The following is a 119367-nucleotide window of genomic DNA, read 5'->3' as shown; positions in this document are numbered from 1 at the left end:
CAAATTCAAAGTCTAGGCTATCCTATCAATATCATACAAAAGTAGAGAGAAGCTGTGATCTCACTGGGAGGGACAAAAAATAGATCTCACTGGGAGGGACAAAAAATAAATAATCCTTTTGCAAACATCATCCATGTTCTGTTCCTTTGTCAGCAAACAGCAATGATCCAAATGGGAAGTTTATTTCAGCAGCTACAATGTGACAGTTTGACATTGTTTGAGGTCGTTTTCGCTGCGCAGCACAGTCCTCATTGACGTTAATTGTTTTCTCCTGTTAAGCTGCTGTGCACAGCAGGGCAGATCCCCGCCAGGACAGGTTGGCCTAGCCAGGCCCATGAAATTCAGGCAGTCATAGTAGCCAATTGGAATGGAATCTGCTAAAACTGACTGATATACTGATGCAGGACCACATATATTGGCTATATATTGTCGCTGTCGGGTGGAAAACTTGTATGTCCAAAACTGTTCCTTTTTCAAATTATTATTTAAAAACAATTTAAAATAGTGAAAATAGCCAATCTACAAGCTATATTATTAATAATTAATAAATACTACATTTTATATAGTGAAAAATGAACTAAAGTCATTATTAGTGCAAGGCCAATCACATGTAATTTTAATGAAAATAACGTGTGGGGAAAATACATAAAATCATGTAACCCCTACTTCAGTCAGTGAAGTCCAGGGCTGAATGTGACAAATATTGACACCGATATATAACTGTACAAATATTGGTAATTTGACAATGCATTATTTTGTGAAATAAATGGGTTATATTTCACTGATAGTTATACTATTCTTGTACGATATTAAACGCATAGATTTAAAACTACTTTAAATTCACACCTCAACAAAGTTTTCAAAGGCTCCCGACTCACACCTGGCGAATTAACATAGGAATAAGCCTATAGATGCATATCAATTGTCCATTGTGTGACCTGTAGTGTAGGCGTTAAGCGACGTGCGCGTCACGTCATTAAAATACAGTGCAACCACGTTCCAATTCAGCATTGCAACACTGGTTAAACTGAATGTCGTTTTGGGGAATTTGTGGTGCAAGAGTTACAGGGTTATTGCAGTAGTAGTATATTGTGCATTTATGTGGAAGACTGTCATTGTATGTAAATGTTTTATTGCACTGCTGAAGCTTTATATAGATGAACTGTGGTGTTTGAGAAGAACAGACGTCATGTGAATTCATTCATTCACCCTTTGCCCCTGTTCACAGGGGCGTTACATATGGAGGCACCGCTGAGATGTGTGCAGCGTGGGTCCACTTCTTCCTGCTACAGAAGTCCCCTGCCGTCACACAGCTCTTTTAAAACAACCTAGAGAAACACTGTGATGTTTGAGAAGAAGAGACGTCGTGTGAATTCATTCATTCACCCTTTGCCCCTGTTTACAGGGAAGTTACACTTGCTGGTCTTGATGGGGCCTGGTGCAATGTGTGTAGTAGCCTATAGCTGTGGTTCCCAAACCTTGGGTTGTGACCCATAAGTGGGTCTCACTCTTTCTTTGTTTTTGCGCAGAGAAGAAAAGAAAAACATTGTATACTTTGCATGACACGATTTTAGGGAAAGCTGTTTAATATATTTTAAATACAATTCCATGCAATATTTGTGACTATACTGTATATTCATTCATAGCACTTGCATGTGGGGTTGTTTCTGAAATTGAAACTACTAGACCGGTGCCCGTTGTGCTGGCCTACACGGGAACGATGCAAGTCAGAAACAATCCAAGTTGGGAATGCATGCCCTATACTTATTTTACTGCACACATCTTTGCGTGGGCCCTGGGTACAGTTGATTTAGTCGTCATAACGGCTGATTTTACACGCATGCTGAAAATAGCCGATCTACAAGCGACGCGTTGTGAGCTTGTAGATCTGCTATTTTCAGAGAGCAACACCCAAGGGCAACCAAACATAAAATGACTTGTCTTTTAGTTCTACTGGATCTCTTCTACACTAGTCACTCCCTAACATTTTAGTCTAGTTTTTATTTGTCGATGAAATTGTCAATACATTTATTTATTCGTCAGTGAAAAAAGGTATTCGACGAACATTTTTCGTCATAGCTTTAGTCTACAAAATCAACACTGGCCCTGGGCCAAAAATACATTCACAGGCAGTAAAGGCATTATTGATAAATGTCAGCATTACAACTGGATTTTCAGCAGGTATAGCTATCTTTATCTCTGCCACAGAGCTGTAATAGACAGCAGATCATGGATCAAAGTCTATCTACAGAAGTGCTGTAAATAGAGGAGTAAGACATTAAACCAGGAAGGCGTTACGTATTGTTGCCGGTGACAGAAAAAAAGGAGATTCCTGGGCCTGGGATTATGAGGGGTTATGAGGAGGTCTTGGACAGTAAAGGGGGGGGGGGGCATTTCCAACAGACTGCTTGTATTTTGTGGGACCATTGTTAACCATTGGTCTGACACATCACCTGACTTTAAGAGGTATTTAGAGTCAGCCAGAAGAGGAGATTCTTGAATCTTTATTCTCTTCATTCTCAGACTCCTGGGTCTTTGGCCATGAAGGACTACGAGGAGACCACAGCCTTCCTTGGACAGTGGGGACGCTTCCAGCAGATCTTGTTCTTCCTGCTCTCTGCCAGCACCGTTCCCAATGGCCTCAGTGCGTTCTCTGTCATCTTCCTGGCTGACACCCCCCGCCACCACTGCCTGGTTCCAGATGTCAACCTAACTGCAGAGTGGCGCAAGGCCATCATCCCAGTAGAGGTGAGCACCTTCCATACGTTAATATACGGTATCGGTATGGGCTATCTGTTATCGGTCACATTGTTATTTATAAACATGGGTATCAGTAGGGCCCAGGATTTCCATATGGGTTCATCCCTAGTCGCCATACATACCATACATACGGCTTATTGCACTGTAATAGAGGTTATTATATTTGACAAGGTGGTGAACGGACAGGAGGAGCAGAGCCGATGCCACCGGTACAGACTGGACGAGGTCAGGAACCTGTCTGCTCTGGGCTACATCCCCGGTCGGGACGTGAACCTCACTGAACTGAGACAGGAGAGCTGTGTGGACGGATGGAGCTACAGCCAAGACATCTACCAGTCCACCATCGTCACGGAGGTCAGTGTGTGCGTGCGTCAGTGGTGGAAAAAGTGCTCAAATTCTTGCACCCGGAAGTGTCAATCTTTCTTTACTGTAAATTCTCAACCTGCAGTTTGACCTGGTATGCAGCAACCAGTGGAAACAACCGTTCACCTCCTCAGTGTACTTCCTGGGAGTTCTGTGTGGATCCTTCTTCTCTGGACAGATCTCAGACAGGTATTTGAAACCCATGGCATGATTATTTAATTTGACCCATGACACTCCGTCTCTTCAGGCTTGTGGGGAAATGGCCTTAAATTAATGAGTACTTCACAGCCTTCCTAGAGTTGCAGTGGAGTCAAAAATAAAATATTTGTCTTTGAACTATAGTGGAGTGAAAGTAATCAGAAAAGTATTCAAAGAAATACTCATAGATACAGATACTCATAAAATGTACTTAAGTGCATTACTCAAGTAAATGTACTCAGTTACTGTCCTCCACTGCCCTTGTGTGACAGAAGGATTCATGGTCATGTGTGACATACAGTAAGGAGAAAATCATGGTCATGTGACTGCACCCATTGACCTTCAGTTATCCTGTGTTATCGTTGGTCTATCTGGTTTATAATCCACCAATAATAACTAACAGTTTGACCCTTTGTCCAGATATGTATGGCTGGCCTATTAGAAATAAGATAACTTATTTTATCTGTGAACGTGTATGTTGGGTGAAAGTACCACTTCTAGATAATGTTTGAGTAGAATGACAACTTTTTTTTTATTGTTATAACTGCTCAAAGGCCTCTTTTGATTTCATGATCCTGATGTATGTTGGTTATTGTTATGCACATAACGTAACAACATTTAGTATGTGGTTTGCTTGTCCACAGATTCTAATGTTTATCTCACCTGCCTTCTTACTATGTAGCACTTCATTGTTTTTCTTTGTACTCTACTCTATGTGATCATTGACCCTGTAATTTGTTGACTAGGGTTCCAGCCATTTACTCTGATCTTGCACTTTGTAATTTGGCAAGTATATTTACTCAAGTATTGTAGCCTACTTAAGTACACTTTTGAGGTATTTTTACTTTACTGGAGTATTTCCAATATTCAATACTTTTACCTCTACTCCACTACATCTCAGAGGCAAGAAAGAGAAACAAGACACATGTTGGCTAATTTTGTCTCTTTTTTTTTTTTTTTTTTTTAAGGTTTGGAAGAAAGCCTGTTATGTTTGCAACCATGACAATCCAGACACTTTTTACCGTTGTCCAAATCTTCTCTCCCTCGTGGACGGTGTTCTCTATCATTTTCTTCATCGTTGCTTTGGGCCAGTACTCCAACCATATTGCTGCTTTTGTCTTAGGTATGCAACAACTACTCACATGTTGAGAATGGATGGGAATGTGCTGAATGTAACATGTAGCCTACAATTTAAGCCTGATTTTATACTTTGTTGTGTGACGGAGTCATGGCTGAAAATAGCTGATCAACAAGCTCACAACACGGCATGGTAGCTTGTAGATCTGCTATTTTCAGTCTGCGACTCCAGCATTAGGAATGCAATGAAATGATACATTAGACATACTGTGCATATCGATATTATTGCAAAATACAGTGTCTAGGTCAGGAGTGGGCAACTTTGATTATGGAGAGGGCCACTATATTTCCACACTCACTCCAGAGGGCCACAATGTATATACTGTCGGGCAGACACCTCTTATCTCCGTATTATTAGCTATTTTTGGGCGGTGAAACCGCCCCTATAAGTGAGATTTGGAAAAATGTACATTTTCCTGCGCTGTGATCTGGGCCCAGGAAATTTGTAGAATTATCCTGCGCTGTGATTGGCCAATCACAATCTATTCAGGACTGTGATTGGCCAGTGTCACATGACACATGTGCATAGCCCTATATAAGCAACCATAACTTGAAAAAAACCAAAAATTGGTTTTTTTCAAGTTATGGTTTCGTCCATCATAAAGAGTGTTTCAATAAATGTATTTATCTTTTGTACATGATTGGTTGACTCCATTCAGTATTGTGATTAGCTAGCAAGACACCGCCCACTTCACACAGGGTGTGATTTTTGAATTGGAATCCTGAAAAGTAAAAATTGTATTTCATTTAAAATATATTTAGTTATTCTTATGTTAACTTTATGAACTTAAATACAAATACATTTGACATAAAAAAGTTAATAGAATTTTAATACTAGCCATTAAGCTACTAATATGGAATGAAGTAATTAAAGCGGGTCACGTTTGCATGTTTGGAATTGTAACAGCTGAAATCAATAATATACCAGTGTTCCGCTATTAAGTGAAGGTGGGGCCGGATTTGGCCCCCGGGCCACCAGTTGCCCATGTATGGTCTAGGTTTATGGAAATCTGTGGAACGGAGGAGCTCTAGCCGATAAACGTGTTTTATTTTGGTGTATTTCTCTCCCTCTGCTTCCCTCCAGGTACTGAGATCTTGACAGGAAAGGTACGGAACCTGTTTGTGTCTCTGGGAGGGAATCTGTTCTTTACTCTTGGCTACATGATGCTGCCTCTCTTTGCTTATTTCATAAGGGACTGGAGGTATCTTTCGCTGGCTTTAGCTCTGCCTGGCCTGCTCTACGTACCCCTCTGGTGGTGAGTTACAGTCATTGTAGAAGAACCATCACTACTGAGCCAGTTTTTTTTACTCATAATATTGCTTAATATTATCACTATATGACCTGTGACAGCTCACTGTAGTATAGATGCTAATATTTCTTTTCATTCTTTTATGAATTCAAATTCTAAAGGGTTTTTCTTTTATTTATGTATTTATTTTATAACGTTTTATTTCAGGAGAAAAAGAACAGGTACTGAATATTTCACATGTTTGGGGTCATTTTTACGTCTACTCAAGGCTTTTGTGAGCACCCTAGAAGTTGCTTGATTCAGTATTTAGATATTTGATATTCATTTTATCCTTCCTTTACAAACCCATTGTAACTCCATTTTAACCATGATGGATTCATTGAAAACACCTGTCCTTTGTTCTGGTGACAAATTGTCCTTCTAATTTGTGAGGGGCCGTGTTTTTTCAATTACTTACTTTTCATTTATTTTATGTTATTTTATTTATGTGTTCATTTTCCAAAACAATTATTACAGAAAAAATTAATAAAACAAATCACGGCCCCCTCACGCGTTAGAAATACAATATCAGTCACGTTTAAGTGGTAGGCCTATCCTTCTTTGAAGCACTACATTGAATCTGCATACACACTTGTACACTTCCTCTGGATAAGAGCATCTGCGTAATGACTGAATTATAACTTAACATTTTCAGTATAGATTTGAAGGTTATTTTAGTTTTTTGGAGACATATCTTTCTCTTAAAATTATTACATTTTAAAAGGATGATATTTTCTGTTCGCTGTAATCACCTGTATGGGACCATGAATTGCTTTTGAGGTAAAGCCCTTCTGACTGTTTGAGCGTGAACCTCTCTCTACTGTGTTCCATAACCAAAGCGTGGACCTTCTCTCTCCTACCTGCGAGGCAGGATCATCCCAGAGTCTCCTCGATGGCTGATCTCCCAGGGAAGACTAGAGGATGCTGAGGCCATACTGAGAGAAGCTGCTAAGAAGAACAACGTACAGGCTCCGCAGGTCATCCTTGAAGATTATGATGTAAGTTGACTTTAAGTCATACTGTTTAACCTTTTAAATTACATTTATTTCTAATATATAGAATTCTTCACTTGCATATTTTTCACAGTAACCATTCCACATACATGTGTTGTGTGAATACTTCCCTAAATACTATAAAATACTATTTGTAATCCCAATTTTCTGGCCCCAACACTGGGAATCACATTTATAACAGATGCTGTAATGACCACGTAGCTACCAGAGGTGTCACTTAAATTCCTTCAAAAAGCATTGTGCACAGACGTTTTGGAGTGCAAGGCATGAAGCCTAATAGACAAAGTATAAAGGGCCCTGCTACATCTAACATTATGTTCACATATAGAACATTATAATTGACTTCACATTTGTCTTTGATGACAGCCGTAGAACACATAACACTTTGGCATGGAGGGAGAATACACAATGAACTGAGAGGGAAGCTGATGCTTTGTGTCCTGCAGAGCAGTGGTGTAAAGTAACTAAGTACATTTACTTAAGTACTGTACTTAAGTAAAATCTTGAGGATTTTTTACATAACATAACATTAACCACTGAACCCATTTAGACCTGCTGCCACCTATACGTTGTTATACCTTTGAATCCGGGAGCCACCTCTGTGTCTCATTAGTTGTTGCTATACATATAGTAGCAACATCATTTTGTAGTTTTTTTTTGTAAGAATTTGAACATTTTCAGAAAACTTAAGTTAGGTTTTAGAAGGCGTTTTTAGAATCGGCCTCAGGTCTAAATTAAGCTCTATATGTATTTCGGCTATTTGAAAATTAGCCAATCTACAAGCTCACAATGCGTCTCGGTTGTGAGCTTGTAGATCTGCTATTTTCAAAAGATTTTTTATACATTTTGAAAACTTGAAATGGGACATTCTGCATAAGTACATATTAATGCCAATACTTTTGTACTTTTACTCAAGTAAATTTTGAATTCCGGACTTTTACTTGTAACAGAGTATTTCTACATTGCAGTATTGATACTTTTACTTCAGTAAAACATTTGAGTACTTTTTCCACCACTGCTGCAGAGTGACATGGCAAACGACAAATGCGACTCAGAGGAGCGCCACAGCGTTCTAGACATGCTAAGGTTCACCCAAACCAGAAAACCAACACTCATACTCTTCCTAGTGTGGTGAGTATACACAGGTTGTTTTGCACTCACCTTATCACACATACTGTAGAAGGTTATGTCTATGTCTTTTTCTTTTATTTACATTAACCACTTACCCTAAAATCCCTATATTCTGTGGGGAACTTTAGAAAAGGTAGAGTGGAGTGTAGAGGGAAAAAGAGCTGACCAAGTACATGCCTAGGGTCAAGTTTACTAAGTACTGAGAGTTTTAAATGTCTGATCTGATCACAGTGCTGTCAAACAAGTCTATGTTATGTTAGTCTATGTACCTATTGAAAAGCGTCAGATTCAAAACAACAGTGCAGTACTAACGTGTGTGGTCAGCAAAGCTTAGCATGTATCAAGTCAGATGAAAGTACACTCTCTTGACTTCCGGTCGGTGGACTTAAAAATAAGAGCGCTTTTGTCAAGTTATAGGCAAGTAAGTGACCTCTGGTCTTTGGAATTTAAAACAAGAGCACATAAAGCTGACCTAAAATATGCTGTTTTTGAAGAATGATGAGTTTTCACTGTTGCTACACTTAAAAATATAAAATAGCAAGTGTGAACCATAGTCATATTGTATAGCTATTGAGATGTTTGGCATAAGTATTGAGGTATGACATTTTGTCTATCGTGCAGCCCCAGAATTTGCTAGTAGAAAGTAAAGTGTTGACATTGTAATGCCAATTTACTTTTCGGGCAAGTAGAACATGACCTGTAATTGCCTGACGAGTCATTAAATATATAAATACTGCTACAGTAACACAATAAATAGAAGAATTTATGGATGTGACGCTGTGATCGGTGATATCGGGATCGGCAGATACTGCTTCGAGTGATCGGTGATCGGCCCCAAGAATCTTAATTGGAGCATCTCTACTAGCTATCCTCCATCCATCTGTTAATCATTGATCAGTGCTTACAGAGACTGTTGCTGTGTGTGTGTCCCTCCCAGGTTCACTATAAACAGTGGCTACTTTGCTCTGTCCCTGAACACGTCCCGTCTTCAAGGCGACCGCTTCCTCAACTGTTTCATCTCAGCAGCCGTGGGGGTGCCGGCGTCCTTCTCCAGCTATCTGGCGCTGCAGTATCTTCCCAGGCGGCTGACTGTGGCACTCTGTATGGCTCTCGGAGGAGGAATGCTGTACTGCATTCAGCTGGTGCCACAAGGTTAGTGGTGGGAAAAAAAACGTTCATTTCACTGAACGAACGATTTCGTTCACGTTCACAGCTAAACACCATCGCGGGAGCGTTATTATTACATCGCGTGTACAGCCCGCCCTACCATCCTGTGTACGGGGGGGAGGGGATGGGGGGCATGAACGATGGCATGAACGTTACAACGTATAGTTTCAGGAAGTGAACGAGCTCGCAAATTTGGGATATACTGTACATTCAGTAATGTGAAGCACTTGCATGCACATATGTGTACAGATACATACATGCATAAATATATACACACATACAGCATATCTAAATAGACACATGCATCTATTCTACTTTATTCTCTTCTATTCTTCTGTTTGCTTAGGTCTAGCTGACCTGTCCATAGCACTGGAGATGTTGGGCAAATTGTGCATTTCCACCAGCTTCCAAACGATTTTTGCCTACACCGGAGAGCTGTACCCAACACCCATCAGAAACACAGCTGTTGGCACCTTTTCCATGTTTTCCAAAGTGGGCGGTATCGTGGCTCCTTATGTCATGCAACTGAGTACGTTTATGTCCATATAGATCTGCAATGTCAACTTCTACTCTGTCAAATAGTAATACCTATTACTATTAGTAGTAATAACCACTATTGCATCTGAACAGATACTTCCGAAGTAAGAGTTACTGGCACAGAAAAGTGTACCAATTTGACACAGTACTTGGCAAATGGTCTCGCATTTCTATAGCGCCTTTATCCAAATCGCTTTACAAAGTGCGTTACATTCACCCATTCACACACCGATGGTGCAGACAACCATCAAATGACACAGGTCTACGGTTGGGATTTTTAAGATCTACATAGTTTCTTGAATAGTTTGACTTATATTTGTATCGATATAAATGTGTGGGAACCCTGTGTAGTGCTGCTGCAGGGAGCATCCCCAAGAGTAGAAGCGTACCACCAAGTCAAACTATAATTGCTATCTCCATATGCAATAATTAGTTAATTAATTAGGCGTTTCCTGACAGAAGTATGGTACTTCAACACTTGTGAACTCCCATTCACATGCTGCATACTAAACTATTAAGTCATTAAAATGTGCTCTTCTCCATATGCAGGTATATACTACAAGTATCTACCATATCTGGTCCTGGGCTCTCTGGCTCTTCTGTCTGGCCTGGCCACTCTCTTCCTTCCAGAGACCTTTCGTCGACCTTTGTCTGAAACTATCGAGCAGATGCCCGTGAGAGAAAGGTATGCTCCTGGGAGAATTACCAGTCATGATCTTGGAGATAAAGATAGGACATTTGTCCTACTTTTTTGGGCATGTTTTTAGGCCGATTTTTTCCCCCTATATGTTAAAAAAAATTGCAAGAATAGCCAATCTGTAGGCTTGTATATCTGCAAGTTTTCCCACAACGAAGTATATAGGGCTTTAGTGGTTGTCTACATTTATACACAACACTAATCCTATGCCTTTTCTTTGCCAGGATAAAGTGTACATGTTTCGGCATTACAGAGGAAAAGACCCCATCGGTGCCCCATCAACAATATCGACAAAATTCTACAAAATGTTAATGTTTGTACATTTCTGTATATTTTTAAACATACATTTATTTTACTAGTATTGGTTGAATTGTGTCAATTAATTACTTAAAATAAACAACATTAAAAAAGTATTTTCCAAAAAAACATACAGGTATGTTATGAATCTGAGTCTAATATGAGCACAGCTCCTAACTGAATGCACTGTATCGCAGAAGAAGTCTTGCTTTCACAATGTCTCGTTGATGCTTTCTTCTTCTCCTGTAGTCTGAGGGAGTTTGTAACGTTTCCTTTTACAACACCTGAGGGAAACAAAAGACAGTGAGCCGCCATGTCTGGGTCAAATGTTTATACATCATTCTTCAACATGATCTTACTCCCTGAACCACATGAACCCTAGATTCCCTATTCTGGGGGGCGAACATTCAGTGAAAGCAGATCTACAAGTTCACAACGCATTGTGTTGCGTAGTGTTGTGAGCTTGTAGAGCGGTTATTTTAGGTAAAGAGATCTGGTGTAGAGGGAAAAAAGGAGGGGGCCTGGTATAGACCCTGGGGGACTTGGGTCAACGAAGTACATCAGGCCTAAGTGGTTAATGTAAATCGACCCGGTTGCAATAAAGTTGAAAGGAAATCACGGAGAATGATCGGATTACCGGTAATTGTCACTTTAAGATAACCTTTAGGAGTAGTTACAGAGGCTATATGCATCGCAATAAATACCAGGCAATGAACCAAGCAAAGCCTCTTATTATTGAATAGAAACATGTTCACAGTTTTTGTGTGAATTACACTTTTGTACAGAAGGAGCGAGTGCATTCTCCGTACTCTGGGTACAGAGTAAAACTGATGCTGCTGAGTAAGAGCAGAGTGCAGGGTTTTTGTTCATGCTTGCTTCATTTGTCACTGTCCAACCCACCTGTATCTGAACAAAGTGGATGTGCAAATATTTTTTATAAATTGTTAAAAGGTCAAAAATATTTTGTTCTTACACTTGTTTAGAATGTAAAGATAGTTCAGTTATTTTGCTTGTGTCACATGTATTTGAAACAATAACCTGGGTGAAGACCACCTGAAAATAAAAATATACTGAGTATTCAGTTTAAACATACAGTAATATGTTTACATTGAGCACTTAGTAATAGAGGAGATTGTCATTCAGATCAAATTAAATCTATTTTTAAATGTCTTTCTGTGGGGGAAGTCAAGCTCTTCTTTTTTACCTCATTTGTACAAAAGATACTGTATCTTCCAGTCATTACCAGTACTATTTTACCCCGGTGTTAAGAATACGACGTGACAGAGAAATAAAGCCTCACCCAGGGAAGAGCTGCATGTGAGCGATGGTGTCAGGGAGCAGGAGGCTTAGACACACAGACACAGCTGTGAGACTCCCTATGGTTCATTATGACACAACTGAGATGTAGGTTATTGTTTAAAACCATCTGTTAGAACTTTTTTATAAATCAAAACCAAGGAAGTATTGTACCTGGCTCAAATGTTTCACTTCGGGATTAATAAAGTATATATCTATCTATCTATCTATCTATCTATCTATCTATCTATCTATCTATCTATCTATCTATCTATCTATCTATCTGAAGAGCGTGCAAGAGAAGGCTAAGTAATTACCATAGTTGTCACAAATATTTCCTGTGTGACTGTGGTGCAGGCGATATGTTAGGATTTGATATGGAGAAAGTCCCTGGTTCCAATCAACCTTTTGGAACATTTTCACCATTCGGAAAATTCACCTTTTGCAATATCGTCACTCTGCATGTAAACTCTCTGTATCTAAATGCTAAAAAAAAAATATTCGTTGTCACAACAAAAGTCATGCATGCTTCTGTGGTGTGGTAGACCAAGGTTGAGTATTTTTTTCCAATGTTGTACCCAGCTCTTATCTTTCACTGAACAGTAGATTACATTCTCTATTGAATATTCCATGTCTGTGTGGCTCAAGAGATAAAGCAGGGTCTCTGGCTTAAGAGCGTCTGCTAAATGCCTAAACTGTAAACTATTAAAACCAAAGGCTTTGGGGTTCAAACCATACGGAACATTTTTCACTTTTCATCTAAACTGTGAAAGGTGGGTTAAGTACTATGTTCTCAGTTTATTCCGGTATGCCAGTGTGGCTCAAGAGTTAACACAGGTTTATGCAACTGAAGGGTGGAGGATTAAAGGTAGGGTAAGTGATTTACTTTGGTTAAAATAAGTGTTAAATAGATCTATATTGTGATAGTACTCATTGCTTTAGAGTGTTCAGTAAAAGGAGTCTCCATGTCTCTCCAGCTCTTTATTAAACAGAACATGCATTTTCAATGCCCTCTCCTGATTGGCTTAAATGTTGTCACCTACCTGAAAATGTACTATATTCTCTTTTACTAAAGAGCTGGAGAGACCCCTGTGACCGAACAAACGCTCTGTAACAATGATTACTATCAGAATACTTTAACCTTTTTAACAAAAACTACCAAACAAGATAATTTACCCTACCTTTAAATCTCTGAAAGAACATTTTTCGCTTCCATCTAAATTCTGAAGGGTCGGTTAAGTATTACGTTCTCAATTGCAGGCGATTGAGAGGCGTGAGATCACACAGGCATAGCCTATGTGCAAAAAATGTTGACTGTTAAAAAGTGAAATTCCTGATGAAGATCCCGTAGGATCGAAACGCTGACCAGCAATAAAACTAAGTGGAGCTGCTAACCAGTGTGTGGACTTTATTTAATTTTCACTGCTGATCGTTTAAAGTGTGCCTTTGCACTGCAAACTAAATGGAGGATTTGCTCAACAATGTGATAAAGTCATAGATTCTATATGAGATGCATGCAATAGCCACACCCAGTCAATAGCATATTTGAAAATAAACACACTGCTATTAATTACGGTAAATGTTTCACCTTGAGCCCAAGCCTGTCCATAATGTACTGTATTATTACTTATAAGAGGGTTTGTTGTAGCTGGCAGTGGTGGAAAGTAACTAGGTACATGTACTCAAGTACTGTACATAAGTACACTTTTGAGGTATTTGTCTGGAGTATTTCCAATTTCCAATACTTTTACTTTTTCTCCACTACATCAAATTTACGGCAAATATTGTACTTTTACTCCACTATAATTATTTGAAAACTTTAGTGACTAGTTACTTTGTAGATTTTGATTATTATTACAAACCATACATTAACCACTTCAGCCGTACATACATTTCGTGCATTTGAAAATAGCCGATGTACAAGCTCACAATGCGTCGCAATGCGACGCATTGTGAGCTTGTAGATCGGCTATTTTCAAAAGATTTGTATACATTTGAAAAAACTTGAAATGGGAGTCCCATTTCAAGTTGTAAAGTAGTACCATTATGGGACATTCTGCACAATGAGTACTTTTACGTTGGGTAGGCCTACTTTAAGTACGTCACCTCGTCACAAATATTGTCAGCCAATCACATTCCTTCAGTCTCCGCGCGTTCTCCACCCCGCTCCCTTTGAAGTTCATCTCCCTGAAAGCACTCCTCTGTTTGTCACTGTGAGTGTCTGTTAGCCAGCGTCTCACGACAGAAGAGGCTGCGTTTGTCTGTGTTTATGGATATATTTATATATATATATATATATATATATATAGTGGATCTAGCGTCCGTGCCCCGCGGCCGCTTGTAAAGTAGGACCCGTTGGATCGGCGGAAACAAACAAACAAACAAACAAACAAACAAACAACCCGGACCTCGGCAGCAACTCTGGACCCCACCATTAACCATAGAGGTATACAGTGGTGGGAAAAGTACTCAAATTATTTACTTAAGTAAAAGTATCAATACTGCAATATAGAAGTACTCTGTTACAAGTAAAAGTCCGGAATAAAAAATGTACTTGAGTAAAAGTACAAAAGTATTGGCATCAAAATGTACTTAAAGTACCAAAAGTAAAAGTACTAAAATGTTTGAAAATAGCCGATCTACAAGCTCACAACGCGTCGCATCGCGACGCGTTGTGAGCTTGTAGATCTGCTATTTTCAAATAGTCTAGGTATAAAGTAGGGCTAAAGTGGTTATTGTATGTTGCATAATATCATAATTTATATCTGAAAAGTAACTAGTAACTAAAGCTTTCTAATAATTGTAGTGGAGTAAAAGTACTATATTTGCCTCTGAGATGTAGTGGAGTAGAAGTAAAAGTATTGGAAAGTGGAAATACTCAAGTAAAGTACAAATACCTCAAAATTGTACTTAAGTACAGTACTTGAGTAAAAAGTACTTAGTTACTTTACACCACTGGAGGTATATATTATAACTAGAGGGCGCATTGCCCCGCCCCCCAGCTATCATTTCAATGAATGTGCTCCGTGGCGTTGTGGAAGCACCCGGAAGTAAGAATAGGAACCAATATGGAACCAATATGAACCAATGGAATGGATCCATGCGTCGCGACGCGTCGTGAGCATGCGCACAAAACGGGAGACGCACGCGCAGTAGCATTTAAGTGCATTCTCAGATTTGACCACCGGGCGTGGCCGCTTCAATGTTCTACCGTAGTTTCTGGGGGCTTGCCGTTAACCCGGTGATTTCAACGCCATGGTACCGAGGTAAAGGGGAGACGGTGGTGGAAAAAGTAGCCTACTGCAATTCTTTACTTAAGTAAAAGTATCAATACTGCAATGTAAAAGTAGAAGTACTCTGTTACAAGTAAAAGTCTTAGAATTCTAAATTTACTTGATTTAAAAGAACACTTAGGCTATTTGCATAAAAATGTACTTAAAAGTACCGAAAGTAAAAGTACTAACATTGTTTGAAGATAGCAGATCTTGTCGCGCTGCGACGCGTTGTGAGCTTGTAGATCTGCTATTTTCAAATAGCCTGGGTATAAAATAGGGCTAAAGTGGTTAATGTATGTTTTATAATGTAATAATGTATATCTGTGCAAAGTAACTAAAGTCTTCAAATAATTGTAGTGGAGTAAAAGTATCATATTTGCCTCTGAGATGTAGTAGAGTAGAAGTAAAAGGACAAAATTGGAAATACTCAAGTAAAGTACAAATACCTCAAAATTGTACTTAAGTACAGTACTTAGTTACTTTACATCACTGAGGGGAGACTGGTTACTCTGTTGGAGTGGGTTTATTTTGGTTATTTTGTGCATTGACCTGTTTTCTAAACAGGATTAATTTTGTTTTTGAGAAACAAACTATTTAACTGCGGGGATTTTTTGTTATGAACTGAGAACATCATTACATTCCTAAAAAGGTATTTTTGGTTGAAACAAAGACTGCGACTGGTCAGAAATACAGAGTATGTACTGAACGGAAATGATGTGTTGTTGGGTCTATTCCTTATTCCTTATTGTGACATATAACTGTTTGGTGTGTTTTACATTGTGGGTTCATGTTGTGTATGGGTACAAGCAGGGCCGTGCTTTGCTGTAGGAAAGGTTCGGCGGCCGCCTGGGGCACCACACAGGCAGGGCATGAGATTATTATTTTTTATTTATTTAAAAACAAAAGAAAAACTAGAAAATGTGCTCCTCGGAGCACAAGTCTCCGCCAGCAGACCTTGGCCTTCTGCGCCTTTGCGTCTTCATCAGGTTTCAGATGCTCATTTGCTGCTTCTTTAGTTTGCATAATGGGAGTTAGTTACATTGTGTGATCTCAGCCTCCTATTTATATATTTATATTACATATTGTGATGTCACGTAAAACTGACCAATGTTAGGTGTTCTCAGAGGAACACACACACGCACGGACGGGTGATTTGTACTGCAAGGTACTGTTGGTAGAATGTGCGTGGTTTTTGGTGTTCTGCAGGGGCGACTGAATATGTAGTGTTTGCATCTAAAGAATGTTCTTCTTGAAGCAATGTGTCATATGGGAGTGGTCGTAATTGACTGGTTTGTTCAAATACTTGTCTGTCTTCTTCATCTTCATTGTTGTCTTGAACAGTTTCAGCAGTTGATTGGTGTGTTTGATCTATGTCAGTTTTCTCTAGTGCTACATAATGTATTTGATCAAGGTGGCCAATTGTTACAGTATTAAGACTTCGGCCTTGTTGTTGTGGGATCAATTCAACTCTATAGTCCTCTTCTGTGTTACTGTTGTAGATGAGTATGCTTTCTTAGCTTTGGCCTTCTGCGCCTTTGCTTGACCAATGTTAGGTGTTCTCAAAGGGACACACACACGCACGGACGGGTGATTTGGACTGGAAGGTACTGTTCCAATCAAGACTGATTGGTCCTGTCTTACCTCACTTCAAAAAGTAAAGTCTTTTTGAAGTGACACACCTATTTATAGGATTCTATGTCGTCATGCGTCCCTCTAGCCAATCAAAGGCATTGGTGTCAACATATTGACACGTGTCATGTGGAGCTTGACCAATGTTAGCTTGGCTAACAATGTTTGCTCACACACGGCGGGACGAAGCGAAAACATATTCTCCACCTACGGCGGAGACAATAAATAAACAGCTTTCAATTCCAATCCATTCGGGGCCCCTAAAAAAACAGTCAGGGGGCACCATGAGATATATATAAAAAGTGGGCGGTGTGGTCACAGTGGTCATCACAGTGATGGAAGTTCACTTAAAGAAAAGTAATATTGTGGACCAACACCCCTAACTTAAAAAAAAGTGCATAGTCCTATTTATAGGGATATGCACAATTGTCTTGTTTCACTAGCCAATCACAGTCCCTAACCCAGGCGAGATCCCCCCCCCCCCCCCCATTACCCCCAAAAAAGAAATTTCAACTCAATAGAAAATCAGTGATCGAAAATCGGTGACCGAAAACCGGCGAAAGTGGCCGTTTTAAAGATGTTTTGGCCATTATCTCTGGAACGGAAGGTCCAATCTGCTCAGTTCAAAGCTTGTTGGATGCGTGACTTTGAGGACATTAAGCACGCTATGACTTTTCTTTTCGGGTAATTTTTTTTTTTTTAGGGGAGGCGAGATCTTAGTTGGGCAGGCGACCGCCTGCCCTGCCTCTATAGTGGGTACGCCACTGAATCTAGGGCCCCCCTCAATCCAGAGTAGACTTATTCCATAGGCCACCGGCACAAAGAAGCACCATTCGTCACACCACGAGTGCTGCATTTACATTTGAATGAGCACAATCTACATTCTCTCCCTCTCTGAATATAATTTATACAATCTGTATGGTCATAGGCGGATTATGAGGAAAAAGGCCCCCCCTCCCTCATTATCTTTTGCTTTTCCCCCCCGCCTTTTTTCGGGATTTTTTTTTATTTTTTTTAACGTCTCTGCACGGCGGCAGATAGGCTAATATAATGCATGTTTTACGAACACATTTTAACCAAATACACTGCACTCAACCACAAATAAGACACTTCTATTAACCAAATAATAACATTGTGTTACCATAGGCTTTCCAGACAGTCCCTTACGTACTTTCACTTTCATTGATAGAATTGCAAAGCTGTTGCAGGCTACATAAAAAAACAGCCTATAAACGTCCCTTTATTTAAGCCAGTTCCAAAGAAAAATCACCCCCCTGTCTGTCTCTCTTTGCATTATGTTTGAAAAAGTTCAACTGTGGCACGGGCGTACGTGCGTGCGTCTGTGTTTGTGTGTGTGTGCGCGCGTGCGTGCGTGCGCACAAACACTTCTCCCATACAGACTAGTCTGGGATCAATACCTTTTTCGGGTTTATGATCCGGTCGGGAGCGGAAGTAACCCTACGTCACCAGGTGCGTCATCCGCGTCATCAGGCGGCAACTAGACTAGAGTGACATGAGGTAACTTTCTCACCTTGAAAACAATGAAATGCAGACACACATGTACTGCTACGTGTCTGAATGGGAAAACCTTATATATTTTTGCTTTTAGTCAAATACGATTTTTTTTTTGGATTAAGATAAGATTTTGTTTGTTAAAAATATTGCCATTTTAATAATTGACCTCAATATGGACCCATAAGAAGTTCTGCCATAATCATGCAGCTCTATAACAGTGACACAGCCATGACAGCAAAAATTATATACGGTAGAGTAGTATATATATAAATAGTGTGACTTCAGAGGGAGTGTGACTTCAGAGGGAGTGTGACTTAATCGCTTCAGGCCATTCGTGTATGGGCAGGGCATCAATATTATATCCATATCATATAGACCCCTTAACAGACGACGTCACACTGATAAGAACCAGTATGCGCGAGCAGGCCGGCACCAAATGACACCCATTCTGTCAGGTCTCGCTAGGACGCGCCTCACTAGCCAACACACAAGAGGAGGTTGAATGAACTGAAACCAGCGAAACCCCGAAACAATATGTTGGGAATTGATTGCATGAAAAAATCACCTGTGCGTCCAGTCTCAATGTTGGTAAACAAATAATTGGTCTATTAGACTGGATATTGTCTGTGGTTTTGGATATATATATAGATATATAGATATATAGATATACTGTGTATAAAATCGGGTGCTGACCTATTTATTGCAGATATATTATTATATATTTTTTAATAATAAATTATTCATTATACTTTATCTGTAATAAATAGGGCAGGCTCTGGTTTCTTGCAAGAGTTGGGCCCCTATAAATGTACTAAAACTAGGTTTTTTTTATGTTTATGTAAGGAATCTCACTTTGCCCAGCCAGGTAAGGCCTAACACTAGTAACACACATACTTAAAGGACCATACAGTTAAGTGTTAGATGAGGGGCCCCATTTAGATAAATCGGAGTAGATCTACCCCAATTTATCTAAATGGGCCCCTTCATTGTTGTAAATGCGTGGACATTAGAACATCTAATTGTTGTTATTTTGCACTTGCTTTTTGGATCCCTCCCTCTGAAGTCACACGCAGCGCTCGTGCACATTGCACTTTGCAGGGGCTTTGCAGGGCAAAAAAAACAAAACAGTGACGCAGTCACACGGAGGCTCAAGCTCAGGTGCCCCTAGGCCCGTTGGGTAAATCTCCCATGTGTATAGTATGTTCATACTATATAAGCTGACTGAGCAAAACCCAACAAGGTGTGGCTTCACTGTTTTCTTACTGTCTGTTAGTAGATCACAGAGTTTCACTTGAAATAGTTCACGGTCACAGCAGGCTGTACCACACGTCACAACACGACCCAGAGCTTTATACCTGACGACAGTGAGTGTCTCAACTTCATTTTATTGTCGTTTTATTGTCCGTGTTGTTGTTGTTGTGAGCTTGTAGAACAAAACGAAACGGTAGATTCATGTCAGAATCAGAATACACTTGGGAGAGAATGTGAGATGTCAAAAGCAAAATCCCACACGTAACACATCCAACATTATAGGGGGGAAATAAATCAGATAAATAAGAACACAGTCAAAGGAAAGTGTTCCAGTGTGGCAGGCCAGCCTGGTGACAGGTGGTGTTCATGCCTTGTTCAACCTGGTGGAAGGTGTTCATAAACCAGCTGGTCTGGCCCTCGATCCCACGGTAGGCCTCCTCGCCTGGCTGCTGTGGTAGAGAAGGTGTGAACAGGTTGTGGCTGGGGTGGTGAAGGTCCTTGATGATACGCTGAGCTTTGAGTCTACCACTTTTTGAAGACCTTTTCAATTTACACTGAGTGATTTGAAAGGGAAGTTAACCACTTTTTAATGTATACTTCGTTGTACAAACGATTAATGAAAACAGCAGCTCTACAAGCTCAGATCTACTATTGTCCCTATTTTTTGAAAGCTTACTAAATAAATAAATACAAGTTTGAGCAATTCAGAAAAACTTTCAGCTATAATGACACGTTAAAAATAGGGATATCAGGTTGAAAGTAGTTAACCCACTAGTGCTTGCTGGTCTTGATGGGGCCTGGTGTAATGTGTGTAGCCTATAGCTGTGGTTTCTAAACGTTGGGTTGTGACCCATAAGTGGGTCTCACTCTTCTTCTTTTTTTGCACAGAGAAGAAAATAAATGCATTGTGCACAATTTTAAGGAACACTGTTTAATACATTTTAAATACAATTCCATGCAACATTTGTGACTATACTGTATATTCATAACACTTGTATGTAGGGTTGTGGTTGTTTCTTAAATTGAAACTACTAGACCTGTGCCCGTTGTGCTGGCCTACACGGGAACGGTGCAAGTCAGAAACAATCCAAGTTGGGAATGCATGCCCTACTTATTTTACTGCACACATCTTTGCGTGGGCCCAGGGCCAGCTGTTCATACATACTGTACGAACAGCTGGCTCGTACATACTGTACTGCCTGTGAAAATACATTCACAGGCAGTTAGGGCTGTGAATCTTCTGCTATCTCACGATTCGATTCCGATTCTTGGTTTTCCGATTCCGATTCTAATGTAAAAAAACAAAAAAAAGAGAATTGATTCTGAATCGTCCAACAGTAGAATCGCGATTCGTATTCGAATCGATTTTTTCTAGTACCCTTACAGGCTGTGCTGCCTGTGGATGTATTTTCACAGGCAGCACAGTATATACGAACAGCTGCCGACCATTTCCCATCGCTAATTTGGACGACCCATAGCCTCCCACACTGAACTGAACTGAACGCACGCACTTAGAGCGGAGGAATAGATCCTGCACCGTGCGTGTGATCGGATTTGCACTCACGGACTCTTCGAAGTTCCAACTCCAGTAAAGTAAAAGTACCTTGAAATTGTACTTAATTCCTTGAGTACATCAATTACTTTCCACTACTGCTGCTGAGTGGTGTTAGAGAATACATGATTACACAGGCACTATTGCTAAATGTCAGCATTACAACTGGATGGCTATCTTTATCTCTGCCACTAGTAATAGACAGCAGGTCATGGATCAAAGTCTATCTACAGAAGTGCTGTAGATGGAGGAGTAAGACATTAAACCAGGAAGGCGTTACGTATTGTTGTCGGCTGCAGAAAAAAATAGGAGATTCCTGGGCCTGGGACTGAGAGCACATCAGACATCACATGACTTGATGAGGTATTTAGTGTCAGCAAGAAGAGGAGATTCTTGAATCTTGATTCTGTTGATTCTCAGACTCCTGGGTCTTTGGCCATGAAGGACTACGAGGAGACCACAGCCTTCCTTGGACAGTGGGGACGCTTCCAGCAGACCGTGTTCTTCCTGCTCTGTGTCAGCACCATTCCCAATGGCTTCACTGCGTTCTCTGTCATCTTCCTGGCTGACACCCCCCGCCACCACTGCCTGGTTCCAGATGTCAACCTAAGTGCAGAGTGGCGCAAGGCCATCATCCCAGTAGAGGTGAGCACCTGATGCCAGTGTATTGTTCTTTACCACGGTGGTTCTCAAACTTTTTCATGTCAAGGACCCCCAAAATGTATTTGGCCACAGACCCCCATCTCAAAATATTTTGTTCCAGGGACTAGGGTTGGGACTCGTTAACAGACTCCGATTCCGGTAACGGTTCCGATTCCTTACCGATTCCCTCTTAGCGATTCCGATTCCCGGTTCCTCTATAAATATATATATATATATATATATATATATATATATATACACACACACACACACACACACACACACACAGATAGATATAGAGATAGATAGGTAGATATCATTCATTATACTTATATTATAATGAATTGATTACCACAGAAAAATAATTATACAACACTATTATTACAACTATTATTTCAACGTAACCACAACAACAATATAAGTATGTGCATGCAGATATGCACTTAAAGGGTGCACGTTCAACAGTGGATCGCTCATCCCAGACGTCCGTTGCCATCCGGGGCGACCGTGTTTAGGGGCGAGACAGTTAGGCGCAGATCGCTCACCCCAGAGGGGCGAGACAGTAAAACAGCCGCAGAGTTGGCTCGTACCAATTTTCGGAGACTCGACGCGGTACAATGACTAGATAAGATTAACCTTTGTGTCTCTGGTGGAGAGATTTACCTAAAGTCGACGTGCTACCACCTTTGCACGAAAGGGTTGCACTGCATTTCATGCACTTTGCATGCTCATTTTCCTCTCTTGTAAAGTACAACCACACTCGTGAGGATTTGTGTGTGTTCGATATGCTGCTGTGCTGACAATATTCACTCCACACTCGAAGGACACTGGTATTTATTCTGATCTTAGATCAGTGACCGTATCCACCCCACTCGCACACTTGTAGGTGGCTTATTGCACTGTAATAGAGGTTATTATATTTGACAAGGTGGTGAACGGACAGGAGGAGCAGAGCCGATGCCACCGGTACAGACTGGACGAGGTCAGGAACCTGTCTGCTCTGGGCTACATCCCCGGTCGGGACGTGAACCTCACTGAACTGAGACAGGAGAGCTGTGTGGACGGATGGAGCTACAGCCAAGACATCTACCAGTCCACCATCGTCACAGAGGTCAGTGCGTGCGTGCGTCAGTGGTGGAAAATGTACATCTTTTACTTAAGTAAAAGTATCAATACTGCAATATAGAAATGCTCCGTTACAAGTAAGAGTCCTAAAAGTCCAGAAGTATTGGTATCAAAATACACTTAAAGTACAAAAGTACTCATTATGCAGAATGTCCCATTTCACAAGTTTTCAAATGTTAACGCTACACACAATCCATAGCTTTAGTGAATACAAATTTATTTTAACCAAAGGTGCACCCGGAAGTGTCAAATCTTTCTTTACTGTAAATTCTCAACCTGCAGTTTGACCTGGTATGCAGCAACCAGTGGAAACAACCGTTCACCTCCTCAGTGTACTTACTGGGAGTTCTGTGTGGATCCTTCTTCTCTGGACAGATCTCAGACAGGTATTTGAAACCCATGGCATGATTATTCAATAATGACCCATGACGCCCCGTCTCTTCAGGCTTTGTTTGGAAATGGCCTGAAATGAATGAGTACTTCACAGCCTTCCTAGAGTTGCAGTGGAGTCACAAGTAAAATATTTGTCTTTGAAATGTAGTGGAGTGAAAGCAATCAAAAAAGTATACAAAAAAAATACTCAGATACAGATACTCATAAAATGTACTTAAGTGCAGCACTCAAGTAAATGTACTCAGTTACTGTCCTCCACTGCCCATGTGTGACATAAGGACCCTTTGACCTTCAGGATAGTCTGTTAACCTGTGTTACTGTTTGACCCTTTGTCCAGATGTGTATGGCTGGCCTATTAAAAAGAAGAGAACTTATCATCACTTATCATTTTATCCGTGAACGTGTAGGCCTATGTTGGGTGAAAGTACCACTTCTAGATAACGTTTTAGTACAGTGGTTCTCAACCTTTTTACACCAAGTACCACCTCAGAAAATACCACCATACCACCATAATAACTGATCTTAAAATACAGGTGCGTATGCACAGTTAACACAGGAGGCAAATGTATTCAATAGGACCGACTTCGCCGGTCATCAAATTATTGTCTCAGGAATGCGACAAAAAAAACATATATCTCCATGAATTCAAGGCTTTGTGGGGTCTGTAGAATATAAGTCATTTTTTGGTGAACTATTCCTTTAACTCCTGCATTTGTCACACAATGCCACAGACAGACAGACTGAGCCACAGACAATGAGACAGACAGACAGACAGACAGACTGAGCCACAGACAATGAGACAGACAGACAGACTGAGCCACAGACAATGAGACAGACAGACAGACAGACAGACAGACAGAGCCACAATAACAGAGAGTGTTCTCTCTGTTATTATCCTGAAATACACTGGGTCCGACGGAGATAACTAGTCCCTGTTTACTCAGCCAGTCCAGACCCATTCAGATGGATGTGTGACAGTCAGACAACTTTCCCAAACTGAATAAATACCACGCAGAGAAAAAAGATTTAACTGGCAAGCTCAATCTCATTGTAACTAATATATTCGATTGAAGTAGCTACTATCTGTGAACTTCCCGCGCAAACGTGCTAGCCTAGCCGCTTAGCCTACAGCAGTAGCAACAGTGCTGCTTGCTGCTGCTCTAACGAAACTGCGTCTAATCAGCATAACTGATGATATTTCAAATGGTGATCCTTTTTTTTTTTTTTAGGTTTGGAAGAAAGCCCGTTATGTTTGCAACCATGGCAGTCCAGACACTTTTTACCTTTGTCGAAATCTTCTCTCCCTCGTGGACGGTGTTCTCTATCCTCTTCTTCATCGTTGCTTTGGGCCAGAACTCCAACATGCTGGCTGCTTTTGTCTTAGGTATGCAACAACTACTCACATGTTGAGAATGGATGGGAATGTGCTGAATGTAACATGTAGCTCTACTATTTAAGCCTGATTTATACTTTGTTGTGCGACGGAGTGATGGCTGAAAATAACTGATCAACAAGCTCACAACACGGCACGGTTGCTTGTAGATCTGCTATTTTCGGCCTGTGACTCCAGCATTAAGAATGCAATGCAACGATGCATTAGACATACTGTGCATATCGACATTATTGCAAAATACAGTGTCTAGGTGCAGGAGTGGGCAACAATTATGGAGAGGGCCATTATATTTCCACACTCACTCCAGAGGGCCACATTGCATATATTGTCGTAAATCAATACCGTACTTGGCCATTCTATGTCACACAAAAGTAGCAAAAAAAGCCAATCTACAAGCTCAAAACGCGTTGTGTCGTTGTAACAGCTGAAATCAATAATATATCAGTATTCCGGTATTAACCTGCAGGCCGCATTATGTGAAGGTGGGGGCCGCATTTGGCCCCCGGGCCGCCAGTTGCCCATGTATCTAGGTTTATGGAAATCTGTGGAACGGAGGAGCTCTAGCAGATAAACGTGTTTTATTTTGGTGTATCTCTCTCCCTCTGTTTCCCTCCAGGTTCTGAGATCTTGACGGGAAACGTACGTGTCCTGTTTTTGTCTCTGGGAATGAATCAGTTCTTTACTTCTGGCTACATGATGCTGCCTCTCTTTGCTTATTTCATAAGGGACTGGAAGTATCTTCTGCTGGCTTTATCTCTGCCTTGCCTGCTCTACATACCCCTCTGGTGGTGAGTTGCAGTCATTGTAGAAGAACCATCACTACTGAGCCATTTTTCTTTACTCATAATATTGGTGACTTAATATTATCACTATTACCTGTGACAGCTCACTGTAGTATAGATGCTAATAGTTTCTTTCATTCTTTTATGAATTCAAATTCTAAAGCGTTTTTCTTTTATTTATTTATTCATTTATTTAATAACTTTATTTCATTTTACAGGAGAAAAAGAACAGGTACTAAATCCTTAAAGGGATATTTCACTTTTAAACATGTTTGGGGTCATTTTTGCGTCTACTCAGGCTTTTGTGAGCACCCTAGAAGTTGCTTGATTCAGTATTTAGATATTTGATATACATTTTATCTGACACGCCCCCTTCCTATACAAACCCATTGTAACTCTATTTTAACCATGATGGATTCATTGAAAACACCCGTCCTTGGTTCTGGTGACTGATTGTCCTTCTAATGTGTGAGAGGCCGTGTTTTTTCAATTACTTACTTTTCATTTATTTTATTTTATTTATTTGCTCATTTTCAAAAACAATTATTACAGAAAAATAAAAATAAAGAACGCCCCCCTCATGTGTTAGAAGTACAATATCAGTCACGTGTAACTGGTATCCTTCTTTGAAGCACTACATTGAAACTGCATACACACTGTTGTACTTCCTCTGGATAAGAGCATCTGCTAAAGGGACTGGATGTTATTTAGTTACCGGGGTGGTGGGGTGGTGGTCCAGATGTGATTTTGTTTAGGTTTTTTTCCTTGACCCCCCCCCCCGACCTCCAAATATTTTTCTTTGAACAAAAGAAAAATACAAAATGTCCAACCATACATTACATGAAGGCCAAACACAGCATGCAGGGCATATATAAATGAACGCTAAAGCGCTGCACGTTGCATGTTTGACTTACCAATGTGATTAGTGCTTTCTTTTAAGGCGAAGACCTTTTATAAGGTCCGGAAAAATACAATTGACGCAACGGGTGATTCAATGGACAAGTTAGAGTCTGTTGTCATGAATCAATGCAGTCCCCAGTCTATGTATGATCATTTTCAGTTTGCAAAATGATCTTTCCCCACTAGGCCACTACTGAGACAGGGAAGAGACACATTCTGAAAGCAATGTCTACATTGGAAAACACACTGGTAGGATGTGGGCAGTGTTGGGGGTAACGGCGTTAAAATGAACACCGTTACTGTAACGGAATTCCTTTTTGGGGTAACGCGTTAGTTTAGCAATTGTGGTAGTTCGTTACTAGTTACGTTTTCAAATAAGTAATCCGTTAGTTTTTAAAAAGTTGTCCCTGACATCAATGTTGTCCTTTCCTTCCCTTGCGCAACGGAATCTCCAGTGAGCGCAGCCTGCAGTCTCCCTGCACTGCAAGGCACATGGCGAGGCACAACAGCTGCTCTGTGCGGCCTTTCATCATAAAGGTTAAATAATAAAACTTTGAAATTAAACAAATATGTTTAGCTCAGCATGAGCTATGGTATATGCTTAAATCTTTTAAGCCCCCAGGGCTTAAAAAAAAGTTTGATGACCACCCCCCTCTTCTGGGCCGTAACATTTTCAGTATAGATTTGAAGGTTATTTTAGGGTTTTTTTTAGACGTCTTTTTCTCTTAAAATTTTAAAAGGATGATATTTTCTGTTCGCTGTAATCACCTGTATGGGACCATGAATTGCTTTTGAGGTAAAGCCCTTCCGACTGTTTGAGCGTGAACCTCTCTCTACTGTGTTCCATAACCAAAGCGTGGACCTTCTCTCTCCTACCTGCGAGGCAGGTTCATCCCAGAGTCTCCTCGATGGCTGATCTCCCAGGGAAGAATAGAGGATGCTGAGGCCATACTGAGAGAAGCTGCTAAGAAGAACAACGTAGAGGCTCCGCAGGTCATCCTTGAAGATTATGATGTAAGTTGACTTTAAGTCATACTGTTTAACCTTTTCAATTACATGTATTTCTAATACATATAATTCTTCACTAGTATATTTTTCACAATAACCATTCCACATACATGTGTTGTGTGAACACTTCCCTAAACACTATAAAATACTATTTGTAATCCCAATTTTCTGGCCCCAACACTGGGAATCACATTTCTTTTTTTTGGGATATGTTTTTGGGGATTTTTATGCTTTTATTTGACAGGAAATGGGGAGAGATATGGGGGGGGGGTGAGCCCCCAGAGTTGCTGAGAAACATTGAAGCCGCCACCCCAGTGGCCAAAGCTGGAACTGCAGGCGGGGAGAAATACATGCACGAGCAAAACATACTCTAAGATATTTATATATATAAATATAAATATGTAAACATATTATACATACATACATATGCATTTACATATAAATATGCATCTCGAGTGTATTTAATAAATATCTTGCGTTCAATCCTTGACACACGGGCTGCCGTAGAACGCAAAAAGGACACTAGTGCGCATGCTCATAACTCTATGTGTGATCAAAAACGACTTAATAATTCTACTTCCGGCAGGCTTCCGGGTGCTTCAAAACGCCACTGAGCACATTAATTGAAATGATAGCTGGGGGCGGGGCAATCCGCCCTCTAGTTATATTATACCTCTATGGGGGTGACACACAAACCCGCGACACACTGTCAAGCTGGATTACAAGTATATGTATGTGGTATGCGCCTGGACCACTAGGCCAGCAGGCGCCCCAGGAATCACATTTCTAACAGATGCCGTAATGACCACGTAGCTACCAGAGGTGTCACCAAAAACACTTCAAAAAGCATTGTGCACAGCATTGTGCCAAGTGCCAATGCGTTGTGAGCTTGTAGATCTGCTATTTTCAAAAGATTTTTTTAACGTTTTGAAAACTTTAAATGGGACATTCTGCATAATGAGTATTTTTACTTTTGGTACTTCAATCACATTTTGATGCCAATACTTTTGTACTTTTACTCAAGTAAATTTAGAATTCCGGACTTTTACTTGTAACAGAGTATTTATACATTGCAGTATTGATACTTTTACTTAAGTAAAACATTTGAGTACTTTTTCCACTACTGCTGCAGAGTGACATGGCAAAGGACAGATGCGACACAGAGAAGCGCCACAGCTTTCTAGACCTGCTAAGGTTCACCAAAACCAGAAACACAACACTCATACTCTTCCTAGTGTGGTGAGTATCCACAGGTTGTTTTGCACTCACCTTATCACACATACTGTAGAAGGGTATGTCTCCTACTCCTTGATTTAACGGCTGCTTTTGATACGATTGATCACACAATTCTAATACAACGCCTGGAGTACTGGATTGGTTTGTCAGGCACGGCCATGTCTTGGTTTTACTCCTACCTAACTAGCCGGTACTACGTGGGGAGCCACCACAAAGACACTGCGCATCTCCACCGAGGCTCTGGTGTTCCCCGCCGCTGAGTACTGTGCCCCAGTCTGGAGCCGTTAGCCTCATGTGAAGAAGCTGGATGCTGCCCTCAACACCGCCCTACGGACCGTCTCCGGATGTCTACGAGCCACTCCAACAAACCAACTGCCTGTCCTTGCTGGAATCGCTCCAGCAGAGGTCAGACGAGAAGCCGCCACGCTGGCCCTCGCTCGGAAGGCACAGATGAGTGAATCCCACCTCCTCCACAAGGTTGTTACGGAGACACCACAGCGCGCGCGCCTCAAGTCCCGGCGCCCCTTTGCCACACAGGCCCAGGAACTGCTCCGCACAACACCAGCGGACACCTCCAAGGCTTCCTGGGTGAAGGCAAGATGGAGGAACAAGTGGAAGGCAGCAGAACCATCCAGGCTTCACAAATACATCGAGGACCCAGCATCTATGTTCCTGGCCAGCACCTCCCACGTAAGGAGTGGACAACCCTCAATCGCCTGAGGACAGGTGTGGGACGTTTCGGTGCATCAATGCAGAAATGGGGTCTCACAGACAATGCCCACTGCGAATGTGGGGATCCACTACAGACTGTGGAACATGTGATGACCAGCTGCCCCAAATACCGGCCACCTAATGGTGATCGTGGCTTAATTGACCTAGACAATGACACACTGGACTGGCTTGCTGCAACGGAGCTGAAGGTCTAAGGACATACGACACTACGACAGTTGAAGAACAGGCAGAAGCTATTTTGTCAGTCTAGCTGACTTTGTTTCAGACAAACACGAGATCTGTTCTGGTATCCCACAGGGCTCAATTCTGGGTCCTTTATTGTTCTCCCTGTATATACTGCCGCTGGGATAACTCCTCACCGATCACGAAGTGAACTTCCATTTCTATGCTGATGATACCCAGCTATATCTCTCTGTAGCTCCAGACGACCCCTGTGCTCTAGACCCGTTGTTGACCTGTCTGTCCAGTATAAAATGCTGGATGAGTGAGAACTTTCTTAAGCTAAATGAGGATAAAACAGAAGTTCTCATAATTGGTTCTAGTGAGCAGAGAGAATCAATAATAAGTAGACTTGGTAACCTGACTGTAGAAAGTAACACTACAGTAAAGAACCTGGGGGTTATTATTGATTCAGAATAGAATTTTAATACACACATTAATCACGTTACCAAGATTGCTTTCTTTCATCTTAGAAATATTGCGCGAATTAGAGCCTATCTGTCGTTGGACGATACAAAAATGCTGATCCACGCTTTTGTTTTCTCTCGGCTTGATTACTGCAATGCACTTTACTCTGGCCTGCCAAAGAAAACAACTGACAGATTACAACTTGCTCAAAATGCGGCAGCCAGAGTTTTAACTAAAACTAGGATGAGAGAACATATTACTCCAGTTCTAGCTTCACTACACTGGCTCCCGGTTGTTTTTAGGATTGATTTTAAAATTCTTTTACTAGTTTATAAAGCTCTAAATGGTCTGGCACCTTCTACAGCTATGACTGCCTAGAGAGATATGTTCCAAACCGGCCCCTCAGGTCTTCAAGTGCTGACCTGCTCGAGGTGCCTACAATGACTTTCTTTTTTCTTTTTTAATCTCTGTGTTGTTATCCATGTCCTCAGTGTATTGCCTGATTCACTGCCTTTTTGCTATTATTTTAATGTTGTTTCATGTTTTGCTTTTCTTTTTTGCTTTATTGTTAAATTAGTTGTAACTGTAATTGTATTCTTGCTCTGTAAAACACTTTGAGCTGCATGTCATGTCATGAAAGGTGCTATACAAATAAAGTTTATTAAAGTTTATTATTATTATTATAAGTATGTGCTTCTTATGCATGTCTTAAGATACATAGACGTAGTATATGCAGTGGTGTAAAGTAACTAAGTGCATTTACTCATTGTACTTTTTACTCCACTACAATTATTTAAAAACTTTAGTTACTTTTTAGATTATTATAAAAAAAACATACATTACCCACAGCCCTATATCAATTTCGGCCATTTGAAAATGGCCGATCTACAAGCTCACAATGCGTCACAAATTCCAGACTTTTACTTGTAACAGAATATTTTTTACATTGCAGTATTGATACTTTTACTTAAGTAACACATCTTGATGATGGAGAAAGCCACTATATTTCCACACTCACTCCAGATACTCACGTTACATATACTGTCTCTCCGTATTTTATTTTTTTTCGCCATTCTATGTCACACAAAAGAAGCAAAAATAGCCGATACCTCAAACCCGCAACTCACGCAACCCGACACGTTTTGAGTTTGTAGATCTGCTATTTTTTTTATTGGAATCCAGAATTCTTGTTTGCTATTTTTGAATTGGAATCCTGAAAAGTAACATTTCTATTTAATTTCAAATGTATTTAGTTATACTTATGTTAACTTAAACTTAAATACAAATACATTGGACATAAAAAAGACATTAGAATTTGAATACTAGTCATTAAGCTACTAATATAGACTGAAGTAATTAAAGCGGGTCATGTTTGCATGTTTGAAATTGTAGCAGCTGAAATCAATAATATATCAGTAATCCGATATTAACCTGCGGGCAGCATTAAGTGAAGGTGGGGGCCGCGTGTGGCCCCCGGGCCGCCAGTTGCCCATGTATGGTCTATAGGGAGAAATTCTACATCCATATGTATCCATCGGACAGAGACTGTTGCTGTGTGTGTGTCCCTCCCAGGTTCTCTATAAACAGTGGTTTCTTTGGCCTGTCCCTGAACACATCGAGTCTTCACGGCGACCGCTTTGTCAACTGTTTCATCTCGGCAGCCGTGGGGTTGCCGGCGTCCGTCTCCAGCTGGCTGGCGCTGCAGTATCTTCCCAGGCGGCTGTCTTTGGCACTCAGTATGGCTCTTGGAGGAGGAATGCTGTACTGCATTCAACTGGTGCCACAAGGTGACTGTAGGGACTTTACCATAGGAAACTAATGAATGTTGGAAGTTACAAGACTACTCCTTCTCTGTCTAAAGATGAAACAAAATGTCATCCTTAACAGCATTCCATACAGCTTTGGGCATAATCTTATCTTAAAGAGGAAGGCCAGGCTCCAAGAGTGGCTAACTTGGCGTGTGTGTGTGTGTGTGTGTGTGTGTGTGTGTGTGTGTGTGTGTGTGTGTGTGTGTGTGTGTGTGTGTGTGTGTGTGTGTGTGTGTGTGTGTGTGTGTGTGTGTGTGTGTGTGTGTGTGTGTGTGTGTGTGTGTGTGTGCGCGTGCGCGCGTGCATATTCTGCTAATCATTGCAAATGTTGGATATACTGTACAATCAGTAATGTGAATCACTTGCATGCACATAATGTACACAAATACATACATTCATAAATATATACACACATACAGCATATCTAAATAGATACATGCATCTATTCTACTTTATTTTCTTCTGTTCTTCTGTTTGCTTAGGTCTACCTGACCTGTCCATAGCACTGGAGATGCTGGGTAAATTGTGCATTTCCACCAGTTTCCAAGTGATTTTTGCCTACACCGCAGAGCTGTACCCAACAGTCATCAGAAACACAGCTGTTGGCACCTGTTCCATGGTTTCCAAAGTGGGCGGTATCCTTGCTCCTTATGCCATGCAACTGAGTACGTTTCTGTTCATATAGATCTTGTCAACTTCTACTCTGTCAAAGAGTAATAACTATTACTATTAATAGTAATAACTACTATTGCATCTGAACAGATACTTCCGAAGTGAGTTACTGTGAGGCACAGAAAAGTGTCACACAGTACTTGGCAAATGGTCTCGCATTTTATAGCGCCTTTATCCAAATGGTCTACGGTTGGGATTTTTAAGATACACATAGATTCTTCAATAGTTTGACTTATACTTGATGGCAGCGAAGCTTATCCCATCTTTCCTGACCCATCAAATCTATTGTTGCTGCTACTGCTACTATGGGAAAAGATCTCCTCCGACCCCAGCCTCCAGCTGTGTAGATCCTGCTCTACCTCGTGGGGGGTTCTGCTCTATCTCGGAAGAGGGGGGGGGGGGCAGTGGCGGAGCGTCCAGGTAGGCGGCCGCCTACGGGCCCGCGACCCTGGAGGGCCCGGGCCGTCAGATAATAAATCGGTAAAATCAGGCAAAAATAAGAATTAAACAACATAACCCTAACCTAACCCTAACCTAACCCTAACCTAACCCTAAAACCGAAATAAAGTGACAAAAAGCCCTCCAAAAAGTTACAGAATCCGCCCAAAACCGGAAAAATGTTGTGCGTGCGCGCACGGGATGTGCACGCACGCACGCTTTGAGTTGTTCCGCCACTGGGGGGGGGGTCAAAAATGTATTGATATAAATGTGTGGGAACCCTGTGTAGTGCTGCTGCAGGGAGCATCCCCAAGAGTAGAAGTACCACCAAGTCAAACTATAATTGCTATCTCCATATGCAATAATTACATTACATTACATTACATTACATTACATTACATTACATTACATTACATTACAGTCATTTAGCAGACGCTTTTTTCCAAAGCGACTTACAATAAGAGCATCCAACATAGGTAGGGAACTAAACTACTAATCACCAGAAGCATTAAGTTAATTAGCTAATTAATTAGGCGTTTCCTGACAGAAGTATGGTACTTCAACACTTGTGAACTCCCATGCACATGCTGCATACTAAACTATTAAGTCATTAAAATGTGCTCTTCTCCATATGCAGGTATATACTACAAGTATCTACCATATCTGGTCCTGGGCTCTCTGGCTCTTCTGTCTGCCCTGGCCACTCTCTTCCTTCCAGAGACCTTTGGTCGACCTTTGCCTGAAACTTTCCAGCAGATGCCTGTGAGAGAAAGGTATGCTCCTGGGAGAATTACTAGTCATGATCTTGGAGATAAAGATAGGACATTTGTCCTACTTGTTTCGGCATGTTTTTAGGCCGGAAATTTTTCTTTTCCTAAATGTTAAAAAAAATAGCAAGAATAGCCAAATCTACAAGCTTGTACATCTGCTTATGCAATTTTTCCTACGACGAAGTATTTAGGGCATAGCAGTGGTGGCCATTTTCTGGTTTTCCACTTCAAAATACTCAATGCATTTTTCCCATTGACATTTCCAAAAATATTTATATCAATTCATTTAAGCCTAGAATCAAGCCACCCAGGGTCCTGGTGAATCATGACCATAAAACCTTTTTTTCTGTGATTTTTCTTTTTTTTTTACATTTAATTATATGATATACTATATTTAATAAATACCCTTTGTTTTGCCGTTTTCAAAAAAGTTTTTTCACAGAATCAAACGTTTTATGGTCATGATTTACCAGGACCCTGGATGGCTTGATTCTAGGCTTAGAATAATTGATATCAATATTTTTGGAAATGTCAATGGGAAAAATGCATTGAGTATTTTGAAGAGGAACCAGAAAATGGCCACCACTGCTATGCCCTATAGGGCTTTATAGGGCTTTAGTGGTTATCTGCATTTATACACAACACTAATCCTATGTATTTTCTTTGCCAGGATAAAGTGTGCTTGTGTAACGCCCGGAATTCGAACCCGGGTCTCCCACGTGGAAAGCCAACATCTTAACCACCAAACCAAAGGGAAATCCCCATGTCTCGGGGGAGACATTAGACTTTCAGGCCATCAGGCTGAGGTTGTGAACCACTCTGTTACACTCACCCCCCGTATGACCTCCTCCAACGGGGGAAATCCGATCCGGGTCACGGCACCATCCTAACGCCCGGGATTCGAACCCGGGTCTCCCGCGTTGAAAGCCAACATCTTAACCACTGAGCCAAAGGGAATTCCCGATGGCTCAGGGGAGATATTAGACTTTCAGGCCATCAGGCTGAGGTTGTGAACCACTCTGTTACACATGTTTCGTCATTACAGAGGACGAGATCCATCTACGACAAAATTCTACAAAATGTAAATGTTTGTACATTTCTGTATATTTTCAAACATACATTTATTTTTACTAGTATTGGTTGAAATGTGTCAATTAATTACTTAGAAATAAACATTAAAAAAGTATTTTCCAAAAAAACATACTGTAATGTTATGAATCTGAGTCTAATATGAGCACAGCTCCTAATTGAATGCACTCTATCGCTTTGTTATCATGAGTGGAGGAAGTAGCTAGTTGTACATATTGCATTGAATGTACAATAATGGCCTTTAAATGCACATTTTAAAGGTCTAGCATTTAAAATAATCTCTATTTGCAATGCTCTGGAATCCTTTCTACGTTAAATATTAAGTTAAATGTATATTGATGATATAATTATTAGTATATTTTGTTTATATGGCGCTTGGGTGAGTTTAGCAGGGTGGACTTCTTCCACTCCTGACATCACAGCCTTGAGTATGGGAAATGTTTTGGGCGGGGTGGATTTAGCGTTTTTTATTGTTTATGAGATACCCAAATTATAACATAGGTGCTGTTTTTCACAATTTCTGGCGTTAAAAATGAGCTGTTGCCCTGTCGGTGAGACTTGCTGAAAATAGCCACGCTCATAACGCGTTGCAGCGCAGTCTCCAGAGCCGCCAGACGACATATCTGCTGCCTCGTCTCAGCCTCCAGGCCGTCTACCTGAAGTCAACCTGCTCATTCCCAGTCCAGTCTCCAGTCCGCCTGGGGTTCAGGTTCCCAGACCCCTCCTCCAGACCGGGCCAGCGTGGTGGGGCGTCTGGAAGCCGTCCCTTCAGAGGGGGGGCACTGCTGGGCTGATGAGGGAGTGGGGACAGGTGTGTAACTAGCAAATTTACTTGAGCAAATTTACTTGATTAAAAGAACAAAAGTGTTGGCGTCAAAATGTACTTAAAGTACCAAAAGTAAAAGTACTAAAATGTTTGAAAATAGCAGATCTACAAGCGTTGTGAGCTTGTAGATCTGCTATTTTCAAATAGTTTAGGTATAAAATAGGGCTAAAGTGGTTAATGTATGTTTCATAATGTAATAATTTATGTCTGCAAAGTAACTAAAGTTTTCAAATAATTGTAGTGGAGTAAAAGTACAATATTTGCCACTGAGATGTAGTGGAGTAGAAGTAAAAGTATCGGAAATTGGAAATACTCAAGTGAAGTACAAATACCTCAAAATTGTACTTAAGTACAGTACTTAGTTATTTACACCACTGAGGGGAGACTGGAGTTTCAAGTCTTTGGAAGAGCGGAACGCGGAGGTTGGAGTGGTTTTGGAGTTGTTTTATTTTGTGCGTTGACCTGTTTTCTAAACAGGATTCGTTTTTTGAGAAACTAACTATTTAACTGCGGGGATCTTTTTGTTATGAACTGATAATATTATTAAATTCCTAAAAAGGTATTTTTGGTTGAAACAAAGACTTCATGTAAGACACTCTTGATGAAGGTCCAGAGGGACCGAAACGTCTGTCATTTTGAATAAAAGCAGAGGGTGCTGAGCGAGAGCAGTGTGCGGGATTCTTTGTTCTTGAAAATACTTTTTTCATGTTTGCTTCAGTGATATAAATACAGCAAATAATCTACAGCATTAAGTAAAATACATTGAAAAATAATAAGGTATTGCACAGATAAAAACAAAAAACAATTAATTTAATTATATTCCCAACTTAAAGGGATATTTCACTTTCAAAAAAACTTTTGGTCATTTTATCATCTACTCAGGCCTTTGTGAGCCCCCCAGACAGTTTTTAAGTTGCTCGATTCAGTATTTAGACATTTGATATTCATTTTATCAGACACGCCCCCTTCCTATACAAACCCATTGTAACTTCAAACTCCATTTTAACCATGTTAGATTCATCAAAAACACCCGTCCTTGGTTCTGGTGACTCACCCTGCCCTCCTAATACGCGAGGGGGCCGTGTTTTTTTTTTTTTTTCAATTGCTTTTTTCATTTATTTTAAATATATTTTTTGGGAAATTAAAAAAATTAAATACAATAAAAAAATAAAATAAAATGACGTTCATAGTGACAGAACACTATGCAAAAAAAACAAGAAAAAACGGAAGTCTCGCTAGACGAGATTGAAATCTCACGATTTTTTCCTCGTTTTTTTCCGGTGGCATAGTGTTCTGTCACTATGAACGTCAGGACTCACCAAAAAAAAACAGAAAAAAATCTATTAAAATATGCGATCTAACGCAAAGGCCTATTGGTGCACGTTTTAAGCTGTGGCGGACCCGGGATGGAGTTATGATTTTTTTTTACTGTAACATTCATCCTAAGATATCATAACGTCATAGAAAAGCTAAGAAAGCCCTAGTCCAAAATTCCTCTTAAGTAAGATTTTGAGGCGTTATTACTTTACTTTAATAGTACCATTTCTTGATACTTTACTTAAAGCGGCACTATGTAACTTTTTTGTCCAATCTGTATGGTAGAATATGTTAATACAATATAACTTTGGACTCTACCAGACTCTATACAACATACTCTACCAGGTATAGTGTGTTAATACATTATAACTTTATACTTCAGTCAGAAACACTCACGTCAAAGCAGATTTAACCATTTATTGCAACAAATGGAATACAGTTAAGTTTGGCGTTAAAGGCTCCGCCCTTGGAGATATTCCCTGAATTTTGTCGAAGCAGCATGCTAAGCAAAACCCCCATAGGGATACAATATCAAACAATAAGCAATACATTGACATATTAGTTTGAATTAGCAGATAACCACAAGTATTTGAGCGTATGCCAGACTCTAATCAAAACGTGGAGGCTGGGGTGGAGGAGGTAGCTAGCAGAAATGAATCAGTCAGCAAGACCAGGAGAGACCTAGTGAATATGAAGTAGTATTTAAAGGAACCTCTTTGCTACATCAGTTGAATCAAGATTTTTCATTTTTTCCCCCGTTTTTTTCCGGGATTGATTATTTTTTTGGTTTAAAAACGTCTCTGCACGGCGGCAGATAGGCTAATATAATGCATGTTTTACCTATAACTCAAACGACAATAATACAGCAATCTGGGGACAACAGTAACAAGCTCCCAGCCTGTCAACTTGTGACTGTCACAGTATTTCCACTACACAGGATCTACACGCTATTAAAGCCAACAGCACACATTTAACCAAATACACCGCACTCAACCACAAATAAGACACTTCTATTAACCAAATAATAACATTGCGTCACCATAGGCTTTCCAGACAGTCCGTTACGTACTTTCACTTTCATTGATAGAATTGCAAAGCTGTCGCAGGATACATAAAAAAAACAGAAAAATAACCCCCCTGTCTGTCTCTTTGCATTATGTTTGAAAAAGTTCAACCGTGGCACGGGGGGGGGGGGGGGGTGGGTGTGTGTGTGTGTGTGTGTGTGTGTGTGTGGGTGTGGGTGTGGGGGGGGGGGGGGGCACTTCTCCCATACAGACTAGTCTGGGATCAATACCTTTTTCAGGTTTATGATCCGGTCGGGAACGGAAGTAACCCCACGACATCAGGCGGCCGGAACCCGCAAGCCTCACCCCAAAATAAAATTGTCTTTCCGGAGACTATTTAGCGTCTGTCTACCATTGTTATCCCATGGGGAAATTCTATTCCATTTAAATAGGGATTGGGGAAACAAACAGGGGGAACCAAAATAAATTACTAGGCACCATCGGAAAAGTCCTTAATGCAGCTTCCAACAACAAAAGACGTTGACTGTCTTGTGTCTTGTAGCTGTCTTGTGTTTGTTAAAAAAAGATTGCCATTTTAATAATTGACCTCAATATGGACCCATAATAAGTTCTGCCATAATCATGCAGCTCTATAACAGTGACACAGCCATGACAGCAAAACATATATACAGTAGAGTAGTATATATATATTTTATTTGAATTATTTTTGTAATCGCTTCAGGCCTTTCGTGCATGGGCAGGGTATCAATATTATATCTATATCATGGATATTAGACTGGATATTGTCTGTGATTTTGGATATCTATATATATATCTATATCTATTTCTATATCTATATCTATATATATATACTTTATATAAAATCGGGTGCTGACCTATTTATTGCAGATATATTATTGTATATCTTTTTATAATAAATTATTCATTATACTTTATCTGTAATAAATAGGGCAGGCTCTGGTTTCTTGCAAGAGTTGGGCCCTTATACATACACATATATTTACTAAAACATTATTTTTTTTATGTTTATGTTAGGAATCTCACTTGTCCCAGCCAGGTAAGGCCTAACTCTAGTAACACACATACTTAGAACCAGGTTTATTGTCACATCACAGGTTTACAAGGTAAAAAAGTGGGTGAAATTCGTTTTCGTACATTGTTCCCATCGCAACGTTATTTCCATAGAAAGAAGAGGGGGAGGAAGAAGAGAGGGGGGGCGGGGGGGGGGGGGCAAGTGGGAAGGAGATCAAACGAGAACAACAAAAAGGCCAAACAAGTTATCTACATATTTACACTAGTACCTGAGATAAAAAATATGACTAAGGTGCCTGAGCAGAGCAGCAATGTTTACTTTGCATGATATACTTATGGATGTTAAGGTGCTTAGAGAAAAACAGAAAAAACTTAATAAAAGTAAAAAAAAGTCAGTTACGTTACACATGGGATTAAGGTGCGTGTCGACCGCATAATCCACATAAGGTGGACTCACCCTGGTATAATCCGCAAGTAGTTCCATGAGGAAGAGCAAAACAAAGAAAGTCACTTGTACCTGGTGTAGTCCACATGTGTGTCCAAGGAAGAGCTACTGTAAGTCCAAGTCATTTGTCCCTGGTATAATCCACAGGTGTGTTCAAGAAGAGCAAAAAAGGTCCGAGACCAGCTGGACAGTGCCGCCTATTGTCAGGCTGCTGAACAAGGCTCATGCCTCATTCAGCAGTCTGACAGCAGCCGGATTAAAACTGCACCAGAACCTGGTGGTGGTACTCTTGATACTGCGGTAAGGCCCCTTGCCCATTCTCACCACCTGATGTCGGTTGGACAAGAAGTCCTGTATCCAGTCGCACATGCTTGGGTGTAGCCCTAGGTCTCGGAGCTTTGTGTCAAGTTTTGCTGGGACAATGGTGTTGAATGCTGAGCTGTAGTCACATTGGTCCTTCAGCAGCTTGTTGTCCATGTGCGAGAGGACGGTGTTGAGAGTCATGGCAATAGCGTCATCGGTGGATCTCTTAAAGGGCCATAGAGTCACGTTTTATATGATGCTATTGTATGAATTTAGATGAGGGGCCCCATTTAGATAAATCGGTGTAGATAACATAATGACATTATGTTATTGTTTTGCACTTGCTTTTTGGATCCCTTCCTCTGAAGTCACACTCAGCACGCGTGCACAGTGCACTTTGCAGTTGCTTTCCAGGGCAAATAACAGTGAGTCAGTCACGCAGAGACTCAAGCTCAGGGGCCCCCCTATAGCTCAGGGCTAGGGGGGTAAATCTCTTGGGTAAATCTCCCATGTGTGTATAGTATGTTCATACTATATAAGCTGACTGAGCAAAACCCAACAAGGTGTGGCTTCACTGTTTACTCACTGTCTGTTAGTCTCATCAGATCACAGAGTTTCACTTGAAATAGTTCACTGTCACAGCAGGCTGTACCACACGCTACAACACGACCCAGAGCTTTATACCTGACGACAGGTGAGTGTCTCAACTTCACACATAACACATCCAACATTAGGGGGGAAATAAATACGATAAATAAGAAAACAGTCAAAGGAAAGTGTTCCAGTGTGAAAATCACGGGTAAAGGTTAACGGGTAGGGGTATAGCGTGCCACAGAATAGTGCCCTTAGTGTCCGCAAGAAGAGGAGATTCTTGAATCTTGATTCTCTTCATTCTCAGACTCCTGGGTCTTTGGCCATGAAGGACTACGAGGAGACCACAGCCTTCCTTGGACAGTGGGGACGCTTCCAGCAGACCGTGTTCTTCCTGCTCTGTCTCAGCACCATTCCCAATGGCTTCACTGCGTTCTCTGTCATCTTCCTGGCTGACACCCCCCGCCACCACTGCCTGGTTCCAGATGTCAACCTAACTGCAGAGTGGCGCAAGGCCATCATCCCAGTAGAGGTGAGCACCTGACGCCAGTGTGTTGTTCTTTACGACAGTGGTTCTCAAACTTTTTTATGTCAAGGATTGACATAAAAAAATTATATGCACTGTATTTGGCCGCGGACCCCCATCTCAAAATATTTTGTTCCAGGGACCCCTAGAAGCAAAGAGTACAAATGTTCGCTTTAAAACATCTATATTCATAGATTTGCACAAATGTTCACGGTTTGAAAAAAAATGCAGATCTACAAGCGCTATGAACTTGTATATCTGCTGAATAGCCAAAGTATAGAATATGGATAAAGGGGTTAAAATTATTGTAACGCTTTATTAACAAATTTTGCTGGGGACCCCCTTGTACCCCCCCCCCCCCCCCCCCCCACAAGGACCCCTGCGATTTTGCGGCTATCTGTTATCGGTCACATTGTTAATTATAAACATGGGTATCAGTAGGGTCCAGGATTTCCATATGGGTTCATCCCTAGTCGCCATACATACCATACATACGGCTTATTGCACTGTAATAGAGGTTATTATATTTGACAAGGTGGTGAACGGACAGGAGGAGCAGAGCCGATGCCACCGGTACAGACTGGACGAGGTCAGGAACCTGTCTGCTCTGGGCTACATCCCCGGTCGGGACGTGAACCTCACTGAACTGAGACAGGAGAGCTGTGTGGACGGATGGAGCTACAGCCAAGACATCTACCAGTCCACCATCGTCACGGAGGTCAGTGGTGCGTGTGTGTGTGAATCAGTGGTGGAAAAAAATCTCATTTTTTTTACTTAAGTAAAAGTATCAATACTGCAATATAGAAATACTCTATATAGTTATCACAATACACTTAATTATGCAGAATGTCCCATTTCCAATTTTCCCGTTTTCCCGTTTTCAAATGTATAAAATATTTTGAAAATATTAGATCTACAAGCTCACAATGCGTGGCATCGCAACACATTGTGAGCTTGTAGATCGGCTAATTTCAAATGGCCGAAATGTATATAGGGCTTAATTATATGTTTTGTAATAATAATCAAAATCTACAAAGTAACTAATAACTAAAGTTTTCATATAATTGTAGTGGAGTAAAAGTACAATATTTGCCTCTGAGATGTAGTGGAGTACAAGTAAAAGTATTGAAAATTGGAAATAATCCAGTAAAGTACAAATACCTCAACATTGTACTTAAGTACAGTACTTAAATAAATGTACTTAGTTACTTTCCACCACTGGTGTGCGTGCATGTGTTTACACTTTCAAGTTAACGCTACACAATCCATAGCTTTAGTGAATGCAATTTTATTTTAACCAAAGGTGCACCCGGAAGTGTCAATCTTTCTTTACTGTAAATTCTCAACCTGCAGTTTGACCTGGTATGCAGCAACCAGTGGAAACAACCGTTCACCTCCTCAGTGTACTTACTGGGAGTTCTGTGTGGATCCTTCTTCTCTGGACAGATCTCAGACAGGTATTTGAAACCCATGGCATTATTGCCAGACCCAAGGGGTCGGGCTTACATGAGGCTTTGTACCTGTTTCGTCCATACATGGGCATGGTCACTTTGTCCTCCGGCCCCAGCCAAAAAAAAAATGTCTCCCCCAAAAAAGTCTGTCCATACATGGGCATAGAAGGGACACACGTCGTGCGAAGCCCGGCCATTCAGATTTCAACCACTAGGGCATGGTCACTTTGTCCCCCGGCCCCAGCCAAAAAAGTCTGTCCCCCTTTCGTCCCCTTTCGTCACAAACTATTCATGACATCATTATTATGTCACAAGTATGTAATTAAGTGTATAAAGTGGTTTGTAGGTGTGTTACATACTAGGACTTCATTCTGGGTCTGGCAGAACCAGGTCTCCTGGTCTTGTTATTTAATAATGACCCATGACCCTCCGTCTCTTCAGGCTTGTGGGGAAATGGCCTGAAATTAATTGTACTTCCTAGTACTTCCAGTGTTGCAATGCTGATTTGGTATGTGGTTTCACTCTATTGTAATGACGTGACGCGCACGTCGCTTAACGCCTACAATACAGGTCACACAATGGACAATTGATATGCATCTAGGCTCATTCATTCCTATGTTAATCCTAATTCATGCTGGTGTGACAACCGGCGGTCGGCAGCCTTTGTTAACTTTGTTGAGGTGTGAATTTTAAGTTGTTTTAAATCCATGCATGTGCCTGCGCGCGTGCTCCTGTTCAAATAGGTTCCTGCACGGTGTGCAAGGCCGTCCCATGAGCAATGCAACCCTGAGTACTTCCCAGCCGTCCTAGAGTTGCAGTGGAGTCAAAAGTAAAATATTTGTCTTTGAAATGTAGTGGAGTGAAAGTAATCAAAAAAGTAAACCAAAAAAATACTCGGATACAGATACTCATAAAATGTACTTAACTCATTGAGTGCCATTAACGTGTTTCACGTGTTTTAACGCTATGGTGCAACGTGCCATTAACGTGTTTCACGTGTTTTTGAAAAAAATAGAAAAAAAACTAAAAAAAACTAATAATAATAATAATAACATTTCTTCCTGAACCCAATATATCATTATCTGAGAATTTGCAGCTCCATCCACTCCTTGTTTAACTTATAACTGAAAAAGCCTGTATCTCGCTTCCTTTACTTTGAAAAAATAAAAAAATAAAAATTGTAATGACCAGAAATAGATATTAACTAGAAAAAGTGCTCCTCGGAGCACAGGTCTCCACCAGGTCAGGTAAGTTATTGTGGCCTCCTGGTGGCGCTATAATAGGCCAATGTTTAAAGGGTTACATTTGTTCTTAGGCCTTGCACGGCAATCGGACACAGCATTCATGGTTTGAGGCATTTTGTGCAAAAATAAAAGTTTTGCTAAATTAGACCTGCTGGTGGCGCTATAACAGGCCAATGTTAAAAGGGTGGCATTTGTTCCTCAACATAGTGTGAATGTGCGTGCAAAGTTTGACCGCAATCGGACAGTGCGTTCATGATTTGCGGAATTTTGTTCAAAACAAGCCACTACTGCAAACTTTAGATGTCAATCTTAGCCAATGAGGATGGAATATGAAAAATCAAACACATCCGTCTTGATCACATGACTATGGAGATCATGTGTACCGATTTGCATGAAATTTGGATAAAATCGGAAGAAGTAATATAAAAAAATTCGGCCTCCTGGTGGCGCAAATGTAAAAAATGCACGGCAAAGGTTTTTCCTTGACCTCTAGGGAGTGCGCATACAAACTTTTACACAGATCGGTGCAGTTATAAGTAAAAACACGAATCGGCCTGTTATAGCGCCACCATGAGGCTGATTTGAAAATTTTCAAGTGGCATTTCTTCCTCGGCATAGTGGAAATATGCGTGCAAAATTTCACGGAAATTGCATGCTGTGTTCATGATTTGAGGCATTTTGTTGAAAACAAAGCACTCCTGCAAACTTTGGAAGCCATTTTTAGCCAATCAGGATGGAATATGAAAAATCTGAAAGACCCGTTTTGTTTAATGACTATAGAGATACTGTGTACCGATTTGCGATATTTTTGGACAAAATCTGTAGGAGTACTGTCAAAAAATATGTTTTGCACAAATCGGCCTGCTGGTGGCGCTATAAAAGGCCCATGTGAAAAATTTGGGGGAGAAGTTCGGAATTGGCATCCAGGGAGTCTGTGTGCACAGTTTCGCTGCGATCAAGCCAACGGTGGCGGAGATTAGCTGGTCACAGACGGACACACGGACACAAGGACACACGGACACACGACGGACGGACGGGGTGGAAAACATACTCTCTCGCCATGCCTTTCGGCCTGGCGGAGACAATAATTCTGGCACTCAATGAGTTAAGTGCAGTACTCAAGTAAATATACACCGTTACTGTCCTCCACTGCCCATGTGTGACATAAGGAGTCATGGTCATGTGACTGCACCCTTTGACCTTCAGTTATCCTGTGTTATCGTTGGTCTATCTGGTTTATAATCCACCAATAATAACTAACAGTTTGACCCTTTTTCCAGATGTGTATGGCTGGCCTATTAACAAGAAGAGAACTTATTTTTATCTGTGGACGTGTATGTTGGGTGAAAGTACCACCTCTAGATAATGTTTTAGTAGAATAACAAACTTTTTTTTAAATGTTATAACTGCTCAAAGGCCTCTTTTGATAAAATGATCCAGATGTATGTTGGTTATTGTCAGTGGTGGAAAAAGTAATCAAATGTTTTGCTTAAACAAAAGTAGCAATACTGCAATGTAGAATACTCTGTTACAATGAAAAGTCCGGAATTAAAAAATGACTTGAGTAAAAGTACAAAAGTGTTGGCATCAAAATGTACTTAAATTACCAAAAGTAAAAGTACTAACATGTTTGAAAATAGCAGATCTACTAGCTTGTAGCTTGTAGATCGGCTATTTTCAAATAGCCTAGGTATAAAATAGTGCTAAAGTGGTTAATGTATGTTTTTTAATATAATAATTTATATCTACAAACAGTTTACAGTTTAGGCATTTAGCAGACGCACTTAATCCAGAGAGATTTACAGTAATCAAGGACACAAGATAATACATCATAATACACATACCGTAAAACATCAATGCATAAAAAATGTAATCTAATAATAAAGTAATACATAAGTAAACTAATCTAATAGTAACTAATACATACAGAAACCAAGAACCTATCATCGGCCTACATTGAAACAACACACACTATAGGATGCCAGGTCAACAATGACCTGGCATCTCTCCACATAACATGCTATCGAAGTAACTAGTAACTAAAGGTTTTAAATAATTGTAGTGGAGTAAACTGAGAATGTGGTGGAGTAGAAGTAAAAGTATAGACATTTGGAAATACTCCAGTAAACATGTAAATTGCGAAAAAAAAGAGAAACAAAACACATGTTGGCTAATTTTGTCTCCTTTTTTTTTTTAAGGTTTGGAAGGAAGCCTGTTATGTTTGCAAGCATGGCAGTCCAGACACTTTTTACCTTTGTCGAAATCTTCTCTCCCTCGTGGACGGTGTTCTCTATCCTCTTCTTCATCATTGCTTTGGGCCAGCTCTCCAACAATATGGCTGCTTTTGTCTTAGGTATGTAACAACTACTCACATGTAGCCTGATTATCAGCCTGAAGCTGCGTGGAGCTTCAGTCTGAAATTGGCTCCAGTGTTGGCGATTACAAGGGGGAGGGGATTCGCCTATATCTGACGTCATAGAGACACACGGCCGGAAGCGGAAGGCCTACAAATCCACGCCCACTTTTGACACTCGGGGTCCGTTAGAACGATGAACTGCAGCTCTCAATGCAATCTCTATGAGAGGCATTGTAAAATACCGTCATTTCACTGGTTAACTACTGAGGCTGTAGCGATTTTTGTTGTGTTCTAATAATCTGTCCCATTTGTTTAATTTGTCCTTTTTAATGTCCCATATCTTTCATCTTGATATACTACCCACAATATACTATAATATACTCCATCAGTATGTCAAAACCGCTAGCATCGGAGATCAAGAGTTTAAGTATACGTCACGGATGCATCCCTTGAGGTTTTCACTACCCAGAAAACTGGCGAAAGTGGCCGTTTTCAATAGGTTTTGGTCATTATCTCTGGAACAGAAGGTCCAATCAGTTCAAAGCTTGTTGGGTGTGTGACTTTGAAGACATTAAGCACGCAATGACCCATTTTCGGGTCCCTTTTTTTTTATAGGGGAGGCGAGATCTTAGTTGGGCAGGCGACCGCCTCTCCTGCCTCTACAGTGCGTACGCCACTGGTCGGCGCTCGGCACTCGTAAAGACAGTGATGTCACTGAAATGCCCGTCTGCTGTCTACCCTCTGCTGTGTTAGCATTATGGGTAACTCGTTAAAGTGGCAAATTAAATGTGAAACACATCAACTATTAAGAAAACAAGAAGATTGTTGACAAAAACACTCCATACATTTGGAAACATATTTTTATTTAAATCAATATCGTCTTCAGTTAATGCAGGATAATTTTAAAAGTAGGCTAACTCTCATATCCTCTCATAGGGAATGCATTGGCGGCTGCAGTTCATCGTTCTAACGGACCTCGAGTAGCGGCGCTGTCTCAAAAGTGGGCGTGAATTTTGTAGTCCCCGTGTGTCTCTATCGCACAGCTTGCTTTAGCTGATATTCGCTGATTGGCTTGTCGTTAGACCCACCCCCACCTCCGACTCTCATTGGACGGTACTTTTTGTACCGAATAAATCCTATAGGTTCACATCACAACACCAGACCAAGAGGGGCGGTCCACTCGGAGAGTGGGCGGGGTCTATGGTCTGGAACCAGGCTAACTCACATGTTGAGACTGGATGGGAATGTGCTGAATGTAATGGCTCAGTCATGGCTGAAAATAACTGATCAACAAGCTCACAGCACTTGTAGATCTGCTATTTTCGGCGACTCCAGCATTAGGAATGCAATGAAATGATACATTAGACATACTTTGCATATCGATATTGTTTAGGTCAGGAGTGATGCAACTTTGAATATGGAGAGGGCCACTATATTTCCACACTCAATCCAGAGGACCACATTACATAATACTGTCGGTCAGACACCTCTTATCTCCCTATTTTATCATTTTTCGTAAATTAATGCCGTACTTTGCCATTCTATCAGGCAAAAGTAGAAAAATGTACGATCTACAAGCTCAATACGCGTTGCATTGAGACACGTTTTGAGCTTGTAAATTGGCTATTTCTAATATTTCTGAATTGGAATCCTGAAAAGTTAAATTTGTTTAATTTGAAATGCATGCTTTATGAACTTAAATACAATACAATACATTGGACATAAAAAAAGACATTAGAAATGTAATACTAGCCATTAAGCTACTAATATAGAGTGAATCGTAACAGCTGAAATCAATAATATATCAGTATTCCGATATTAACCTGCTGGCCGCATTAAGTGAAGGTGGGGCCGCATTTGGCCCCCGGGCCACCAGTTTTTTACTCATAATATCGGGGACTTAATATTATCACTATTACCTGTGACAGCTCACTGTAGTATAGATGCTAATAGTTTCTTTCATTCTTTTATGAATTACATTTCTAAAGGCTTTTTCTTTTATTTATGTATGTATTTATTTTATAACTTTTTATTTCATTTTACAGGAGAAAAAGAACAGGTACTGAATTCTTAAAGGGATATTTCACTTTCAAACATGTTTGGGGTCATTTTTACGTCTACTCAGGCTTATGTGAGCACCCTAGAAGTTGCTTGATTCAGTATTTAGATATTTGATATTCATTTTATCTGACACGCCCCCTTCCTATACAAACCCATTGTAACTCCATTTTAACCATGATGGATTCATTGAAAACACCCGTCCTTTGTTCTGGTGACAAATTGTCCTTCTAATGTGTGAGGGGCCGTGTTTTTTCAATTACTTACTTTTCATTTATTTTATGTTATTTTATTTTATTTATTTGTTTATTTTCCTCAAAAAAAATTACAGAAAAAAGGAATAAAAAGAAAACACGGCCCCCGCCACGCGTTAGAAATACAATATCAGTCACGTTTAACTGGTATCCTTCTTTGAAGATGAAACTGAACTGCTTAATGACTAAATTATAACATTTTCAGTATAGATTTGAAGGTTATTTTAGTTTTTTGAAGACTGTATGGGACCATGAATTGCTTTTGAGGTGAAGCCCTTCTGACTGTTTGAGCGTGAACCTCTCTCTACTGTGTTCCATAACCAAAGTGTGGACCTTCTCTCTCCTACCTGCGAGGCAGGTTCATCCCAGAGTCTCCTCGATGGCTGATCTCCCAGGGAAGAATAGAGGAGGCTGAGGCCGTACTGAAAGAAGCTGCTAAGAAGAACAACGTAGAGGCTCCGCAGGTCATCCTTGAAGGTTATGATGTAAGTTGACTTTAAGTCATACTATTTAACCTTTTCAATTAGGGGAGATCGGGGACAAAAGTAACACTTTTTATATTTGCCTTCATAATTCACAGAGTACTTGAAATATCCTAGTCATCTTTTGTTATAAGAAACAGCTATTCTAGCTAGAAACACCTGTACTAGCATAGGCTGCTGACGTTAATTTGTGACCAATAACATAGAGATGCAATTCATCTAAGTTTAAATCAGCTGACATCTTATCTTTAGAAAGCAGAAGGAAAATACCGTACACTAAAAAAAAATATGTTTACACCTCAAAATCAGTTTTTTTTTTTAAACTTCTGCTGAGATGAAATGATCATTCTATCCTTTCATAGGCAGAGAGAGGACCCTACTGAGCATGTGCACAAGAAGTCTCACCTCTCTAGCTTATTTCTAATTATAATTATTGAGTGTGTTACTTTTGTCCCCTGTTACTTTTGTCTCCGGTCTCCCCCTATACTTTTTTCTAATATGTATAATTTTTCACTTGCATATTTTTCACAGTAACCATTCCACATACAGTTGTGTGAACACTTCCCTAAACACTATAAAATACTATTTGTAATCCCAATTTTCTGGCCCCAACACTGGGAATCACATTTCTAACATATGCTGTAATGACCATGTAGCTACCAGAGGTGTCATCAAAAACACTTCAAAAAGCATTGTGCACAGACATTTTGGAGTGCAAGGCATGAAGCCTAATAGACGCAGTATAAAGGGCCCTGCTACATCTAACATTATGTTCACATATAGACAGCCACCATTATGATTGACTTCAAATTTGTCTTTGATGACAGCCGTAGACACATAACATTTTGGCATGGAGGGAGAATACACAATGAACTAAGAGGTAGGCTGATGCTTTGTGTTCTGCAGAGCAGTGGTGTAAAGTAACTAAGTACATTTACTTCTGTACTTAAGTACAATTTTGAGATATTTTTACTTACTAATACTGGAGTATTTCCAATTTTCAATACTTTTACTTTTACATCTCAGAGGTCCGGCAGACACCAGCTAACTCCATTTTGACGGTTTTGCATTTTTTCCATAAATCAGGGGCATTGAACACCCTTTACGTCTGTGTGTTGGACCAATGAAAAGCATGAAAAAGCGCTTCTGACAAAACCAGCTAACTCCATTGGATCCTCTATCTTTCTGCTAAACCAGCTAACCTCATCGGAGTTAGCTGGTTTTGCTGACTCCAGGCTCCACCCCCTTTTACCGCCAACCTCATTGTGATCTTGGAGGTTCATTCAGCTGTTCTTATCAATGATGAACAAAACCTCCTAACTCCACTTTTGTTCATTTCCTGAAAAATGAAAATTTTGAAGTTAGCTGGTTTCTGCCGGACAGCAGAGATATTGTACTTTTACTCCACTACAATCATTTGAAAACTTTAGTTACTAGTTTTTAGATTTACATTTGTATTACTAAACATAACATTAACCACTTTACACCGCTCTATCTATATTTTGGCTATTTGAACATAGCCAATCTACAAGCTCACAACGTGTCGCGATGCAACGCATTGTGAGCTTGTAGATCTACTATTTTCAAAAGAGTTTTATACATTACATACTTTAAGTACATTTTGATGCCAATACTTTTGTACTTTTACTCAAGTAAATTCAGAATTCCGGACTTTTACTTGTAACAGAGTATTTCTGCATTGCCGTATTGATACTTTTACTTAAGTAAAACATTTTAGTGCTTTTTCCACCACTGCTGCAGAGTGACATGGCAAAGGACAGATGTGACCCAGAGGAGCGTCACAGCGTTCTAGACCTGCTAAGGTTCACCAAAACCAGAAACACAACACTCATACTCTTCCTAGTGTGGTGAGTATCCACAGGTTGTTTTGCACTCACCTTATCACACCTTAGAAGGGTATGTCTATAAGTATGTGCTTCTTTTGCATGTCTTAAGACACATAGACTAAGTACATTTACTCAATAACAGTACTTAAGTACAATTTTGAGGTACTTTTACTTTACTGGAGTATTTCCAATGTTCAGTACTTTTACTTCTACTCCACTACATCTCAGAGGCAAATATTGTACGTTTACTCCACTACAATTAATTGATAACTTTAGTTACTAGTCACTTTTTAGATTTAGATTATTATTAAAAAACAACATACATTACCCACAGCCTTATATCAATTTCGGCCATTTAAAAATAGCCGATCTACAAGCTCACAATGCGTTGTGATGCGACACATTGTGAGCTTGTAAATCTGCTATTTTCAAAAGATTATTTTGAAAACTTGAAATGGGACATTCTGCATAATGAGTACTTTCTACTTTTGGTAATTTAAGTACATTTTGATACCAATACCTTTGTACTTGCACTCAAGTAAATTTGTAATTCCGGACTTATACTTGTAACGGAGTATTTATACATTGCAGTATTGATACTTTTACTTAAGTAAGGGCCCCTACACACTGCCCGACATTTGAAATGGTCGGCGAGAAAACAGATTGCACAAGTTTCTCTCTTGAAATCGGGCTATATATCGTTGTGGTTCTCGCACGATTGATTGGTCGGCGACAGGGGATCACTCATTGCAAGATATTTCACCACGATGTGATCCCGACCCAATACATACATTTGTGTTTTATTCCAAACGTCCCACGAAAACGTGAAAGGCTCCCGTGATATATGCGCGAGACCGAGACAGAACACTAATGATTGACATTAAATCATTCTCTATTTCTCTGTATGTCTCTCTCTCTCTCTCTGAAACAAACGTTACTTTCAAAATGTCAACCACGGTGCAATTCAGATCAGAAGCAGCGTTGCCGTGTCCGCTTATTATAAGCGAGTTGCTTGTAAAAAATATTGGTGGTTGCGTTTTTTTAGCTTATTTCCAAAGTATAGTTGCTTATTTGGCCGTGTTTCTTAATGTTGTTTTTTTTCTTTGAAAATTGCTGTGACGCGTTGTGAGCTTGTAGATCAGCTATTTAATTTGCATATAAGTTTAAAGTGCTCATGCTAGTCGCTTTTGTTGGGCTTGTTATCATAGACCTGGTTGCTTATTTCTCTCGCAAAATCTGGCAATACTGTTCAGAGATGCATACCTGCGTGATCAACACCTCGCCGAGGAACGCCCCATCTTGACTGAGATCGGTGGTTTTGTCGGCGAACAAAATATCCCCGACAGTGAAATTGGGTCAAATATCGTACAGTGTGTAGGGTGTAGGGGTCTTAACACATTTTGAGTATTTTTCCACCACTGAGTATGTGTCACCTGTCTCAGAGTGGGTCACCGTGTGTGTGTATTCAGACACTCTTGTGACCGACGGTAGCAAAGGGAAAAGGGAGGGTGCCTTTTGTCTGTGTGAATATGCGAGCGCATGTCAGTGGGGATGTTTGGGGGGTTTGACCTGCGAAAATCACTAATTGTACTTATTTTTTTCAAGCTAAAAGACTGCAAATTCACAGAATAGCAACTAAAAACAAAAGCTGAAGGGGTTGGCAAAGAGTCTCATTATTGGGAATCTGTGGAAATTCAGTAATAACAGTCAGTTATGAGTGTGTGCTTCAAAACAGTGTACAGTTTTGGTCTGTATTCTAGTGAATGTTCTGAATCTATAGGGAGAAATTAAACACACACCTGTGTGTCCCTCCCAGGTTCTCTATAAACACTGGCTACTTTGCTCTGTCCCTGAACACATCCCGTCTCCACGGCGACGGCTTTCTCAACTGTTTCATCTCGGCAGCCGTGGGGTTGCCGGCGTCCGTCTCCAGCTGGCTGGCGCTGCAGTATCTTCCCAGGCGGCTGTCTTTGGCACTCAGTATGGCTCTGGGAGGAGGAATGCTGTACTGCATTCAACTGGTGCCACAAGGTGACTGTAGGGACTTTATCATAGGAAACTAATGAATGTTGGAAGTTACAAGACTACTCCTTCTCAGTCTAAAGATGAAACAAAATGTCATCCTTAACAGCATTCCATACAGCTTTGGGACGTAATCCTATCTAAAAGAGGAAGGCCAGGCTCCAAGAGTGGCTAACTTGGCATTAATGCCAAATAAAACCAATGCCAGTCCGAAGTGTGTTTGTGCGTGCGTGCATTTTTGTGTGCGTAGATATTCTGCTAATCATTGCAAATTTTGGATATACTGTATATTCAGTAATGTGAAGCACTTGCATGCACATATGTACACAAATACATACATAGTCCCTGAGCAAGACTCTTAACCCCTAATTGCTCACAGGCCCTCATTGGAAACAAGCCCTCAAGGACTTTCATGAACGTCCTTGAGGGACTAAAAAAATGGTGCCCAAAAAAAACCTTAAACAGGAAGTGAGTTATGGACAAAATTCAAAATGGCCACCTAAACTGTTGACCGTTGACTCAAAAGACACCAAAATAATCTCATAAAAGCATACAATTTGGCACACATGTCCCTTTGGTCATCCTAAGACATCCTAGAAGGGGTGACCAAAGAAATCTTAAACAGGAAGTGATTTATTGCCAAAATTTTAAATGACCGCCTACACAGTGTTATCGATTGACTCAAAAGACAAATAGAGAATCTCATAAAAGCATACAATTTGGCATACATGTCCCTTGGGTCATCTTAAGACATCCTAGAAGGGGTGCCTGAAATTATCTGTAACAGGAAGTGAGTTATTGACTAAATTGAAAATGGCCGTGTACAGTGTTGAAAGATGATGCAAAAGACACTCATAAAAAAAGAATCTCATAAAAGCATGACATTTTGTACAAATGTCCCTTGGGTGATCGGAATGCATCCTAAGGGGTGCCAAAAAAAAGTTTTAAATGTCTCTCAATGGAAAACACTCCTCCCACACGGGCTGCACTGCTACAACATTCAAATCGAGCAGTTTGCCAATCTGGCATTTGGTCCAGAAGCCTGAAAGCTATGCAATCTCTACCATCTCCTGAAGAATATGGATGTATTAAAGTTGCTGATTCGTGGACACCTTTATGGACACTCTTGCCAGAGGCTGCTTAAGGATAAGGATAAGGATAATTCCTTTTAACAGGTCGTTCATGAAAGTCCTTGCGGTCTTGTTTCCAATGAGAACCTGTGAGCAATTGGGGTTAAGAGTCTTGCTCAGGGACAAATTTCATATCATCGGCACATATGCTGGGATAGCCTGGAATCGAACCTGGGGCAACCAGGGCCTCTGGTTCCCTAGGCGGGCTCACTAACCACTCAGCTATGGCCGCCCCTAGTTTGTAGAGAACTCAAGTGTGACTGCAAAGCTGAGCCCTTCTGTTCAAGAAAGTGTAGATGCCGGGATGCTGGGTTACCTTGCAGAGCATTATGCCAATGTGCTGGTAATTGCGAAATGGCTCACATGAATACATGTAGTTACTAAACACTAATCACAAAAAAAACTGTAATGATCAAGAAGAAAATACATGAGAAGATAAGAGTGTAAAACAAGCAAGAAGATGTAGAGTGCAAAATAAATAAGAATATGCAGAGAGTTAGATAAATAAAGAAGATTCAAAGAGTAAAATAGAAAAAGAATGCAGAAAGTTCAATAAATAAGATGATGTAGAGTGTAAATGAAAACAGAAGGTAGACTACAAAATACGGCAGGTTATGCACTGCATAACCTGCCGTATTGAGTCTACATAATATGCAGACTGCCGTGGTCAACTGTTTAAACAGCCATTTAGAATTTCTTCAACATGGTCCCTTCCTAAAAAGTTTAATAAACAAGCAAACAAACAAATAAATAACCCCTTCTAGGATATATTAAGAAGCACTCAATGTACGTACCAAATTATACACTTTTATGTTTTCTATTGTGTCAACTGCTTTAGTCAACTGCTTTAGGCGGTCACTTCCTGTTTAAAACCTTTTTGGGCGCCCCTTGTAGGATGCGTTCAGATCACCCAAGGGACATTTGTACTGTACCACATTTTATGAATTTTATGAGATTCTTTAGGTATCTTGCATCATCTTCAGATTATTTTGGGCACCCCTTCTAGGATGTGTTAGGATGACCCAAGGGACATAATTATGTGCCAAATTGTAAGCTTTTTGGAGATTATATAGGCTTTTTGAGTCAATCACCAAGACTGTAGGCAGCCATTTTCAATTTTGTCAATAACTTACTTCCTGTTAAAGATTTTTTTGGGCACCCCTTCTAGGATGTCTTAGGATGACCCAAGGGACATGTGTGCCACATGTTATGCTTTTTGGAGATTATTTTGGTGTCTTTTGAGTCCACGGTCAACAGTTTAGGTGGCCATTTAGAATTTTGTCCATAACTCACTTCCTGTTTAAGATTTTTTTTGGGCACCCCTTCTAGGATGACCCAAGGGACATCTGTATCAAATTTCATGCTTTTATCCGCCGCGTAAAGATTTTTCTGCATAACACACATACAAGATATCAAAATAGATAGATACATGCATCTATTCTACTTTATTCTCTTCTATTCTCCTGTTTGCTTAGGTCTACCTAACCTGTCCATAACACTGGAGATGCTGGGTAAATTGTGCATTTCCAACAGTTTCCAACTGATTTTTGCCTACACCGGAGAGCTGTACCCAACAGTCATCAGAAACACAGCTGTTGGCACCTGTTCCATGGTTTCCAAAGTGGGCGGTATCCTTGCTCCTTACGTCATGCAACTGAGTACGTTTCCGTCCATATATATCTGCAATGTCAACTTCTACTCTGTCAAAGAGTAATAACTATTACTAGTAATAACTACTATTGCATCTGAACAGATACTTCCGAAGTGAGTTACTGGCACAGAAAAGTGTAACAATATGACACAGTACTTGGCAAATGGTCTTGCATTTCTATAGCGCCTTTATCCAAGTTGCCTTACAAAGTGTGTTACTTTCACCCATTCACACACCGATGGTGCAGACAACCATCAAATGACACAGGTCTACGGTTGGGATTTTTAAGATCTACATAGATTCTTGAATAGTTTGACTTATACTTGATGGCAGTGAAGCTTATTCCATCGTTCCTGACCCATCAAATCTACTGTTGCTGCTGCTGCTACTATGGGAAAAGATCTCCTCCGACCCCAGCCTCCTTCTGTGTAGATTCTGCTCTATCTTGGTGGGGGGGTATATTATTGATATAAATGTGTGGGAACCCTGTGTAGAGCTGCTGCAGGGAGCATCCCCAAGAGTAGAAGCGTACCACCAAGTCAAACTGTAATTGCTATCTCCATATGCAATAATTAGTTAATTAATTAGACGTTTCCTGACAGAAGTATGGTACTTCAACACTTGTGAACTCCCATGCACATGCTGCATACTAAACTATTAAAGACGGGGTGCCGTGATTTTCAGTGATTCCCTCCCCCCTAAAACATAATCATCAGGTATTATGGTTATACTAGGAGGAATATTTTTTTCAAAAAATTGTACAGAAAGTGTTAAAATTATGTTTTTATGTGGACATGCCTCCAGTTCATTAAGTATACCTGGTTCTCACCTTAGCACCTCCTCCACCACCTTAGCACCACCCACCTGTCCTAGTCCCTCCTCCTCCTCATGCCCACACCTGTTATGTTATGATAATGAGGGGGAGGGTATAATTTGACTGTGTCATTAAAGTGCTGTTTTTCTATTGGCACGTTTGACCCTCAAGGTTTCAGCCTCCAGGAAGAAACTCAAAATAGTCAGAGAAGACATAAAACACCATAAAAACACCTTAAAAACAGCTTAATGAAGTTCTATCAACCTCATAGACACATGAAAAACAGAAAAGGTGCAAAACCATGGCACCACCTCTTTAAGTCATTAAAATGTGCTCTTCTCCATATGCAGGTATATACTACAAGTTTCTACCATATCTATTGCTGGGTTCTCTGGCTCTTCTGTCTGCCCTGGCCACTCTCTTCCTTCCAGAGACCTTTGGTCGACCTTTGCCTGAAACTTTCCAGCAGATGCCTGTGAGAGAAAGGTATGCTCCTGGGAGAATTACTAGTCGTGAACTTGGAGATAAAAATAGGACATTTGTCCTATTTTTTGGGGCATGCTTTTAGGCCAGATTTTTTTTTTCTTCCTAAATGTTCAAAAAATTGCAACAATAGCCAATCTGCAAGCTTGTACATCTGCAAGTTATGCAATTCTTCCTACGACGAAGTATATAGGGCTTTAGTGGTTATCTGCATTTATACACAACACTAATCCTATGCCTTTTCTTTGCCAGGATAAAGTGTGCATGTTTCGTCAATACAGAGGATGAGACCCCATCTGTGCCCCATCTACAATATCGACACAATTCTACAAAATGTTAATGTTCTGTACATTTCTGTATATTTTTAAACATACATGTATTTGACTAGTATTTGACAACATTAAAAAAGTATTTTCCAAAAAACATACAGTAATGTTATTACTGTATGTCTGTGAGTCTAATATGAGCACAGCTCCTAACTGAATGCACTGTATCGCAGAAGAAGTCTTGCTTTCACAATGTCTCTCGTTGATGTTTTCTTCTTCTCCTGTAGTCTGAGGGAGTTTGTAACGTTTCCTTTTACAACACCTGAGGGAAACAAAAGACAGTGAGCCGCCATGTCTGGGTCAAATGTTTATACATCATTCTTCAACATGATCTTACTCCCTGAACCACATCAACCCTAGACTCCCTATTCTGGGGGGCCAACATTTGTTGAAAGCAGATCTACAAGTTCACAACGCATTGTGTTGCGTAGTGTTATTAGGTTATTTTAGGTAAAGAGATCTGGTGTAGAGGGAAAAAAGGAGGGGGCCTGGTATAGACCCTGGGGGACTCGGGTCAACTAAGTACATCAGTCTTAAGTGGTTAATGTAAATCGGCCCGGTTGCAATAGACTTGAAAGGAAATCATGGAGAATGATCGGATTAGCGGTAATTGATGTTATTGACTTTATTTAATGATTTAACATATTCATTTAGTGACAGTTTGTCCACAAGAGTTGAACATCATTATTCAGTATGTATTCACACAGCTCTGTTAAGATGAACTGTCATGATGGCTGTTTGTATCAATATCAGACAATGAGTGCATGTATACAGTATGTGTTTTGTCGTTGTCAGTTACTTAAATGTCATTAAAAATAGTTTACAGCAGGTCTTCAACGTTTTTCAGGCCAAGGACCCCTTAATTGAGACATATAGACAAACAGGACCTCCCCATACAAATTGTTGTTGATCTTTGAGAGATTGAATTGAGACTAACAGTAGTTTGGAAGTTTTCCACTGGGTTTAGTAAAGTGGCTCCAAGTGATGCAACAGTTTTGATGGCTTCATAGGTGTGTTTGACAGCACTGTCATCAGTGTTGTGTAAATTACATTTATTTTTGTTTGTTTGTTGTTTACACATTATCTATGCTAATAATATGTTGGATTCATTCATCATTTAGTTTTTTGGGGGGGGACACAACCTGCCTGTCACATACAGTACACATTTGACTTTCTTGATCACATTTCACTTTTCAACTCTGAGTTTGTTGTCAAAAATACAGCCCAAATAGTTAACCTTGAAGATTACTATGATTGTCAACTCTGACCTCGAAATCATTTGCATTACTAAGGGTTTGGACCCGAAAAGAATGAGGAAAGATCTCAAAAGATAAAGTGATATGAAGTGTTATTTTAATAAATAATGTGAATAAAGGCAGTAGTGTTGATTTTGACAGCAAATGTTGATTTAGTCATAGTCTTTTGAATACAATTCCATTTAGTTATAGTCATATTTTAGTCATCTGAAATGTTTTACTTCGACTAAATATAAGATTTTAGTCGACTAAATCTACAGTTGATTTAGTCGACTAAAACGTATTTTGATGGTGCCTTGACGGCTGATTTTACACTTGGTTGCATGATGCTGAAAAGCTCACAACGCGTCGCAGCGCGACACGTTGTGAGCTTGTAGATCAGCTATTTTCAGAGCGCAACACCTGAGCGCAACCAAACATACTAGTCTTAGTTCTACTGGATCTCTTCTCCACTAGTCTTAGTTCTACTGGATCTCTTCTCCACTAGTCTTAGTTCTACTGGATCTCTTCTCCACTAGTCTTAGTTCTACTGGATCTCTTCTCCACTAGTCTTAGTTCTACTGGATCTCTTCTCCACTAGTCTTAGTTCTACTGGATCTCTTCTCCACTAGATCCCTCACTAACATTTTTGTCTAGTTTTTATTTGTTGACGAAATTGTCAGTATATTTAGTCTTAGCTTCAGTCATCATACCTTAGCTTTGATTTAGTTTTTATTTAGTTTTCGTCAGTGAAAAAAGGTAGTCGACCAACATTTTTGTCATAGTTTTAGTCGACAAAATCAACACTGCTGTATTGGTTGTTCTTTTCATGTAATGATGGGGAACTATTTGTTTTTGTGGTGATGTTTTAGTTTTTTTTTTAACCCTCCAAGGCAACAGGACCCCTTCAGCAAGGCAGACTCGCCATCGGACACACACACACACACACACACACACACACACACACACACACACACACACACACACACACACACTGTAGGAAGATGAAAACTATTAGACTGTAGTAGGCCTGCTGTTCCACTAATAGTAACCATTAGTTGAACAGCAGGCCTACACAGCAGTGATAGTTGCTGCACCTGATACTGAATGTTGACATTACTCCTAAATGCATTCTATATGCAATATAGAATGAATATATTCTATATGCACTGTAGCATACTATACTCTATACTCGCTGTTTTATCGCTCAACACCAGCGTACGCTCTTGACATCAGCGAAGAAGATTACTGAACTGGGTGAAAACACCAAGGCCATATCCCAAGCTTCCATATACACACACACACATACACACATGTAACATATCCTGCACCACACGCCTTCGCGTCCCTGCTCCTCTCCCCCCTCCCGCCCCCCTCCCCCCTCCCCCCCCTGGGCTCCCTTTTTTTTGCTCCTCCCACGCTCTGCCCCCCTCTGGGGGCAGAGCGTGAGAGCAGTGCTTTTTTTGCCCGTTCTACTCCATTCCATCCCCCCCCCCCCCACCCAACTCTTGATATGAGGGATCGTTTAGCGCCATGGTGTTCATGGTTCATGTTTATGGTTCATGTTCATCGTTTACGGCTGCTGTGGTGTTGTTTTTTTAAGCTGCACTAAAATGAATTTCACCCACTTTTTTACCTTGTAAACCTGTGATGTGACAATAAAACTGATTCTGATTCTGATTCTGAGCATAATGTAGGCCTATCTGCAGTGTGTCATTTTATTCACAGAACCTTCACTTTCAACCTGGCGTCCTCTAATTTTGGCACGATGCCATCAAAAATCTATCTATCAATCTTTCTATCAATCTATCTATCAATCTATCTATCTATCAATCTATCTATCAATCTATCTATCAATCTATTTATCAATCTATCTATCAAAAATGTGGTTAGCACTGACAGACTGACAGACTCGGTTGGATGATTGACAGTGCAGTGTGCCAATGGTTGTTGACGATATCGTTGACAGTGGTCCAATAGTCACCCCTGTGTGGGGGGGGGGGGGGGGGGGCAGGTCACATGCACTCGTTGTCATAGTGACAGGATGGTTAGACAGCCCAGTGGTTCTCAACCTGTGGGTCGGGACCCCCAGGGGGGGGGATATGTAACAGAATATGTAAGATTCTGTAAGTCAGGGGTCTTCAACGTTTTCAGGCCAAGGACCCCCTAGCTGAGAGAGAGATGAAGCAGGGACCCCCTCTATATTGTATAACATTGTGTTTCAGATTAAACTTTTTTGCTGCTCTTTTGCTGCTCTTTTTTCCCTCTACACCTATACCTCTTTGCCCCAAAAAAATAGCAGATCTACAAGTTCACAACGCCTCGCAAAGCGAGGGGTTGTGAGCTTGTAGATCGGCTATTTTAAAGTTCTCCTCAGAAAATCGATGCTAGGGTTCAAGTGGTTAATGTAAAAAATATATATGTATCACACAACGATTTGGCGGACCCCCTGTAGTAACTCTGAGGACCCCCTAGGGGTCCCGGACCCCCTGTTGAAGACCCCTGCTGTAAAGGATGAATTATTTTTGGGCCGTACCCAGTTCAAATGTGATTATATTTGAGAACCATTGGGATAGCTTACCTGGGTTGGTTAGTGACAGAGAAGGTAAAGCTGAACTAACCTGAGGAGGACTTGGTTCTCTGCAGCTCTGCCACTGAAAAAGTGTCAAAACTGAAAAATGTTCTGATCTAAAGCAGCACTGACTTGATTTTTTTAGGCTTAAGCTGAGTAGATTGAAGTACATGTACTCAAGTACTGTACTTAAGTACAATTTTGAGGTATTTTTTGGGGCGGTGAAACCGCCCCTATATGTGAGGTTTGGATTTTGCACCCCCCCAACCCTGCGCTGTGATTGGCCACCAGTGTACCCCCCTAACCCTGCACCGTGATTGGCCAATCACAGTCTATTCAGGACTGTGATTGGCTAGTGAAACATGACACATGTGCATAGCCCTATAAATAGGACTATGCACAAGTTAGGGGTGTACAATGGTTGGTCCACAATATTACTTTTCTTTAAGTGAACTTCCATCACTGTGATGACCACTGTGACCACACCGCCCACTTCACACTGGGTGTGATTTTTTACTTTACTGGAGTATTTCCAATTTCAGTAATTTTACTTCTACTCCATTACACCTCAGAGGCAAATATTGTACTTTTACTCGACGACTATTATATGAAAACTTGAGAATTCTTTGTAGATTTTGATTATTATCACAAAACATACATTAACCACTTCAGCCCTATATATATATTTCGGCCATTTGAAACTAGCCGATCTACAAGCTCACAATGTGTCGTGATGCGACGCATTGTGAGCTTGTAGATCGTCTATTTTCAAAAGATTTTATACATTTTAGAACTTGTGAAATGGGACATTCTGCATAATGAGTACTTTCTACTTTTGGTACTTTAAGTACATTTTTATGCCAATTACTTTTGTACTTTTACTCAACTAAATTTTGAATTCCGAACTTTTACTTAACATAATGTTTCTACATTGCAGTATTGATGTATTATTTTTGAACACTTGGTGGCAGTCATTGGCTGCACAGGGGGTTGTATAGTAGGGACACAGGTGACAGAGTGACAGTGAGGTCACACAGTTTTGTCACCTGACCAGCACAGAGCAACATGCTACAACATAACCTGGTATGTTCATCTATTTGTACAACTATGTCAACAAACAACAACAAACTAAACTGTAAATAAAGACTCTGATGTACTGGGTCTGTGTAAGATGACCTGTGTATTAATGACAATGGGGAAAAGGAAGGACATTGTCAAAAGTAGATAAATCACCATCACACACACCAGTAAGTCTACCTTGGACTTCTTACAGGATAACTGCAGTATCAGCTAGGCCTACAGGTAGGAATATTCCATGAAATAGACCTGAATTTGATACATAATTACACTATCAGCAATTTAGAGTGAAGTTCAATTATTTCAAGTTTTAAATGCACATTGTCCCTGTCATATAAACTGTCAAACTAAATGTACCAACAGTAGATGTCTGTGTTTACAGATGTCTTACTTTAAAGCATGGCGTCAGAAAAAGATAAATCATCTTCCAAAATATATACGGACACTGATGACAATCTGATGGGTCACTGTTAAGTATGATGACATTAAAAGTATAATTCTTCCTATACAATACAATGATATGACTGTCCATTAATTTGGAGACTGATATGCTTAAAATTATTTTTGATCTATAGGTGACAAGCTGCCCCCCTTTTCCTGTTGCACCAACAAAGTTAAAGTCCAATTAGGACACGGTGGTACTCACTGCTTGTGAATATTGATAATAATTTATGAACTATGTTAATCATTTATTCGGTGTATGCAACATGAAAGTAGTTTAAGCCTCATTTATGTGTTTCAGACAAAATTCAGCCTACTCAGCCCGGTTGAGCGTGCTGGCAGAACACAGGGCTGGGAAACGTCTACAACCAGTGAGTATTGATCACATCAAACCAGTCACCTTATAGCTCAAGAATCAACCATGTTAAGTCTAAGAACATTCTTTGTATATTTTTCAGACTCTTGACATGCAAACCTATAGGCTCTCTTTGGATGGGAAAAGTCTGCATCCAGTGAGTATTGATCACATTAAACCACTCACCTTTTAGTTTAAGAATCAGCCATGTTAAATCTAAGAACTGTCTTTGTATGTTTTTCAGATGACATGTTGAAATGTAACCCAAAGTAAAGCTGAGGTCCTACATCCAGCGACGGTTGTGCTGTGAAGAAGAACCTTATGTAGCATCGTTACATGCAACGATCTAATTGTCTGCCATCCAATGATGCTACGACAAAACACACTATCAATACTTTTCTCATAGTACAGATTGTAATCAACGCAATCCTGCCATGATCTACCCTGTCTTGTTTTTATTGTATTTATTTATTTAGAGTAGCCGATTACTTTTTTCCAACTTTTTCCCCCCAATTTAGTGCTTGTGCCAATTGATTCCTTCCCACACACATGTCTGTGTTGTCACTGCTGTTCCTACTCACTCACCTGCCAGTGAGGATCCCCCAGCGGGAGGACGTAGACCCTTCGTCCTAGTCCCTTACCCAGTCATCTTAACCACACTAGTGCTTGCGTCCAACACCATACATGCTTTCTGAGCTGATGCAGTGGCACACATCGTGGGCAGCTGATTCTAATTAATGATCAATGCTTATCAAACGCTGAAGTCACTTAACGAGCACCATTTAATCCCCATGCAGAGATTCAGCAGCAACAGCAGCCAGTAGGCCACTGCTAAGAGCAAGTGTCTCCGCTGAAACTGTTGCCCCCGCGACCCGACTCCGGATAAGCGGTTGAAGATGGATGGATGGATGGATGGATGACCGTAATGAATTGAATGATTGACAACAGGAAGTGATAGCCATCATTCACGCAGGGCCTCATGGGACTCTGGGAACTGGTGGATAAGGTCAGTGTTAAGCCTGCCATGTTTTTACCCTGAAGTGGAAAACAAACTACAGAATCAGCCCATAGGGTGTCAGGCCCAGAGTTTCTGAACCAGTAGACAGAGAGAGATTAGATTGGCACAGAATAGAGCGGTAAATGTTTTACTTCTAGCAGGAGAAGGAACTCTGGTTTTGTTTATCTTATCTCCAGATTTCAGCGGTTGGTGTGACATCAAAGCCGACTCACTGCTGTGAGCAGCATGTTTCTCTTTCAACTTTCATTCATTTTCCAGCACAGAGGCCTCCAAGACCCTGTGTTGTATGTGTCAAAGATGAGCCTTATCTTTCCATTATCGCAAATAGATACATTCTGTGTGTGTGTGTGTGTGTGTGTGTGTGTGTGTGTGTGTGTGTGTGTGTGTGTGTGTGTGTGTGTGTGTGTGTGTGTGTGTGCGTGTGCGTGTGCGTGTGTGTGTGTGTGTGTGACAGAATACTGCATCCAAAGCAGAAGTGAGAGACATGTATAGAAACCTGTCATTGTAAACTGGGGGTGGGGGGGGGGTTTGTGTTTACCTGCCATGGGAGCCAGCTGTCCTTCTGAAGGGTCAGATATGAGGGGCTGGGCTGCGCTGCGGCCAAGACAATGCTGCGACAGGTGTTGGAGCAAACAGTGTCATGCTGGTAGAAATCTATCAGTGTTTTAACCTCTCACACACACACACACACACACACACACACACACACACACACACACTAGGGGTGGGACGATATGGGTACCTCACGATACGATATATATCACGATATTAGGCCCACGATAACAATATATATCACAATATTCGACGATATTCGATATATTGCGATATCACGATATTCAATATATATTGCAAGAAATTTCACCAACGATATATCACGATATCTGAGAATATCGATATATTGCGATATCACGATATATTGCATGAAATTTCACCAATGATATATCACGATAGTCCTTGTATTCAATTCATAAACACATAAAATAGCACCAAACAGTTCAAAATCATCATTACACAAATACAGAGTAGGAAAAAAAATGTATCACAAAAAAAAAAAAAAAAAAAAAAAATATATATATATATATATATAGCAAAACACATTTTTGGAACAAAATGCCTCAAATCATGAATAGAATGCAGTGTCCGATTGCCGTGAACGACCTAAGAATAAATTGCACCCCTTTCACATTGGCCTATTATAGCGCCACCAGGAGGCCACAATAACGTACCTGACCTGATGGAGACCTGTGCTCCGAGGAGCACTTTTTCTAGTTTTAGATCTAATTCCATAGACAGTCCCATCTCCATGATTTGTATGTCTAGTTCCATCGCCAGTCCAATCCCTATTATTTGTAGGTCTAATCCCATCCCTTTGATTTGTATGTCTAATCCCATCCCCATGATTTGTATGTCTAATTCCATCCCCAGTCCCATCCCCATGATTTGTATGTCTAATCCCAACGCCAGTCCCATCCGCATGATTTGTAGGTCTAATTCCATCGCCAATCCCTTCCCCATGATTTCTATGTCTAATTCCATCGCCAGTCCCATCCCTATGATGTGTAAGTCTAATTCCATCAACAGTCCCATCACCATGATTTGCTGATCTAATTCCATAGACAGCCCCAACTCCACAATTTGTAGATCTAATTCTATCGACACCCAATCCCAAGATTTGTAGGTCTAGTTCCATCGACACCCCATCCCCATGATTTGCAGATTTTATTCCATCGACAGTCCCATCCCCATTATTTGTAGGTTTGATTCCATCACCAGTCCCATCCCCATGATTTGTAGATCTAATTCCATAGACAGTCCCATCCCCATGATTTGTAATTCTATTTCCATCAGAGCAAGACTCTTAACCCCTAATTGCTCCACACTCCTTGAGGGCAGCCATCAGCTGGGTTGAGCTGAAAACTGAGTTTCCCCCATGGGAGCAAGTAGGTCTATATTTGTATTATTATTATGTGGCATGGCATGTGGCATGGCATATGGCATGGGGCATGGAGCATGGCATGGCATGTTGAATATGTTATGTGGCATGACATGGCAAGTAGTATGTGGCGTGGCATGTGGCATGACATGTGTTATATGGAAATAAGGGTTTTGCACTTTATTACATAATGGTGACTATTGTGTTCTATTGAAATTCAGACCGGGTCTGTGTATGTGGACATCATTTTTCTCAAAAAGACATTATTTAAAAAGATGATGCTTAGTTTTTATACTCCAGGTTCCAATAAGTCCAAATAGCAAAGAGAAATAGAAAATGCATACCAAACAAGAGCTTGGGTATTAAGAGGATATACATTAAAAAAAAATCAACAAACTGTGAAAAAAAAGTACTCTTCTGTAAGTGTATTTATGCATATAAGCTTGTGTGTGTGATGATATTACATTTTTATGAACCCTCTCCTTCCTTTTTTAATCCTTAAATAATTAAACCCTATATGTTAACCGGGGTCCCCCAGGGGTCTATACTAGGCTCCCTCGTTTTTACCTCAACACTAAATATATTTGCATAAAAGTGCCAATGTACAAGCTTATTACATTCCTACATTCCTGAGCCTCGCACTAAGAGGGATTATGAGGAGGTCTTGGACAGTGGGGGAGCAGTGGGGGGGCTTGTATTTTGTGTGCCCATTGTTCCCCGACGTGTCTGACATCGTGTCCTGACTTGATGAGGTATTTAGTGTCAGCCAGAAGAGGAGATTCTTGAATCTTGATTCTCTTCATTCTCAGACTCCTGGGTCTTTGGCCATGAAGGACTACGAGGAGACCACAGCCTTCCTTGGACAGTGGGGACGCTTCCAGCAGACCGTGTTCTTCCTGCTCTGTCTCAGCACCATTCCCAATGGCTTCACTGCGTTCTCTGTCATCTTCCTGGCTGACACCCCCCGCCACCACTGCCTGGTTCCAGATGTCAACCTAACTGCAGAGTGGCGCAAGGCCATCATCCCAGTAGAGGTGAGCACCTGACGCCAGTGTTTTGTTCTCTACGACCCCCAAAATGATATGTACTGTATTTGGCCGCGGATCTCCATCTCAAAATATTTACAAATGTTCGCTTTAAAAAATATATATTCATAGATTTGCAAAAAAAAAATCGCAATTTAAAAAGAAATTAGCAGATCTACAAGCTCATAGTGCGGCTATGAGCGCTATGAGCTTGTATATCTGCTATTTTTGAATAGCCAAAGTATAAAATATGGATAAAGGGGTTAAAGTGATTGTAAAGCTTTATTAACTAATTTTGCTGGGGACCCCCTGGTACTTCCCCCCCCCCCCCCCCCCCACCCCAAGGACCCCATGGGGCCCCCCGGACCGCACTTAAGAGAACCAATGCTTTACGACATGTTTCCATATGTTAACATACATCGGTATGGGCTATCTGTTATCGGTCACATTGTTAATTATAAACATGGGTATCGGTAGGGGGCCAGGATTTCCATATGGGTTCATCCCTAGTCGCCATACATACCATACATACGGCTTATTGCACTGTAATAGAGGTTATTATATTTGACAAGGTGGTGAACGGACAGGAGGAGCAGAGCCGATGCCACCGGTACAGACTGGACGAGGTCAGGAACCTGTCTGCTCTGGGCTACATCCCCGGTCGGGACGTGAACCTCACTGAACTGAGACAGGAGAGCTGTGTGGACGGATGGAGCTACAGCCAAGACATCTACCAGTCCACCATCGTCACGGAGGTCAGTGCGTGCGTGTGTGTGTGTGTGTGTGTGTGTGTGTGTGTGTGTGTGTGTGTGTGTGTGTGTGTGTGTGTGTGTGTGTGTGTGTGTGTGTGTGTGTGTGTGTGTGTGTGTGTGTGTGTGTGTGTGTGTGTGTGTGTGTGTGTGTGTGCATCAGTGGTGGAAAAAGTACTTACATTTTTTACTTAAGTAAAAGTATCGATACTGCAATATAGAAATACTCTGTTACAAGTAAAAGTCCAAAAGTATTGGTATCAAAATACACTTAAAGTACAAAAGTAGAAAGTACTCATTATGCAGAATGTCCCATTTCACAAGTTTTCAAATGTATAAAATGTATACAAATCTTTTGAAAATAGCAGATCTACAATATCACATTTGTCGCATCGCAACGCATTGTGAGCTTGTAGATCGGCTATTTTCAAATGGCTGAAATGGTTAATGTATGTTTTGTAATAATAATCAAAATCTACAAAGTAACTAACTAAAGTTTTCAAATAATTGTAGTGGAGTAAAAGTAAAATATTTGCCTCTGAGATGTACTGGAGTAGAAGTAATAGTATTGAAAATAGGAAAGACTCCAGTAAAGTCCAAATACCTCAGCATCGTACTTAAGTAAATGTACTTAGTTACTTTCCACCACTGGCGTGCTTGCATGTGTTTACAGTCAGTGTTTTCAGTCTCGAAACTAGAGGGAGCGTAAACAACAATCTGGCACCACCCACCCATAAAACAAACATGGGCAAATTCTCCTTCTACAGCACGGCCACCAAGCTATGGAATAGTCTCACCCCATTCCTCAAAAAATGCAGTTCTCTGGGCTCATTTATAACAGCCCTAAAAACTCATCTTTCTGGAGGCCAAAAGAGGAGGTAGTACCAGTTTCCCGGTAGACAGATGATGCCCCTCCCCTTTTTTGTATATATATATATATTTTCATGCTTTTTTTGTACATAGTGGTATTTTTTCTCTGTATTTTTATGTTGATATTTGAACTGTTTGGTTGCTACTATATATGTCTATGAAATTAATACCAAGGACCCCAACGGAAACAAGTCCGCAAGGACTTTTTTGGTCGGACCTTTTAGACAAAGTATTATAAATGTAACTGTGTTGTTTTACATTCCTTTTGCCAATAAAAATTTCAATCAATCAATCAATCAACACACTTTCAAGTTAACGCTACACAATCCATAACTTTAGTGAATACAATTTTATCTTAACCAAAGGTGCACCCGGAAGTGTCAATCCTTGTTTACTGTAAATTCTCAACCTGCAGTTTGACCTGGTATGCAGCAACCAGTGGAAGCAACCGTTCACCTCCTCAGTGTACTTACTGGGACTTTTGTGTGGATGCTTCTTCTCTGGACAGATCTCAGACAGGTATTTGAAACCCATGGCATGATTATTTAATAATGACCCATGACGCTCCGTCTCTTCAGGCTTGTGGGGAAATGGCCTGAAATTAATGAGTACTTGACCTTCAGGATGGTCAGTTATCCTGTGTTATCGTTGGTTTATCTGGTTTATAATCCACCAATAATAACTAACAGTTTGAGCCTTTGTCCAGATGTGTATGGCTGGCCTATTAGAAAGAAAACGTATTTTATCTGTGAACGTGTATGTTGTATGTGTACCACTTCTAGATAATGTTTTAGTAGAATGACAACTTTATGTATTGTTATAACTGCTCAAAGGCCTCTTTTGAATAAATGATCCAGATGTATGTTGGTTATTGTTAGTGGTGGAAAAAGTAATCAAATGTTTTCTTTGGCCTACAATATAAAATGTATTATATTTTGGTATTGCCACTTTAACTTAAGTAAAGCATCGGAGTACTTTTTCCACCACTGCTAACAAGTAAATTGTAAAAGGAAAGAGAAACAAAACACGTGTTGGCTAATTTTGTCTCCTTTTTTATTTTTAAAGGTTTGGAAGGAAGCCTGTTATGTTTGCAAGCATGGCAGTCCAGACACTTTTTACCTTTGTCGAAATCTTCTCTCCCTCGTGGACGGTGTTCTCTATCCTCTTCTTCATCGTTGCTTTGGGCCAGAACTCCAACCATATTGCTGCTTTTGTCATAGGTAGGCCTATGTAACAACTACTCACATGTAGCCTGATTATCAGACTGAAGCTCCGTGGAGCTTCAGTCTGAAATTGTCTCCAGTGCAGTGGTGGAAAAAGTACTCAAATTCTTTACTTAAGTAAAAGTACCAATACTGCAATATAAAAATACTCTGTTACAAGTAAAAATCCAAAATTAAAAATGTACTTGAGTAAAAGTACAAAAGTATTGGCATCAAAATGTACTTAAAGTACCAAAAGTAAAAGTACTGAATATTTGAAAATAGCCGATCTACAAGCTCACAACGCGTCGCGATGCGACGCGTTGTGAGCTTGTAGATCTGCTATTTTCAAATAGCCTATGTATAAAATAGGGCTGAAGTGGTTAAGGAATGTTTCATTATATCATAGTTTATATCTGAAAAGTAACTAGTAACTAAAGTTTTCAAATAATTGTAGTGGAGTAAAAGTACAATATTTGCCTCTGAGATGTAGTGGAGTAGAAGTAAAAGTATTGGAAATTGGAAATACTCAAGTAAAGTACAAATACCTCAAAATTGTACTTAAGTACAGTACTTGAGTAAATGTACTTGGTTACTTTCCACCACTGCTCCAGTGTCGGCGATTACAAGGGGGAGGGGATTCGAATTTCCCTAAACCAATCACAAGAGATCCACGGATCCGCCTACATCTGACATCATCGCACAGCTGGCTTTAGCAGATGTTTGCTGATTGGCTTGTCGTTAGACCCGCCCCCACCTCCGACTCTCATTGGACGGTACTTTTTGTACCGCATAAATCCTAGGTTCACATCACAACACCAGACCAAGAGGGGCGGTCCACTCGGAGAGTGGGCGGGGTCTATGGTCTGGAACCAGGCTAACTCACATGTTGAGAATGGATGGGAATGTGCTGAATGTAACATGTAGCCTACTATCTATTTAAGCCTGATTTATACTTTGTTGTGTGACGGAGTCATGGCTGAAAATAACTGATCAACAAGCTCACAGCACGGCACGGTAGCTTGTAGATCTGCTATTTTTGGCCTGCGACTCCAGCATTAGGAATGCAATGAAATGATACATAAGACGTACTGTGCATATCGATATTATTGCAAAATACAGTGTCAAGGTCATAAGTGCAGCGGCTAAAAGCAATATTTTGGGAGAATCGTTCACTTGGTGATACAAGCGTGAAACTTGGTACAGATCATCTTTAGAGGTCATTTATCGATTTTTTTAATCGAGCCACTTGAAAATCAAAGATGGCGGCCATTTATTTAAAGATAGCTGCCAAAATGTGTCTGATTTAGCTTTTCAGCATATTTTTGCCTATGCTTTTGTGATGTCAATCACCAAAACACCAAATAGAGCTCCCCTAGTATACTTCTGAACATTTGCAACATTATTCTTTAGTTTTTTCTAAACTGTTTTTAATGTTTTACAATTAAAAAAACAAGATATAGGCTAAATCGGGGATTAAACCAATAGAAATTAAAAAGAAAATCTCAAGATTTCTGAACATGTAGTTATTTTTAACTGCTGTGGGTGGAGGAGGGATTTGTGAGGGTTAATTGGTCAGCAGGTGTTTCCAACTATCTAATTAAGCTCTCCTCTATATAGGTGCAGGCTGTGACTGCCTTCAGTTTCTGACACACAACAGAGTGAGAGCGAGCGCTTAGCAAGTTGAGCTGCCAGTGACTAGTCTTCTACCAAACCAGGGCTCTGGGCTCTGGTTTGCCCCCCCCCCCGGGTCCCTGGGTGGCTGCCCGGGCAAACTGCGGCCGAAAAACCCGGGAAAAAGTGTGAAAATCGCACTGTGTTTGAAGGCCCCGCGAGGTCGGGGGCTCTGGCCTCTCCCCTGCGTGAAATTTCGCGTGGTCGGAAAGTGGCCACTGGTGCCAGCGGGTAGCTATGGAGCATGCCCGGAACCGGGGCATGTTCCTGGGGCAGTGTCGGCGCCGCGAGAGGCCCCAAATCCTGGAGGATTCGGAAAAAAGCCAGGATTTCTTCAGAGTCCAGAGCTCCCAGGAAGCTCTGGGCTCAGGGCCTCTCCCCTGCGTGAAATTTCGCGCGGTCGGAGAGTGGCCACTGGTGCCAGCGGTTAGCTATGGAGCATGCCCGGAACCGGGGCATGTTTCTGGGGCAGTGTCGGGGCCGCGAGGGGTCCCCTGTCCTGGATCTCCGCGTCGTACCTCCCTGTCACCTGCCCGTAGCCCAGGAGGCGTCTGGCTCACGCCTGCCTCCCTCCTTTGAAAAAGTCTCCCGGGCGAGACGCCGACTCGCTCCAGACCGTACCTATGGAGCTTGGCCGTGGCGATGCCCAGCGCGAGGCTCCGTCTCGGGTGGCGGCGCGGGCCCGCTCCTCCTGGATCTCCGCGTTGTACCTCCCTGTCCCCTCCCCGTGGCCCAGGAGGCGTAGGGCTGGTCCCTGCCTCCCTCCTGTGAAAAAGTCTCCCGGGCGAGGCGCCGACTTGTTCCAGAACGTACCTATGGAGCCTGGCCGTCGCGAAGAACCATGAAATTGGAGAGGCCTCCGCTCGGGCACGGCCGGGCGGACGGGCGCCCTGGAGGTCCTCGTGGAGCCCAGGGAGACCTGGGCTCTGCCATGGCCCCCTCCTTTGAAATTCTCTCCCGGTAGTTTCGCCAACTCTTCCCATCCCGGTTGTATGGAACCGGCGCGCGGACGCCGACGGACGGGACGACGGCAGGCCCAAGAGAGGCCTCCGGTCGGACGCGGTCGGGCGGCCTGGCACCCTGGAAGTCCTCGTGGAGCCCACGAGGACCTGGGCTCTGCCATGGCCCCCTCCTTTGAAATTCTCTCCCGGGAGTTTCGCCAACTTTTCCCAGCCCGGATATATGGACCAGCGTGCGGACGCTGGGGACACGGACGGCAGGCCTGCCCGAACGCAGGGCCCGCCGTCGGCCACGGTGGCCACTCTAGTCATGCACTGTGATCCACGGGAACCATGCCGCCCGCAAGGGCCGTGGAACCCGCTACTTTTCCCTGATAGAATGGCACTCGTAGCCCGCCTCTTGCAAGGGCCCCGCCGGCACCTTCGTGTGCTTCGGTGGACGCTGCTTGCAGCCTGCGGGCCCGACCAGGCGCGGAGGGACCACGTGCGGAGAGGCCCCGGTGGCCTGTCCTCCGCACTCCTCCGCGGCCGACCCCGGCCTAGCGAGACCGAGACGCACCGTCTGCCCTAGTTGCCTTGACACGGACCGCCTGAGGGCCCCGGCTGCCGGCCTCGCCTCGAGCCCCATCGCGGGGCTCGGCGAGGAGATCCGCACGCAGCTGGGGCGCACGCAGCTGGGGCGCACGCAGCTGGGGCGCACGGGCGCGCTCCGGAGACTCCGTTTCTCAGGTAGAAACTAGTGGTTTCCCGAATGTCCCGTTGTACCTCCCTGTCCCGTTGTACCTTCCCATGTCCCGTTCTACCAAACCAGATCTTTCAGGCTCTTTTTGAATAATACATTAGACATATTCTAGACACTTAAGGAAAAAAAAAAAAAAAGAAGGAAATGTATGTATATAGATATTAAAAACTGAAAAAAAAGAAAAAACACTAAAAAATAAATAAAAATAAAAATAAAAATAAAAAAAGACACCCCCCCCCCCAAAAAACAAAACAAAAAAACAAACAAAAAAAACAGGGTGCAACAGATATCGTGATAGCGGCCATTATGGGAAAAAATGGATGCCATATTGGATTTTTGAGTGGCTCGATTAAAAAAGTCAAAGAGTTGACCTAAAGGAATGTTCATGCCAATTTTCACGCTTGTATCACAAAGTGAACGATTGTTCCTACTATCTGCTCTACTGGACAACTTTGATTATGGAGAGGGCCACACTCACTCCAGAGGGCCACATTGCACCTCTTATGTCCGTATTTTAACTTTTTATGTAAATTAATGCCGTACATGGCCATTCTATGTCACACAAAAGTAGAAAAGTTGCCAATCTACAAGCTCAAAACGCGTCGCATTGCGACACATGTTGAGCTTGTAGATTGACTTTTTTTGCTATTTTTTTATTGGACTCCTGAAAAGTACATTTAGTTATACTTATGAAAAAAAACAACATAAAAAAAGACAATAGAAATGTAATACTAGTCATTAAGCTACTAATATAGACTGAAGTAAATAAAGCGGGTCATGTTTGCATGTTTGGAATTGTAACAGCTGAAATCAATAATATATCACTATTCCAATATTAACCTTCAGGCCGCATTAAGTGAAGGTGGGGGCCGCCAGTTGCCCTTGTATGGTCTAGGTTTATGGAAATCTGTGGAACGGAGGAGCTCTAGCCGATAAACGTGTTTTATTCTGGTGTATTTCTCTCCCTCTGCTTCCCTCCAGGTTCTGAGATCTTGACAGGAAACGTGCGTGTCCTGTTTGTGTCTCTGGGAGTGAATCTGTTCTTTACCTCTGGCTACATGATGCTGCCTCTCTTTGCTTATTTCATAAGGGACTGGAAGTATCTTCTGCTGGCTTTATCTCTGCCTTGCCTGCTCTACATACCCCTCTGGTGGTGAGTTAGTCATTGTAGAAGAACCATCACTACTGAGCCAGTAGTAGTGTTTTACTCATAATATTGGGGACTTAATATTATCACTATTATCTGTGACAGCTCACTCTAGTATAGATGCTAATAGTTTCTTTCATTGTCTCCGCCAGGCCGAAAGGCATGGCGAGAGAGTATGTTTTGCCCCCTGTCTGTCCGTCCGTCCGTCCGTCCGTCCGTCCGTCCGTCCGTCCGTCCGTCCGTCCGTCCGTCCTTCTGTCTGTGAGCAGCTAATCTCCGCCACCGTTTGCCCGGTTGCTGTGAAACTGCGCACACACACTCCCTGGATGCCACAGCAGAACCTCTGCCCCACATTTTTCAGATCAGCCATGTCATGGCGCCACCATGAGGGCATTTTTGCAAAACACATTTTTGGAGATTACTCCTACAGATTTGGTCCAAACAACACGCGCATTGGTACACAGTATCTCTATAGTCATGTGATCAACACGGATATGTCCGATTTTCCATATTCCATCCTGATTGGCTAAGATTGGCTTCCAAAGTTTGCAGGATTGGTTCGTTTTGAACAAAATGCCTCAAATCATGAACGCAGCATTTCTGTGAAATTTTCCACGTAGATTCCCACTTGGCCCAGGAAGAAATGCCACTTGAAAATGTTCACATCAGCCTCATGGTGGCGCTATAACAGGCCGATTCACGTTTTTACCTATAACTGCACCGATCTGTGTGAAACTTTGCACGCACACTCCCTAGACGCCAAAGAAAAACCTTTGCCCTGCATTTTTCACATCTGCCTTTTAGAGCGCCAACAGGAGGCTGACTTTTGATCCTTCAGATTCTGTCCAAAAAACATGCAAATCGGTACACAGTATCTCTATAGTCTATAGTCATGTGATCAAGATGGATGTGTCTGATATTTCATATTCCATTCTACTTGCCTAACATTGGCTTACAAAGTTTGCAGGATAGGTCCGTTTTGAACAAAATTCCTCAAATCATGAATTTTGTATGCACATTCCCACTAGGCCGAAGAAATACCCCCCTTTTTACATTGGCCTGTTATAGCGCCACCAGCAGGTCTAATTTAGCAAACCAAATTTTTTGAACATAATCCTGAATGCAGCGTCCGATTGCTGTGAAAAGCCTAAGAAGAAATGGAACCCTTTTCACATTGAACTATTATAGCGCCACCAGGAGGCCATAATAACCTACCTGACCTGGCGGAGACTTGTGCTCCGAGGTGCACTTTTTCTAGTTCTTTTATGAATTCAAATTCTAAAGGGTTTTTCTTTTATTTATTTATTTTATAACTTTATTGAATTTTACAGGAGAAAAAGAACAGGTACTGGAAGGGATATTTCACTTTCAAACATGTTTGGGGTCATTTTTACGTCTACTGAGGCTTTTGTGAGCACCTCAGAAGTTGCTTGATTCAGTATTTAGATATTTGATATTCATTTAATCCGACACGCCCCCTTCCTATACAAACCCATTGTAACTCCATTTTAACCACACCCGTCCTTTGTTCTGGTGACTGATTGTCCTTCTAATGTGTGAGGGGACGTGTTTTGTCAATGACTTACTTTTCATTAATTATTTTTTTTTGCGTTAGATGTACAATATCAGTCACGCTTAACTGGTATCCTTCTTTGAAGCACTGCATTGAAACTGAATACACACTTCCTCTGGATAAGAGCATCTGCTTAATGACTAAATTATAACGTAACATTTTCAGTATAGATTTGAAGGTTATTTTCGTTTTTTGGAGACGTCTTTTTCTCTTAAAATTATTACATTTTGAAAGGATGATTGTTTCTGTTCGCTGTAATCACCTGTATGGGACCATGAATTGCTTTTGAGGTAAAGCCCTTCCGACTGTTTGAGCGTGAACCTCTCTCTACTGTGTTCCATAACCAAAGCGTGGACCTTCTCTCTCCTACCTGCGAGGCAGGTTCATCCCAGAGTCTCCTCGATGGCTGATCTCCCAGGGAAGAATAGAAGAGGCTGAGGCCATACTGCGAGAAGCTGCTAAGAAGAACAACGTAGAGGCTCCGCAGGTCATCCTTAAAGATTATGATGTAAGTTGACTTTAAGTCATACTGTTTAACCTTTTAAATTACATTTATTTCTAATATATATAATTCTTCACTTGCATATTTTTCACAGTAACCATTCCACATACATGTGTTGTGTGAACACTTCCCTAAACACTATAAAATACTATTTGTAATCCCAATGTTCTGGCCCCAACACTGGGAATCACATTTCTAACAGATGCTGTAATGACCACGTAGCTTAGAGGTGTCACTAAAGACCCTCCAAAAAGCATTGTGCACAGACGTTTTGGAGTGCAAGGCATGAAGCCTAATAGACACAGTATAAAGGGACCTGCTACATCTAACATTATGTTCACATATAGACACAGTATAAAGGGACCTGCTACATCTAACATTATGTTCACAAATAGACACAGTATAAAGGGTCCTGCTACATCTAACATTATGTTCACAAATAGACAGCGACCATTATAATTGACTTCACATTTGTCTTTGATGACAGCCGTAGACATTTTGGCATGGAGGGAGAATACATAATGAACTGAGAGGGAGGCTGATGCTTTGTGTCCTGCAGAGCAGTGCTGTAAAGTAACTAAGTCCGTATAGGATTCCGGACTTTTACTTGTAACAGAGTATTTCAATATTGCAATATTGATACTGTTTACTTAAGTAAAACATTTGAGTACTTTTTCCACCACTGCTGCAGAGTGACATGGCAAAGGACAGATGTGACCCAGAGGAGCGTCACAGCGTTCTAGACCTGCTAAGGTTCACCAAAACCAGATCCACAACACTCATACTCTTCCTAGTGTGGTGAGTATCCACAGGTTGTTTTGCACTCACCTTATCACACATACTGTAGAAGGGTATGTTAAGTATGTGCTTCTTTTGCATGTCTTAAGACACATAGACGTAGTATATGCAGTGGTGTAAAGTAACTAAGTACATTGACTTAACTCTTTCACTGCCAAGAGTATTTTCATAAAGTACTCCCCCAGTGCCAGCAATTTGCGTTTTTTTTTATTTTGTAATTTTGTAATTTTTCATTCAAATAAATTATCTGATTGGGTTTTTAAACCCATGATACAGTTCTACCAGTAGAGAGCAACAAATCGACACATAGTTTTTTAATGTATTTGTATTCCTATATGCATGCTTATCTATCTATCTGCCCATCCATCTAGCCATCATCCATCCATCTGTCATCATTGATCAGTACTTACTGCTGGGACAAAGACTGTTGCTGTGTTTGTGTCCCTCCCAGGTTCACTATAAACACTGGCTACTTTGCTCTGTCCCTGAACACATCCCGTCTTCACGGCGACCGCTTTCTCAACTGTTTCATCTCGGCAGCCGTGGGGTTGCCGGCGTCCGTCTCCAGCTGGCTGGCGCTGCAGTATCTTCCCAGGCGGCTGTCTTTGGCACTCAGTATGGCTCTGGGAGGAGGAATGCTGTACTGCATTCAGCTGGTGCCACAAGGTGACTGTAGGGACTTTACCATAGGAAACTAATGAATGTTGGAAGTTACAAGACTACTCCTTCTCAGTCTAAAGATGAAACAAAATGTCATCCTTAACAGCATTCCATACTAACCTCACTCCGTCAAATGGAAGAAGCTTGCGACACACATTTTGTTTCACAGCGTACTTGCATCTGAGACTCCAGTCGCAGAATCGATGACAGACGGAGTTTCATTTTTTCAAGCTACTAGGCAGGTGATTGGATGATCCCGCCCCTAGCAGCTGCTGATTGGTTCGAATGCGCAGCAGTTCGGGCAGCTTTACTCTGTGAGCAATCCCAGACCCTCCTTCCTGAAACCAAATGCAAATGAGATTTCCGGAGGGAGGGGGGTTTACCAGGCTAATTCCATACAGCTTTGGGACGTAATCTTATCTAAAAGAGGAAGGCCAGGCTCCAAGAGTGGCTAACTTGGCATTAATGCCAAATAAAACCAATGCCATTCAGAATTGTGTGTGTGTGTGTGTGTGTGTGTGTGTGTGTGTGTGTGTGTGTGTGTGTGTGTGTGTGTGTGTGTGTGTGTGTGTGTGTGTGTGTGTGTGTGTGTGTGTGTGTGTGTGTGTGTGTGTGTGTGTGTGTGCTGTACATATTCTGCTAATCATTGCAAATGTTGGATATACTGTACAATCAGTAATGTGAAGCACTTGCATGCACATAATGTACACAAATACATACATACATAAATATTTACACACATGCAGCATATCTAAATAGATAGATACATCTGTTCTACTTTATTCTCTTCTATTCTTTTGTTTGCTTAGGTCTACCTGACCTGTCCACAGCACTGGAGATGCTGGGTAAATTGGGCATTTCCACCAGTTTCCAAGTGATTTTTGCCTACACCGCAGAGCTGTACCCAACAGTCATCAGAAACACAGCTGTTGGAACCTGTTCCATGGTTTCCAAAGTGGGCGGTATCCTTGCTCCTTATGTCATGCAACTGAGTACGTTTATGTTTATATAGATCTTGACAACCTCTACTCTGTCAAAGAGTAATAACTATTAGTAGTAATAACTACTATTGCATCTGAACAGATACTTCCGAAGTGAGTTACTGGCACAGAAAAGTGTACCAATTTGACACAGTACTTGGCAAATGGTCTCGCATTTCTATAGCGCCTTTACAAAGTGCGTTACATTCACCCATTCACACATCGATGGTGCAGACAACCATCAATTGACACAGGTCTACGATTGGGATTTCTAAGATCTACATAGATTCTTTATTTATATTTATAGTTTGACTTATACTTGATGGCAGCGAAGCTTATCCCATCGTTCCTGACCCATCAAATCTACTGTTGCTGCTGCTGCTACTATTATGGGAAAAGATCTCCTCTGACCCCAGCCTCCAGCTGTAGACTCTGCTCTATCTCGTGGGGGATTCTGCTCTATCTCGGTGGAGGGGGGGGGGGTTAGAAAATGTATTGATATAAATGTGTGGGAACCATGTGTAGTGTCGCTGCAGGGAGCATCCCCAAGAGTAGAAGCATACCACCACGTCAAACTATAATTGCTATCTCCATATGCAATAATGAGTTAATTAATTAGGCGTTTCCTGACAGAAATATTGGTACTTCAACACTTGTGAACTCCCATTCACATGCTGCATACACACACAGTCTAAACTATTAAGTTATTAAAATGTGCTCTTCTCCATATGCAGGTATATACTACAAGTATATACCATATCTATTGCTGGGTTCTCTGGCTCTTCTGTCTGCCCTGGCCACTCTCTTCCTTCCAGAGACCTTTGGTCGACCTTTGCCTGAAACTTTCCAGCAGATGCCTGTGAGAGAAAGGTATGCTCCTGGGAGAATTACCAGTCTTGATCTAGGAAATAAAGATAGGACATTTGATATGCTATTTTTCCTACGAGGAAGTATATAGGGCTTTAGTGGTTATATGCATTTATATACCACACTAATCCTATGCCTTTTCTTTGCCAGGATAAAGTGTGCATGTTTCGCCATTACAGAGGATGAGACCCCATCTGTGCCCCATCTACGACTAAATTCTACAAATCTTTAATGTTTGTACATTTCTGTATATTTTCAAACATACATATATTTTACTAGTATTGGTTGAAATGTGTCAATTTATTACTTTAAAATAAATAACATTAAAAAATCCATAGATGCCAGTTTACCACTGTCTTTTCCCCAAAACATACAGTAATGTTATGAATCTGAGTCTAATATGAGCACAGCTCCTAACTGAATGCACTGTATCGCAGAAGAAGTCTTGCTTTCACAATGTCTCGTTGATGCTTTCTTCTTCTCCTGTAGTCTGAGGGAGTTTGTAACGTTTCCTTTTACAACACCTGAGGGAAACAAAAGACAGTGAGCCGCCATGTCTGGGTCAAATGTTTATACATCATTCTTCAACATGATCTTACTCCCTGAACCACATGAACCCTAGATTCCCTATTCTGGGGGGGCGAACATTCGGTGAAAGCAGATCTACAAGTTCACAACGCATTGTGTTGCGTGGTGTTGTGAGCTTGTAGAACGGTTATGTTAGGTAAATTTGGGCCCCTATTTGTACCACTGCTATACCCACACCTGCGGCCCATTACCCGTGATCTACTTCCCACTATCCGTGAATTAGGGGTAAGGGAGCTGGCACTGTCCATAAACGCTATTTTGCTTTTGCTATACCCGCTATTCATTATGCCGACTCCACTATTTGTGCCTGGAGGTGTGGCCGTGGGCATGTTTTTGCATTATCCCCAAAATTGATATTTTACCGACACACGTCTGGGACAAGGCATGGTGGAATCTAAAATCACCCGCAATGCCAACTTTGGTAAATGCCAACAGTTTGGTAGGGCGCGCCTGCAATGGACAGACGGCCAGGGCGTACAACGGCACAACATTCGAGGTCTCCCTCTCACCTCTCAACAAATCTCTGAAGTGCAGAAGTGAGAGCGTCAATTCCTTGTGTCAATTGTGTTTATATAAGATGATAGTTTATATAAGATGATAGTCATAGCAATGCTCTCCAAATTACACACTTGAGTTTTATTCATTGATTATTCAGGAAATTGATTGATTGATTGATGTACTTTATTTAGTAAGACATGAGAATGGCAGTACATGGAAGTACAAATTCACAATACAAGGTCTACTAAACTGGGGTCTCATTAAGCACTAAGCTTGTTTAAGATGAGATCCCCATGCACACAAATCATGATGACATATAAGAGACAGTAAGATATACACACTGCTATACAGAATGTCATACAATCAGTTTACAGGTTACTGGTATGAAGAGTGAAAAATATGTACAAGAGAAGAAAGAGAAAGAGGGGGTAGGGGGGTAGATTAGGACTTGGGGTAGGTTAAGACTTAGACAGGGGCCATTTTCGAATTGCAGCCTCCTGAAGGTGTATCTTTAGGGCAGTTTTGAAAGTGAGTAGGGTTTTACACTCCTTTACTCCTTTTGGTAGGGCATTCCACATTTTTGATGAATAGCATGAGAACGAGTTCATTCCCTTTGTTGAGCCAAATCTGGGTTGAACATGATTTGTGGAGCTGCCTCTGGTGTTATGATCATGGACTTCATTAACATTTTGGAAGTATTTTGACAAATACAGGGGGATCCCAATGTTGTGGTTTATCTTGAAGACCAGGCCCATAGCAAGTTGCTGTACTCTGTCCTCAACCCTAAGCCATCCAATCCTAGCAAAATGAGCAGGGGTTAGATGGGTTTTGTGATTGAGGCCAAGAAGTAGCTTTACAAGTTTGTTTTGGGATGTTTGGAGCCTTGTTTTAAGGCCTTGGAGGTGTTGTGATACCATGAAGTGCATGCATAATCATAATAACCTTGTATGAGGGCCCCTGCAAGAAACTTCAGAGTATTCTTACTGACTAGACGATCAATCCTCCACAAATAGCGTGTTCTTTGGTTGACCTTTTTGATCGCTTTTTCTGCGTTTTTGTTACCGGAGAGGTTTGCCTCCAAGATGGAACCCAGATAGGTAATTTCCTCCTTTCTTGTGAACATCATCACCCACTTTGATCGTGAAACTCTCAGCCTTGCTAAGGTTAGGACTGGACCCAAAGAGGATGGATTCAGTTTTACCCAGGTGTAATGAAAGTTTGTTGTCAGAGAGCCAGATGCAGATCTTGTTGAGTTCAGAGCTGAGAGTTTTCACAACCTGCAGCCTGTCCCTGTCCGAGACTAGCAGGGCCGAGTCATCTGCGAACAGGAACAGTTTGCAGTCGCAGGCTGAAGACATATCATTCACATATATCAGGAACAGTAAAGGTCCTAGTATACTTCCTTGAGGAACACCACAAGTCACTGGGAGGGGAGGAGACTGGGTGCCGTTTACTTCCACCACTGCTCCCTCCCTTCCAGGTAGGATCTCATCCAGTTCACCGACGTATCATCAAAATAATGAACTGATTACAAAAATATTAAATTCACTCTAATCAGTAACATGTAGGTGATACATATGTCTATCAAATGTGTTTTTATTGAAAGGCAATCAAAGGCTAGAGCTTATAAAGCAAACGTCGGGTGTATGGTTTACATGTAAAATCCCCACAGTGCGGCTGCTGCGAGAGGAGCTGTGTTGCCAGAATTTGCAAGAGAAATAAGCAACCAGGTCTATGAAAACAAGCCCAAAAGAAGCAACTATAATAGGCGACATGAGCACTTCTAACTATATATGTCGGCCATTAAACAATTTGCATATTTATATATGTTGGCTATTTGAAAATAGCCGATCTACAAGCTCACAACCGTTCTACCATTATTTACAAGCAACTTTACAGAAAAACAAGCCCAAAACACTACCCTTCCTCTTCGCCTTGCCTACTTGTTGTTAATTAGTTGTACAAACTCTTGCTTTATTGTTGTATTGTTTTATTCGATCTTGTTTAGTCGATACACTTATTTGTTTTAGCTCTTGCTCATTTGATTTTGCTATTTGTCTCATCTGTTTAAGAAAGTAGGTAGCTGATATATTGCACTTTTACCTTAGCGCTAGGTATACTCTTGGTTGCTTGTTTTAGCAGAAAATGCACTTAAGACTTCTGGTGATTAGTACTTTTGTTTCCCTACCTATGTTGAATGCACGGTTGCAATAGAGTTGAAAGGAAATCATGGATAATGATCGGATTACAGGTAATTGTCAGGTTAAGATAACCTTTAGGAGTAGCTACAGAGGCTATATGCATCACAATAAATACCAAGCAATGATTATAGACTCTTATTATTAAATAGAAACATGTTCACAGTTTTTGTGTGAATTACACTTTTGTACAGAAGGAGCGAGTGCATTTTCCGTACTCTGGGTACAGAGTAAAACTGATGCTGCTGAGTAAGAGCAGAGTGCAGGATTTTTGTTCATGCTTGATTCATTTGTCACTGTCCAACCCACCTGTATCTGAACAAAGTGGATGTGAGCGAATATGTTTTATAAATTGTTAAAAGGTCAAACATATTTTTTTCTCACACTTGTTTAGAATTTAAAGATAATTCCGTTATTTTGCTTGTGTCACATGTATTTGAAATAATAACCTGGGTGAAGACCACCTGAAAATAAAAATATACTTAGTAGTTTAAGTAAAAGAGGAGATTGTCATTCAGATCAAATTAAACTAAATCTATTTTTTAAATGTCTTTCTGTGGGGGAAGTCAAGCTCTTCTTTTTACCCCATTTCCACAAAAGATACTGGCCCTCATTTATCAACGCGGTGCAGACCAAATAATGGGCGTACGGCGAGATCACCGCAACTTTCGGCATTTATCAATATATCCTGACGTTGCCTTCAGCCTACCGTACGCTGAGATCTCAGGTCTGGTCGAGAGCAGTTGTTGACGTTGGCTGCGCCAGTTTATTCCATTGTAGACATGCGGAGCAGCATAGTCTGACTGTCTGACAGGTATCTGGACACATATATCCACTCCAAAATGTATATCTACACTGATAAATAATCCCTGTAAAAATATAATATTTTATAAACTAATTTAAACAAACTGCTTTAACAGTCATTTGGTTAAGCTTGCAGATCTGGCTGCATTGGCTATTTGAAAATAGCAGATCTACAAGCTCACAACAGGTCGCATCCCGACGCGTTGTGAGCTTGTAGATCTGCTATTTTCAAAATATACGAGCGCTTCTGCAAGCACATTTTCTGGAGTTTAGACCGGCGCAGCGGCGCTGCTGTTATATTTTCATGGCCACCGGGAGATCAGACATTTAACCCATGGTCCAACACACACCAGCCTTCATCCATTAATGTTCTCTCCAGGCTATCTCTCATTAATGTGGTGCAGCATGGGGACTCGCCCGCCCGACGGTCCGAGTCTCACTGGGAAATGGGAATAGCCTTGACTGCTTTATTTTAGTAACTCGAACGCGCACTGCTCGGTATGGGTTAAATACATTAATATACAAACGTATTCGGATCCATTCATGGCGATGTGGTATCATAATCTGTCATTCATGTAAGCTACTAGCCTACTTCATTGACAAAGATTGTACCGTTACGCAGTTGGGCTTCAAGTCGGTGCGTGTGTGTGCGTGTGTGTGTGTGTGTGTGTGTGTGTGTGTGTGTGTGTGTGTGTGTGTGTGTGTGTGTGTGTGTGTGTGTGTGTGTGTGTGTGTGTGTGTGTGTGACTTCACAGGCAGCGAGGCGAGCCGGGGAAACTCTTTCTTATTGGCATTCCATGCTTTATTTGGTCGTATTCTGGTTCGCCATGTCGTAAAATCAGGGCGTTTCGAGAATATTTAAGGGCGTGTTATTTAAATGACGCTCGGTTTCAGCCGTGACATTTATCAAGGCTCCGACCCAATGTACGCTAGGATTGGCTGTGTAGGATTCCTTGATAAATGTGACTTCGGCGTTGGTGTACGGCCGCATTTATGGAAAAATATAAGACGGTTTATATGCTCCGTTGATAAATGAGGGCCATTGTATCTTCCAGTCTTTGCAGTACTATTTTACCCCGGTGTTAAGAATACGACATGACAGAGAAATACAGCCTCACCCAGGGAAGAGCACCCAGGGAAGAACGTCGCAGTGTGGCGCGTTTTGAGCTTGTAGATCTGCTATTTTTTAATTGGAATCCAGATCCTTTTTTTTTTGCTATTTTAGAATTTACATTTATTTATTTTTCATTTCAAATGCATTTAGTTATACTTATGTTAACTTTTTGAACTTAAATTGGACATAAAAAAGACCATAACATTTTAATACTAGTCATTAAGCTACTAATATAGACTGAATCCGATATTAACCTGCGGGCCGCATTAAGTGAAGGTGGGGGCCTCATGTGGCCCCCAGGCCCCCGTGCCAGTTGCCCACCCCTGCCCTATGAGGATGTGAGGCAGTGAAACGGAACAGCTTCCTGTGGCACAGCGTGAAAAGAAAGAGGAGAGTGAAACAAACAGCTTGGGTGTGAAGGGTGTACTCACTGCACCATTGTCGTATATGATGAGGCATAAACTGCAGGTTAGCAGGCTTGTAGTTGTAATAATATGGAGGAGAAGAAGAGAGACGTCAAGGTTCCCAAGTTCCATGTCCATTTATTCAGATTCAGCAACAAACAAACAGCATCATAGAATCCAAGGCAGAGAGCCCTCTCCTGCAGCCCCTCTGGGCACAAGCATCATCCCAAACACCCATCTCACACAGTTCTTATAGTAGACCATTTACCAAAGATGCCATTCTAAATAGCCATATAAGGTATGTACTAAAGATAAGAGCAACGCAAACATAGGTACACAGGCTCAGCTGTTAGATTGACAGCTGTTGCTGCGTTAGAATTAGCACTTTCAGGCATTCACCAGTCACATTCATGATTACTCTTACTTAGTAAACTAACTTAGTATCATTTCTTTATATGTTTTAACTTGCACACTGTTCAGATACCACACCATCATTTAACAAAGTGTGGCTTCATAGAGGTTCAAGTGAAGGTTCAAGTGAACGGCTTGAACTAAGATTTAAGAGCACAGCTTTGCACATCAACAACTTAAAGACATCTACATTGTCGGCCACGAAACAAACCATGTCTTCTGAAAAGCAAAGTGCTTTAATCTGGTGGTGGTTATTTTCTGGAAGATTATCACCAGATTATCACCAGGTTCCTAAAAGCTTTTGGGAGCGCTGTTTGGATCAATGGGGGATTTAAATACTTCATATAAAATAGAATCATTATCCTATAACTGCAACCACTTAAATAGAATTCATGTATATAAAGTTACTCACTATTAACAGTAGCAGGTGTTCTCACACACTACTACAAAGATGTGGACATGTGAAGAAACTGTATCGAGGTCAACGACACCTTGTCTGTAAAGAAACCCTGAATGACACCAATGTCCAAAATACCATCTGCAGAGAGCTGCAATGTGGAGAGACCGGCGAGCCTGTTGAATTCTTTGGACCTTTACCACTTTGTCCACCTGAAGTCGTGTCAGGACTGCAGCTGACCTGCAAACAGCCACAAGGTGGCAGACTAACATTACAGGACACAGGACAAAGGACATTGTTATTTTGGTGGCCTCCTGTGTTCTGTTACATTTAAAATGCTTTCATCTGATTCGAACTGACGTTTGATTGATTGATTTAATACTTTATTAAGGGCCGTTCACACTGAACACTAACTATAACTATAAAGATATAGTTAAAATATTAAATATTTAAATATGTGTCATAGTTATAGTCAATAAATGTAAACAGCACGGAGGTACAGTTAAACATTTACCCGTGAATACAGATACGGGAGCTATATATGTCGTCAATTAAACAATGTGCATATTTATATATGTCACAACCGTTCTACAATTATTTACAAGCAACTTCAGAAAAACAAGCCCAGTGTGGCTTATAATAATCAGACCAGGCAACACTGCAGACAGGGATAAAGCAGTGCAGTGCAGTCTTCTCTTAAAGGTAATGGCATCTGGCACGGTGCAACAAAAAATTAATAATACATATTTTAATTATTTAAATCTTATTATACATAATAGAATAAATTGACACCCAATATTTTACCAGTAACATTTTACACAATAACAGTTATTTTAACACGCAAGATAATTGTTCATTATTGGATAAGGGTTATTCAGGCCTCATCAGTCCCAGTGGATGTTTATTATTATTATTTTTTTGTTCTTTATTTACCCAGGGTAGTAGCTGCAGCACAAGTGTTCATTTTCAGCAACGCCCTGCACATAGCCCTGAAACACACAGACGCCCTGAAACACACAGACAGACAGACAGACAGACAGACAGACAGACACATTAAAACCTGGGAGCTGACTAGTACAACCACAGTCTTATGCTGTTGGCCACTAAGCAGCTCCACTGGAGCAGTTGGGGTTCAGTGCCTTGCTCAAAGGGCGCTTGATTATGGATCCCACCTACGTCCCAGGATATAGACCCGCCTTAGCTGTCTGATTGGCTCCCTGGCAGGCATAGTTTTACTGAGGTTAGGGTTAGGGTTAGGGTTAGGTTTAGGCATAGTTTTACTAAGGTTAGGGTTAGGGTTAGGTTTAGGCATAGTTGCAAAAACGAGAACTGTCAATCACAGCGACTACTGACCAATCACAGCAGGGTTTGCCTGGAGCTACGGTGGGATCCATAATAACGCCTCAAGGGCACTTCAGCGGTGTTGGGGAAGTGGTGAACATTCACTTCCCAACTCGGATTTTTCCTGCCAGTCCGGGGATTCGAACCGGCAACCTTCCGGCAACGAGGGCACTCCTCTAACCTTTAGGCCACCACTGCCCTGGATGTATGGCTTATATTTCTCTATACGTGACTCCTTGACATATTTTCTTCAGACTGTGACAGATCTGTGTGGTTGTGGTGGGATTGGGGATTTATTTGATTGTGTTGATTATTTGTTGTTTCTGTTTTCCCAGATAACCCTGTGGTTAGCCTGCCATACTGTTCTGGTGAGGTGGAGATCGATGGCATCAGGGTGTGCGGTGTTCACTGGGATGACAAACATTCACAAATAGTTTTCAGAGAGCTGGGCTGTGGCAATGCTGTTCTTTAAAAAAAAAACATGGAAGAACTGGGTCAGATGTTTACCACGTCCGTTGCCAGGGCTCTGAGTCCAGTCTTGGGCAGTGTGAGACGGTCCTGGGCCGGTGTGCTGGAGGACTGGTGTCTGTCTACTGTACATGTTGTTGTATATTTAAGAGACACTCTTCTGTATTCTTTGTAAAGAAGATCTGCTGAAGAAAAGGCTCTATCTGAGTGATTTTTTTCTGCAGTTTTGAGTCTACACTTTGCATTTTGTATTTGATATAGTAACTACTGTATATAAGATTATTTAAGAATTTACTCCATATTTTACTTAGGTATTTGTTACTCATGTATCATTTTCTAACGGGAAAAAAAGAAATGTTTATATGAGACTGTAAAACAGGCATTCTGGACATTGAAGTGGATAAAGACCTCTATAGGAACTCAATTTTATATTAATTTAACCCATGAACTTATTTCCAAATTTCTAGACATAATGGACAATGAATTGGAACATTGGAATTGAGATCAGATCAGTTTTTATTTTATTTGAAACTGTCAATTGAGTAATTTTCTCTACTTGTTTTAGTGGTTGAATAATCTTCCTAGTTTTCCTCTACTGTATTTCCTAATTCCTTATCCTAATTCATTCCTATTATATGCTACTAATATTTATCCATTCAAAAGTTTGAATGTAACACCATTTCCACACGACAGGGAATAAAGCAGAGGTTTTTCACTTCACTTCACAGATGGCTTCAGATTCAGAACTACGAGGCTTGGTTTCTGGTGAAGTCATGGAGAACAAGAAGACAGATGTGAAATCCACAGAGGAGGTAAACAACTGTTTTGTTTTGTTTGCCTTGTCTTTAAGTCACATTGACACCATAAGACATCTCCTCACTCCAGTCTCTTCTGCCCATTATTTTGTATTTAAGATGTTTTTGTATGACATTCCCGATTGAAAATAGTGTAGTAAACCTTGTCTCAGGTATGAGAAATGTAAAGAGCCCGCCCACAGAATATTTCTACTGTAAACATTAATAACGGAGGCAGAACTTCCAATGTCACGTTAACAGGATACTTTATTTATTTAAATAGTAGTAGTCGTAGTAGTCTCCATTGACTGTAGGAGACCACTTTTAAAACTGAAGAGCGGCAGCCCTACACAGCATGCGAGCGGAACAGTGAACACCCACCCCCCAACAGTGAGTGCAAGACAGACTGCTCAGCTGGCTTCGCCTGTAACGTGGACTGAGCGCCAGTGGTGGAAAGTAACTAAGTACATTTACTTAAGTACTGTACTTAAGTACAATTTTGAGGTATTTGTACTTTACTTGAGTATTTCCAATTTCCAATATTTTTACTTCTACTCCACTACATCTCAGAGGCAAATATTGTACTTTTACTCCACTACATTTACTTGAAAACTTTAGTTACTAGTTACTTTGCAGATATAAACTATGATATAATGAAACATGCATTAACCACTTCAGCCCTATTTAATACATAGGCTATTTGAAAATCGCCGATCTACAAGCTCACAACGCGTCGCATCGCGACGCGTTGTGAGCTTGTAGATCTGCTATTTTCAAATATTTAGTACTTTTACTTTTGGTACTTTAAGTACATTTTGATGACAATACTTTTGTACTTTTACTCAAGTAATTTTTTTATTCTGGACTTTTACTTGTAACAGAGTATTTTTATATTGCAGTATTGATACTTTTACTTAAGTAAAGAATTTGAGTACTTTTTCCACCACTGCTGAGCGCTCTCCAGACATCCCTGTCTCTTCTGAGTTCACACTTTTATAGTGTCCCTTCACCTTCAAAACAATCATGTCCAGCCGCGATTGATCAGCGCTCCGTCTGTCAGTCACAATCAGGTGAGTGCCATCAGTCTGTGATTGTCATTGTCAGCGTCACCCATAGTGCAGGTTCACTGCAATAGTGAGGAAACAAACTCTCAAACACTAAAGTAAGTTTTGATTATGATTGTAGGACCTGGAAATGACTCTGGTTTGCACAAAAGATCATTTGAACATCAGAGACTGTGTCCACCGGAAGTCTTGTAAGAAAGTCAAACCAGCTGAAATCTATTGTAAAGGTAACACACCTACTTTCACTGATAATGTTAAACTACATGTGTTATTAGTTATTGTGATTTTAACTAAACGCTGGTGAGCTAACCAATTCTGATGATTTTTTTAAATGATGATGATGATGATCTCATTTGCTTTATTCAACCAACAAAGTCAACAACACAAAGTGATGTATCGTTTTGGATTCATGGAGGTCCTTAGGATTGCCACAGTCCTTGTGATTGTGCTGCTGCTGATTCTCCTCAGCCTGTGTGTGAGAACACCTGCTACTGTTAATAGAGAGTAACATTATATTCATGTATTCTATTTAAGTGGTTGTAGTCATAGGATAATGATTCTCTTTTATGTGAACCTTGTGAATAGGAGTCTTGAATCATGTAAATAATCTGTTATGCCAATCATGTAAATCCACTGTTACATGATTGGCATGATTGTCCAGTCATTTGAAAGAAAGAAACAAATATTTGACAGAAACACAGCCTGATTGTACTCATGTAGGTCTAGAGGAAATAATACTACTATCTTTTCACAAGAGGCCAGTATTTGGACACATACCTTAAGTATCATGTTGGTTCTAGTTGGTTACAAATTAAAATTAAAATGTTTTCAATGTTTGGAGGATGGAGGAAAAGTGTCAGGAGTTATCTGTGACAGAAGGGAACCAGCGAGAGTGAGATAAAAGATGTATAGGACGGTAGTGAGACCAGCCATGCTGTACGGCTTGGAAGCGGTGGCACTGACGAAAAGACAGGATACGCAGCTGGAGGTGACAGGATTAAGGATGCTATGATTCTCATTAGGAGTGACAAGGAAGGACATGATCAGAAATGACTACATTAGAGGGTCAGCCCTCTAATGTACTCAAGGGCGCCGATACTGTGGGTGCCTCGGGGCTAAAGCACCCACTGTGGGTGAGGAGCACCTACTGGGTGCTGGTCCAAAAAAAATAAAAATAATCAGATCGCCACTGAATAAACCGAATTAACCGAAATAAAGTTACAAGACCCCCCCAAAAAAGTAAATTATCCGGCCAAAACCAGCGTTTTTTTTCGTGCACGCGCTTCGCGAACGGGGCGCACATAGAGCTTATAAATATCGGCGCCCCTGAATGTACTGATGCAGTTTGAAGAGGGTCAGCCCTCTAATGTACTGATGCAGTTTGAAAAACACACACCAGAGGCAGTGGGAGGCGTCTAATAGCCTGTAGTAGGTGCAATATGGATCCAAATAAATAAAAACAACTTAGGGAAATAATAAAACAGGAATACAATAACATATGACCCACATTAAGGCGTAGAGCCAGCGACAGGGGAGGAGCTGATAGGCTCGGAACCACGGCCAATATGAAACCCCAGCAAAGGAAGTTGTCGCGGTAATATAAATAAGGCATAGCAGCAGTGGTGTCACCGGGCGGAATGCACAGTAGCACTGCCCGCAGCGGCGGAAACCGGGTATTGAGGAAGCAACTTCTTATGCGTGGTGAAATTGCACCACCCGCCCGGAGCAAACACTCCCGAAGGATGTTTGTAAACAACCAGGGCTGCACTGACGCGTGACAAACATACAAGCGAGCATAGCCGCGGGAAGATGTTTTAGGGTACGGGTGCTGTAGCGTGCGTGCACGTGTGTGACTAGTGCGCGCGGAGCGCGCGCTAAAATTTGCGGTTATTTGCGGTTATTTTCCGTTGTTTTAAACCTTTTTGGGGGGGGTTTGTTACTTTAATTCGGTTGCTTCGGTTCCAGAACACATATTGCACTAAACCCCCCCCCCCAAATAACGACCAACATCAAACAAAAATGTTTTTAATGATTTATTTTATTTTTATTTTTCATACATTATTTTCAGGGGGTGCTGCAGCACCCCCTGCACCCCTACTTCCCGCGGTACTGCAAGCGAGCCCAACAGGCCAACAGCTAACTCTGGTAGGAGGTGTGCGGAGGATGGGCCGTGGGTAGCGTGGGAACCAACGTCCACCCTGCTACACATTCAAATGTAAATGTCCTAAAACATGGACAGCATCACACTGGTGTGACAATAGATCTACTATTGTCCCTATTTTTTAAAGCTTACTAAATAAATAAATAATTTGAGTTTGAGCAATTTAGAAAAACTTTCAGCTATAATGACATGTTCAAAATAGGGATGACAGGTTGAAAGAAGTTAACCCACAAGTGCTTGGGTAGTAGATTGAAATATTATTGATTTATACAAAAACAAAAAATCTATAAGCTGTTCTTGGTCAAAAGTATTTTATTTAATGTCTTTATTTTGGTCCAGCTATTTTTAGTAATTTCCTTTATTTTAAGTAACATTGTGGGTTCGTTTAGCACAGTTTAACATGATTTTAACAGACGACGTCACACTGATAAGAATAAGTATGCACGCGCAGGCCGGCACCAAATGAAACCCATTCTGTCATGTCTCGCTAGGACGCGCCTCACTAGCCAACACACAAGAGGAGGTTGAATGAACTGAAACCAGCGAAACCCCGAAACAATATGTTGGGAATTGATTGCATGAAACAATCACCTCTGCGTCCAGTATCAATGTTGTTAAACAAATAATTAGTCTATTACTTTACAGCATAATATTGATCTATCATTCTGTGATCGGCTAGTGTGTGTTTTGGTGAGTCTGTGATCGATTATGTTGGTCTGCCACAGTGGTTTATGTAGAGGTAAGAGAGTAAATGAAACAACTCGAGCGTTTACTCCCATTGTAAGAATGGAATGCGGAAGTGCTCTGTCTATCCTGTAAGAATAGAATGCGGAGGTGCTCTGTCTATCTCAATGAGATAATTCCAATGTTTAGATCTATAGCCCATAGCAGCCCGCTTTGCGGCGAGATCAAAGCGTGACGTTACTCTCTCTTCTACACTCTGGTAGAGGGGAACGGCGCTGTCTCCTCATCAGATACAGCTGTGGTGTTTGAGAGGAACAGACGTTGTGTGAATTCATTCATTCACCCTTTGCCCCTGTTTACAGGTAAACAAATATCATTGGGAAAGGTGCATTATGATGTGAACTGTGATATCGTTTTGTATATTTACTTTAAGAGTGTAATTCAGACCAAATAATAATAACTAGTGGAGTGGTCCAATACTGGACCCAAGAGCCCTCAGTCAGTATCCGTGCCAGGCGTGACTGTACGTGGGACAGATGCGGTAGTCAACATGTTGAAAACCTTCGGTTCCAAGTGGGCCACATGGTCACACTCAAAACCTGCATGAGGATGGCAGGTCTCATGGCCTCGGCCATTTCCTTATTACGAATGGCGAGGCTGCACATGAGACCGTTTCAGAGGTGGGTAACGTCCCGGGACATTCCCAACCGACGTCACTACCACAAGGGGCTAGTCACAACAGAATGTGTGGCGGCGCTCAACCACTGGGGGAACCTATAGTTCCTCTCAGTGGGGGTCCGATGGGCATGTTCACCTCCAGGGAGGTGATCGCCACGGACGCCAGCCTGCTAGGGTGGGGAGCCTGGCAAGGCTGCCAGGGGTTTGTGGTCCCGCAGGTTACAGACCTACCACATAAACTACCTGGAGCTTTTTGGCGTTTTTTTTTCCAACAATAAAGCAGTTCCTCCCGTTCCCTGCATGGGCATCATGTGTTGGTCAGAACAGACAACATACCAACGCTATGCTACATCAACAAGCAGGGAGCTACGTGGTCTCGTGTGCTGCACGAGTTGGCACACAGACTGCTTATCTGGAGCGAACCACGATTGCTGCTTCTCAGACCATCGCATGTGGCTGGCATCCAGAACAAAGGGGCGGACTTGCTGTCCGGGGGGGGGGGGGGGGGGGGTGCAAATACGGGGAATGGTCACTACATCCGGACATGAGCAGAACTGATCTGGGCTCGTTTTGGGCGACCTCAGATAGATCTATTGCCTCACAGGACGGCGTAAAATGTCGCTTGCACTTCTCAGTGAGGGGAGCAGCTCCTCTGGGCCTGGACGCTCTACCGCACCAGTGGCCCAGGACCCTGCTGTACGTCTTTCCCCCCCAAAAGCTCCCACACTCGCGAGAGTGAGGGACGGGAAGCAGAGTGTGATATTGGTGGCCCCAAATGATTTGATAGTTAGGAACCAAATGGACCCTTATGGGTCTTTAACTCTGTGAGTGTACAAATGGAACCAAATGGACCCTTATGGGTCCATTTGGGTCCATTTGTACACTCTCAGAGTTATGGTGGTCTGTGGTCTAACGCAGGGGTTCTCATAGTGGGGAACGGGGACTCCCAGGGGTCCTTGAGTGGGTTTCCCCAGCAAAAATGTGATATGTCAAAATCTGATTTAACCCTATATCGGCTATTTAAAAGAAAATCATGACATATTTTGAAAGAAATGTAATTTGTAACACCAGAAATGTGGTATGGGGGTCCCATATTTTTAGATAGGGGTCCACGGCCAAATTAATTTAGGGGTCCTTGACATGAAACAGTTAGAGAAGCACTGGTGTAAGCTACTCTCTGTAACCACAGACCACATCCACCTGCACCAACACACAGCTTCACAGGAACATAAACACTCCTAAAATAGACTGAGGTCTCACATGGTTTGACTCACTTTAATTTACACTATTTGTTCACTATGTGTTCTATTGAAATTCAGACCGGGTCCGTGTATGTGGACTACATTTTTCTCAAAAAGACATTATTTCAAAAGATGCTTAGTTTTTATACTCCAGGTCCAAATAGCAAAGAGAAATGGAAAATGCATAACAAACAGGAGCTTGGGTCTTAAGAGGATATACAAACTGTTGAAAAAAGTACTCTTCCTATTTGAGAAGTTTATTTATATATTACATTTTTATGAACCCTCTCCTTCTTTTTTAATCCTTAAATAATTAAACCCTATATGTTTACTGGGGTCCCCCAGGGGTCAATACTAGGCTCCCTCGTTTTTCCACAACACTATATATATTTCCATAAAAGTGCCAATGTACAAGCTTATTACATTCCTACATTCCTGAGCCTGGTACTAAGAAGGATTATGAGGAGGTCTTGGACATCGGGGAGGGCAGTCCCCCCACGAAATACAAGCACCCACCGGCTTGTATTTCGTGGCATCATTGTTCCCCGACGCGTCTGACACATCACCTGACTTGATGAGGTATTTAGTTTCAGCAAGAAGAGGAGATTCTTGAATCTTGATTCTCTTGATTCTCAGACTCCTGGGTCTTTGGCCATGAAGGACTACGAGGAGACCACAGCCTTCCTTGGACAGTGGGGACGCTTCCAGCAGACCGTGTTCTTCCTGCTCTGTGCCAGTACCATTCCCAATGGCTTCAGTGCGTTCTCTGTCATCTTCCTGGCTGACACCCCCCGCCACCACTGCCTGGTTCCAGATGTCAACCTAACTGCAGAGTGGCACAAGGCCATCATCCCAGTAGAGGTGAGCTCCTGACGCCAGTGTATTGTTCTTTACGATATGTTTCCATATGTTAATATACAGTATGGTTTAATGCATTGGTTCTCCAGTGAGGGGTTTGTAGAAATCCAGGGGTCCTTGAGGGGGTTCCGGGGGTCCCCAGCTAAATGACGGATATGAAGCAAAAGGACAGTTTACGGGTCTGTAACTCTGAGTTACAAACAAAATGGAATTTGTAATTTCTTTCATCGTGAAGATTTATTAGCTTTTTTTTTTATATTATTAATAACAACCATAAAAAAATGTTTTTTATAAACATGGGTATCAGTAGGGGGCCAGGATTTCCATATGGGTGCATCCCTAGTCGCCATACATACCATACATACGGCTTATTGCACTGTAATAGAGGTTATTATATTTGACAAGGTGGTGAACGGACAGGAGGAGCAGAGCCGATGCCACCGGTACAGACTGGACGAGGTCAGGAACCTGTCTGCTCTGGGCTACATCCCCGGTCGGGACGTGAACCTCACTGAACTGAGACAGGAGAGCTGTGTGGACGGATGGAGCTACAGCCAAGACATCTACCAGTCCACCATCGTCACAGAGGTCAGTGTGTGCGTGGTTGCGTGCGTGCGTGTGTGTGTGTGCGTGCGTGCATCAGTGGTGGTTGGTCAATCTTTCTTTACTGTAAATTCTGAACCTGCAGTTTGACCTGGTATGCAGCAACCAGTGGAAGCAACCGTTCACCTCCTCAGTGTACTATCTGGGAGTTATGTGTGGATCCTTTTTCTCTGGACAGATCTCAGACAGGTATTTGAAACCCATGGCATGATTATGTATTTTATTATTATAACAGAGTATTTTCATATTGTGGTTTTGCTACTTTTACCTAAGTAAAACATTTGAGTACTTTTTCCACCACTGCTAACATGTAAATTGTAAATTGCAAAGGAAAGAGAAAATAAAACACATGTTGGCAAATTTTGTCTCCTTCCCTAGGTTTGGAAGAAAGCCTGTTATGTTTGCAACCATGGGAGTTCAGATGCTTTTTACCTTTGTCCAAATCTTCTCTCCCTCGTGGACGGTGTTCTCTATCCTCTTCTTCATCGTTGCTTTGGGACAGAACTCCAACCATATTGCTGCTTTTGTCTTAGGTATGCAACAACTACTCACATGTTGAGAATGGAAGGGAATGTGCTGAATGTAACATGTAGCCTACTATTTAAGCCTGAATTATACTTTGTTGTGCGACGGAGTCGTGGCTGAAAATAACTGATCAACAAGCTCACAACACGGCATGGTAGCTTGTAGATCTGCTATTTTCAGCCTGTGACTCCAGCATTAGGAATGCAATGAAATGATACATTAGACATACTGTGCATATCGATATTATTGCAAAATACAGTGTCTAGGTCAGGAGTGAGGCAACTTTGATTATGGAGAGGGCCACTATATTTCCACACTCACTCCAGAGGGCCACAATGTATATACTGTCAGGCAGACACCTCTTATCTCCGTATTATAACTTTTTTCATAAATGAATGCCGTACTTCGCCATTCTATGTCACACAAAAGTAACACAAATAGCCGATCTACAAGCACAAAACGCGTCGCAGTGCAACACGTTTTGAGCTTGTAGATTGACTTTTTTTTTCTGTTTTTGAATTGGAATCCTGAAAAGTTAAAATTGTATTTAATTTCAAATGCATTTAGTTATACTTATGTTAACTTTATGAACTTAATTACAAATGCATTTGACACAAAGACAGTAGAATTTTAATACCGGTACTAGTCATTAAGCTACTAATATAGACTGAAGTAATTAAAGCGGGTCATGTTTGCATGTTTGGAATTGTAACAGCTGAAATCAATAAAATATCAGTATTCCGATATTAACCTGCAGGCCGCATTAAGTGAAGTTGGGGGCCGCATTTGGCCCCCAGGCCGCCAGTTGCCCATGTATGGTCTAGGTTTATGGAAATCTGTGGAACGGAGGAGCTCTTGCCGATAAACATGTTTTATTTTGGTGCATTTCTCTCCCTCTGCTTCCCTCCAGGTACTGAGATCTTGACAGGAAACGTACGTTACCTGTTTTTGTCTCTGGGAATGAATCTGTTCTTTACTTCTGGCTACATGATGCTGCCTCTCTTTGCTTATTTCATAAGGGACTGGAAGTATCTTCTGCTGGCTATATCTCTGCCTGGCCTGCTCTACACACCCCTCTGGTGGTGAGTTGCAGTCATTGTAGAAGAACCAGCACTACTGAGCCATTTCTTTCTACTTATAATATCGGGGACTTAATATTATTTATCACTATTACCTATGACAGCTCACTGTACTATAGATGCTAATAGTTTCTTTTATTCTTTTATGAATTCAAATTCTAAAGGGTTTTTATTTTATTTATCTATTTATTTTATAACTTTTTCTTTCATTTTACAGGAGAAAAAGAACAGGTACTGAATTCTTAAAGGGATATTTCACTTTCAAACATGTTTGGGGTCATTTTTACGTCTACTCAGGCTTTTGTGAGCACACCAGAAGTTGCTTGATTCAGTATTTAGATATTTGATAATCATTTTATCTGACACGCCCCCTTCCTATACAAACCATGGATTCATTGAAAACACCAGTCTTTGGTTCTGGTGACTGATTGTCCTTCTAATGGCCCCCTCACGCGTTAGAAGTACAATATCAGTCACGATTAACTGGTAAGCACTATATTGAAATTGCATACACTTGTGCACTTCCTCTGGATAAGAGCATCTGTGTAACATTTTCAGTATAGATTTGAGGGTTATTTCAGTTTTTTGGAGACGTCTTTTTCTCTTAAAATTATTACATTTTATAAGGATGATATCTTCTGTTCGCTGTAATCACCGGTATGGGACCATGAATTGCTTTTGAGGTGAAGCCCTTCCGACTGTTTGAGTGTGAACCTCTCTCTACTGTGTTCCATAACCAAAGCGTGGACCTTCTCTCTCCTACCTGCGAGGCAGGATCATCCCAGAGTCTCCTCGATGGCTGATCTCCCAGGGAAGAATAGAGGAGGCTGAGGCCGTACTAAGAGAAGCTGCTAAGAAGAACAACGTAGAGGCTCCGCAGGTCATCCTTAAAGGTTATGATGTAAGTTGACTTTAAGTCATACTATTTAACCTTTTCAATTACATGTATTTCTAATATATATAATTCTTCACTAGTATATTTTTTCACAATAACCATTCCACATACATGTGTTGTGTTAACACTTCCCTAAACACTATAAAATACTATTTGTAATCCCTATTTTCTGGCCCCAACACTGGGAATCACATTTTTTTTAAATTTTATTCCGCGATTTTGTAATCCCATTTTATCACCCAGTGCCAATTGTCTAAGTAATCCTGGGCACTACTCTCCCTCTGCCAACCTATAGGGAGAACCCCAGAGCTGAACTCATGCCTCTTTCAATGCATGAGGGCTAACAAGCCTTCTTATCACCTGACAGGGGGGAGTTTCCCCGGTTGGACGTAGCGCGTGGAAGGAACACGTTATTACAACCAGTTCCTTTCCCCTCCTTCAGGCGCCCCGGCTGACCAGGGGGAGGCAGTATAGAGACCAGGATTACTGCATGTTTTTTTGTGAGGGTACTTAGCCTAGGAGACACAGGGAGAACATGCAAACTCCATACAGAAACGCCCTTTCACAGGACATGCCCCCAGCGTCGCCGGCGGGAATCGAACCCAGGACCTTCTAGCTTTGAGGCGACAGCGCTACCGACTGCGCCACCGTGCCCTGCGGGAATCACATTTCTAACAGTTGCTGTAATGACCACGTAGCTACCAGAGGTGTCACCAAAAAACACTTGAAAAAGCATTGTGCACAGACGTTTTGGAGTGCAAGGCATGAAGCCTAATACACACAGTATAAAGGGCCCTGCTACATCTAACATTAACTGTGACCCTTTTTGACTGAAGGACAGTCATTTCGCTGGTGCCCATTCTTCAGGAAAGCAGATTCTTTTTTTTTTTTTGCAAAAAAACTTTTTTTTAATCCAAAATGAGTTTATAGCCCAGTTAGACTCTTCATATACTAGAGTATGTCTGACAGAGATTTCAGAGCTTAAATCGACATGTAAATATGAAATAAATGCATAAACATGTAGTAAAATATAAGGTTAGAGTTAGCATTTGCTAGCTTTGCTAACCAAATCCTCAGTTTCCATCCAAACATCGCGAAATCGCGGTAAAATCCGCTATTTCTACCCGATCGTTTTGAAAGGTATCTCTAGTTTCTCTATTCAAATAAAGATGTATTAACAATCATATTTTGTTAAAACTGTTGTGAAAATGTATCTCTGTTTGTCCTCCTGGGCCACTGGTTCCAGCCGGTTCCAGCAGGGGGTAGTGGCAATTGCTTGGTCTCAGAGAGCATACAGAACAAAGAGACCCTTGGAAACAAAATAATTGCATCCCCTGCTATTCATGATGGGATTGATAGCCCAGTAGTGCTACTCTGAATGAGAGCCATTGAAATGGTGTTTTCTCTACTTAAGAGTTTTAACTTGATTTAAACTTGACTTGAAAAAATTAAAATGAAGAAATGCTAGATGACCGTCTCCCAGTCAAATTTGGTCACTTATGTTCACAAATAGACAGCGACCATTATGATTGACTTCAAATTTGTCTTTGATGACAGCCGTACGTAGACACTTAACATTTTGGCATGGAAGGAGAATACACAATGAACTGAGAGGGAGGCTGATGCTTTGTGTAACTAAGTACGTTTACGTTAAAGTATTGTACTTAAGTACAATTTAAAGGTCTTTTTTACTTTAGTGGAGTATTTCCAATTTTCAATACTTTTACTTTTACTCCACTACAATCATTTGAAAACTTTAGTTACTTTTTAGGCTATGAACAAAATACAAGAGGAAATACCCCTAGAGTCTGCGAGAGGGTGGAAGAAGACTCGCAAACGGATAACATGACAATAGACCCTGGAACGGAAAAATCTACGAGGAAGACATGCGCATCATCATCGTCGGAGAAAACGCTTCAGGTCTGTCCCTGCGGCTGGAGGAATGTAACATCTTCACTGGGCCTGAAAATACATCCCGGGAGGAAAAAGTGCTTGAAGGAGGGAAAACAGGGACCACACATTGATATGTACTTCTTGAGAAGTCAATCAAGTCAGTCGAATGAAGTCCAGCGACCGTAATCTCACCAAAGTTCGCAAGACATCAGCCCCCCTAAAGAAGGAAACTCAAGCACAGTGGCGGAAGCAGAGGAATGTATGAAGCTCATCCAGCCAAAACCAGCAATGGAGAGGAAGATCAGTGGAAACATACCCCGGGTGAAATGGCCTGGAGCCTCAGAGAAGAAACAATGAGAGACAATAAACAGCGACCTGACTAGTGTCCTACAAAGAATGAGTGGCACAGTTGAAAGACAGCTTGACAAGATGGGAGACATCATCTACTCATACGGAGCAGAACGGTATGGAGTAAGGAGCAAGCAGCGAAAGTCCAGACGACAACAGGAGATCAACCAGCTGATCCGGGAGAGAAGGCAACTCAAGAGGCAGTGGAGGAAGGCTTCTGATAGTGAGAAGGAGGGCATCAGCATCCTCCAGGGAAACATCAAAAGCCGACTAACCAATCTGAGACGAGCATAGAACCTGTGAAAGTCACGGAAAAAGAGAACAAGCAAGATCACGTTTCTTCAAGGACCCCTTCAAGTTCGTGAAAACTCTCTTCACCAAAGGGAAGGGAGGAAACCTGAAAACATCAAGGCAGGAGCTGGAAACATATTTGGAAAGAATGTATGCGGATGACAAGAGGCGTGAGAAGATAGCTATTCCATCTGACCCTCCACCTATCGAGGAACCCGAACATCAAATGGACATTAATCCTCCCAAGTGGAGGGAGGTGGAACACGCAGTGAAGCGGGCAAGAGCTTCATCAGCCCCAGGGCCAAATGGAGATACAAGAATGCCCCGGATATTCTTCGTTTTTTGTGGTGACCAATGAGAGTGGTCTAGGAGAAGGGTATCATACCCAAAGCATGGTGCGGGTCAGGAGGAGTCCTGGTTCCAAAAGAGAAGGAATCCACAGATATCAACCAATTTCGCCCTATCAGTCTGCTCAATGTAGAGGGTAAGATTTTCTTCAGCGTCATAGCTCAGAGGGTGTCCAGCTATCTGGAGAGAAACAACCTTGTGGATACAGCAGTCCAAAAAGCAGGCATCCCAGGGTTCTCTGGATGCCTTGAACTGCACCAGTATGATTTGGCACCAAATCCAAACTGCTAAGAAGGAGAAGAGGGATCTCCATGTTGTCTTGTCGCAAATGCTTTTGGATCAGTCCCTCACAGTTTCCTCTGGGCATCCTTTGATTTCTTTAGGATACCCGAGACCATCAAGCACCTTGTCAAGTCCTATTTTCAAGATGTTCAGCTTTGTTTCACCACGCCAGACTTTACCACCACATGGCACCGCATGGAGATTGGCATAATGGCAGGATGTACCATCTTCCCATTGGCATTCACCATGGCAATGGAAGTCATTATAAGAGCCTCCAAGTGGGTGATTGATTGATTGATTGAATATTTTATTAGGCAAAAAAATGTAAAACAGCACAGTTACATTTAAAATACTTTGTCTAAGAGGTCCGTTCATAAAAGTCCTTGCATTGTCCTTGAATTGGTATTCAATTCATAGACATATATAGTGGCACCACAGTTCGAATATGAAAACAAAAACAAAAAAACAGCAAAAAATAACACTATGTACAACAAAAAATAAAAAAGGGGGGAAAAAGATACGTACAAGAACAGGGGGGGGGGGTGGTCAGTGAGAGGCTGACGTCTGGAATCCGGCTACCGCCCATCAGGGCCTATATGGATGACATGACAACCATGACGACGACAACAACAACAACAATACGATTCTCAGATCTTGCAGCAGAGGCAGAACAGCGGGGCTGGGGAGCAAAGGAAAGGTCTGCCCAGCAGAAGTCGGATGTCAGGGCTTTGTGGCAACGTCAACTGTGAGGCTGATGAAGGACCTAGGCATCAGCGGACAAGTCCTACGCCAGGCCATCAAGGAACCATCCAGGCTGGCAGAGCGGAATAGCCAGTGGCTTTGGCCGAAAAGGAAAGACCCTAGCTGGTCTCCCAAATAAGCCGGCTGTACAGATGCAGAGGGAAGTGTTTCTGGGACGCCAGAATGCACTGCCGACCTGTTAGATTGACCGAGCGGTCATGACCAGAAGTGAGGAGGCAGAGGCAGGAAATATATAAAATCCACTTGGTGGGCCTTTATTCCAAAAAGTTACAGTGTTCATAATATACATCCTAACAATAAAATCATGTCCTCTGGGCACATGTTACTCTGACCAGCCCTCCTTACAGACTGCATAGAAAGCAGCCTTTTATACTCCCCACCCTCAGGTGCTACCAACTACAGGGTTTCTCTATCATAATAATTTCCCATAAACCCCCCCCCGCATACCAACCCCAGCAATATACCTACTATGAAAACCACAATATGACATCACTTAACTGATCTAAATTAACTACCATCCCCAAACCCCACAATAACCCACAAACATAACTATATAACATTTTCCCCACCCCTGGCACAATCCTATCTGATGGAACCCTCCCGGAACTATAAAAGCAGCTGTTGTTTCCCCGGGGACTCTTTTAATGCTGCACCCTGGGAGTAGGAGACAGGAAAGGAAAGGTAAGTTGAGAAACATAGCAATAACATTTATATTCTTAGAGCCCATAGCATAACTACTATAACTCTGCTGTTTGTCTTTCACAGGTGACCCCTCCCCCGATGTCTGGAACACACATACATGCCAACAGATAATAAAGATTATAATTATAATCCATTACTTGTCTCCTACTTATTTATCATGTGCAATATCATACCATGTATAACTGTGTGTCCCCTGCCATATACATGAACATATCCCAAAGTCCTGTAACGTAACGGAGATTAAGAGGACCTCCGTTACACGACCCCTACTGGAGACGTCGTGGGGTTAAATCAGCGAAACGTTGGTGAAAGTAGGAACCACTTGATTATAGGGGTGGGACGATATATCGATATCGCGATATATTGCGATACTTTCTCCCGCGATAAATAATCGATATACTGCCGAAAAATATAATATATATATATATATATATATATATATATATATATATATATATATATATATATATATATACATATATATATATATTTTTTTTGTGATACGTTGTGTTTCCAACTCTGTATTTGTGTAATGATGATTTTGAACTGTTTGGTGCTATTTTATGTGTTTATGAATTGAATACAAGGACTATCGTGATATATCGTTGGTGAAATTTCATGCAATATATCGTGATATCGCAATATATCGAATATCGTGATATTATTGTTATCGAGGGCCTGATATCGCCACAGATATCGTATCGTGAGATACCCATATCGTCCCACCCCTACTTGATTATCCCCCCTGTGAAGTGTCTGTCCAGCTGACTCAACAGTAGGCCTACAGTGCTCAAGTCTCCCATCTTTAGGTATGCGATCAAGTGCAAGCCTGGCACAGGGAGTAGGACGCCCCTGCCGTGCAGAGTCCCTAGGCACTTTGGATCTTTAACATCATGTCCTGTGTTTTTGAAATCATAGATTTAGATTTTCATTACTAAACATAGCATTAACCACTTAAGCTCTATATATATTTTGGCTATTTGAAAATAGGCAATCTACAAGCTCACAACGTGTCGCGATGCGACGCGTTGTGAGCTTGTAGATCTGCTATTTTCAAAAGATTTAATACATTTTTGAAAACTTGAAATGGGACATTCTGCATAATGAGTATTTTTACTTTTGGTACTTTAAGTACATTTTTATGCCAATATTTTTATTACTTTTAGTCAAGTAAATTTAGAATTCCGGACTTTTACTTGTAACAGAGTATTTCTACATTGCAGTATTGATACTTTTACTTAAGTAAAACATTTGAGTACTTTTTCCACCACTGCTGCAGAGTGACATGGCAAACGACAGATGTGACCCAGAGGAGCGTCACAGCGTTCTAGACCTGCTCAGGTTCACCAAAACCAGAAACGCAACACTCATACTCTTCCTAGTGTGGTGAGTATCCACAGGTTGTTTTGCACTCACCTTATCACACATACTGTAGAAGGGTATGTCTATAAGCATGTGCTTCTTTTGCATGTCTTAACACATTCCACGCCAGAGTTTAATATCATAATGTACTCACCAGTGCCAGCGATTTATTGTAGTTTTTTTGTTTTTTTCACGTCGCCACAGACCTCGCTAAATACCTTAAGATCGTGCGTTAAACTGTTTGTAGACACACAGGGTAGCTGTGTGAGTGGCCCAGAGAAGACCGTTTCAATCGGCGATAGTCCATTTTGAAGTAGTCGCGGTTTATGTTAAACAGCGTTCAGCGAGGAGAAAAAAAACTCAGAGATAATGGAGGATTAGGGGAAGATTTAGAGCGGAGGCGGGTGGGAACAAAAATCTCCGGATACGGATATTTTCATATCCGGGTGTGCTACAATGAAATGTGTCACTGCGAGGGAGGCCTACAATGAAATGTGAACCTGCGAAGAAAAAAAAGACCACTTCGCGTAGATCTACGCGACTGGCACGCAATGTGTTAAGACACATAGACTTAGCATATGCAGTGGTGTAAAGTAACTAAGTACATTTACTCAAGTACAGTACAGTTTTGGTCTGTATTCTAGTGAATGTTCTGAATCTATAGGGAGAAATTGTACACGTGTGTGTGTCCCTCCCAGGTTCACTATAAACACTGGCTACTTTGGCCTGTCCCTGAACACATCCCGTCTTCACGGCGACCGCTTTCTCAATTGTTTCATCTCGGCAGCCGTGGGGTTGCCGGCGTCCGTCTCCAGCTATCTGGCGCTGCAGTATCTTCCCAGGCGGCTGTCTGTGGCACTCAGTATGGCTCTCGGAGGAGGAATGCTGTACTGCATTCAGCTGGTGCCACAAGGTGACTGTAGGCACTTTATCATAGGAAACAAGACTAGCCTACTCCTTCTCAGTCTAAAGATGAAACCATGGCTACATGAGTGGCTAACTTGGCATTAATGCCAAATTAAACCGATGCCAGTCAGGTGTGTGTGTGTGTGTGTGTGTGTGTGTGTGTGTGTGTGTGTGTGTGTGTGTGTGTGTGTGTGTGTGTGTGTGTGTGTGTGTGTGTGTGTGTGTGTGTGCTCGTGCGTGCGTGCGTGTACATATTCTGCTAATCATTGCAAATTTCGGATATACTGTATACATTCAGTAATATGAAGCACTTGCATGCACATAGGTACACAAATACATACATACATAAATATATACACACATACAACATATCTAAATAGATAGATACATGCATCTATTCTACTTGTTTCTCTTCTGTTCTTCTGTTTGCTTAGGTTTACCTAACCTGTCCACAGCACTGGAGATGCTGGGTAAATTGTGCATTTCCACCAGTTTCCAAACGATTTTTGCCTACACCGGAGAGCTGTACCCAACAGTCATCAGAAACACAGCTGTTGGCACCTGTGCCATGTTTGCCAAAGTGGGCGGTATCCTTGCTCCCTATCTCATGCAACTGAGTACGTTTCTGTCCATATAGATCTGCAATGTCAACTTCTACTCTGTCAAAGAGTAATAACTATTACTATTAATAGTAATAACTACTATTGCATCTGAACAGATACTTCCGAAGTGAGTTACTGGCACAGAAAAGTGTACCAATTTGACACAGTACTTGGCAAATGGTCTCGCATTTCTATAGCCTTTATCCAACTAGCTTTATATCACCCATTCACACACCGATGGTGCAGACAACCATCAAAGGACACAGGTCTACGGTTGGGATTTTTAAGATCTACATAGATTCTTGAATAGTTTGACTTATACTTGATGGCAGCGAAGCTTATCCCATCGTTCCTGACCCATCAAATCTCTCTATCTCGGTGGAGGGGGGGGGGGGGGGGGTTAAAAAATGTATTGATATAAATGTGTGGGAACCCTGTGTAGTGCTGCTGCAGGGAGCATCCCCAAGAGTAGAAGCGTACCACCAAGTCAAACTGTAATTGCTATCTCCATATGCAATAATTAGTTACTTAACTAGACGTTTCCTGACAAAAGTATGGTACTTCAACACTTGTGAACTATCATGCACATGCTGCATACTAAACTATTAAGTCATTAAAATGTGCTCTTCTCCATATGCAGGTATATACTACAAGTATCTACCATATCTATTGCTGGGTTCTCTGGCTCTTCTGTCTGCCCTGGCCACTCTCTTCCTTCCAGAGACCTTTGGTCGACCTTTGCCTGAAACTATCCAACAGATGCCTGTGAGAGAAAGGTATGCTCCTGGGAGAATTACCAGGGTGATCTTGAAGATAGGACATTTGTCCTACTTTTTTGGGCATGTTTTTTTCCCCTACTTGTTCAAAAAATAGCAAGAATAGCCAATCCACAAGCTTGTACATCTGCAAGTTATTTTTCCTACGATGAAGTATATAGGGCTTTAGTGGTTGTCTGCATTTATACACAACACTAATCCTATGCCTTTTCTTTGCCAGGATAAAGTGTGCATGTTTCGTCATTACAGAGGATGAGACCCCATCTGTGCCCCATGTACAATATCGACAAAATACTACAAAATGTTAATGTTTGTACATTTCTGTATATTTTCAAACGTACATTTATTTGACTAGTATTGTTTGAAATGTGTCAATTAATTACTTTAAAATAAACAACATAAAACAAGTATTTTCCAAACAACACAGTAATGTTATGAATGAGCACAGCTCCTAAGGGCAGGTACACACTGTAGGACTTTTCAAGTGGTCGGGGAGTCATCTGATCGTTAAGCATTTCACACTACAGGAGTCTATTTCTTGAAATCGGCTGTCATATATCATTGTGGTTTCTGCTCTGTAAAGCGACTTTGAGTACCTAGAAAAACGCTATATAAATCGTATGTATTATTATTATCCTGTTTTATAATGTTTAACTTAATACAGGACTGGACGGTAATATTGCGGTTCTATGCGGGGGTCTGTTTGTTGTGGTCAGGTCCAGCGACCCTCCCCTAGCCACTGTGTGTAATGTGCTCTCATTGGCTGTGGCACGGATCTGCTCACAGAGTGATCGCAGCCCCGTTCATACTGTTTAATACTGTATGATGTCCAGTCGGCGACAGAGCCAAATATCAGACCTGCTAGATATCTAGAAACACTCGGGAACGCATCGCTGAGCGCTATTATCGTGGGTAGATCCTCTCGCAGAGCCTTTCACAAACTGCAAGCATTATCTCGCCGATCAAAGCCCGATCTGCGTCAGATCGGGAGGTTTTGTCGGCGATCGCCAAAAAAGGTCCCCAACAGCATAATCGGACCAAATATCCTACAGTGTGTACCCACCCTAACTGAATGCACTGTATCGCAGAAGAAGTCTTGCTTTCACAATGTCTCGTTGATGCTTTCTTCTTCTCCTGTAGTCTGAGGGAGTTTGTAATGTTTCCTTTTGCAACACCTGAGGGAAACAAAAGAAATCGTATCTGAACGAAGTGGATGTGCAAATATGTTTTATAGATTGTTAAAAGGTAAAAAATATTTTGTTATTTTGCTTGTGTCACATGTATTTGAAACAATAACCTGGGTGAAGACCACCTGAAAATAAAAAATATGCTGTATTCAGTGTAAACGTAATATGTTTAAACTGAACACTTAGTAAAAGAGGAGATTGTCATTCAGATCAAATTAAACAAAATCTATTTTTGAAATGTCTGTGTGGGGGAAGTCAAGCTCTTCTTTTTACCCCATTTCCACAAAATATACTGTATCTTCCAGTCATTACCAGTACTATTTTACCCCGGTGTTAAGAATACGACATGACAGAGAAATAAAGCCTCACGCAGGGAAGAGCTGCATGTGAGCGATGGTGTCAGGGAGCAGGAGGCTTAGACACACAGCTGTGAGACTCCCTATGGTTCATTATGACACAACTGAGATGTAGGTTATTGTTTAAAACCATCTGTTAGAACTTTTTTATAAACCCAGGAAGTATTGTACCTGGCTCAAATGTTTCACTGAAGAGCGTGCAAGAGAAGGCTAAGTAATTACCATATAGTTGTCACAAATATTTCCTGTTTGACTGGTGCACGAGATATGGCAGGATATGTAGAAAGTCCCTGGTTCCAATCAACCTTTTGGAACATTTTCACTCTGTATCTGAATGCTAAGTAATCAGTTGTCACAATGACCCTTGCATGCTTCTGTGGTGCAAGCAGATAAATCTGTGCTTTGTAAACCAAATGTTCTTGATTCCAAACAACCATAGTGGTGCAGTGGTAAGATACAGAAGTCAAAGATCAGGTTTAGGTAGTTGGTTCAAATTCACCTTTTGCAATATCGTCACTCTGCACGTAAACTCCACTCTGTATCTAAATGCTAACTAACTTGTTGTCACAACAAAAGTCATGCATGCTTCTGTGGTGTGGTAGACCAAGGTTGAGTATTTTTTTGAATGTTGTACCCAGCTCTAATCTTTCACTGAACAGTAGATTACATTCTCTACTGAATATATTCCATGTCTGTTTGGCTCATGAGATAAAGCAGGGTCTTAAAAACCAAAGGCTTAGGGTTCAAACCATACAGAACATTTTTCACTTTCCATCTACAGTAAATTGTGAAAGGTGGGTTAAGTATTATGTTCTCAGTTTATTCCGGTATGCCAGAGGTTTATAAAACTGAAGTGTTTGAGGATCAAATCTCTGGAAGAACATTTTTCACTTCCATCTAAATTCTGAAGGGTCGGTTTAAGTATTACGTTCTCAAATACATCTTCCATGCCAGTGTGACTTGAGAAATAAAACAGGGGTTTGTAAGCTGAAGGTTTAAGGTTCAAACCTCCTAAAGAACATTTTCAGTCTCCATCTAAATTCTAAAAGGTGGGTTAAGTAACACTTTCTCATTTGCATCTTCAATGCCAGCGTGGCTCAAGCAATAAATCAAGGGTTTACAAACCAAAGGTGTAGGGTTCAAAGCTCAACTAAAACAAGATAACAACTCAAACCTCCTGACCTAAGTTTTCTGAAAAACGTCAAATATGTACTAAAAAAGTACAAAAAAACGTATGTTGCTATATACTGTACATAGCAACAGGAACACCAAAAGGGTTCCCGTCTTGAAAGGTATAGTTACAAATAGGGGTTCCAAGCCTGATTTATACTCTGCTGTACGACAGTCGCATGCTCACAGACAGAGACATGCTCACAGTGCATCACATTTGTGACGCGTTGTGAGCTTGTAAATCTGCCCTTTCCTGCACGTGACTCCATCGTACGACAGACTGTAATTGATGCAATAGGCTCTGTAGCTCACAGTAAAGCTGAATAAAGCCTATTTCACACTTTGCCATTTGACCTTGTCGCTCACCCAAAGTAACCGGTGACTGAAACAGCGATATTTTCGGTCGCATGTCAAAGTATTATATTATCCATAAAACCTCCAGAATGCTGGGAACACTGCCAGAGCTGACGTAACCCTCACCCTGGCTGTGGAATCTCACAAAAGGCCCGTTCAGGCCCGGCGGTCAACCTCGCTGACCTTTTTCTTGATGTGGGACAGTTTGGACTTCAGATATTTACACCTGCGTTTCTTCATCTGATAATCTGCAGACTGTGGGAATAATGGAAAATATATATAGAACGAATGAAAGGCACCATTATAAATACAGATTTATTATTATCAGTGGTGTAAAGTAACTAAGTACATTTACTCAAGTACTTGTACTTAAGTACAATTTTGAGGTACTTTTACTTTACTGGAGTATTTCCAATTTTCACATTGTGAGCTTGTAGATCGGCTATTTTCAAAAGATTTTTAGACATTTTATACATTTGAAAACTTGTGAAATGGGACTTTCTGCATAATGAGTACTTTCTATTTTTGATACTTTAAGTACATTTTGATACCAATACTTTTGTACTTTTACTCAAGTCAATTTTGAATTCCGGACTTTTACTTGTAACAGAGTATTTTTTACATTGCAGTATTGATACTTTTAATTCATTAAAAAAATTGAGTACTTTCCAAAGAAATAGACAATTTCTGACAACAGAGCTCAAAACTGCCACAGCTAAAATATTGGAAGATTTCACATCTGCCCAAATTCTTATCTATGAAATGTTGACACAGACTAAAAACTATTGACTTTTTCTCTATGATTTGATAGTTAGTTTTCTGAAGGCTCATTTTTATTTCAGATAATTAAAACATAAAAGTGGGTTTACTAGTTGTTCTTTTTAAGGCTTTTAGTTTTGTTTTTAAATTAGTTTTAGTGTGGCGACTTCACCTGGGAACCCGTCAGACGACCTGGGGCTCTGCGGAACGGGCGTCTAACCAACAACTCGGCGGAGTTGCATCAAAGCTGGGCGGTGGCTGCAGCCTCCGGACAGCAGTGCAATGACAGGTTGGTATAGTTCTGGATTTATATATTCCATTTTGACTTTGTTTTTTAAATTCCTGTTTAGATTTAATAGTTTTTTAAAGTGGGTAGTGTTTCATTCTTGCCTCTCATACACCAAGAATGGACGGTTAAAGCAATTGTAGCTGCTTACACTTTAGTTTAACATAGAACGTAGCACACTGGCTCTGTCAGCTTGGCTGCACTGGTGTGTCACACTGAACTGGGTCGGTGTGGAAACACATACCAAACATAACGATCCTATTGTTACATCCTTTTTCTTTTCTTTTGAAGTGTAAACTCTTATACAAATAGATAAAGTGCAATAACATCAAATAACAGAAAATGATGCCACTTCATCTGTAAGTTCTTGTCCCTTGCATGTGTATTACCACAGACTTTGCATGAAACTGTGTTTGTGTTCTTATCCTGCCATGCTGTCTGTTTCATCATGTGCACTTCTTCCACTGTATGTCTTGCAAGGGTTCTACTTTTATTTTCTACTTTTTTTGTGACAGTTCTGTAGCCCTGCACAACTGTAGGCACTTATCCAATGGCAGGTTGTCCTCCCTGAGCAATTTCTCCCTCAGTCCAGAATCAATAATGCCACATACTATTCAATCACGTACGAGTGAGTCTCTTCAGGGCTGGATTAACAGCTCTGAGGGCCCATGGGCACTGAAGCTCCAAAGCCCCCTCCCCCCACCCCTCCTGTGCTTGCACATGCACAACCACAAAGGCCTACATGTTAAGCTGGCATTCATTAGAAAAGTTGTTTCAATCAGTTGACTTGACTTTCATGAAATAAAGTTTATTTAATCAATAAAGGCAAAATAACAACACAAGGCTACTATTTCAAAGGATTTATTCATTTCCATTCACTATAATTAAGTTAGCACTTTAATGTACGGATGATTCTGTCTAAATTCGACACACTCAAAAATCAGCAGTAGGAGGGGTCTCTCTGACTCTCTCTCTCTCTCTCTCTCTCTCTCTCTCTCTCTCTCTCTCTCTCTCTGCTCTTCTTTGAGGATTGCTTTAATGGGGAAATGGAAGAGGACCAAAGTTGTAACTTACAACCACAAAAATCAAGCAAGCAGCCTAAGAAACCAGGCTAACCGACCTAAGTGTTGTACTGTCTGTCTGTCTGTCTGTCTGTCTGTCTGTCTGTCTGTCTGTCTGTCTGTCTGTCTGTCTGTCTGTCTGTCTGTCTGTCTGTCTGGCTGTCTGTCTGGCTGTCTGTCTGTCTGTCTGTCCGTTTCAGTAGCCTAGCCCAACACACAACAAAAAGCGCTGTCCATGGTCCTGAATTCTATAGTCCCCATCTGTCACCAGGTGGCTGCAGTGACAATAACACATGATAATGCCGTAAGGCATATATCTATGTGCACAATAGACAGCAGTTAGCCTTCTCTAGCCTACATTATCCATAGCTCCTGTCACATAGACCTGTATAGCAGATGCAATGCACGTTATGCATATAAAATAAACCCATCACAAACACACAGCAGACAAAACATCACCGCAGCACTGCTTATTGCACAGACGGCTTAAAATGGTTTTTACCTTTAGTTCTTTTTTCTTGACTTTTTCTTTGAGAACTCCATGATTATGTCCTCAAAATCCAGGCCCCTCACCAACTCGGACTCCACGGCCATTAAAGAGAGCGCTGACAGTCTTTTCTGACCCAAAGTTGTTCTGAGTTCATTTTTTATCCGTTTCAGTTCTGAAAATGTGCTCTCTCCCTCGCAGTTGGATACAGGCAGTGTGAGGAAAAGCCTAAGCGCACCAAAAACATTGGGGAATGACGACTTATTCCGCAGTATTACTTGCAAATGTTAGCAGGACTCTTATCTTGCTCAGTGCTGGCAAAATACCTAAACTGGATCAACTCATCAGCTATAAGGCAGGGTTCAAGTCCGTTGGATATGAGGAAGAAAGAGCCTCAGCCCGTTTGCGGAGATCAGCGTCATCGCATTTCGTGTCAAATAGGACAGCCATGTATGTCTTTGTAGGCATCCAGCCTTTTGTTCAGTCCTGAGAGCAAACTGTCAATGATCACATTGAATGTCTCAACTTGGAACTTTTTACTCCCACTGAGAACCACTTCATTGTCAACGTCCTCATCCACAAAAACTTTTCCCTCGCTTATGCGGCGAGTCTCGTGGTGATACGTCCGTGTCACGCCTGTGACAGCCTGGGCAGATGTTTCAAATGTGCCAAACTGCCCCCGTAATGAGGCAACATAAGAGCGCAGTGATTCCAAGTAGAGTTCTCAAATACTGCCCGACCCGATGTTTTCGGGCCGGGCCGAGCCTCGAGTTCCGTGGGGGGGAAACAAAGAGAATAAAGAAAAATATATTTCCCCCAAAAAAGAGATTCCACAACTTCCCCATGCGGCCTAACGGTAAGGCTGAGGGAAATGACAGTGGATGTGTTGGATGCAGCTCAAAGTGAACTTTACTGAGGTATCTAGTTGGTCGCCGTCCGACCTTCCTAGCCTGTGTTATTAAAGAAAAACGGGCGACAATGGCCAAAACTCAATAAAAAATCGGCAATCGAAAATCGTCGAAAGTGGCCGTTTTCAAGATGTTTTGGCCATTATCTCTGGAACGGAAGGTCCAATGTGCTCAGTTCAAAGCTTGTTGGATGCGTGACTTTAAGGACATTAAGCACACAATGACACCTTTTCGGGTTTTTCGGGTTTTCGGGCCTCGCAAACCCCTGTAAGGCCTCTCTTATCCCAGCATAGCTTTCACGAAGAGCTCTTGTTGAGTCCGCTCTGGCAGACCATCTCGTATTGGAAAGGGATTTCAGTGTCAGTGCGATGTCTCAGCTGGTGAACACTTTATTCCACCGGTGGGTGGAAGCGGCACAAAACGCATAATTTGCAGTGCCTCGAAAAACTGGCCAGCTTCCCGACAACTGTTTTCAATGCAGTTTAAACCCACCAAATTTAGGGAATGTGCAGCACAGGGGATGTAATGGATTAGTGGGTTGTCTTTCTTGAGATGGGGTTGGCATCCATTGTATTTCCTTGACGTGTTCACGGCATTGTCATAGCTTTGGCCACGGCAGCCAGTTACACAGTCAGCCAGACTTGAACCAGTGTGACTGTGAATGGGTTCAAAGCCAATACATGGCTCCAGTCGCCTTTTCCCACGCGGAACACAAAGGCCTTTTTTTTTTAAATACTTTGGCTAATTGAAAATAGCAGATCTACAAGCTCAAAATGTGTTGCATCACAAAGAGTTATGTGCTTGTAGCTTGGTTATTTTATTTTAACTGTTTGTGAAAGGGGACATTGTGCATAATGAATTGGTAATTATATTTTGATGCCAATATATTCTATTTTGACTCAAATTATGAATACAGGATGTCAAGCATTCGAGCTGTGGTGCACAGTGTCCATGCGTAATGGAGAATAAGCAAAGTAACTCTTTTAGTATCTTTAGCCTGCTGGCATATTTATTAGTAGTAGCGCATACAAACGCTAAGCTGTGTTTACACTCTTCCCCCTGGAATGATCTGGCGCGCTCACTGAGAACGTGATGACGTCACATCCTGAGCGTACCGTAAGCCCTGTACAAGTTGTGCAACACAATACAAATAGGCTACCGTAATAGACAGAGTAAGGGCGCCATCAAATAACAACACTTAACACAGGACATTACTACATTATGATATTACTACTTTCACAAGTAAACACATCTTTGTAATACTGCATGTGTATAATTGTCCGTTACAGAAAGGAGAGGCCATAGAAGGCTGCTCTGTTCCTTGTAACAACACTGACCCTGCCACCTGGCTGTGCTGTGAGGGCGCCCCCTGCCCTGAGGGGAGGAACTGCACCCTGTGGAACACCTCCATGTCCTCAGTGAAAAGTAAAGCCATGTCTGCCATCAGACCTCTGGAGCTTGTTCAGAAAGCTGCGGCTCGTCTGGTGTTCAACCGCCCCAAGTTCTCCCACACAACTATAGTAGTGGCTCGCATCCAGTTTAAAACCCTGGTGCTAGCCTATAGGGCAGTGAAAGGAACAGCTCCTTCTTACCTCCGGCCTATGGTCGATGCTTACACCCCTGCCCGACCACTTCAGTCTGCCGCCACGGGGCGACTGGTTGCCTCGTTGCTCAGTGGTCCTTCTGGCCGATCTACACGGTCACGGCTTTTTTCTGTTCTGGCCCCACAGTGGTGGAATGAACTCCCCACTGATGTCAGGACAGCAGAGTCACTGATGTCAGGACAGCAGAGTCACTGCCCATCTTTCACCGCAGGCTGAAAACCCACCTCTTCAGGAAACACTGCCCTTCCGCTTCGCCTTGTCTACTTGTTGTTAACTAGTTGTACGAACTCTTGTTTTATTGTCTTATTGTTTTACTGGATCTTGTTTATTCTACACACGTATTTGTTTTAGCTCTTGCTCATTTTATTGTCCTATTTGTCTCATCTGTTTAAGAAAGTAGTTAGCTGGTATATTGCACTTTTACCTTAGCGCTATGTATACTCTTAGTTGCTTGTTTTGGAAGAGAATGCACTTAAGACTTCTGGTGATTAGTAGTTTCGTTCCCTACCTATGTTGAATGCACTTATTGTAAGTCGCTTTGGATAAAAGCGTCTGCTAAATGAATGTAATGAACTGTAATGTAATGATATGTAATGTGATCAACGCGGCTCTGTCCGATTTTCCATATTCCATCCTGATTGTCAGCAGACAGGATTTCACACTCTCAGTACACATACATGATCATAGGGGCTGATTGAACACAAAGCTTTTCCTGTGTAAGAGATTATATATCAATGATAAATAGGTTACCACTGAAAAAAAAACGTTAAATAATGAACAAGACTTATCCATGTAATGAATTCTTAAACGTAAAATGTTTATGTTTAGTACTTTCTGCAATACGGTAAATGTGATACTGATATTTGATATTAAAAACAGTTATTGTTCTCTGCAATACTGATTTGTAACAGTGTTCAATAAAGTTTTGAGAAGAAAAAAAAGCCACAAGCCAATCGCAATATGCCACGTCATCGTTCAGACGTACAGCCAATCATATTGTGTGACATCAGTCGCAGGCGCAGCACTCCGAACAAATCGTGGAGGCCGAATAGATCTATAATAATAGACAACGTCACGCTTTGATCGTGCCACAAAGCGGCCTGCTATGGGCTATTGAGATAGACAGAGCACTTCCGCATTCCATTCTTACAATGGGAGTCAACGCTAGTTTCATAACTCTCCTCTACACTCTGGTAGAGGGGAACGGCGCTGTCTCCTCATCAGATACACTGTGGTGTTTGAGAGGAACAGACGGTCGTGTGAATTCATTCATTCACCCTTTGCCCCTGTTTACAGGTAAAACTGTCGCTCAAACTTTGACGCTCAAAGTTTGACGCTCAAAGTTTGAACAAATATATTCGGGAAAGGTGCATTATGATGTGAACTGTGATATCGTTTTGTATATTTACTTTAAGAGTTTAATTCAGACCAAATAATAATAACTAGTGGATTGTACATGGGCAACTGGCGGCCCGGGGGGGCCACATGCGGCCCCCACCTTCACTTAAGGTTAATATCGGAATGCTGATATATTATTGATTTCAGCTGTTACAATTCCAAACATGCAAACATGTCCCGCTTTAATATTAGTAGCTTAATGACTAGTATTACAATTCTGTTGTCTTTTTTATGTCCAATGTATTTGTATTTAAGTTCATAAAGTTAACATACGCATAACTAACAGCATTTGAAATTATATAAAACATTGCATTTTCAGGATTCTAATAAAAAAAATTGCAGCTTAGCAATGTGTTTTGAGCTGGTAGATCAGCTATTTTTGCTACTTTTGTGTGATATAGAATGGCGAAGTACAGCATTCAATTACGGGAAAAAGTTAAAATATGGAGATGTGGAGTTTCTGCTCGACAGAGTGTGGAACGTATGGTGGCCCCTCTCCATCATCAAAGTCGCATCGCCCCCTTTAGAGCCACATGGTAAACGCCATTGTCCCCACCATCGCTGGGGTTTGCGTCGCTGCACGTTGTGTATTCAGGGTGACCCAGATGTCCCCCCGTTGCGCGTGGGACAGTCTCACATTTACATGACTTTTCAGGCGTCCCACAAATTGAGACGCTGTCACACAGCGCCGCTCAAGCGGCATGTGAATAGATTACAGGGTAGGCAGTGGTGGAAAAAGTACTCAAATTCTTTACTTAAGTAAAAGTATCAATACTGCAATATAAAAATACTCTGTTACAAGTAAAAGTCCAGAATAAAAAAATTACTTGAGTAAAAGTACAAAAGTATTGGCATCAAAATGTACTTAAAGTACCAAAAGTAAAAGTACTAAATATTTGAAAATAGCAGATCTACAAGCTCACAACGCGTCGCGATGCGACGCGTTGTGAGCTTGTAGATCGGCGATTTTCAAATAGCCTATGTATTAAATAGGGCTGAAGTGGTTAATGCATGTTTCATTATATCATAGTTTATATCTGCAAAGTAACTAGTAACTAAAGTTTTCAAGTAAATGTAGTGGAGTAAAAGTACAATATTTGCCTCTGAGATGTAGTGGAGTAGAAGTAAAAATATTGGAAATTGGAAATACTCAAGTAAAGTACAAATACCTCAAAATTGTACTTAAGTACAGTACTTAAGTAAATGTACTTAGTTACTTTCCACCACTGAGGGTAGGCTACGCTGTTATTGAACAATGCGGTCACGGACATTTATTTTGTTGAGAGACGATGTTCAAAGGAACCGCTGCAGCATCGTTGATCTAAGCAAAAGCTAAATAGGAGTAGTCTACTACTGCAGCATCAACTTAGAACACACAGTTATTTACAAGCTTGTTTTAAAAGCAATGGTTCAAAATGAAACAATGTAATTGTTGCAGTTTTAACCTATGCTCCTAATAGTTGGCTTTCCACTTGTAAATCTCTCTCATTGTCTCTTTTCCTGACAGATATGTTTTTAAGCCTGCTAAAATAACATGAGAAATATCCCGTAGGCTACAGCAGGTTAATAACAAAATCATAGGCAGTTATTAGGTCTATGGTTGAATATGACATCAAGGCATTTAATAGCAAATTAAGTAATACGTTGCTATTAACCGTCCCCATCACTAAACTGCATACACTCTCATGTGTTGACAGTGAAGGTCACTGATACCTATAGTGGACAGTGGACACTAAGTCCATCAGCAACGCAGTTTCGAGCACCAGACGCCTCAAGACATAATGACTGTCAAGGAGGCCTTCGTGGTTTGCTCCAGTTTTTGAGTGGTGCTAGCCACTCCAAGGAGTGACTTTGTCTGTGTGTGTGTGTGTGTGTCTGTCTGTGTGTCTGTGTCTGTGTGTCCGTATGAGCACGGCCAATCTGTATGTTTGAGCACAGCCTCAACAGCTGCGGCTGATTGCAACACAAAGATGCAACCAGTTACACTAATTATACACACACACACACACACACACACACACACACACACACACACACACACACACACACACACACACACACACACACACACACACACACACACACACACACTTTTGAGTAAAAATACTTAACATGAGTAAAAATACTTAAAATGAGTAAAAATACTTAAATATTAGTAAAGATACTTTAAAGTTCCTAAATTGAGTAAAAATACTTAAAATGAGTAAAAATACTTAAAATGAGTAAAAATACTTAAAAGATGTTAAAATGAGTAAAAACACGTAAAAATCAGTAAAAACATTTTAAAGTACTTAAAATGAGTAAAAATACTTTGCAGTCATCAAAGTCTGTAAAAAGTAACTAACGAAATGAACTCATGAAAGGCACCACTCTCTTGGGTGTGATTTTTTCAGGCCAAGGACCCCTTAGCTGTCAGAGAGATGAAGCAGGGACCCCCCCCCCACTATTGTATAATGTATTGCAGATTAAACTTGTTCATAAATATGATATAGATAGCTTCATAGACTTATATGACAGCACTATCATCAGTGATGTGTAAATTCTTGATGTTTGTTATTCTACTAATATGTTGATTTTCAGAAATGTACCCTCAACCCCTGTACTACCAAATCTCTTGGTGTACAGGGGGAGCTTGTAGATCTGCTATTTTTGGCAAATGTTCCCCGCAGAATAAGGATGCTAGGGTTAAAGTGGTTAATGTAAAATAAAATAAATTCTATCACACAAACATTTGGTGGCCCTCCACCTAGGGGTCCCGGACCACCTAGGGCCCCCGGACCCCCTGTTGAAGACCCATATTCTATAACATGGTGTACTGGGATCAGTGTGGGTTGGTTCATATTATAACCAGGTGTTTAGTGTTGGGTTGTACTGGGATCAATGTGGTCAAATCTAAATGCCAAGTTTGCATGGAATGGAGTAGACTAAAAGATGTATCATTGACTAAAATTAAACTAAAATATAAACCGTTTTTGTTGACTGTAACTAAACTAAATACTTAACGTTTTGTTGGACTAAGATAAAGACTAAAATTCTCGACTTTTAGTCCACTAAAACATGACTAAATAAAAACAGGATGAGGTTGACTAAATATGATTAAAACTAACAAGGGTGAACTGGACTTAAATGTAATAATAATTTAAATTTAACCGTGGTACAAAGCTTAACACAATGTTGAATACATGTGACTAACAATAGCACAATGTAGTTGTGTTTTCCATCATCACACCAACTAAAAAACAAAAAAAATACGAATTAATTAATTAATTATTTAAAAAATGCGCATGACTCTCCCCGGGCCTAACTTTTATCCTGCAGGAAATCCTGCACAGGCAGTACAGGCACTATTGCTAAATGCCAGCGTTACAACTGGATTTTCAGCAGGTATAGCTGTCTTTATCTCTGCCACTAGTAATAGACAGCAGATCATGGATCA

General features: G+C 41.3%; 5 protein-coding genes across 5 annotated transcripts; all 5 read left to right on the top strand.

Annotated features, from left to right (window-relative positions):
• Positions 1 to 2494: 2494 nt before the first annotated feature.
• On the top strand, positions 2495 to 10604 carry LOC308078256 (solute carrier family 22 member 4-like; the record flags this gene model as incomplete). Its single annotated transcript, XM_080419377.1, has 11 exons — positions 2495 to 2748; positions 2932 to 3114; positions 3209 to 3312; positions 4290 to 4444; positions 5543 to 5714; positions 6619 to 6745; positions 7785 to 7891; positions 8829 to 9043; positions 9405 to 9587; positions 10145 to 10280; positions 10517 to 10604. The coding sequence occupies exons 1-11, from the start codon at positions 2542 to 2544 to the stop codon at positions 10602 to 10604; spliced, it is 1677 nt and encodes a 558-aa protein (XP_080275503.1). The 5' UTR covers positions 2495 to 2541.
• Positions 10605 to 21545: 10941 nt separating this feature from the next.
• On the top strand, positions 21546 to 35516 carry LOC308078255 (organic cation/carnitine transporter 2-like; the record flags this gene model as incomplete). Its single annotated transcript, XM_080419376.1, has 11 exons — positions 21546 to 21752; positions 22678 to 22860; positions 23157 to 23260; positions 24497 to 24651; positions 25277 to 25448; positions 27230 to 27356; positions 28483 to 28589; positions 31518 to 31732; positions 32236 to 32418; positions 33501 to 33625; positions 35316 to 35516. 11 exons carry the CDS (start codon positions 21546 to 21548, stop codon positions 35514 to 35516), a joined length of 1779 nt encoding a protein of 592 aa, XP_080275502.1.
• Positions 35517 to 40586: 5070 nt separating this feature from the next.
• Positions 40587 to 68966, top strand: LOC308078254 (organic cation/carnitine transporter 2-like; the record flags this gene model as incomplete). Its single annotated transcript, XM_080419375.1, has 16 exons — positions 40587 to 40793; positions 41323 to 41505; positions 42141 to 42244; positions 45681 to 45835; positions 47884 to 47897; positions 48477 to 48635; positions 50394 to 50500; positions 52296 to 52510; positions 55107 to 55289; positions 56447 to 56582; positions 65029 to 65162; positions 65497 to 65543; positions 66346 to 66570; positions 67134 to 67316; positions 68596 to 68699; positions 68963 to 68966. The coding sequence occupies 16 exons, from the start codon at positions 40587 to 40589 to the stop codon at positions 68964 to 68966; spliced, it is 2160 nt and encodes a 719-aa protein (XP_080275501.1).
• Positions 66364 to 89959, top strand: LOC308078253 (organic cation/carnitine transporter 2-like; the record flags this gene model as incomplete). The annotated part of the gene is made up of 14 exons (XM_080419374.1): positions 66364 to 66570; positions 67134 to 67316; positions 68596 to 68699; positions 69246 to 69400; positions 73739 to 73910; positions 75859 to 75985; positions 76671 to 76777; positions 77229 to 77443; positions 78247 to 78429; positions 79152 to 79287; positions 80308 to 80408; positions 87375 to 87433; positions 88236 to 88319; positions 89951 to 89959. 14 exons carry the CDS (start codon positions 66364 to 66366, stop codon positions 89957 to 89959), a joined length of 1842 nt encoding a protein of 613 aa, XP_080275500.1.
• Positions 89960 to 94783: 4824 nt separating this feature from the next.
• LOC308079069 (organic cation/carnitine transporter 2-like) lies at positions 94784 to 112156 on the top strand (the record flags this gene model as incomplete). The annotated part of the gene is made up of 12 exons (XM_080420407.1): positions 94784 to 94990; positions 95393 to 95575; positions 95676 to 95779; positions 95969 to 96123; positions 97026 to 97197; positions 97969 to 98095; positions 103995 to 104101; positions 104776 to 104990; positions 105418 to 105600; positions 106226 to 106361; positions 110375 to 110476; positions 112099 to 112156. The coding sequence occupies 12 exons, from the start codon at positions 94784 to 94786 to the stop codon at positions 112154 to 112156; spliced, it is 1749 nt and encodes a 582-aa protein (XP_080276533.1).
• Between the last annotated feature and the right edge of the window lie 7211 nt (positions 112157 to 119367).

Source organism: Gymnoscopelus braueri, assembly GCF_963280865.1.
Source record: "Gymnoscopelus braueri genome assembly, chromosome: 22".
NCBI classification, from domain to species: Eukaryota; Metazoa; Chordata; class Actinopteri; order Myctophiformes; family Myctophidae; genus Gymnoscopelus; species Gymnoscopelus braueri.
Note: the sequence above shows the minus strand (reverse complement) of the source record. Positions and strands in the feature narration are given on the sequence as shown.